We start from the raw sequence: 122,684 nt of genomic DNA on the forward strand, positions 1-122,684 counted from the left end.
AACTTAACATATTTTCAGGGGTTAGTAGGGCAAGAGAACATGCTTTTCGGACAATACAGTCGTCAATCGTCATAGCAATATCAAACTAGGGAACATGGGAATAAGAAGTTGCTAAGCAGGAGTCAAAAAGGGGGAGTAGCGGTAGTCTTGGAAGTGCAGTAGGAGTCAGAATGGGAGGGGGTTGAAAAGTAGGATAATCTGGCAAAATGGCTATTTTACTGATTTTCATTTTTTTTTTTAAATAATGATATATGCACAGAAAAAAAATGATGATACCTGTGTGAAATATCTGTCGAGATGTTTTTCTGGTTTAAAAAAAAAACACACATTGATTGTATAAATGGAGCCTTCAAGTTCATGAAAATAGTAGATGATACAGAAACAGCAGAAACACACTTCATGTTTTATGTTCTCTTGTTAACATCAATTTGTGTAAATGTCAATACAACATAATTGCTACATATGAATTCAACAAAAGCAAAGTACATGAATTAAAATGGACTAGGGTGCCACAGTTATATTCTATATAATGGTATATTTGGGAATTTCTGAGAAAAAAATGACACTCAAATTTCTTTTAATGTTGAATGGAAATGCTTATCATTCACAACTAACCATTAGTTCTTATTCATTGTCCATGTTGATCCTTTAATAATTGACTTTCATTTTTTTGTGGATACTATTCTTTCATTGCACAAACATTTACAGAATACCCAAGTCCACTTTAACTACATCTCTTGTTTTTAAATCTGCTCTATGCAGGTTCATTGTTACAACTTATAATTATTGTTCATTGTTAGTATTTGTTACAATGTATGTTCAAGAAAGGTAAAAGGGCCAACATTAAAAATATCTTTGTTTTCCCTCCCCGACTGAGGTTATCAGGGTATTGGTAGGTAAGTAGGCAAATTATTTTATTTTATTTCTTGATATAATTTTTCTATATTGAATTTTTACAGAAGTCAACAGGTAAGATAAGATAAGTAAAAAAAAGTGGGGTATAATAAAGTTAACGGTATCAATTTTCTTGCACCAGATGCGCATTTCGACAATACATGTCACTTCAGTGATGCTTGTGGCCAAAATATTTGAAATCCAATGCTTACATAAAAGATGAAAAGCTATAATCCAAAAGGTCCAAAAAGTATAGCCAAATCCGTGAAAGGAATCAGAGCGTTGCATGAGGGAAATACATTCTGTATAACCTGTATTCAGTGTACACCCCAGTTTTCTGATGTTTAAAACAGTATACAGGGACCTCCTTTTTCCTATTCATTTTATGGTATGAAATCTACAAAAGCACATATCCTTCATATGAACACTAAAGATTGGGCAACATGAACTCCAAACTTGGGGCGATATCGGGTGCTGCAGAAGGGTAAGCAGATCATGCTTCACATGTGGCATTCGTCGTGTTGCTCAATAAATGTTTTCAAAAAGAAAGCTTTATGATTGTTGTATTGTACCGTTATTTATATTTGTTAAAACAAGTATAATCCACGCCATGGATAGACAATTATTCATATTTTAATAATGCACGAATATTTTTAATTTTGAGGTAAACGACATGTTACAAAACTATATATACAATGATTGCTAATAATAATCAAACAGACAAAAAATTACACATATTTTCGTATGCAACCGGACGTACTTTAATTTAGTAGTAAATGTCTGACAGCTAAGAGAACAACCGATAAATAATAAAGGAATAAAAAAATGCAAATACAACGAATTGAGGGAAGGTTGTCAAAATATAAAGAACACAGAAATTATTAGAGTTTACGATAGAGATAAGATAACTTACCAATATTTAAAAATAAAATAAATAATGAAACATTTAGAATAGGAACATTTAGATTTAACTCACAAATAAACAATGCAAAATAAAAAATAAAGACCAGAGAAAGTATTTACATGTAATTTATAGATTTTTCACATGATCTGTAACATATTTGTGAATAATTATGATAATTATTGACTTTTTTTCTGCTACATTTGTTGAGAAAATACAATGTCTCATGTTTATATAAAATATGAATATGCTATAGTTAACAAATGAACATTTAACTTTGATGAATTTTGGTATTTGAATGGTTTTCTATGCATGTACTGAAGATGTCGACTTAATAACCTTTTCAACATAATTGTGTGTGTTGACTTCACTTTATCTCTAAGATATCGTACATTGACTGGTTATTTTGTCGGTGTCATTTATTTCCATACACGCAAAGATCAATATCTACACTTCCAAATGCAAACAATACATGTACATAGCAGATCAATGCTGTGTAATACATTTTTATTCTTTAAATATAGATAGAAAATAAAACTCATATGAACTGAAAAAATGATAAGACTTCTGATTCTGAGCACGATCATTGCATGACTACTAGATGGTCAAATCACGTTGAGACCTAAAATATATATAAACGGCACTCGCTGAGGCGAATATCGTTTGATAGCCATACCTGTTATATGTGTTAATTATTTACAATTTAGATTAATAGATACATTTTTCATTATACTTAATCAGTTATATACATTTATATGTCGTAATCATCAATAATCAAAGGAAAAAAAAGTGCGTCCATTATTTGTTTTTGAATTTGAAACATCTTTTTGTTCTTAAATTTAAATCTTGTATATATTTGCTTAACACCACAACTACGACTTACTGTCGTAAGTGATGTACAATGATTTTCAATGGTTTACAAGATATATGGACTAGGTATAATATAACTTTTCATTTCGTTTATATCTGTCATTTTTGTTTTTGCACCAAGAGATTCCTTTTCAAGAATTTCAAATAAAACCTGCCAAAAACAATACCTAAAAAAGTAGAAATATATGATATGATCAAATAAATCAATGGTCCAGGATTTGAATATAATTCTTAAACAATTTTAAAATCTGCAGAAACAATACTTTCATGTTATTGTAAAGGAGGAACATCATAGAAGTACACGGTACCTATAAAGTACTTTACACTGTTATTGCATTATTGGAATTTTGTCACGTTGTACGACTGGAAGTATTTACATTCAAATACCAAAATCCTCAAAGTTAAATGTTCATTTGTATAATATAGCATATTCATTTTTTATGCAGGTTTCATATAAACATGAGACATTGTACTTTCTCAACAAATTTTGCAGACAAATAAAGTCAATAATCATCATGATTATTCACAAATATTTTACAGAACATTTAAAACATCTACATTATAATAAAGTCAATAATCATCATGAATATTCACAAATATGTTACAGAACATTTTAAACATCTACATTAGTTAGATGTTTTAAATGTTCTGTAACATATTTTTGAATAATCATGATGATTATTGACTTTATTTGTCTACTAAATTTGTTGAGAAAGTACAATGTCTCATGTTTATATGAAACCTGCATAAAATATGAATATGCTATATTATACAAATGAACATTTAACTTTGAGGATTTTGGTATTTGAATGGTTTTGTAAGCATGTACTAAAGATGTCGAATTAATAATCTTGTCAACATAATTGTGTGTGTTTTGTTCACTTCATCTCTAAGATATCGTGCGTTGACTGGTTATCTTGTCGGTTAATACATTTTGATTCTTTCAATATAGGTAGAAAATAAAACTCACACGAACTAAAAGAATTATAAGACTTCTGATATTGAGCACGATCATTGCATGACTACTAGATGGTCAAATCACGTGGAGACCTACGATATAAATTAACGGCACTCGCTGCGGCGAATATCGTTTAATAGCCATACCTGTTATACGTGTTAGTTATTTACAATAGAGATTAATAAATACATTTTGCATTATACTTAATCAGTTATATACATTTATATGTCGTAATCATTAATATTTTGAGAGAATAAAGTTCGTTTATTATTTGTTTTGAATTTAAAACATCTTTTTGTTATTAAACTAACAATTTGTATAGATCTGCTTTACATCACAACCACGAGTTACACCCGTAAGTGTTGTACAAGGATTTTCAAAGGTTTAAAAGATTTATGGACTAGGTATTACAAAACTTTTCATTTCAGTTATAGCTGGGAGTGTTTTGCATCAAAAGAGTCCCTTTTCAAGAATTTCAAATCAGTCCTGCCAATAACAATACTTAAATAAATAGGGATATATGATATAATCATATTGACCAACAGTCCGGGATTTGAATAATTCTTGAACAATTCAAAAAATGTGCAGAAACAATAAAGGATGCGGGAATTTCTCGCTACATTGAAGACCTATTTGTGAATTTCTGCTGTTGTCTGTTCTATGGTCGCTCGGGTTGTTGTCTCTTCGACACATTCCATATTTCCATTCTCAATGTTATTAATAGCAAAGGAGTAACAACATACAATTACGGGGTACCTATAAAGTACTTTAAAATGTAATTGCATTATTAGAATTTTGTCTAGTTGTAAAACCGGAAATATTTACATATAATTAGTAGAATTTTTAAATGTCCTGTAAAATGTATCGGTGAATAATCATGATAATAATTTACTTTATTTGTCTGAAAATTTGTTGAAAAAGTACAATATTTCATAAAATTGAGAATGGAAATGGGGAATGTGTCAAAGAGACAACAACCCGCCCAAATAAAAAACAACAGCAGAGGGTCACCAACAGGTCTTCAATGTAGCGAGAAATTCCCGCACCCGGAGGCGTCCTTCAGCTGGCCCCTAAACAAATATATACTAGTCCAGTGATAATGAACGCCATACTAATTTCCAAATTGTACACAAGAAAATTAAAATAATACAAGACTAACAAAGGCCAGAGGCTCCTGACTTGGGACAGGCGCAAAAATGCGGCGGGGTTAAACATGTTTGTGAGATCTCAACCCTTCCCCTATACCTCTAACCAATGTAGTAAAGTAAACGCATAACTATACGCACATTAAAATTCAGTTCAAGAGAAATCCGAGTCTGATGTCAGAAGATGTAACCAAAGAAAATAAACAAAATGACAATAATACATAAATAACAACAGACTACTAGCAGTTAACTGACATGCCAGCTCCAGACTTCAACTAAACTGACTGAAAGATTATGATTTCATCATATGAACATCAGGCACAATCCTTCCCGTTAGGGGTTTAGTATCATACCATCATAACATATATGAGAAGAACATAACCCGTGTCATGCCAACAACTGTTTTTAGAATAAATGTGTTTAGCTCATGTTTATATGAATTATGAATATGCTATAGTATACAAATGAACATTTAACTTTTATAAATTTTGGTATTTGAACGGTGTTCTACGCGTGTACTAAAGATCATGATTTATTAACCTTGTTAAGTAAAATTGTGAGTGTTGACTTCACTTCATCTTTAAGATACCGTTCACTGACTGTTGATCATTTCCGTGTTCTTTTCCCCTTACATGCAGAGAACAATATCAACAATTCCAAATGCAAACAATATATGTATATAGCAGCTCCATGTTACTTTGTGCAATTCGAATCATTGTATATAGCTAGAAAATAAAACTCATATTAACTGAAAACATAAAAGGACTTCTGATTTTTAGCACGATCATTGCATGAATACTTGTTGTATACCAAGAGACCCATACGATGGCCGTAACAAGAAATGAGTTGTACTGATATTAATTATTATTTTTTATTCAATCTCATCTTCAACGCATGATAGAGGTTATGTACATGTACTTCATATTCTATAATCGGACAAATCGATTCAATACTAAACAGAAGATTTCATAATACATTAGCATGTTAATATCATGTATATCAATGTTTAATTCCACCTGGATTAAATGCATCCCACAATTAAAGTCATATTTAAAAACAAATCCACGTAATCTATAGGGTTTGGGTGTTGTTTAAACGTTTTGACTCATTCCAAATATCTTAATTAATATTAGTTTGTTGTACATGCAGTACAAAAACCATAAATTGAACGCGCTTGTAAACTTATTAATCATAAAACAATAACAAAATGGTAACCTTAGGATTTTCATGTTACATACTCGAGCCAATCGTACCAGTGAAGATACATAAATACCGGTAGGTTGTGACAAGGGAACGTCACCATCTATAGATGGATAACTAACGATAGGAAAAGAAAAATCATCTCTTTTATCATAAATATGTGTATTAAGCTTTCCGTTAATGATATAGATATCAATATCGAGATAGAGCATTGTATGTATTAGCTTCATTTAAAGTAAGTTCAACAGGATAATTTTTGTAGTATACATACTAAAATCGTAATTATTGACAACCAGTATATCATCAAAATATCCAAAGTATCATTAAATTTTTGTAGCAAATGTTTTGCGATGGGTCTTTGTTGATTTTCGTCAGGAATGAGACTCATAGCAATACAAAAAAACTCGTCCACAATTACACAGTAAGACCCTTATTTGAATTCCATTAACTTGATGATCCAAAGCGAACACAGATGACTTGTGCACGGTAGGACCCTTATTTGAATTTCAATAACTTGATGATATATGGAATCTCCAAAGCGAACACAAATGCTATCTAGTTAACACACGAAGGGGGGTTATAAAATCAAAACATGTCCCTTTGACATAGTTCTTTTGTTTACTGCTACTAAAAATGACATAAAAGAATTTTAACATATGTTATCACATTCTAGCTTTTTAAATACCCATTTAATTAGGTGTGTGATTTTTTTCTAAATGAGAATATGAGGCAAAGGGGTATATAGAGTTTTTGACACTCAATAAGTAATAAATTACATTACTTTCAAAGTCATTACTTATACAAATATTTGAACAAATTCTTATATGGTCATTTTTTTAAATTTCCTGTTACAACACTTTGAAATTTTCGACAACCAAGGATTTTCTTATCCCAAGAATAGATTACCTTAGCTTGTTTAAAACTTATAGTTTTATTGATTATCTGACCAATACAACAGTCCATTTATGAATTTTTCTTGTGGAACAAATCTAAGAAGTAAAGAATGATCAGATAATTAATTAATATATTATTTAATGCACTTATGTATAGCTGTATAAGAGGGTCGCAAAAAAATAGAGGGACAGTCAAACTCATAAATCGAAAATAAACTTACAACGCCATGGTCAAAAATGAAAAGGACAAACAGACAAACAATAGTACACATGACACAACATAGAAAACTAAAGAATAAACAACACGAACCCTACCACAAACCAGGGGTGATCGCATGTGATCCGGAAGGAAGGGTAAGCAGATCCTGTTCTTTATGTCGCACCCATCGTGTTGCTTATAAGATAACAAATCCGATCTAATAGTCTTATTCGGTAGGACACATTCATGAAAGGGAAGGTGATTGAAGTTACGATGTAAGGAACATATTTTGTAAAAGTGCACATCTATGTATCCTCCAGTGCATTGCAATTTTTGTATTTGATTAAATTTTATTTTTAAATTGTTACAATGAATTACATTGATTTCCCAGTAAAATAAAAACCGATAATTTCACATGTGAAGCAATCATGGTTATTTCACTCTCTGACGTCATACAACAAAAAGGCGTTCTCAAGACGTCGATAACGGCGGATCAAAACAAATTGCAAATGCGTCGAAAAAAGATTTATTGTCTTACATATTTTACATTAATTTAAAAAAAAATCCATTTGCCAATATAATAAAGAGAATAACTTATTAAAGAATGCAAATATCAACTAATATCAATATCAAAAATATTCAACTCCTGACCGCACAACACTGATAATTAACTCATGCGCTACGCGCATTCGTGAATTAATGTGGTGTTCGGTCACACGTTGAATATTTTTCTCTACTTGAATTCTTCGATTAGTAATTCTATAGCAATCTTTAAAAGTGTCTGAATACAATTCGTGGTTACTTTTTCTCTACATATGCAACAGATTGAAACAATGTATCTAAATATAGCTTTCAACGTGGTAAAACGTGTTCGTTTATAACAGGACAAACTCAATCAATACTACATATACATATATATATATATATATATATACATATATAAATGTCTAAGAATATAACTAAAACACACTAATTGATATATTAAAAAGTTCTATTAGATGTTAAATAGAAATACGCAATATTTCGCTAAACAAATTAGCTTCATCAGGCGTGTGCATCTCTCAAGGTGAAATCGGATGCATTACAGAAAAATATTTTTGTAGCTTAATCTATACAAGATTTGAGGGATGGGTGTAACATATTAATTCGGTCATAAAATATGTTTGTAGCTACAACTACATGAAGTTGGAATAAAAGTTTAACACATTTATAGATGTTCGATTAATTGTATGAATTTTTATAAATTAATTTGTATGATTTCAAGATAACTATGGTTTTGATTTGCTTTGAAATCTTTTTTCGTCTCTCTCATTGAGTCCATCAGGTTCAAGAGTTCGTAACTGGTGCATCCAAAATCTCTCTCTTTTTTGTCTTTCTTGTGTATCCCAATTTTGATTTTTCTCAATGATTTGAAATGTGATGTTTTCAAAATCATGTCCTGCTCTTAAAAGGTGTCTTGTAATTGGGCAGTTCCTTTCTTTTGTATAAAATGACCGATGGTTATTTAGTCGGATGTTAAATGGGGTTTCTGTTTCACCAACATATTGTAATTTGCAAGTTCCACACGTTAGAACATAAATGCAATTTTGCGTTTTGCAATTTGATGTTATAAATATGTTGTAATTTTTCTTTGTGACTGTGCTGATGAACTGGGTTTCTATATTGGCGACTTTGCAGCACTTACAATTGCCCCTTCCGCATTGTTTATAACCTCCGATTGTTGATATCTCCCGTTTAGATACTTTGGATGATACTAGAATATCTTTGAGGTTTTTTGGTCTGCGGTAAGCCATAACGGGAGGTGATGGAAAAATCTCGCTTAAGGAAGGATCATTTTCAATAAGACGCCAGTGTTTGTGGACAATTGATGAAATATTTGTCAGATGAGGATGAAAGCTAACAACAAACGGGATTTTATTTGTCTGGGCCGTCTTTTCTTTGTATTCAAGTAGGTTTGTTCGTTCTTTTTCGTTTGCTTTTCCGAAAGCTTCTGAAATACTTTTGTTCTTATAACCTCTTGATTTGAGTTGCTGTCTGAGTTGCCCTAAACGATGGTTTAACTTTGATTCCGATGAACAAATCCGTTTTAACCTGATGGCTTGGCTGTACGGAATGCTCCGGGAGCAGTGTTTCGGGTGACAACTCTTCGGAGAGAGAAATTGGTGTTTATCAGTTTTTTTGGTGTGAAGGTCTGTTGTCATGACTCCGTTTTCTAAAGTTATGGTGGTGTCGAGAAACGCAATTTTCTCATTTGAAACTTCAGATGTGAACTTGATCGATTGATGAAAGTTGTTACAGAAATCGAGAAATTCTTGCAGGCGTTCTGCAGTTTCGTTCCATTTGATGTCGATGTCATCAATATAACGGAGCCAAGACAAGGGTTTGTATGGTACATTCGAAAGGATGCGTTCTTCGAGACTCCCCATGAAAATGTTGGCAAAAGAAGGTGCCATTTTGGTTCCCATACTGGTACCGTCAACCTGCAAGTAGTGCTGGTCGTTGAATACAAAATTGTTGTTTTCAAGCACTAGTCTCAGCAACTGAACCAGACAGTCTGTTGGGGGATGTTTATCCTTACGATTGTTCCATACCTGTTCACAAGCGACTATTCCTTCATTTTTGGGAATATTTGTGTACAAAGAAGACACATCCATCGATACCAAAATTGTGTTGTTTGGTAAGGGGTTTAATGAATCTATTTTCTTCAAATAATCTGTAGTATCTTGAATGTAAGATGGCATTGTTCTAACATGTGGTCTGAGATGGTAATCCACGAATTCAGATATTTTTTCGGTTGGATGGCCATTTGAAGTAAAATCATCAGTCAGTGGCAAACGTTTAAGGAATCTCTCTGAACAAGAAAGCCAGGCCATAAATAATTTAAAAAGCCGTGATGATATTGTTATTAAACAAGCAGACAAAGGAAGTGCAGTTGTAGTGATCAACAAAACCGACTACATTGAAGAAGGGAATCGTCAGCTTTCAAATACAAAATTTTACAAACATTTAGAAAGTGATCCTACAAAAGAAATAAGTAAACAAATTAATGAGGTCCTTTCAGACATGAACAGCAAAAAACATATTGATGACGACACGTACGACTATCTACGACCTGATGAAACCTGCACAGCCGGTCGATTTTACTTGCTCCCAAAACTCCATAAAGAAGGGATTCCGGGAAGACCGATAGTATCTGCAAATGGCCATCCAACCGAAAAAATATCTGAATTCGTGGATTACCATCTCAGACCACATGTTAGAACAATGCCATCTTACATTCAAGATACTACAGATTATTTGAAGAAAATAGATTCATTAAACCCCTTACCAAACAACACAATTTTGGTATCGATGGATGTGTCTTCTTTGTACACAAATATTCCCAAAAATGAAGGAATAGTCGCTTGTGAACAGGTATGGAACAATCGTAAGGATAAACATCCCCCAACAGACTGTCTGGTTCAGTTGCTGAGACTAGTGCTTGAAAACAACAATTTTGTATTCAACGACCAGCACTACTTGCAGGTTGACGGTACCAGTATGGGAACCAAAATGGCACCTTCTTTTGCCAACATTTTCATGGGGAGTCTCGAAGAACGCATCCTTTCGAATGTACCATACAAACCCTTGTCTTGGCTCCGTTATATTGATGACATCGACATCAAATGGAACGAAACTGCAGAACGCCTGCAAGAATTTCTCGATTTCTGTAACAACTTTCATCAATCGATCAAGTTCACATCTGAAGTTTCAAATGAGAAAATTGCGTTTCTCGACACCACCATAACTTTAGAAAACGGAGTCATGACAACAGACCTTCACACCAAAAAAACTGATAAACACCAATTTCTCTCTCCGAAGAGTTGTCACCCGAAACACTGCTCCCGGAGCATTCCGTACAGCCAAGCCATCAGGTTAAAACGGATTTGTTCATCGGAATCAAAGTTAAACCATCGTTTAGGGCAACTCAGACAGCAACTCAAATCAAGAGGTTATAAGAACAAAAGTATTTCAGAAGCTTTCGGAAAAGCAAACGAAAAAGAACGAACAAACCTACTTGAATACAAAGAAAAGACGGCCCAGACAAATAAAATCCCGTTTGTTGTTAGCTTTCATCCTCATCTGACAAATATTTCATCAATTGTCCACAAACACTGGCGTCTTATTGAAAATGATCCTTCCTTAAGCGAGATTTTTCCATCACCTCCCGTTATGGCTTACCGCAGACCAAAAAACCTCAAAGATATTCTAGTATCATCCAAAGTATCTAAACGGGAGATATCAACAATCGGAGGTTATAAACAATGCGGAAGGGGCAATTGTAAGTGCTGCAAAGTCGCCAATATAGAAACCCAGTTCATCAGCACAGTCACAAAGAAAAATTACAACATATTTATAACATCAAATTGCAAAACGCAAAATTGCATTTATGTTCTAACGTGTGGAACTTGCAAATTACAATATGTTGGTGAAACAGAAACCCCATTTAACATCCGACTAAATAACCATCGGTCATTTTATACAAAAGAAAGGAACTGCCCAATTACAAGACACCTTTTAAGAGCAGGACATGATTTTGAAAACATCACATTTCAAATCATTGAGAAAAATCAAAATTGGGATACACAAGGAAGACAAAAAAGAGAGAGATTTTGGATGCACCAGTTACGAACTCTTGAACCTGATGGACTCAATGAGAGAGACGAAAAAAGATTTCAAAGCAAATCAAAACCATAGTTATCTTGAAATCATACAAATTAATTTATAAAAATTCATACAATTAATCGAACATCTATAAATGTGTTAAACTTTTATTCCAACTTCATGTAGTTGTAGCTACAAACATATTTTATGACCGAATTAATATGTTACACCCATCCCTCAAATCTTGTATAGATTAAGCTACAAAAATATTTTTCTGTCATGCATCCGATTTCACCTTGAGAAATGCACACGCCTGATGAAGCTAATTTGTTTAGCGAAATATTGCGTATTTCTATTTAACATCTAATAGAACTTTTTAATATATCAATTAGTGTGTTTTAGTTATATTCTTAGACATTTATATAATTTTAATTCAGTAACTGTATCAGTTTATTTTCACAAACTGATCCACGCTTAATTAGATTGAATGTTGATTGTTGCTATTTTTAGACATTATATATATACATATATATATATACATTCATAATTACATTACTTACAATTTACATGTTCTGAACAGAACACCAAGATGAAATTTGTATTTGTACTTGCCATTTTCATTGTTTGTGCTGCAGCAGTGACAGTTCTTAAAGTTAAAAGTAAGACATCTTTATCGTTATTTGAAAATATATTATTTTTTTTAATACAATGGACAAGAATTTTCTGTTGTCTTATTGTTTTCTTCAAATTTGTGATGTGGTTTTATACATTAATGCAGAATCAAAGTACAATTATGTATGTAAAATAAAGTTTAACTTTTTTTAGTTTTAGTTTTTTCGAGTTGATTACAGTCTGGTTTTTAATACAAATGACAGCATTTAGATACGTTTTTTTTCAATCTAATTTTATACGAATTCGTTTTGTTTGATCTGTTTTTAACAACCTATGATCATGATGATAACAAGTAGTCAGGCCTACTTGATTTTTTTAATTTTAAATAGTCAGTAAACGAGTATATTTTCTAATATATACTTTTCGTATTTTCTAAAATCAATTAATTTCTGTTTGTTCTTATTGCGCATATCAACAGCTATAAAACTAGCATATAAATAAATAATAAAACATATAGATTGACTGGATCAAATTTAAAAAAAAAAGTTGTTCAGGAAATGTTAAAAAGAAAAGATCAAAAACAACAAACGATTGATATCAACTGTCATATTCCTGATTTGAAACAGTAAAACATAATCGATTTAACTTGAATTTATTTCTTATTTGCTTCGATAACAGTCACACATGCATCCATTATATTGAACAAAACTAAAAGACATAATAAGTTAAAAGTGACATTGTGTTATAACTAACAGTTAACCAGTCCATAGGAATGTAGACACAGTGTACAATTAAGAATAACAGTATTTCTTTCTATATTTCCTATAATTAAAGAAAGGATTATAAAAAAATAGAAATTATATTTGTATCAATTGCATATCTAGATACACGTCAATGCAAAGCTGAAGGTGGAATATGTAAACAAACGTGTGCTGTAGATGAAGAAGACACAGGTTCATGTTGCCGCAATAGTAATAGATGTTGCCAGCCGCCTACATGTATTGGTACGTACAAATGTTACACAGGTTCATGCTGCAATATTGATTTACGTTGCTTGCCGCCTACATGTTATGGTATGTAACACAGGTTCATGCTGCAATAATGATATAAGTTGATTGCCGGGTACATATTATGGTGTGTAACACAGGTTCATGCTGCAATAGTGATATAAGTTGATTGCCGCCTACATATTATGGTGTGTTACACAGGTCCCTGCTGCAATAGTGATATAAGTTGATTGCCGCCTACATGTTATGGTATGAAAAACCGCGTACACATATTACTGTTGATTGATTGTGATTTGTTGATTGAAACGAAAAACAGTTTTGTAGACTAAGGGATACAGTGCGAAATGTCGAACGAATTACTCCTTTTCTATAGGTGGTATGTAGACTTTAGCAAAATCACGAATACAACTTATCAACAACACGTCAAATATAGAGATCGGATTATGGTCAACGTATATTTACCTTCATTTATTAACATTGTTACCATCAATAAAGAAAAAATCCACTGTTCATAATATTTTTTAGTCGTACTTTATCATGTTTATTGATCAACAGAAATTGAATTTTTTTTATTTAGATAATTTGATGTTTATTGACGACCTTAACATCGTTAATGGCTCTACTATTTCTTTGCAATTTCTACAACTTCAAAGATATCAAGTTTTAATTTATTTCATGAAAATCTGTCTTTTGTTTTGGAATATTAGTTATTTTTCATGACTTGGATTCTTTGTAATACACGTCCGTCCAAACATCGTTTAATTTATAAACATTTTATCATGAAGTAACAATAATGGTCAGGAACTTGTACAATTGGTAATTTTCTAAAATAAATAAACGCAGATGTGTTTTTAAGGTATAAATTAAACTAACATTATTTTTAGGTTTAAATGTAAAAAAAAAAGTTTATGAAGACTATATGTTAGATATTTGTAATGATACTTTTCTTTGCGTGAAATCCTAGAACTAGTGCAACTCATTTATAATATATTATGAACAGCATGTCTTGTCTTTCTTATCTATTCTAAGACACGCTTCAGTATGCCCAGTGTAAAGCTAAAAACGGAGATATTAAACCTGTGTGTGATGTTAATGAACAAGATACAGGCATAGGCCCTTTTTGCAATACAAACAGATGTTGTGAGCCGCCTACATGCATTGGTATGTAACAAATATCTTACCCGTTGTATAGTTTAGTAGGTCGCTTTAACTTTTTGAAACAAACAATGTGCCAGAAAATGTAATTAACATGTCACTTCCATACTATATACATCTAGGTAAGTAAAATGTGTGTCACAAATACTAGTTCTGTTTTGATGATTTGTTTACCTTTTTTTAATAAGAAATGATCAGAAAATTTCAGGTTTTTAACTGCTTATAGATCATGTAGATAGACGTAGGAAATTAAGGTATGAGTGCCAACGAGACAACTCTCCATCCAAGTAACAATTTATTAAAGAAAATAGTAACGGTCAAGGTACGGCCTTCAACACAGAGCATATATGATTGCTATTTAAAACAAAGCGCGAGGTTTGGCTATCCGCAAAACCAGGTTCAAATAACCATTTGTTTTATTTAAATGTACCAATATAGGAAAATGGATTTTCTTATATTATATAAAAAAAGAAGATGTGGTATGATTACCAATGAGACAACTATCCACAAAAGACCAAAATGACACAGACATTAACAACTATAGGTCAACAATGAGCAAAGCCCATACCGCATAGTCAGCTATAAAAGGCCCCGATAAGACAATGTAAAACAATTCAAATGAGAAAACTAACGGCCTTATTTATGTAAAAAATGAACGAAAACCAAATATGTAACACATAAACAAACGACAACCACTGAATTACCAGCTCCTGACTTGGGACAGGCACATACATAAATAATGTGGCGGGGTTAAACATGTTAGTATAGTTCATTTATGTGTGTGTTACATTTTCAGTGTTGTGTTTCTGTTGTGTCGTAGTTCTCCTTTTAAATTTGATGTCTTTCCCTCATTTTTACTTAGTAACCCGGATTTTTTCTTCTAAATCGATTTGTGAATTTTGAACAGAGGTATTCTGCTGTTGCCTTTATTTTGGTAGTGAAGAGATAGACAAACATAACAACATAAAGACCTGTTGATTAATACTAAAACACATTTCATATTCTTTAACAGCTAAAGATTGCAACTGTGAAAAATTAGATTATTATTGTCCTGATTTTAATGAGTATGAGGACAGCACTGGAAATTGTTCCGGAAGTGATATTTGTTGTAAGCCCTGTTGTCGTAAGTTCTCGTATTAATTATAACTTAAAAAACACCACACGTTTGATCATTTAATCTAAAAACTTTGATCATACTTAACCTATTGTATAAATATAGATTCTACCATTGCATCGAATGTGATATTTTAAAGTGAGACTCGCAAGTGATTTAATTGTAAAATTTAACTTTCGAGAGTGGATACATATCGTACTGTACAAGGTATAGCTTCAAAAATTAGTTTTCATAAAAATTGAAAGATGTTCCAATTGGTTCCAATGCTTTCATAAGATAAAAAGTAGTCCCTTATCTTTTAAAAACAACCATCTATTTCGATACAAGAATTCTACTAATAAACATCTGACTTATTTACTATGACAGTTACATGTGGTGGAATATTTAATGGACCAGTTGGAAGTTTCACGTCACCGAGCTATCCTTCTAAGTATTGTAATAATCTAAATTGTTATTACAATATCACAGTTAAGGCAGGTTCAAAAGTAATGCTGACCTTCACTTACTTTCATTTAGAGGGTGGATTCAAAACTACCGGTCTGCCTTTTGACTTTGTGCAGGTATATACATATTCAAATGATTATAAAAAATATTTAAAACATGCTTTTAAGTTATATAATTGTATTGATGTATATTTTGGGGATTCTAAACATTGATAGAAGACGTGTTTGCCAACACATGTTTTATTTCTTTTTGCCGTATTTGTCTTTCTTAAAAAATTGTTTTATACAAACAAAAACAGAATAATCAAACCTAAAATCAAAATCAAAATTAAAGCTCGAGAAAATAAGTTTATTGTAGTTAAGACCGTCATCTAAAAAAACCAACAACGACATACAAACAGTATGCAAAACCAGACACAGAAAGTAACAAATAAGAAGCATGCATCATTATAAATAATAGGTTGATCTCAGATACACTGGAAAGGAAATAAAGCAGATCTTGTTCATGTATTGGTACACGTCGTGATAGTCAATGCAAAATACAGTCGACTATATGTACTTCATTGTAAGCAACATATTTATTGTAATGAAAAATCAATATCAATGCTCTGTTTTACATTAAGATATCATCCAGTGGACAGTAGATGTAATGTGATACTAAAACATCATTATTTATTTATAATAAATGATTTTGATTAGATATATGATGGTGAGGTTAAAGCCGACGCATTAATAGATACTTTGTCTGACGGTCCTACTGAAGGAAAGGAATTTACTTCCACTTCCAATAAGATGATCATTCACTTCGTAACTGATGATTCTGCCTATCAACCTGGGTTCAGTGTCAGTTATAAATCCTTACAGTAAGTGACAGCTTATCCTATCAAATGCATGATATACACATTCAAATAAAATAGTTATATAAAAATCAGAAGAAGACTGAGCCCAACGAACCAGAAAAATCAATAAGCATGCTTGAGAATCCATGAGCATTAGAAGGTTGTGTCGTCCTGATTGTGCCAAAGTATCGAATATCGTATAAAGTACTAAAATGTATCTCACAAGAGTAACTCGTCCCTTCAATATCATAATATTTGTTTTGTTCTTCTACTGACAACATATATCAACGTAGAATTATAACTATCTTGTTATTAAAGTAAAAGTGAGGCGAAATATACCTACATGACCAAAGGGACATTCTTACTCATAGGTCGGATATAAACTGTCAACGTTATGAGCACACAAACAATAGTAGACTAAAAACAATATATGGAACAGAATGTTATCAATTATTATTATTTCTGAAGTAGATCCATTTTAATTGCAATGCATGTTTCTTTTGCAGATGATTGTTCTATACAAACTGCACCAAGTGGAAATAATACCAGAAAGGAGTTAAAAAAATACGTAGCCTGCAGCATACTTCGTTATTCATTATCAACAGTTGGAACTTTTTAGTTTTGGTTTTGAACATCATTAAAGATAAAAAAAAAAGATGATTGTTAATCATACTCCCAAACAGGTTTTAAGTTATACTTAGAAAAAGAACCAACAAAATCCCCATACACAATTTCGTCCCGAAATTGATAAAGGTCTGCTTATAAAAAATAACTAAAGATACCACATACACAGTGAAAGTAATAGCTCGAAAAATAAATGTCAACGACATGGATAACAAACACATTTGAAACGCCAGACTCGCGTTTCGTCTAAGGATTTTCGTACATGTACAGTGTTACGTCATGTGTATCAAAGAAACATATATATAAGAAAACATACGCAAAAGGGAGAGACAAGAAGGCAAAAAATATCATAAAACTATAACACAATGACGGAATATATAAGTACAGAGCCATTTCATATGTACTAGTATCAATACAACACATAAAGGCATGTAGTAAATTCATATTTCTAAATAATGAAAGACAAGAATTACAAACTTATCATAAAACAGTAACATAATGAGGGGATGTATAAAAACAGAGCCACGTCGTATGTATCAAGGAAACACATAAAGGTATATAGTCAAACATAAAAGAATACACAAAAAAAATATAGAACAATAACAAAATGGCGGGCTAATCAAGTACAGAGTTCTGTAAGTTAAGTAAAAATGTACCAAAGTTGTATGATGCTATGTTCCGTACTTTCTTGGTCAATATTATACATGAATTTCCCGCGCTTAAAAATATGTAGATTTGTTCTCCAAATAATATTCATATTTCACGACGGCTGTGTCCGAGGGAAACATAATATTTCGAGATGACATCTCCAGAATCCAAAGGAAACTAATGCTTCATTTTACTGCTATGTTTCGTTTACTCCCTTAAATCATAATATGTAAGTGTGCATATACTATTTTTTATCCATTTGTTTTTATCACTTAACACGACTCACACATTGATTAACAGTACTTATCATAAGTTAATTATAATTTCCCTTCTGTTTTAACGTCTGATATTATTTTTAACATAATGTTGTATGCTATCGCTATCAAAAACACTTTTAAACGGTATGTACATTCACCGAGCGAAACGTCGCATGGTGTAGTCCCGACATGTCAAAAGGGGATACAATGCTCAGAGGGAATTGTGTGTTAGATGATATTTTGGATAGTCTCAACCAATCAAATATAGTGATTAAACTATTAATATGAGAAAAACAGTGAAACAGAATAACGTACTCCATCATTGATATGACAGTTGGTTCACAAAAGTTGTAATCATTTGTTTAATACATTTAATCATTTCTAAAAAAAAATCTGATACATGTGTAGAGTATGGTTTTCATTTATTTATTTGTATGTTATGTTATTATCGTATTGATAAGATACTCTGATATGATATTCAGTTATATTAGCAAATTAAAGATACTTTGGTGATACTAGCTAATTATGCAAAAATGAATAGTGACAGACCTTGTTTTCCATTGTTAATATAATTGATTTTTCAAGTTATGAATTTCTTGATGATGTACGAGTAACATCTTTCTTACTTAGTCACCAATATGTTAAATATAGTCGCAGCAGCTGAATTTTACATGTAACTTTCAAAGTACACTAGAAATATAGATAATATGAATTTATTTTAGTTATTATTATATAAATTTTTCTTATCTGCGAAGTATCGTCTATTCTAGATCATCCGGTACATCTTACATTTGCTGGTTATCATAACAGTGTTTGATTGGTATTAAGACAGCTATGTGCATATCAGTTTCTGTGTTAAAATGCTAGATAAAAACCTTTGAGAGCCTTACTAGTTGTAGAGCCTAGATAGTCGAGTGCTCTAGCTCATTGTGCGTAGTGCAAGGATATTTGGTGCCATGATATCTCAGTTGCGTGACTTCGATGTCAGGCAAGATCAAAACAACAAATTAATTCCGGAAATTTGCATATCTAACATTGTTGGGTTGATATTAAGACGGATAAAATACACTTTAATATTTATAAACTTATAAAGATTAAACAAAATTTTTTTTTGTAAAAATGACAACATCATATATTCTGCATTAAAAAGTAAAATTTTACTAAACTATCTTATATTTTTTTACTGTGAACAAAGCAATTTATATAGGCTTAAACAAAACCACAACAATAGTCGTATATAACGACATCAACATTTTTATCCCTTTCTAAGGTGGAACAGAGAAAATATTTAACCTTATCGGTTAATGTTGTGAAATATGATTTCGTAATTCAGAATATCAGGTATCGACATCTTACAAATTTTAATTGTTTGTGTTGCCCTTTTGTGTTAGTTTACGAATATTGAATTGATAGCATATTAAAAAATCTGCAAAAAATATGACCTTCATCTGCAAAGCTTTAATTAACGACTTCAAAATTAGGAATTCTATACCTGATAAAGCAATCCTCAAGTTTGTCAGACGTTCGTCGTCTTTACATACGACTCACCAGAGGGGCTCGAATAACAAAGATTAAAAATCAAATTGAAAGACCAAGCGATACAACGTTTTTTGTATGGACAGTTAAGTAATTTAAGGTTCTATAACAACTGATCGAAATCAAAATCTTCCTCTTTTCTTTAGCTCATTGCATGGCATTATTTTTTACCTATTCTGTTCGTTTTTGTAATGTTTCAAATTGATGGATATAAGACTTCGGATAAAAAAAATTCGAGGCGAAGTTTTATTAACATATCCAGATCAACTTAAAAACGTGGCAAGCTGAATTATATGTTAGTAATTAGGAAAAAGCAGAGATCCAATCTGGATGTTTACTCACAAAGTCGTAACTATTTAAATCCGGAAAAAAACGTGTTTGAAATTGGTCTGTTAAAGGTATAACATACCATGCATATTTAATTTCTAAAGAAGGTAAATGTGTTTCAGTGGACGGATTCATGATTGGGGTATTGGCTAAGTTGATATATGGTACAGACGACACATCTCTCTTTCTGTGCTCCTTCCGTTTATATTTAATACAATAATACTGATAGGACATTTCAGCAGAATTTCACAATATCCTATCATAAATATAAATATGTTTCGTTTGAGGTTAATGTAGAGTAAGGTGTACATAATCTGTGGAATTTCATTTTGTTATTAGTATAGTATTTCATCATGATATTGATATAATGCGTTGATAGATTCATATATAAAAGCAAATTACAGTACATTGCTGATATAAGCTTGATCAAAAATATTGTTTTTGTTTGCTAATATAATTGATTATGCACATTATGAATATCTTGATAATGTTCGTGTAACATCTTTCTTACTTCGTCATTAATATCTTAATTATGATTTCATCAGCGAAAATTCACATGTATATTTCAAAGTACACTATAAATTTTAATAATATGTATACATCTATTATCAAGTTATTATCATATATCTTTTCCTTATTTTATAGACGTTATAGTACATCTTCAATTTTCTGGTTGGTTCTTTTTATAGACGTAAATATACATAAATATGGCATATTAAATTGTCTGCTTCTGATTTGTCTTTTATTTTCAAAGCCTAGCTTTCAAAGTAACGATTGCAGAATAAGGAATAGTATTCTTGATTCATCAATCATAAAGATAACATGTTGCTAGTCGTGCTTTGTGTTTACACACGACTCATTAGTGGGACTCGAGTCAGAAAAAAATAAATGATCAAATTGGAAAACCAAAGGAACATACAAAAACATATGTCTCGTTATCAAGCAGTATATGTAACGACATCAACATACACAAACCAGATGTTGTCGGGAGTTTTGTCTGTGATATCAACAAATAATTTGTCATAGAGTCACCGCAGCAATATAAAACACATTTCGAAATTTTATATTCAATGTTTAGGTTCCTATTAAGAACGTGGCTAGCTGAATAATATGCAAATAAGGAAAAAAAGCAAAGGTGCAATCTGGAGTTTTACACTCATCTTTGTTAATATTAAGATCCTGGAAAACGTAATTGTAGATGGTCATGATGATTTGGTATAGATATAATATACGATAAACATTTAATCTTCAAAGTAGGTAAGTGTGTTTCAGGGAATGGATTCATGATGAGGGTATTGGCTAAGTTTATATATGGTACAGACCACATACCTCTCATATGTCTCATGTTGTGATCCTTCCTTTATGGTGTAATACTATAACATGTGCTGGCATTGATAGGACATTTCTTTCACAAAATTTCAACATGATATCTTATCATAAATATAAATAGGTTTCGTTTGAGATATATGTAGAGTATGGTTAACAAAGACTGTGGAATTTCACTTCTTTATTAGTATAATATTTCAGTACGATATTGATATGATACTTTGATAGATTCAAATATAAAGCTAATTATGCAACATTTTCTTTGTTAGTATAATTGATTATGCAAGTTATGTATTTCTTGATGTTGTACGTGTAACATATTTCTTACTTTGTCATCAATATATTGATAATTATATCGTCAACGGGATTTTACATGAAGTTATCGGACTACACTTGCAATGGAAAATAAATATAATAAATAAAACGGATTTGCACCATCAACGAGACTACACAAAGTCTCCTACAAAAAATTCAGAAACAAAAATACATTCCCTTGCTGCATCTATCCCAATTCAGGAGCATCTAGCCTTTGTAAGTCTTCAAGCAATTATTTCTAATTTAAGTTCAATGTATATTACGGAGTTTTGTGCTACGTTCATCATCAGTGAACCAGTACATTTTTTGCTTAGAGACCAGATAAAGCTCGTCTCCGGATGCAGGATTTTCTCGCTGCTTTGAAGATAAATTAATTGCCATCAGCTGGTGTTTTGTTTTTCTTTGCTCTGGTTGTTAGCTCTTGCGAACAACATCAGCAGAGATGAACGTGTGCTATACAAAGACAAGACGGTCAACAAATGAGTCCCAATGGTGCTGACTTGATAGGTTATAACACCTTCTCCTCGAAAACTATCATTTAAACCAGCCTCCTTGTCTGCTGGCTCTTGCAAGGGATGCAAATAACAAACGAGTTCTGGCTTGCAAGCAAAACCTGAACACATTTAACGGTCACTTCACTGGCAGGAAAGAAACAGCAATGTTAAATGTAAATAAAGGCAACAGTAGTATACCGCTGTTCAAAACTCATGAATCCATGGACAAAAAACAAAATCGGGGTAACAAACTAAAACCGAGGGAAACGCATTAAATATAAGAGGAGAATAACGACATAACACCGAAACGTAACACACACAGAAACGGACCAAGCATCAGACAAAACACCACGAGAATAACAAATATAACATGAAAACCAAATACATGAATTTGGGATAGACAAGTACCGTGCCACGTCTATCACAATTTCTCAAAAATAAGAGAAAACACAAACGACTCAACGTTAAAATGCAACACACACAGAAACGAACAATAATATAACAATGGCCATCTTCCTGACTTGGTACAGGACACTTTTAAAGGGGAATAAAAGTGGTGGGTTGAACCTGGTTTTGTGGCATGCCAAACCTCGCACTTTAATGGCAAAGTTAAATATAACATTGAAATGACAATATAATATTACAGGACTACAATACAAATTAATAGAACATATTAGACAAAGAAAAACATGATTAATAGATAACAAAAAGCATCGGGTTTAAAATTCAATACGCCAAAAACGCGCCTTGTCCACACAAGACCCACAAGTGACACCCAGATATAAACGATCGAAAGTGAAAAAAGTACAAAGCTGTACAACACTGAAGATCAAAAGTTGAAAAGGTTTCGCCAAATACGGCATTGTTTTTATGCCCGGGACAAGAACATTCTTATTATATAGAACAATTCATGCTATTGCAAACAGTAAATTTTATCAAATGAATATGAAAGAGATATACATAAAGAAACTGAAGTAATAACTAATTACAGAAAAACTAAACCCGAATACATAACGCCCAGATATAAAAGATCGAAAGTGAAAAAGGTACAAAGTTGTACAGCACTGAAGATAAAAAGTTGAAAAGGTTTTGCCAAATACGGCATTGTTTTTATGCCCGGGATAAGAACATCCTTATTATATAGAACAATTCATGCTATTGCAAACAGTAAATTTTAACAAATGAATATGAAAGAGATATACATAATGAAACTGAAGTATTAACTAATTACAGAAAACTAAACCCGAATACATAATGCTATTAAAGTTTAACACAGAATAGACACACCCGAATCAGTCCAGGCGTCAACGTAATTAAAAAAAATGTGACGTCACATACGATGGCGAAAAGGCACAAACGTTTTGCCACATTTGAATTTATGAAATTTAGAAACAGCATGACGTCACATATGAAAAACTATCAAAGTGAGATAAGACTATAAATGATGGGCATCTTTTACAGTGGTAATGTGGTAAACAGAACAGCCATTCCTCAAACTATTAACGGTCATCGTGACAACCTTCCTCGTCGTTGACATTTGATATCACCTGACCACACTAAGACATATCTCAATCGACTGACCATTGCAGTCAAAGACCACAACACTGCTTGGTCTAGGGAGGGTAGACTCACTCTGGAAATATTTTTGGATAAGAAAATTAAAAACATTTCAACCAAATAGGAACAATGAAAAGGTGAAGTTCTAATTTTTGCTTGCTGTTCATAATTATATCCAACCTTCTGACCCCTCAAAAATGCGTTTTATTTTCAGAGAAAAAATGTTCTCAAGATTAACAGACGAATACAAGGAGATGTCAATACCAAAAATCCTTTCTTTTGTCTGATTAGCAAACATATGTAAAGTATTTAGTAAAATTTAGTTTCATAGATCTACTAGGCACTAGATTGATATTTCTTAAGAAAACAACCCCCCCCCCCAAAAAAAAAAAAAACAAAAAAAAACATGTGTTTCATCTCATAATATAGCTCCTAAAAGTTGTCTTATCTGCATTAAAATAAAATCGTAGTTCATCTTAAAAAGTAAATTTGATGCATATAGTCCTAAAAATTTCATTTTTCACTCACTAGAACATTACAAATAGGTTCAGGATGTACGTGTTCTGTTTTTTTTTCTGAATGTAACCTAACATAACTTACAGGTAACCTCCAGCCGCACTATCCCAACAAATTGAAAATTTCACAGTAAAATATCACGTAACTGCATGTTGTGGTTGAGCTCTAATTTTAAATTATCTACAGCTGTTGGACACACAATTGGTATTTTTTCATTCTTTGCATGAATTAACTGTTAAATTTGTAATAGTGCACCGAAATTTACCTTGACTATACTTGCAGCCAAGTGATATTCTATGTAATAGTTGTAACTTTACAAGCTATATCGCAAATGGTTGTTTTTGTGTCGAGATGAAATATATTAGTTGTGTATCTTTAACATTCACGGCCATTCTTTTTATCAGAAATTTTGTTTTACTGTTGAGAAGCAATCGTTGAAATTCCCATGTTGTTTTTATTTTGAAATACATGTACTGAAATATTTTCCTTTTAGTAATGATATCGATTCTTGATCGGTAGATTAGATTGCATTCATTAGTGGGAATCTAATGTATTTGATTAATGTTCTCAATACTGCTCGCTTATTCTTAATGTTGATTTCGAGATTTTTATGTTGACACAAGATTACGGCACATTTCAACAAACTCAAATAATACCACTATTTTACACGATACACATTAGTAATTAAGTATCTATGTAGTACGGTTTTCTGGTATTCGTCTGTATTTATCAGAACTGAGTTTGAGACATCTTATTTGTGCATTCAATAGTGAAAACTGAAAAGAAACCGGAAATGCAAATCCTATTCCTTTTTGGAATAAAAAAGAATCGACGTAATTGGGAATTAACAATATGAAACGAATTATAATTATGTAAATATATCAATTATGCTCTTCTGATTTTTAAATAAAAGTATTACAACATTTTGTTTAACATCTGCAAGTATTTGTGGAATTCGTGTCCTTTCAATTCAAACGATAATTCAAAAATGAACAGAACTTTGAAAGAGTTTTATTGTTTATAATAAAAGGACGGCACCTACGGATGAAACCTAAGAGGTTTTGTGAATTCCAAACGTGAAATCTATGGTAAATTAAGTTTCGAATAAAATATATAATATTTTTGGAAAATTGTATTCAACAGGTGGTGTTATATCACAAAAATACTCAACTCAGAAGAAACATTCAAAAAGAAAAATACTTAATCAAATATCAAAATAAAATGCTGAAACACATCAAACTAATGGATTACAAGTGCCATATTTCTGATTTGGTACAGGCATTTGTTAATGTAGTAAATGGCGGATTTAACCAAGCTTTATAGCGAACTAAACCTCTTAATTATGTGACAGTCGCATCAACCTCCATTATATTGACAAGGATGTGTGAACAAAACAAATAAATACAATGGGTAAACATGTCAAAATTAGTAGTACATCAGTCAACATGGTGTTATCATCTAAATCATTATAAAATCATGCAAACGTAACAAAAAAGCACACAAAGGCATACAATTTCAATAAACTCATTTTGCTTGTTTATAATAGGATTTTATTGTTTACTAGTATAACCTCACAGGATGGGCTAAAACAATAGAGCATTTTTATGCCATTTATTCATATGACACACCGTTTGCTAGAAATGTGTCGTTTTACCGTTTCAGAATATATATTTGAATATTATAAACTGACGAAAATTTGGAAAATCGTCGTCGTCGTTTTAATAGCATAGACATCATATTATAATTTAATAGTTAACTAGTTGAACGATTCACACATTTTATAAGGTAACTGTTTTCAGCATCCAACCCGGTCGAACTATACATTTTTGATAACCAGATTTTTCATTTATAAGATTCGGTTGAATATAATCTATTTCAATTATAAACGAAAAATTTGGAATAACTTTAAATTGAAGCAGATATTTAATTATATAGATCTTTATGTATACAACTTCTTATACATGCTTGGCTTGAAGCATTGCTGATGAAGACGAATTTCTTGAATACGAAATGTATAAAGGGGTATTTTCAGCTCAAGCATATTTGACCTTATACTGACTAATACAACGGATGCCTGTACGGATTTTGATAATGTTTGTATTCCTCGTTGTACTGAAAAATATAGCTTGTTTGCTCTCTTCTTTTAGATTTTGTCAGGGTGTAGTACATTTGTTCTGTTCGACTTTTTTTAATGATCATTTGATATCTTTTGATTGTGATTTAGCAATGTCAACATCTCTCTATTCAATTAACTCTGGTTTATTGGTGGAAACATCGCTGTACTCCTTTTCAATTGTCTCAACAAATTATAAAAAAATATGTTTAATAAAATCATGCGTCCGAAGCGCTTTTCTGGATTTACCTTCATCAGAAACGCTCAAAACCAAATATCTGAAAGCCAGAGATATATAAGTACCAAAAAGTTGAAGAGCTATATGATAAAAAAAAACTTAAAAAGGCCAAATCGATTTAAGGTTAACTTTGCCTGAGGGGGTTGAAACCTTACTTACTTTATAATTTCAAAATTTATCAACGGGTAATTTAGAAAGGTTTGTTATAAATCATGTCAGTACAGAAGTACCGAGTAATGAGCTTGTTGTTAACATCACCATATTCCTTTGACATTGGATAATTGACGTAAACATAGTCCTATTCCTTTACAATGTCTAATTGATGTCAATATCGCCCTATTCTTTTACAATGTATAATTGACGTTAATATCGCCCTATTCTTTTACAATGTCTTATTGACGTCAACATCGCCCTATTTCTTTACAATACCTAATTGATGTCAACATCGACCTATTATTTTACAATGTCTAATTAATGTCAACATCACCCTATTTCTTTACAATGCCTAATTGATGTCAATATCGCCCTATTCTTTTACAATGTCTAATTGACGTCAACAGCGATATCGCCCTATTCTTTTACAATGTCTTATTGATGTCAACATCGCCCTATTCCTTTACAATTTCTAATTGATGGTAGATCCGCGGTATTCCTTCAACATTAACTAATTATTGTCAACATCGCCGTATTCTTTTACAATGTATAATTGATGTCAACATCGCCCTATTCCATTACCATGTATAATTGATGTAAACATCGTCCTATATTTTTACAATTTCCAACTGATGGTAGCGTCGCTGTATTCCTTAAACATATACTAATTATTGTCAACATCGCCGTATATATTTCAAAATGTCTAATTGTTGTCAACAACATCATATTCATTTCACCCTGTATCAAATGCTGCCAATGTCCTCCTATTTGTTTTACTGATATACATTGGAAATTTGATACTCATCTGTCATGCATTGTACATGTTGTATAAAACGTTGCTATAAAATTGAATTGTCAAAGGCATGCACAATTTACATTGTCTATTTGCCATCTCATATTCCATTAAACGAATTATATTAGGGAGTATGGTAGTTTGTAGTTTTGATATTGGATTGCCAAGGGTCAAGCATGTAGTCGAAGTCCATTTATTAAGTTCTTTGAGCCCGAAAACAAGTTCCTTTTAATGTCAAATTTAAACAAAGGCGATAATTACCTCATCTTATCTTTATTTTGAAAGTATTGAAAATTTTAAATTAAAATCTGATTTAGCGAAAAGGTCCCACTTGACAGTAGATTGATATGACATGAATATTACTTAAAACATCAGTGACTTTTTCACATTTAAGTCTATATATTTATCAAAGATGTTCGCTTCTTTGTTTTTTCTTCTTCGATACATTGCTTGATCATCAAGATGTTCAACTGAACATCTTTCTAAAGTGCTGACTTTTCTGTCTACTGTAAAAGATGGCCTCAAAAAAGATTGGGATAAGAGATAATAAACCAGTGGTCTCATTCAGTTGGGAGTTCTCAAGAATTCTATTGATCTACTGCTAACTCTAAGATCACAACCTTAAATTATTAGATATTATAATCATAATTTAATTTAATTCAACAAAAATAAACAAACCTGTTGGAAAAACAAATGATCCATGTTTAAAGTAGTTTACAATTTATTTTGTAGCAATATTAATAACGCGTATTTTCCCACGCTTGACACTATTAATCCCCAGGCTCAATTGGAAAATCGACCACATTAGAAATACCGTTTTCTATAAAAATGGAAATCATAGATAAACATTTCTTCTTTTGGGTTATTATAGTTTTTGTTGATTTGAAGAACTGATTCTATCAGAAAAAACACCGAAGATGACATTATCAAAATAGTTTACTTTGTATTCGACAAAATGTTTGAAGAGCTTTGAGGATAGTTATGTCAACAGACAACTGGCTGGTATTCCAATGGGTTCTTATTGTAAACTCCTTCTGTTCGATTTGATTTTGTATTCTATTGAATCAGAATTCAGTAAGAACCTATTTAAAAAAATAGCAACTTGCGAAATTCCTTTATTTTACTTTCAGATATATTGATGGTGTTCCTTTACTGGATTACCCATATTTCAGTCAGTACTTGCATCTCATATATCCCAGTGAACTTAAAATTAATGATATTACTGATACTAGAAGGACTAATTCATATTTTTATTTTTAACTCAACAATGACACAGATGGACGACTTCACACAAAAATCATTGACAAAAGGGACGATTTCCTAATTAGAAATTTCCCATTTCTCAGCAGTAACATACATGTACTTTCTACCCCGTCGAAATGGTGCTAGATATCTCAATTGATACGTAATGTTCGTGCATGTTCAATTCAGAACAGCGCTTCTGACGCATGCATTGATTAAACGTGGTGTTTATTCTTTTACATCACTGGGTCGATACCTCTGCTGATGGACTACCATTCCCATAGGGCATCATCAGCTCAGCGGTCAGTATGAGTTTGCTTTGTTATTCTACGTGTCACGGTATTTATACATCCAACATTCATGTAGTTAGTTATCATAATATTGAGGATGGAAATGGGTAATGTGGCAAAGAGACAACAAACCGACCATAGAACAAAAACAGCAGAAGATCACCAATTGGTCTTCAATGCAGCGATACATTCCCGCACCCAGAGGCGTACTTCCGCTGGCCCCTTAACAGATGCATATACTAGTTCAGTGAAACGAACGCCATATAGTGCGGTGACGGAACAGGAAAAAGTCAATTATAAAAAGAGTTTAATTTAACATCAGGGTATGAGGCAAACATTGGCATAGTCCTAGAAAAATGATTTAACTTTAATTTAAGATTGGACGTCAAAAAGGCGTATGGTGCAGTTTTTTTTATTTTAGATTTTTGTCGGCTATGTTGACATAAAATGTAAATCATTAGTTGTAAGCAGTTTGTCTTTTTATTCAAACGCTGACCTAAAAAATCTTTCTTTTGTGTTTTATTCAAACATCACACATAATGTTCTATGCATTAGGCGAAAAAAAATAATATCAAAAGCCTTTTGATGACAAATTATGTAGGTAAACATTTCTGTAAACAGGAACAATTTTTGTTTCACCTGATTCCAAAATCATATTTTAAAGCGCTGATGAATGGATTATATCGTAAAGACTATAAAGTGACACAACTGTATTTTTCTATTCATGTACATACTTTTTTATGAAGTAAGATTGTAAAACACGATATTTTTTTTACAAATTACATCGTTCAAAACTGAAAACTACCCTCTTTTTTTGTAAAGTCGCTTACGTGAACTCGAAAATCTCATTTAATGATAAGATTCCACTTTTTTGATAAAAAAAAATTAATAAGGAAGAAAATGAATTCAAGTTTTCAATCATTCTAGTGTAAAAAGTGTATTTGAATTAGAATTGATAATTATTTTTTTCCCCAAGAAAACGACATGTGTCCTTTGATCTTGATTTCTAAAAGAAAAAACTGCACTATATTTTCTTTAGACAACCAAAATGAGTACACATATTTTCGAATCGATTAGTATATGATTCAACCGTATACCATTTTTGACGATTAAAATTTCATAAAGCCGATTTCGATCAACGGCCTAATACTTAACTCCAAATTATACACTAAAATTAAACATAATACAAGACAAACAAAGGCTGAGGCACCTGACTTGAAAAATGCGTTAAACATGTTTATGAGATATCAACCCTCCCCCTATACCTCTAGCTAATGTAGAAAAGTAAACGCATAACAATACGCACATTAAAATTCCGTTCAAGAGAAGTCCGAGTCCAATGTCAAAAGATGTAACAGAAGAAAATAAATTAAATGACAATAATACATTAATTACAACTTACTTTTAGCAGTTAACTGACATGCCAGCTCAAGACCTCAATTAAACTGATTGAAAGATTATGTCTTCATCATATGAATATCAGACACACTCCCTCCCGTTAGGGTTTTCGTATTATACTATCATAAAATATATGAAAAGAACATAACCCGTGTCATGCCAACAACTGTTTTTAAAATAAATGTGTTTATTTCCGATGCAAAGACCCTATAAGTGAATCAATATTAAAGCCAAAATATGCAATCTTTAATGACCTGACCACAATATCGTAACTATATCCCTTCTTTATAAGTCTGTTTAAAGGTTTTGTAAGCTTTTAAGGTGAATACTGACATTGTTGTGCTTAGTAAAGAATATTACCATAAAAAATTGGATGTTAAATACCTGAACGTATAAGATGTCTGGATGTTGAGTTATTTCCTTATACCGGTGATAAAATTTAGAAAATGTTTTGACCAGTTCGTGATATCGAAAACCCTGGTGTAATAATTTTTCAGTAATACATAAATTTCTCTCGCTAAAATATAATACGTTGTTACATACACGAGCAAATCGTACAAGTTGAGATACATAAACACCATAAGATGGTGACAAGGGAACGTCACCATCTAAAAATGGATAATTAACGATAGGAATGAAAAATCATCTCTTTTATCATAAATTTTTGTATTCAGCTTCCCGTTAATGATATAGATATCAAGATCCAGGAAAGGGCAGTGGTCATTGTTAGTATTAGCTTTATTTAAAGTAAGTTAAACAGGATAAATTTCTTTAGTATACATACTGAAGTCATCATTATTGAGAGCGTATATATAGACACGGACTATTTCATAATAACTGCCATATAGCCCTGACTTGGTACAGGACATTTTAAGATAAAATAGTCGGTTGAACCTGGTTTTATGGCTAGTCGAACCTCCCGTTTATATGTCATTGTTAAAAATCACCACTAAAATGAAACACTATGTGACTGAAGTACACAAGAACACTAAACGAAAAAAACCATACATAAATAAATAATATAATAGTACATTTGAATATGCAAATTGCGAAAAAAAACCAATGGACATCTCCAATGAATTAAAGACAGCCTATAATACCACAAACTGCGCTTCACATGCATGGACCAACGCCACAAAAGTGGCGTATTTTTGTGGGGTATATAGTATCACAAGTTAGCTTGATACTCATACAATAATATTGAACGAGATCCAAAATCTTACTATTATTTTATTGATACTACTAGTCTAAATAATTAGCATGGTTATGACGGTCTGAGAATGCTATTTTAATATGTTTTAATTAATGTTGTGACGAGGTCAAAATAATTTTGAGTAACACAATACTTTATACATAGAAAACGGTAATTAACTTGGCTACACTAACGGGTATGACAAATGTGAAATGTACCGACGATACACAACTCAAACCACAAACGATACGACATAACACAATAGCATACCGTACTTTCATAAGAAACATCATAACTAGGGTTATGTTCTTCTCATATATGTAATGATGGTATGATTCTAAACCCCTAACGGGAGGGAATGTGCTTGATATTCATATGATGAAGACATAATTCAATCAGTTTAATTGTAGTCTGGAGCTGGCATGTCAGTAAACTTCTAGTAGTCTGTTGTTTATTATGTATTATTGTCATTTTCAAATTGTTAATTTTCTTTTGTTACATCTTCTGACATCAGACTCGAACTTTTCTGTTCTCTTGAACTGAATTTTAATGTGCGTATTGTTATGCGTTTACTTTTCTTCATTAGCTAGAGGTACAGGGGGAGGTTGAGATCTCAGAAACATGTCCCAAGTCAGGAGCCTCTAGCTTTTGTTAGTCTTGTATGATTTTTAATTTTAGTTTTTCTTGTGTATAATTCGGAGTTTAGTTTGACGTTCATTATCACTGTACTAGTACATAATTTTTAGGGGCCAGTTTAAGAACACCTACGGGTGCGGGAATTCTCGCTACATTGAAGACCCATTAGTGGCTTTCGACTGTTGTCGCTTTGACACATTCCCCATTTCCTTTCTCAATTTTATTTGAAAATTGAACGTGCGTGTATGATTTAGTATTTCAGTCTTGATTGCCTTTGTCTTGTGACAGTATTCGGTGTACGCTTGTGTTGTCACAGTATGCGGTGTACCTTTGTGTTGTGACAGTACTCTGTGTACCTTTGTATTGTAACAGTATTCGGAATACATGTGTATTAAGACAATATTCGATGTACCTTTGTGTTGTGACATTATTCGGTGTACCTTTGTGTTGTGACAGTATTCGGTATACATTTGTGTTGAGACAGTATGCGATGTACCTTTGTATTGTAACAGTATTCGGAATACATTTGTGTTGAGACGGTATTCGGTGTACCTTTGTGTTGTGACAGTATTCGGTATGCATTTGTGTTGAGACAGCATTCGATGTACCTTTGTGTTGTGACAATATTAGATGTACCTTTGTATTGTCACAATATTCGGTGTACCTTTGTGTTGTGACAGTAATCAGAATACATTTGTGTTGAGACAGTATTCGGTGTACCTTTGTGTTGTGGCAGTATTCGGTGTACATGAGTGTTGTGACAGTATTCGGCGTACCTTTGTGTTGTGAAAGTACTCGCTGTACTTTTGTGTTGTGACAATACTCGGTGTACCTTTGTCCGGCTTCATTAGACGTGACAAATTTAAACAAGTACGACAAAAGTATAGTGTTGCTTTCTTACCTCAATCTGAACTGAAAATGGAAGATGTCACAGAAACGATCATATTCTACATCGGTGTTTAACAAAATAATTTTTCTTCAAAAATCAGAGAAAACAGTATCATGTTCTAATTCATAACTACAAGCGAACATAAATTATCTACAAAATATAACCTATTAGATACTTTCAAACACGTGTAAATTTATAAAACAAATACACGTGTTACTGTTTACATACCGGTGTACAAAACTTCAATAAATATATTTACGTTCTAATTCATAACTTCAAGCGAACATAAATAATTCACAAAATAAACTCAAAACCTTTGTATGGGATCATCTCGCCTGACAGTGTACAGCAAAGCGTCGAAAAATAAAAAAAGGGTAAAGAAAAAATAAAAGAAATAATACATAATCAAATTCCAATATTATTTGTTACAAAAAATCTATCCTTCAAAAACTCTTAAGCATAATCGTCTTTTGCTGTGTCACTTTTCCACCGACCATGCTTTTTGAACATTCTGTCCTCTACACCAGCCGCTTCAGCAGCCGATGCCCCTCCTGAACGGAGACTATGCAGTCCAATTTTTTTACTATCTAATTATAAACTATGTCCACTTGAAGGTAGTATTTCCCGAGCTCTCGCGTATGACAACGGACATGTACTTTTAAAATTGAACGTGCGTGTATGATTTAGTATTTCAGTCATGATTGCCTTTGTCTTGTGACAGTATTCGGTGTACGCTTGTGTTGTCACAGTATGCGGTGTACCTTTGTGTTGTGACAGTACTCTGTGTACCTTTGTATTGTAACAGTATTCGGAATACATGTGTATTAAGACAATATTCGATGTACCTTTGTGTTGTGACATTATTCGGTGTACCTTTGTGTTGTGACAGTATTCGGTATACATTTGTGTTGAGACAGTATGCGATGTACCTTTGTATTGTAACAGTATTCGGAATACATTTGTGTTGAGACGGTATTCGGTGTACCTTTGTGTTGTGACAGTATTCGGTATGCATTTGTGTTGAGACAGCATTCGATGTACCTTTGTGTTGTGACAATATTAGATGTACCTTTGTATTGTCACAATATTCGGTGTACCTTTGTGTTGTGACAGTAATCGGAATACATTTGTGTTGAGACAGTATTCGGTGTACCTTTGTGTTGTGGCAGTATTCGGTGTACCTGTGTGTTGTGGCAGTATTCGGTGTACCTGAGTGTTGTGACAGTATTCGGCGTACCTTTGTGTTGTGAAAGTACTCGCTGTACTTTTGTGTTGTGACAATACTCGGTGTACCTTTGTCCGGCTTCATTAGACGTGACAAATTTAAACAAGTACGACAAAAGTATAGTGTTGCTTTCTTACCTCAATCTGAACTGAAAATGGAAGATGTCACAGAAACGATCATATTCTACATCGGTGTTTAACAAAATAATTTTTCTTCAAAAATCAGAGAAAACAGTATCATGTTCTAATTCATAACTACAAGCGAACATAAATTATCTACAAAATATAACCTATTAGATACTTTCAAACACGTGTAAATTTATAAAACAAATACACGTGTTACTGTTTACATACCGGTGTACAAAACTTCAATAAATATATTTACGTTCTAATTCATAACTTCAAGCGAACATAAATAATTCACAAAATAAACTCAAAACCTTTGTATGGGATCATCTCGCCTGACAGTGTACAGCAAAGCGTCGAAAAATAAAAAAAGGGTAAAGAAAAAATAAAAGAAATAATACATAATCAAATTCCAATATTATTTGTTACAAAAAATCTATCCTTCAAAAACTCTTTAGCATAATCGTCTTTTGCTGTGTCACTTTTTCACCGACCATGCTTTTTGAACATTCTGTCCTCTACACCAGCCGCTTCAGCAGCCGATGCCCCTCCTGAACGGAGACTATGCAGTCCAATGTTTTTACTATCTAATTATAAACTATGTCCACTTGAAGGTAGTATTTCCCGAGCTCTCGTGTATGACAACGGACATGTACTTTTAAATTTATAAAAATTACCAGACTTACAAAAATTAACAGATCTAAAAATAAATTCACCAGAATTTGATGTAATACTAGCTATTAAATTTGAGATATCGTTCTAGCATAGAGACGGGACAAGTTACAAGATTGGTTCTAGAAATAACCACATCCCTCTCTTCTCTGTAAATATCAGCTTAAATCTTCGCCAAATATAAGTTTGCGTGTGAAGAATAAATCGTTATATCGATACCTCTCAAATTAACTTGTTCTGAAAACCTTAAAAACCCTGAATAGATTAATAAACACATACAAACAGTTATTAAGTCTTTAAGATTACTATTAAGATGACCTTAAGTATGAACAATCTTTCGCAAAATGTCTGGTGTAATAACATTTTTATTAGTGATAAAATGTCCCAATTTTCTCTGTTCTTCTTCGTTAACAAACGTTACTAATTCAGATGTACAAGGATTATTAAATCAAGCTAGTTTATGTGCCCAGCTAATGGCGTATATTACTTCATTTATCTTGCTGGTCGATTTTGCATTCTGTGAAATTTGAATCAAATATAGAGAAACTGTATAATCAGATGATAGTAATGGTGTAATATTAAGAATGTGAGTTCACCTACAGAAAGTATTAAAGGCATACTGGTACTTTTTACGAGTGTTAAGAGAACATGAGCTCAAGCAGTTCTCTGGTAATCCAGCTTTCGATGTAGAAAGTTCATCCAAAATATCTGATTTCTGTTTCCATCTACCAACTCGAAAAATATTTAAAAAATGTGCAACCATAAAAATAAACATGATAAAATGTCAATGTATTAAAACTTATATACAAGTGAACCATGTCACTGTACAAATGACAGGATCGTGTCCAATACTTATTTTGACCATGCCAGCTACAATGCTATATACATTAGTGCCGTGTTGAATACAGCCATGCTTTCTATAATGTATAAACACACTAAGACCTTATCAACAACAACCGTGCCTGCTACAGTACCCATTCGTGTACTAGAGCCTCGTAACTTCAACCTCGCCAGCTACAATACACATTCGTGTACTAGGGCCTCGTAACTTCAACCTCGCCAGCTACAATACACATCCGTGTACTAGGGCCTCGTAACTTCAACCTCGCCTGCTACAATACACATTCGTGTACTAGGGCCTCGTAACTTCAACCTCGCCAGCTACAATACACATCCGTGTACTAGGGCCTCGTAATTTCAACCTCGCCTGCTACAATACACATTCGTGTACTAGGGCCTCGTAACTTCAACCTCGCCAGCTACAATACACATCCGTGTACTAGGGCCTCGTAACTTCAACCTCGCCAGCTACAATACACATTCGTGTACTAGAGCCTCGTTACTTTAACCTCGCCAGCTACAATACATAAATTTCTTTTCGTTATAAGGCTTAACGAATACCGTTATGCGTAGTAATTTGCACGGGTGAATCCACCCGTGCATACCTAAGCGGGAATTAAATCATTCGACGGTTTGCATTCAATCAGTCTACAAGTTTAATTCAATTGCTGTTAAGGTCTGTTTGACTTTTTCTCCTTCATGAACGTGCACCTGCAAGAAGTCAGCATAGGAGTGAAGATGACAACCCTACTAGCAACCCTACATTACAGCTGATGCTTTCTCGTTGGTTTCAACTGGACATTGGTCGTCTAACTGTCCCGAAATAAGCGGTCTTACAACACCAGCAGTTGCAAATGAGGTATTATCTTTGATTGACTTTAATTTATGTTTAGACACATATGATTATGACAATGAGTTAGTACAAGTTTATAATGTAAAAGGTCAATTATAGTATAGCCTACAAAACAAAAAACAAAAAAAACTTTTATTGGCAGAGTTCAGTTTTAATGAATTTAGTTTTGCCTATACTTGAATCAGGCTAAATTTTTGAACATTTCCGATGCACCTACTTCTGTTTTTTTTTTTGGTATTTTACGGGAGTCGCTAAGGAAGTTAGCACTCCCCCTTTTGTTGTTAATTCTTTATCGGTGTTGATTCTTGACATCAGAAACGTACTTCAATACGAAATTAAATACGAGGTTGTAAAAGAGTCCAAAACGTATGCAGAAAATTAAAAAAAAATTGCATGTAAGTTTGATTCAAGACATCATCGGGGTACCTTCATATAGATATGTATGTTGAATCACAAAAGTTTCTTGTGTTTTCATAGAAAAGAGACACTAAAGTTAAATATAACACTTCAGCTTTGTTTTTTGTGCTGAGCTCAGCTTGTTCCATATTTTCACTAAAATTGTAATATGGGAAGCTGTACATGCACCTTTGACCTTGTGAGTAATCTCATGTGGTATAATTTTGATATGTCAGTGAACTATTACAAAGAATATTTTGAGTTGATTGTGTCTCCAAAACATATTTTAGAGAACAATTTTCTTCAATAAAGACCCTGCCATGATTATTCAGTTTACAGAATAACCATACTAAGTGTTGTTTTTAGGGGGTCTCCTGATTTCTTATATTCTGCAAAGATAATAGAACATTTTAATAAGAAATAATTCAATAAATATATAGTTATAAGTTGATGCTGTAACAACAAATTACAAGGAGAAGCATTTTATGTCCCTCTCTGGAACGCGCGGTAAAAAAAATTTTCACGCAAGGATTGATTGAAACATCATTGGAGACAGTAAACTTTTATGCGGATTGCTCATTCTGCTAAAATACTCCAATTACTCATTTCTTATAACATTTCTATCATAAAGGATGAAACTAACCCCATTGTTTGTATTTATAGGCCTGAAAAGTTGAAATTTTGAGGAACTGAAAGGCATACATTAACCAAAAGAGACTCTATTAGGGAGACAAAGTGGTCAATTAGTGGTATTTATCTTCCTATAATCATCATGTGTGTCTAATTCCATTGTTTCTAGGCAGATGAGATAAATATTTGAGTATCTATTATTCCACACTATATTCTAGCCTTTTAGGGCTTGGTTTGGATTTGTCGAGGAAATTTAGCTCGAATGGCTGTTGATGTCATCTTTTTTTGTACTAGATTTTTTCTCAAACTATTGAACTATTTAGTATTAAACTTGACGGAAATGCATGCAATTACAAGTAATACTAAGGAATAAAGTCACATTCAGTTAATTTAACAGTAATGTCTTATTTAGGTGTAATACCACTAAATTATGTTACGTCACAGACGGTTTTATACGAAAATAGGTAGAAAACAATTGGCGGGAGATTTTTGTCATTTGATCTTTTACTTTATCATAAGCAAGTTAAAGTTATCAAAACGTATAACAAAATAGATGGCTTATAATAATACATATACAAGATTTTTTAAATGGGGGTCGATGGACACAGTTTCGAAGGCTTTCAGATGGATAAAACAAAAATTCCAAAACATGACAAGCAACCATTCTCAAAATATTCAGTATATTCCGCTAAATTAAAACAATTCATTATCTACTGATCACAAGCGTCGGATCATCATTCGGCTTTCTCTCATAAACCACGTATGTCTATTGTAAAAATTCATATAGGACCATAGCATACCGTTTCGGTATGGACCATTCAAATATGAAGTTTCACATTTGGGAAAAAACCACCATCCTCCCCGTTTCCCTTCGTCGAGGGATTCAAATTCAGCACAATTTTCAGAATTGTTATCAATGTTGTTCATGTCTGGAGTTGTAAACTTTGTTTGTCTTTCAAAAAGGTCTTGAAGACCATTCAGTGTTATTATTGCCGGCACTAGAAAATATAAAATAAAAATACGAAAAATGAGTAAATAGATTGTCAAAGATAATAATCGCAAAAATTATACTATAAGTTAACTGTGGTGATGGGTACCACATGAAGCACTGTCCGGTTATGTCATGAACATTGGAAATCACCGTTAGTTTATGGTTGGGTTCTGTTTCCTCCGTCTTTAGTTTTTGAGGTGTGTTTTGTGTACCGTAATTTATCAATGAGGTTGATGAATATTCACGTTATTGTTTACTTTTTGTCTAATTTATCCTATTTATTTTTCGTGATATACTCAATATAATCATAGCTATATTAATTTCTGCGAGATCCTAATTGATCAAGTGGACTCGTGCGTCGGTCACAGTGCAATGCGATAGATGCCACAATATTTCAGAAGCATAAGTTTGAATCAAGGCGATAGAAGAACAAAAACATCATACATTGTTAATATGATAATTAACTATAAACATCATTACATAGGTCTGAATATTGAAAACAACATTTAAACTTATGTAAGGGTTGGATAAAAAACGCAATTTTTATACATGTGCATGTAAAACAAATATCTAGAGGGGTCTAAATACAGCACGAACAACATTTTCAAAAAGACCACAAAATTGAAAAGGTACAATTTGACAAAACGAATTTGACTAACAGGTCTGACAATTGATGGGTTTACCCTCCTTACTGCCATTGACAACTGTCAAATACATTGATCAAAAGATGTTAAACAAATGGATCTTTTTTATCTGATACCAAACAGAAAACAAAAAAATTGCGGCAAAAATGGTAAACCACAATTATAGATAATTTGCTTACTATATACATGCCACCCGGATTACGACAATGAATGTCTCTTACGTGATGTCAGGGATTGAAACAGCATTTGGATGGCCATTTGATTTACCTCAATTTAGAAAACACTCTTGCATTTAAAAGAGTAGAAGAAGTAGAATTAACGGATTATAAACCGAATGGTAAAATATAATACAAGTCCAATCAAAATAAATACAAACAAGTTTGAATTGAAAACAATTTTCAAACCTATGATTGCCTTGGATAAAAACTGTTTTACACGCATGCATGTTAAAAATGATTTCGTCGTAAAGGTGTCTCAGTAATAAACATAAGCCCATCAATGTTAGTTCTTCTAATTTACGTTCGCTAAATATTTATGTTGTTCTCTCGTCTGGATTTGAACGCATACTACTGAGATATTGTAGCACTAAATCGCCTTACACTGTAAACGACGCATTAAACCACTCTTCAAGACGTGCAATGCTTCACGCTGAAGTGCGTTGGTTAACACACTGAAGTGCAATTGTAATATTGTGACGGTACGTGTTGCTAGATACGCTGAAATGCGTTGGTTAACACACTGAAGTGCGATTGTAACATTGTGATGGTACGTGTTGCTAGATACGCTGAAGTGCGTTGGTTAACACACTGAAGTGCGATTGTAACATTGTGACGGTACGTGTTGCTAGATACGCTGAAGTGCGTTGGTTAACACACTGAAGTGCGATTGTAACATTGTGATGGTACTTGTTGCTAGATACGCTGAAATGCGTTGGTTAACACACTGAAAAGCGATTGTAACATTGTAATGGTACTTGTTGCTAGATACGCTGAAATGCGTTGGTTAACACACTGAAAAGCGATTGTAACATTGTGATGGTACTTGTTGCTAGATACGCTGAAATGCGTTGGTTAACACACTGAAAAGCGATTGTAACATTGTGATGGTACTTGTTGTTAGATACGGTAAAGTGGGTTGGTGGGTACTCTGAAGTGCAACGGTCTCATATGGAAGTATCAATTACTAACTAATCAGGACATATTGGTTTTTTCAAATGTATTAGTAACTTGTTTTGTCATGTCAGCAGAGAAAAGCTCTTTTAAAATAAATATTTATCTATTTATCTGTTGTCATATAAGTTTGCTTTTTAGAAATAAAAAGTACACGTGCATTTATGCTTCACTCATATGATAAAGTAAAACAATACGCTTTTTCTGTTAAAAAAAAACAAGAGGGGGGGGGGGGGGGGCGATAATGAGCTGCAACTCTACTTAGTATCATGCATTAAAAAACAAACCAAACTCGAACAATTCAAGGTAAGTTTGGCCTAACCAATTGCAGAAGATAAATATTGTTTAAACGCACAATACAGTTGTCCAGATTGCGTCTTTTGTTACAAAGCAGGTTTCATCTCAAAAATAAAACAAAATTACAGCTACTTAATTTCAAGAAAATATTGCTAATGATTAATTTCGTTTTATTAATAAGTTGTTCATACAATATTATGTGATGTATACTTGAAGAGAAGTGAATAGTAGTAAGATTAAAATCAAAACATTGTATTTGTCTTACAAAACGTTTTCTGTATGAAAAATACATGTGCATGCTTCCCAAAAAATTAAATACCTAATCTGCAGACTTATGTTGATTTTTAGTCGCCTTTTCCCCTATGGCCATGGTTTGTTTGACTTAGTTTGACATAAGTTTGTTTCCCAAAATTCTTATGCTCAAAACTGTTCAAGATTTGAATTAGTTGTTTCATTCTGTGTTTTATCCGTTGTACGTATTAAACCTGCATTTACAATCTCTTAATATCCTGCCTTTTTAGAAAAAGTGTGGTATGAGTGCTAATGAGACGACTCACCATCAAAGTCAAAGTTTTTAAAAGTAAACCATCATAGGTCAAAGTATGTCTTTATTAAAATCATAGGCCATTTTATATAATAACGTTGTATTTGAAAAATTTACATTGAACAAACGGGATGAAAAAGAATCGAAATGCAGTAACAAGAACATCGCACTTCAGCGTGACCATTGTACTTCAGCTTCCCATCACACCCTGAGTCAACGTATCCTTACATGTCTGAAGTAAGATTATTTTTAACAATATATTTTTGTCATACATTTCAATTCTTTAGAAATCAATTATTTTTGAAATTCAAGCTTTTATATCATTGGATTTCTTATTGCTACATGTGTGACCACAATGGAACGATTCGGTGTTATCTAAGTAATTAATTATAATATATATATTTACAAAATTCAACTATGCGTTGTTATCTACTTTATAAATTATAAAATAAATATATACATACCTTTATTTCCAGTAAAGTTTCCAATAGTTAAAGTATACTTTGAATCTTCATTTCCAATTAAAAACTGTTTATATTTTGCAAAAACTGTAAATCTATGTTTCATTTCATCATGAACTAAGTCGATCCGCAGTTCATATTGATCATTAGAGGTCAACTGATGTAAACGTTCGTTACCTAAAATTGTTAGAAGGGTTGTATATACCTATCGTCATTTAGGAAAGAATGGAGAATAAAAAACAACATGAAGAACCAGAAAGAGGAAGAAAAAAGTAAAACCTTGTATTGATATATTCATCTTGTCATAACAAAGACACATTCAACACAACGCAAACTATGCAAAATCGAATCAGCACCCCAAATACGTTCCGTTGTTGTTTAATAATAAAAAATAGAAGGACAAATCTGTAGTAAGAATTGAAAATAGGATACGCGTTTTGGGGTCTCACTCACAATGCATTGTGTAAATTTCAATTCGAACTTGTTTAACAGAGTGAGGAAGTCAAATTATGTTTGTTAATCATGGGGATAGACAGTTACTGTAATTTCAGAAATAATTGGTTGGTTTATAATAAATTCGATTAATGCGACTAAGTATCGCAATAATCTTCAATTTGTTGAAGGCGGTCACTATATGGTAGAATAGAATAGAATAAGATCTCGCATTCTTATATATAATACATATATATGTGTGCAAATTTTTCTGACAACGCAAATTAGCCAATAATTAGTTTCATTTTTTTTACTTTTCAAAAGTTGAAACAAAAAAGCTTAATTTCTAATTTTGTTACAGATATCGGTTCTTGCGAAGTAAACAGTAGATCTATTGATAAATGAAGAAAATCAATTTTCTAAGAAAATCGCAAAGAACAATATTGATAGTTATACTAACCTAGCCAATGCTCTTGTGCAACATCACCGAATCCATTTTTGTAATCGTCCCAAAGTTTGTCTCCAAAATTAACGTCTCCGTTAAAGCGTTTTTGAACAACCTTGAAGAAGAAAGTCAAAATATTATTGTTCTTGGCCAAATAATTTTAAACTGTTTCATTTACTTCAAGCAAAATCAAAATAAATCCCAATAAAACTGTGTTTCTATCTGAAATATGCTTGGAAAAACAGATCATGTATTGTGAATTAATTGTACCTTTATTATATCATATGTATCGTTCTCTGCTATCTGTTGTTTTGTCACAATGTATATACTTGTTATGTATTCCCATAGCATATCATTTATGCTTTCGCAAATAAAATATTCATTCATTCATTCAAATGAGTAATTAACACTTATTTGAATTTAGATATGACGCGACTTCTGATTGGCTGATGTTGTTTTGTTTAATAACCATTAGACATAATCAAGTCATGTGATCGTGACATCCAATATGTTTCTTCATGGTTTACTTGGGTTTAAAATAGAATTGGGAATTAAATGATATGAAATCTCTTTTTTCCGTCCATTAAGAAATAACATCAAAATGTGGAGCACAATGAATAACCCGCATAGCAGAAAGGATGTCTGTAAGACATTTGTCAACAATATTCCAAATCTTACTGTATATGGGGGACATTTTTAATAAGTTTCGGAAGAACAAATTATCTTCATTGTTTTTGTTATAATAAACTCTGAACTGGCATTCAGTGACTATGTGTATTATTCTTTATGGATTACAGCTTCTTTATTTCAAAATAACCAACCGTGCGAGGTCTGAAAAGCCCGTCGAAGTGGATAAACACTTTCATCATCTTTCAAAATAACAAGCTTTTTACAAGACTGTTATATATTTGATAGTAAATAAATGAAGAACCTAAAAAAGCAGAAAAAATGGAGGGTCCTTGCGCTTGTTTTTCGAGATATCAACCATTTTAAATTTAGTGTCAACAAATTTTCCTTAGATTGCTGCCTTTTTGTTTCTAAGAAGATGATTAATTCATAATGATCTTATAATACTCTCAAAGACAACGTCTTTAACTATATTTACATCCCAGCTGCTTTGTTCTACCAGGGGAATCTGAGCCGGATCACCCAATCCAGATCACCCCAGCTTGAGTTTCTTTGTTTATCGTGCTTTCCTTTGTTCTGTAACATTTTGGTGGGGTTTTAACCTTTTTGTAAATAAGTAAGTTGTCAGACTGATTGTTCAATTTAGATTTTTGGCGAGTCGGTAAACAAGAGTAGGGCGATTTTTTCATAAAGTGGCAATCTGGTATGGGCCGATTGGCCAGTGGAGCGAGTTGACATTGTTTCATATTTAATCATCGTGTTCGTGGGTCATAAAGAGTATACATTATATAGTAATATATAAAGTATAGGAATGGTTGTATGGCGATCTAAACTAAATTTTATGAATTGTAAATTGTTTTTGCTCTAATTCAAAACAGCTCGGATGTAAAATAGTTATCCCTGTCGGCCATTTGGAGGATCTTACCATGACACACCAAGTCCTCATGGGATAGCTATTACGTGTGTGGACGAGGCGCGCGACTGGTGTGATGCGTTGTGGTCCTGGTGCCTGTGATAACTATTTACACCACTGGGTCTATGCCACTGCTGGTGGACGTTTCGTCCCCGAGTGTATCACCAGCCCAGTAGTCAACTCTTTGGTGCTAACATGAATATCAATAATGTGGTCATTTTAATAAATTTCAAAACTTTCAATTTTTCGAAAAGCTAAGCTCTTGTCCGAGGCATAGATTACCTTAGCCGTATTTGGCACAACCTTTTGATATGAGCGTCGTTGGTGGGTCGTGTGTGGACGAGGCGCACGTCTGGCGTGCTGAGTTGTGGTCCTGGTGCCTTTAATAACTAATTATGGAATCAAATTCAGGAAAGAAAAGTAGGGATTCATGGACATTACTTTTAAATTCACTTTGTACAGGGATAAAACCAAATAATTTCAAATGTCTGGTACAAAATCTAAAACATCAACATCAAAATGCTTTATGTACATTGAAATACACTGCTTGGTTAATCACGTGTTTGAAAAAATATAACAACTCACCGACAAAAAACTTAATGTTGAGTCCTCAATGCTCCTTAACATTGTCCCCCTTTGGCTTTACTACAATTTTGATCTTAGAGTAACTAATGCGTATTATGCAGGCAAAACGCGCATTTGTCGTCTTACATTATAAGCGTGGTACCTTTTCAAACTATAGGTTAGACAAAACAATATAGGGGATAATTGATTTTATGTTCGATGTTTATATTTTATATTTGAATGTGGACGATAAAAAAATATGATAAAATTACAAATTCTGCGTCGAAACAATTCATTTAATAAATTCGGTAAGGATCATACGTCAATGCTGTGTTTACAAATATTTGACAACTCTCCGTACTACTCGCTGATCAAGTGTTTATTATGTCGGTCAATGAGTTGTTCAATGTTATGGTGTCTTTCTAAAACCAGAGAATCCATAAAAGGTGCACAGAAAAGGGAAGTACAATTAAGGGTTATAAGATCCCTGTAAGTGAGACATGGACATGTAATCTGTATCATCTCCAAATTTGGGGATTTCAAAATTGAGTAAGTTTAATACAAACTGACCAGCCATCCTCCACCATCCGTTTCCATATCACAGTAAACATTATAGCCTGTCCCTCCCTGTGGATATATCCTGTATACACCACTAGATCCTCTTGTTACGTCCAAGCAATCTTTAGCAATGTTTGCTGAAACAAAGTCATGCTATAAATTAAAGCAACAGTAGTATACCGCTGTATAAATGTCGTGCATCAATTTAGCTAAAACTAATCCATGTAACAAACTAAAACAAACAAAGAAGCACACAAGAGGAAAACAACAGAAAAAGTCTCCTGCTTTCATATTGTCCTTTTGATTTTAAATCTTAACTTAAGTTAGACAGTTTGAAACAGTCATTTTGATCTGACCGGCCCTTACAAAAATGAATATAAAATACTTTTCAGAAAATTTACTGAAAGATTGAACACGAAGTAATATCTTTGTGTTAAGAAATTTTCAGACGATGTTACAATCTAAGTGAGCGCTTTTGACTGAGTTTTTACGTTTTTTATGTTATATAATTATAAGTTAGTCATCAGTTAAGAAATCAGTAACACAAAATAGTGTGTATAATTCTCGGTATAATTATAAACATGTTGATTTCCTTGTGATGCGAAGTTTAATAAATGCATATGCATGTCTTACAGGTATACTTAAGTAGAATGAATGATCCAAAAACTACATAAAATGTGGACTTTTGTAAAAAAAACTTGTATGCTTATTAAACAATTAGTTAGTAATGGATGTGATGTAAATCTACGTAAAATATGCATGCTCATTCCAGTCAAGGTTTTGTGTGTACATTTCGTAATAGATTAGGAGCGGGGATGATTAAAGTCTTCACAACATGTCTATTTTTAATTCAATGTTATGTGTGTATATTTAATAATAGATTAAGATTAGGTATAACTCCAATGCTTCATCAATTCTATACTTATATGTCAAACCTATTTATGTCCATCTAATAATATCTAGGGGAAGAAATTATTCACAAATCTGCACCTTAAATTCAAATTAATCTATATAAACGAGGTAATAGATAAAGAGAAGGGATGATTTGAATGAACAGTCATAGATAAAGTATACACGAGTTACCGTAAGTTCAAAGTTATTTATGTTAAATAAATAATTTGGTTTTCGAAAAGTTACAAAAAAATTGCACCGCTCAAATGCTTTTTTTTGTTTATCGTTCTTGACATATTTGTTTGTGTTTATAGTGATTGAGATTAAAACATAATGGTTACTGCTGTACATTTTGTTCACCTATTATGTTTGTTTAATTTGTACATACATTGCTGTTAATGTAATAAAAATGCTACTTGCATACAAATGAGAGATATAGCTCGATGTAGCTTTGTAACCAGGTTTATTCAAAACTTTCTACTGTAGAAAAATAAATGCCTATTCTAACTCTGAGTCAGGAATAGGACAGTTGTGATCCATTCGTTTGATATGTTATTGCTTTTGGTTTTGCCATTTGAAAACGAATTTTCCATTTTGAACTTCATAGATCGATATTTTTTTATCTGTTTTTACCTTTTTTTGGAAGTGTTGTGTGTATTTAAATGGTACGTCATACGAATATGGATGATAAGAAAGTACATATATTATTCGCCGTTTACATTGTTAATGCTATAATATTCATATTCATTTGCTTATCTGCTTATGTTATGGAACTACCATGCTTTGATAAAGTAAACGGTATTTGTTATTTTTTTACATTTTTTGAGGGTCTTACATCTTATTGTTGAGATACGTATTTAGTGTAGTCACGGTAGTATCTTTAATGTTAATGTACAATATATCACCTTAGTCGGTTTCTTAATAGCATTGTTTAAATGCAGCTGAAAACAGAATTTATAAAACTTACAAGATAAATTCGTGAACAAAATTGTTTAATATACAACTAATGTGAGTGGTTATGGTAATATACATTTATGTGACTTGTTTACGGCTGACACTTTGTGTCAGTCCTTTTTTTCTTATAATACATGCATATCTTTTAAGAATTTCACTTTGAAAATAATAAAAAAAAATATATGAAATATGTTTTTTGCATCTTGAACATTGTTGAATAGCATAAAGAACATGCACCACTTCTTCTTTTTTTTTTCCACGTTTTCTTGAAGTTTGAATTTTGTTTTCCAGCTCGTTAATTTTCTTGCTGTAGTCTTTTGATATCAATGTATCAACCTTCCTCCAATTTTTCATTTAATTTTTATTCTAGTTTATTTATTTCAGTATCGATGTAAGATTCAATGTTCGACATGTCTAGATCGACTACAAGCGGAGCTTTCATTTCATCAAGTACCGACACGGAAACCAGTGGATTACAAAATGCCGTACACAGAACTAACATAAAAACAAAAAATAGTGGACTGATTCTCCAAAAAGTCATGGTTGTCTAGGAATCTGAAGTATGGTTGTCGACAACTTAATGAAAACAACTGACAATCGAAATTCGTGTTAATGTTGTATTTAAAATAGATCCCGTGTGATAATTCCCCTTGTTATTTGGGTTTGAAATCTCAGTAAATTACCATTCAACTACTTAAATAGATAATAATATATAATGTTCATTTTTTATATATAATTGGTCAAGTAATAAAACAGATTTATAATATATAATTTGAAATAATTTGATTTCCACTGAATGTGTGACTGAACTTGATGAATCACCTTTATATTGCTCAGTTTTTATATTTTTATGCTGCGCTTTGTATCACGTGTTATATAAACGATGTAGTTGGATCCTGCACGATTGAATTATTAAACATTAAGATGTTTATGGTTTCTGACGCAATCTTATTGTACATTTACTAGGAAATTTAGAGGTTTTAATAAAAACAAGATGTTTATACCGTACCGATAAGTGTTCCCTCGATGTGTTAAGGATGAATATTATTGTGTGTCTGAAAGTACTTATTGGTACAATAGCAAAATAATATAATAGGCAAAGTCAAACAACTTATAGAATCAAAACGACAATAAAATATATTGAAAAAAGTAACACCACAAATATACTCCAAGGATAATTCAAAAAGGAAAGTCCCTAATCAAATGGCAACATCAAAATTTCAAACACATCAAACGAATGGATATAAACTGTCATATTCCTGCGATTGATACACGAATTTTCTTATGTAGAAAATGGTGGATTGAACCTGGTTTTATAGCTAGCCAAACCTCTTACTTGTATGACAGTCGCATCGAATGTCATTATATTGACAGCTTTCTATCAAATTTTGTAAGAGGAGTTGAGTCAAATATGCAAAGTCTTCTTACAAAAGTCAAAAAATCAAATTCCGCTACAATATGATATAATACACAGAGTACTAACATTCCAACAAATTCAATTTCAATAATCAAAAGTTTCTGTTTTAATTGCTACTGCTTTATGAATAGTATGGTGTACATGTGATCGCTCATACAGTGTTATATCGGTTTTGGGAAATTTTTAGAAATTTAGGTCCTCCGTGCTCTTCAACTTCGAACATTTTCTTTTTTTGTTTTTTTGTTTTTATTTTTGTTTTTGTTTTTTGTTTTTTTTTTTTTCGAGCGTCACTGATGAGTCTGCTGTAGACGAAACGCGCGTTTGTCGTAAATACAAAATTTAATCCTGGTATCTATGATATGTTTATTTGTTGTAACACATATGGAGTGGTTATTATTATTAGTACTGGTTTACGTATACGAATTAGTGTATTTTCTATGTGATGGTCTTTCAGTTATATGAGGTATTTCGGAAAACGGGAGATAGATTTTATAAAAATACAGTCAAAACATATCTAAACGAACCAAATTGAATTGTAAGGACACAACTTTGATAATTGGATTTTGTGTTTTTGGACTTGCAATGATTTGTTTTAGTTGTTGTACCTGACTTAATTGAATACATTCAAAATGTAAACACAATTTCTAATATCAAAATAGTTCGGGTATACTAGGTTTCACTGTATAATATACGTATTTATTGCATTGTCAAGTTTAAACTAGGACATTTTACCCTTGTTTACATTTCAACATCAGATAAAACTGGTAACCAATACGGACAGTTTCACACCAATAAGCTGATAAAGAAAACAAAACTAATCCCGGCGCGAAACTAAATTTCCAAAGATGAAACAAGGTGTCTTTGATAAAGTGATTTTATTTGTATTATTTAACAACATTAAAGGTAGGTATTTGTTAAAGTTAGGTACTTGTTATTAAGCTATTTCTGTTTAAGATAAAAATAAATTGATAAATTGAAAATATAAACAAGTGATTAAGTGAACGAAAAAATACACATGTGTCCACTGTAATAATGCGCTACAAGGCTTTCCCAATCAGACTCTTGCTGGTTCATTTTTTGAAAGTGATGCATTACCTACTTGTCAGTTTATTCTAAATAGCATAGAAAATGTAGTTTATGCGGTATTGGCTTTGCTCATTGTTGAAGGCCGTACGGTGACCTATAGTTGTTAATGTCTGTGTCATTTTGATCTTTTGTGGATAGTTGTCTCATTGGCAATCATACCACATCTTCTTTTTTATACACTGAATAACTGCATCAAATTTTTTATGTTAATTCGAATAGACTGACAAAATAAAACAGTGATTTCTTATTATTTAATTCTAAATTCCATTTTAAATCGGCTTAGTTCATGAAAAACGTTGATGACGTCATGGTCACAGGACACAATTGTGTCTATGATATGATAAACAAAACGACGTCTGCCAATCATAAGACGCGTAAATCCAACATCAAATTATAAAAAAACGAACGCCTCAACTCCAACAGGCAAAGTTAACTTTGAATGTAATTGGCCTGTTTAGGTAAATGTTGCTTACATGGCTTGTCAACAGATTTTAAACATTATTGACTTTCAAATATTTGATTACGAGCATAGTTTAAACATATTTATTTATCGTGGATTGGGAAACCAGTTTTGCAACTTATATTAATCCCTTTCCACTTTGCGGGTGCGAGTGCATACATGTACAGCATACATGATGAAATAAAATTGAGACGAATAAAATGTATAACGTTTTGTTATCCTTTTTTTTTTTTTTTACTTATGCGGTTTTATTCTAGACCAAGCAAAAAAAAACCATCAACAAACAAACCCAGTCAAATCAATGTTTTGAAAAAATCAAAACATCTAACGTTTCTTGGTGGCGTATGATTACCTATTACAAACATTCAGTACGAGTTTGGATACTGAAGCTTCTATAATTTCGACATCTCTCTTTTCGATATTACCACTACAAAAGTCAAAAAGTCTGAAAAGACCAGTTTTTGTCTTGATTTGCATAAACTTTTACTCGACATTCTCCAAAAGTTTGACTTATGTCTTAATTTTTCTTGACAAATTCTCATTCAAATCAAATTTGTATGAAATTTACTCGAAATATTCTTGACATTCTGAATATGATCTTAAAATTTCTTGACAAATTCTTGACATTTAATTACTGTCTTGAAATTTCTCGATATATTCTCGACATTCTTATTTTTTCTCAGTATGGCTTGACATATTCTGAACATTTTGAATTGTGTCTTAAATTTACTTGACAGTTCTGAGTTTTACAAATCATGACCAATATTCATGATCTAACTTTAATCTTTATTTCTCTTTACATAATATACTGTTGTTTTAAGTTAACCTACTTACATGTAAAATAATTGAAAAATTGGGTATCTAAATATTTTTACAAAATTTAATGCAAATATGGCTATGAAATCTGATGTATAAAATAATTTAAATGTGAGTGTGTTGATATAAAACAATTTAAATGTGGGTTTTAAAAAAAAATCAAATTTTGATTCCTAAATCTATTAATTAAACGATTAAAAACAATCATACTGTATACATATTTCATTCTACTTTCATATTATTCAATGTTAATATGGTTAATAATTATTGTACAAAAATGTGGTTTATATAAATGGCAAATTATTATGATATACAAAGCATTCATTTAACAGAAGAAAAAAGTGTGTAATGTCATCTGTTGGAACATATATTAAGTATTACACATTTACAGGATGTTCCCATAAAATTAAGGTATTCCACACCCAAAATACACGCAACTGTCAAATAGAAATTACTGATTTAGCTGTAGGCAGCCATACAACTTATCAGTTGACCATTCAAAAGATTAGAAGAAAATTAGTATCTACTCCAGGAATAATATTAAAAAAAATGTATTCATAATGGGCCGGGTCCCATCAATGATTTCTATAGAAATCATTGGTCTTATGAAATGAATCTCAAACAGACATGCTCAATATAGATCCAAACATTCTTTTTTCTTTTCAGGAAGTTATCACATTTTTTTTTTGATAAAAAAAACTATAAAATTCAACACTCAAATTTGAATAAAAATGTTTTTTGGTTGTTCCAAAAATAAATAAGGTTTTTGAATCAAGATGAGAACAAATTCTTTGACCTACACGAAAGCCCCCCTCTTTTTTGGCCACTCAAACCCAAAAGATGATTTGTTGTGTCCAAAAGAGACACATGGTCACATTTAAAAACTTCTTTCGAGACACCTATTTTAGTAAAGCAAATTTTACTGGCAGTTTTGCGATTGGCAAAAATCTAAATGCTGTTTGTCAGTTACTTCGACTCATATTCCAAGTGAAAACAATTAATTAGATGTTTAATAAAAATAAATCAAAATTAAACTACATGGGGGATTATTCAGGGTATTCCAACTTTGGTGCACACCAAAGGTATCTTACTATACCAAATTTATCCTTGATTCTTCAAAGTGTAGTTTAGCCATAAGAAAAAGGAGTATATAACAGCAATAGAATGTCATAAACAGTGCAAAATGAGTCTGTACACATTTCAGGCGAAATTTATACTGTTGAGATAGTGTCAAGACATACTTAAGACTGTCAAGAATGTGTCGAGACATATTCAGTCATTATTTAGAACATCAAGAATATGTCAAGACATATTCAGACATTATTAAGAATGTCAAGAATATGTCAAGACAGATCGAGACAAATTTAAGACAGTCAAGAATTGGTCGAGACTAATCCAGACTCTTATCAAATGAAACAGGAAGTGTCGAGAAATTTTAAGACAATGTTCATACTGTCAAGACCCTTGTCCAGAAAAATCAAGAAGCTTATAAGACAAATTAATACTATGTCAAGATTGTTTTTAAATTATTCAGACAAATTAAGAATGTCGAGTAAAAGTTCAAGCAAATTCAGACAAAAACGGGTCTTTTCAGACTTTTTGACTTTTGTAGTGTACTGTTCTAAATGCGTGACGTTTCGGCCCTTTAAGGAAAATTTCGAAGTTGAAAATGATTTCAACGTAATCAATGACCAAGGTATTATTAGATAAACTCATTATATTAACATCACTGCAGGCAGGACTTGACAAATTACCTTGATATTATAATCTCAACCATATGGCATTGCAGTCCCTAATTCCCTCATTCAGAAATTTTCCTTATCTTTGCAAAAAGGAGTACTTAGTACAGGGCTATTTGTGTGGTGATACATTTTCTCGATGATGCGTACTTTCATATATAAAGAAGGATCATGGTCCAGTTGATTAAAATGGTTATATTATAAAGAACCCTAAATTGCGGATCTTTATAATCAGACCGGTGTTGATTCATTCTTTTACGCAAAGTTTGACAAGTTTCACCAACACAAAGTACATTCGTTTCCGTACACGACATTGTCCGTGGAACAGTCCAGAGTCTCGAAAGATTAAGTATAATGTGTTTTAGAAGTTAAATTACTAGTAAAATCAGGAGTCGTGATTAACATGTCACAGGTCTTTCACGTGCTCTTTTTTTCCTTTTTTATGTTTACAAGAAGAAATGATAGGTGTTGATTCACTTTGCAGCAGGTGTCTTTAAAAAGTCGAAAATATTGACGCAACATGGCTTTAATTTATGAAAAGTATCTGCATTTTTAAAATAGTAATTACCTTCTGGCTGAACATAAGTCAAATCAGGGGTATCCCGAGGGATATGCCATGGAATACACAATTGATATGCTATAGTGTTTCGTACAGCAAAAGAGGACCTTGGTAACCCGGGCGACGTCCCAGCCGGTTTGTTCTTTGTATTATTTGTATTCATCATGCATAAAGCTACCAGGTTAATGATGCCTTCGGGGAATAATCCACCAGTAGTAATGTTTCCTCTAGGAAGAAACTTGACATCGACTTGGTTGTAGTTAAAAATAAAATCACAAAAATACTGAACTCAGAGAAAAATTTAGTCGGACAGTCCATTGTCACATGGCAAAATCAAATGTCAAAACACATATTTTTGTCCATCTTGTTATGATATTGTAATTATTGTATTTATTTATGTTGACCTGATTTGTGTTTTGTGGCCTGATAGTTGTTTACAGAATAATCTTAGAACTGTGCAGTTTAGAAATCACTGGAACAATTACAGAATGATTGGAACTTTCCAGAATGATCCTAATAAAAGATGTGTTATATAAACTTCTACATTTTACTAGAAACTTCCGTTGTAACTTGACGTTCCATTCTAGAGTGTTCTAGTATTTTCCGTTACAACTATATATTATATAGACACTAAAAAAACACACTCTTAGACTTAGACATACATTTTGTAGATAGACATTAATATTCATAACATTTGGATTGACACTTTTATTCTACAATAGTTATCAAAGGTACCAGGATTATAATTTAGTACGCCAAACGCGCGTTTCGTCTACATAAGACTCATCAGTGACGCTCATATCAAAATATTTATTAAGCCAAACAAGTAAAAAGTTGAAGAGCATTGAGGATCCAAAATTCCAAAAAGTTGTGCCAAATACGGCTAAGGTAATCTATGCCTGGGATAAGAAAATCCTTAGTTTTTCGAAAAATTCATAGTTTTGTTAACAGGAAATTTGTAAAAATGACCACATTATTGATATTCATGTCAACACCGAAGTGTTGACTACTGGGCTGGTGATACCCTCGGGGACGAAACGTCCACCAGCAGTGGCATCGAACCAGTGGTGTAAATAGTTATCAAAGGTACCAGGATTATAATTTAGTACGCCAGACGCGCGTTTCGTCTACATAAGACTCATCAGTGACGCTCATATCAAAATATTTATTAAGCCAAACAAGTAAAAAGTTGAAGAGCATTGAGGATCCAAAATTCCAAAAAGTTGTGCCAAATACGGCTAAGGTAATTTATGCCTTGGATAAGAAAATCCTTAGTTTTTCGAAAAATTCAAAGTTTTGTTAACAGGAAATTTGTACAAATGACCACATTATTGATATTCATGTCAACACCGAAGTGTTGACTACTGGGCTGGTGATACCCGCGGGGACGAAACGTCCACCAGCAGTGGCATCGACCCAGTGGTGTAAATAGTTATCAAAGGTACCAGGATTATAATTTAGTACGCCAGACGCGCGTTACAAACAACATCATACTGGATTGTGACCGTAGTAGTGAATGTAATATTCAGATTGATTCCGAAAGATATCCGGATACAGACAAAGATAAAAGATTGGACTCATATGTTGACAGTTAAGTTGACAGTAATATTTGTGTTATACTTCTTGTAAACTTTTGTATGATAAATATTGTTAAATTTTATTATTGATTTGTGTCTTTTGTTGACTACAATTTAAAGGTAATTTCTGGCAGTAACAATCTGATGAGTTAAGCCTTTTTGAACTGATTTTTATAGTTCGTTCTTATGTTGTACTGTTATACCACTGTCCCAGGTTATATTAGGGGGAGGGTTGGGATCCCGCTAACATGTTTAACCCCGCCACATTATTTATGTATGTGCCTGTCCCAAGTCAGAAGCCTGTAATTCAGTGGCTGTCGTTTGTTTATGTGTTACATATTTGTTTTTCGTTCATTTTTTTTACATAAATAAGGCCGTTAGTTTTTCTCGTTTGAATTGTTTTACATTGTCTTATCGGGCCTCTTATAGCTCACTATGCGGTATGAATTTTGCTCATTGTTGAAGGCCGTACGGTGACCTATAGTTGTTAATGTTTGTGTCATTTTGGTCTTTTGTGGATAGTTGTTTCATTGACATTCAAACCACATCTTCTTTTTTATAACATCTAAAACGAATGGACAAGAGCTGTCATATTCCTGACTTGGTACAGGCATTTTCAAATGTAGAAGTTGGAATGCCCAAACTTTGGAGGTAAGTCCGTCTCAGGGAGTCCCTTTACTGATAGAAGGCCTCCATGGGAGGGAGTGTGTTACCACTGTCTTAAGCATAGAAATGTTAAAAAGGACTGTCTAGATTTACAGGAGAGGGATAAAACTATGACCTCCACAATTCAGTCGAAAATAGCTGCAACAGGACTATTAAACTCAAACGGGACTACTGAGGAGGCCGGAAGGAGTCCACACAAATGAAGTTAGGCCTCTCGGTAGTTAAGTCTGTATCCCAAGGCAAAGTAGCCGAGGTAGCTGTAGTGGGATCAGGGGTAGATGCCAGGGACAGAAAGGGAACAGAGAACCCAGTGTGTCGTTGAAGGTCAGAGAAGAGATTGAGTCCAAGCAGTGCTCCGATTCTGACAAAGAGGCAACTCCTTCATGTAAGTTGGACTGCTTCGTATTAAAATGTCCTGCGAACATATTGAGGCATGGTGCACTAGAGTTGAACCACATCCTTCTCCCAGGTGGGTATTTGTTGGTGAAGAAAATCGTCAAAAGGGACACAGGCCTTGCCGGGTACTCTTTACTGAATATTCATAAACTAATCAAGGTTGATTAGGACAGAAGGTTAATAAAGGACACAGACAGTGGTTGTTGGAAAATAAGGGTCAAACAGGGGTATTCCTTGATGCTGGATACCCCAGCCATACCATTAGTAGAGAAATGTGAGGTGCCCTAAGGCAATATAGTTCCTTCAGCATTGCTTAAGGGGAACCAGGAGGGTCCAGTAGCCAATATTATGAGGGGATCCAAATGAGCTATCTTAGCAATTGAGACTACTTTGGATAGTGACGAGAAGGCCCAACGAGAAGGGTTTGAACGCCACATCAGAAGGTAAGGCATACCACATTGCCATTAGTAGAACAGGCTAGGGATGAGGAGGTAGTCACTGTTTGTCAGCAATATCAGGGGCCTACTCCTGTTGTAGATAGAGGAATAACTGACAATACTGAAAAGATCATACATCCATGCATCACTTTTGTTGACCCTTCCGCAACTGTAGAAAATTGACAGAAATGCAACAGGGTCCTCAACGGAAGCAATTAACAGAAAAACCACACCAGGAAACAACCGGCCAATCAACAAAGGAGCAGTCTTCAGTGTAGAATATTTATGTGACAAGGAATCTGCATCTGTTATCCAGAAAATTCTAGTTTAATTTTAGGGTCACTTTTTAGAGCAGATTATGTGGGCACTAATCATTTTAATCTGCAAAGGGTTACAACAGAAGACAGTGGGATCCTGGAATTCCCGGCCGTAACAAAGATATAAATACAGTGCAAGTGAGGAAAAAATTAAAACAAACTCTTCACGACGGAGAATGAATTAGCACAACCTCCTGGGTCCAACTATGTAGAGGACATTCAGCCACTAAGTGGACTGGTCTTAGTTTGTATAAAGACAGGGAAGAGTTGGTATACGATCCAGAGAAGAACCATTCACAGTTATCTGGGTTCCCAATTTGTTGAGAACCCATTGCACTAAATGTTAATGTATCAGAAGACACATGGATACAAAGGGTCTGTTTGGAGGGGATAGCCTCAATACTTTTTTTTTAAATTGTTAGGGGGATGGGGTATACTTTTTAAATTGATGCATATTTCTCTAAATTTGGTATGATTTCCGTATTTTGTTAATTTTGGGCGAAAACCACAGGGTCCACCTAAGTGGAGGTGGCCTTATCAATAAAATTGGGGGGAGTGTAGTATTCGGAGGGTTAGTTTTAGGTCATCAGACAGACCATCTAGGGATGTCCGAATAACTAACCAGAAATCATCCTCTTCAAGTTCAAACTAATGGCTATACAAACACCTATTCACACTAGAAGAGCAATCGGCCGTTCCTGACTGCAGTAACTACCATTCAAGGTAGCTATCTGTATAGAGATATACTCGGGATCACAACATTGGCGCTGCGAGCAGGGTATTAAGTTTTAAATCTTGTGCCTTTTGTGAGCTATTATTCGATTGTTCCTTTGTCTAATGTGTTCTCCTATTTATTTGTATTGTAGTCCGATGATGGTGTGTTTAAATGTTTAAAGCCGGAGGTTTGTTATGCCGCAAAACCAGGTTTAACCCACCAATTTTGTCCTGTACCAATTCAGGAATATGGCCATTGTTAAATTATAGTTCGTTTCTCTGTGTGTTTCATTTTAACGTTGTGTTTCTTTTGTGTCGTTTGTTTCCTTTTATATTTGAGTGTGAATTCACATTATTATAAGACGTGTAACGGTACTTTTCTATCCCAAATTCATGTATTCAGTTTTGATGTTATATTTGTTATTCTCATCGGATTTTGTCTAAAGTTAGATTGTTTCTGTGTGAGTTACATTTCAATGTGGTGTCGTTGTTTTTTTATATTTACTGTGTTTCCCGCAGTTTTAGTTTGTAACCCGGATTTGTTTTTTTCTATCGATTTATTAGTTTTGCACAGCGATATACTACTGTTGCCTTTATTTTGCAAGATGACAAAAGTTGATTTATTCTAAATGTACTAATACCCAGACATAACATTATCAGATCAAATTTAAAACACTGGTGTAATTCCAAAAAAACAAATTACTCTCAGAAACCTTGCAATTGTATACGATGTATTAATAGTAAACTCACTCCTTCTATACAACCATAATTTATCATATTTATACACAAAAAGTAATTTTTTTTATATAATTTAACTTAAAGATGTTCGCTTCTCTGTTTAAAAATAACAAGCTTTTTAAAATACTGTTATAAATTGATTGTATATAAATAAAGAAAATAAAAAACAGAAAAGGATGGAGGGTTTGTGTGCTTGATTTCGAGATATAAGCCATTACAAATTTTTGGGAAAATAATTCTGTCTAGATTTTCTTTCACTTGAAAATGGCACCTTTTTTGTTTTATAACTATGAAAAATAACAAGGATTTCATAAGATTCTGATAAAAGGCTTTTTAAACAATATGTAATAAAAATATGACAAGAAAAGTAGGGGTTTGTGTTAATATATGGATAAACCATAGGATTCCGAAAATCTGGCAAAAATTCAAAAATAGAGGAGTAAACACACTTAACCATTTGACTGTTTAAGTACATATATATGTATATATATTCTTTTATATGTTATCTCAAACGAAATTTTATGCATTTTGACTTTTATGTACATTATTTTGTATCTTCTCTGTAGCTGCACTTTCATAGTTTTGTGAGAATAAACTATATATCTATCTAATTATTGACTGCATTTTTTTCATTTTAGCCGAATTGTGTGAGGATTACTCGATAGGAGGAATAGATGCACCAGTTGTTTGCGATAACTCATTTGCTAATGAATGTTGTAAAATGAATTACCAATGGTATTGTGTCTATGACGTTACAGACTACGACTGTGAAGCTGTTGGACAGTAAGTATTTTTCTAGATATATAAGCAATGCGAAGAATGAAAATAGGAAAATGTTAAATCACAAAACAATACTGAACTCCGAGGAAAATTCAAAACGAAAAGTCCCTAATCCAAACGGGAATGTGTTCATCCATCTAAATCATCTGAGATGTAATCAATGGTTCGTACATGTAGATGATGTGTTGATCTGTCATTTCTCTGTTCCTTTTTTGTCTTGTGTTTACATGAACATGGCAGAGTCAATATATAACTAGAGGTTCGCAAGAGCCTGTGCCACTGACCTATCTACTGTGGTTTTTGAAATTATATAAAATTAGGTTAAATCATAGAGATATCCTTAAAATGATGGAGACCAGGTTTGGTTTAATTTAGTCCAGTAGTTAAATAAAAAGATTTAAAAAAAATACCATTAAATTGTAGAAAATAACTTTAAAAGACAATATATCCTATAAGATGTGAATTTCCAATTGGTCATGTTAGCTTATTTTTAAATCTTTATTTGCTTGTTATTTTTCTTGCTTACAGTGTATCTCAATCTATATAATTTATTGAAGATATCTAACAAAATTAAAAAAAAAAGATTAAAAAAAACTTTCTTTCGTTCCAAAGCTTATTTCACCCAGGTCCTGTATAGTGCCGAAAATGCCTTTCAATTATTTTATTAAAAACCCTTCTTAAATCTTGGACAGGTCTCCGCCTTACCCTAATTTACCTGCAGGATGTGGGTGGCATTTACTACTTCCTTTGACGTATCAAAAGCGAAAAACGCATTCCGTGATTATTAAATAATGCTACACAAATTATTTGGTCAGCGGTTTTATTATATTTGATGTGTTTTTCTTCAGTTTTAGTTTGCAACCCGGAATTGTGTTTTTCTCAATCGATTAATAAATTTCGGACAACGGTATACTACTGTAACAGTTGTCTTTATATATGACTGTTTGTTGCCATTACGTCACATTGCACACGTTGAATTGCAGCTATTATTTTGTTAATGTACGACTGCATACATAAAGTTTGATCTCCTACAGATTAGCTGAATTTGACATGAGTAAGGGTTAATATATATTATTTTCGTAAGAGGAAGCCGGACTGTACTATCCACAAATCGTCCTACAGGAAGCAAGACTACAACAACTTCAAATCGCCCTACAGGAAGCTCGACAATAACAATTACATATCGTGCTACAAGAGGTGTGTCGTCAACTTCTCAAAGATATTTTACCTATAGACCATTCACAGCTTATCCAAAGCAGACAACATATGATTACATTGCTCAATATTTTCCAAACACCAGTAAACCCTCACAGTAAGTACATATACATATGTATAGGTTGCATTTCTGTAAATATTGATAATGCAATATCCCATAGGAACTCCTTTTACGACTTAAACTGTACCACTTTTACTATGAAGTTTTCAACCGACCCTCATATATCTATATCAACATTGTAACATATGCAAAGAATATATCAGTCAACCCAGTCCTTTATCATATATTTTGTTTTTGTTAAAAAATGGTGGGACTTAAATGAAGTGATATCTTTTAATCCCTTGCAAATGCATTTAATGAAAATTATAAAATATTTTCGATAATATGATAAATATTTTCGATGAAAATATTAAACTCTCACTTTATTAAAATTTAAAACTGTGTTTTTTGGACTGTTGTTCGTCTCTTGGACTTTAATTTTATTTTGTTCATGGTTTTAATTAACTTTATTTGATTCATGGTTTGAGATGTTGATTGTCCCTTTGGTATTATTTTACTTTAAAGACATAAACTTGCAGCAATGAAAATCGGCCAAAAAATCACCTCAAAGTAAAGTGAAGAAGATTAACGCAAGAAGACAAATATCCGCAGAAAATAACTTAATTGGCTCACGGTGATATATATATATATATAGAACCAAATCGTTATCATGATACATTTAGCTACACTGATCTATAATTTTAAAACCTTTTACTACTTGAATAGTGACGAAATATATCAAAGGGACTTCAAACTCATAATTGGCTCCCAAAGGGTAGGCAGATCATATTCCACATGTGACACCTGTCTTAGTTTAAACATATGTATTTATAGTGGATTGGGAAACAAGTTTTGCAACTTAAATTAATCGCTTTCCACTTTGCGGGTGCGAGTGCTGCCTTGTAGCAGCATTAGCCTGCTCTTTTTCGAAATCTACAAAGGTGTGTTTAACGTGCAAGAGATATGGCTCTCTCTTAACACGGGTCAGCCATTTATCGTTCCCTTCTGACGGACTTTCATCGTTTCCTTAAGACCATACTAAAAATGGTGTCAAGGAAGATCCGAAAATTTAGTCCCTGAAATTTTCATCACGGAACGGGAATCGAACCAGGAACCTTTGTGTTAGTAGTCCAATGCACTAACCACTACACCACGGCTCTCTTTTATCCGTCTTGTGGCTCATGTATTTCCTAACTCGGTGCCAAGCCTTATTCGGTTATTTGGTTACATTAACGGGAGAAATGACGGCAATTTGGTTACGTCGATGGAACTTATCAGTCGTCATCTGGCGAAACAGATATCTCATAATTGTTAACCAACTCGTAGTGGAGTCCATTAAATTTTCAAGTTTACTAATTTTATGATGTCAAAAACGTCTTTGATAGTCATTACAGGGTTTTACTTAGTTTTAAGTGATTAGCATTTGCACCAGAAAGAAAAATTTTGGTTTTCACACATTTTGTTAACGTTTACTCGAATTGCAGGAAACATTTGCTCTCTGTCAAAAAAACTCTTTAAATATTAAAAAATGCATTTGAATAATGACTGTTAAACTCTCTGCTAAAAGTTTAAATTGTTTGCATATGTGAATTTAGTATATAAAAGTCATATTATGCAACTAGCCTGAAATCTTAGAAAATATGCACTTATTCGTCCCTGGCCTTTGATCTTGATTTGACGGAAATTGCACCGTACGATATTTTTACGACCGGGCAAAATAGATAGTACAGATGTGTAGCTCTCAAATGATATATAATTTAGCCGTGTGTTAGGTAGGTGCATTAAAAATTTAATTTTCTGGTTAAAGTCACTCGCCTATAAGCTAGGATAGGGATTTAATTTGAGCTTTTAATGAATGATTTGTTCTTCCTCTTTATGTTATATAATTCAAATTTAGTGTGAAGTTTACAAAATAAAGTCGAATCAATCTTGTTTTTGTTAGTCAAATAAAAGTAGCTAATGCAATTCGAACAGATATAACAATCAAATCATGAAATTACATTCCTTGAATAATCAATAATCGAGATGAGCGACCAACTGCAGCGTAATCAAACCTTGCGTTATATACAGAATTATCTGTATCTGATGTATGAAGTCAAAAGGAAAGTGCCTAGTATAATATGTTAATAGCGATTTGCGTAATAACGACTAAATGTTTGCAAACATTTTGAATAGATACAAAATTAATACAAACATTGATAAATCTTTACGAGAAAAAAAATGTTCTAGTAATGGGCATTTCAATAAAAAATCAAATACAAATCTTAACAAAGTATGTATTTGATGCTTTTAGAAAAGTAAACATGTTTCCGGTTAATAGATATCAGTAATGTTTGAACGTCAACACATGTCTTCGGATTATTCACAGATGACCTTGAAAAAAAATAAGAATTTACGAGGTGTCTTGGTTCGGTTATACAGTTCCAAGGCATACTGAAAATGCAAATAACAATATATTTTTTTTTATTTGATTTACAGACCCATTGTTGTCAGTATTTTTGCAGCCTGCGGGGCTGTGATTGTGCTAGTTGTAATCATAACTTCTATTGTTATAAAACATTCAAAAAGACGTGATCAACAAAGACGAAATGCCCTGTTCAATGCAGTCAATGAGCAAATAAGTAGGAATTCCGGACAGCACAGAGGAAATCCGGTATATACTGTAGGAGGTATGTTTCATGACAAAAGAAGATGTGTATTTATATGATTATGTACATATTTTCCTTGTTGAATAGTTTAACACTAGTCGTTTTGAGGGCCCTTTATATCTTGCTGTTCGTTGTCAGCGAAGGCTCCGTGTTAAACACGTGAAGTCCGTACTTTAACTTATAATGGTTTACTTTTAAATGTTGTGACTTAGATGAAGAGTTGTCTCATTAGCAGTTATACCACATCGTTTTATATATATAATTACATTTTATATAATAAAAGTTTGACGCAATTCTAATTTCAAAAAAAAAAATATTTGTTCATTTAGGAAGATAAAAATATTCTAAAATATAATTTAAACACTGTACATGTTTTGTAAGCCTATCAGTCTTACACAATTCAAATACAAAACAAAAGCTTTAATTGTCAATCTGCCTAAAATGTATGCAGTGGTGAAAACATAACAAACCCTCTTAAGTTTGCCTTAATTAATGTTCGAGTCGATAAATACCATGCAAATATATAAACTAGAAAAAAACAATCAAAAGTATCTAACTATCTTTTTTTTGTTTTTTTTTCTAACCGACCATTATCAACATATTTCTCGAATATCTAGACTCGCAGAAACAATAGACCTTCTACATGTATTTCTCTCGAACAACCAGACTCGCAGAAACAATAGACCTTCTAAATGTATTATTCTCGAATAACCAGACTGCAGAAACAATAGACCCTCTACATGTATTTCTCTCGAATAACCAGACTCGCAGAAACTATAGATCCCCTACATGTATTTCTCTCTAATAACCAGACTCGCAGAAACAATAGACCTTTTTCATGTATTTCTCTCGAATAACCAGACTCGCAGAAAAATAGACCTTCTACATGTATTACTCTCGAAAAACAAGTTTTGCAGAAACAATAGACCTTCTACATGAATTTCTCTCCAATTACCAGATTCGCAGAAACAATAGACCTTATACATGTATTTTTCTCGAATAATCAGACTCGCAGAAACAATAGTCCTTCTAAATGTATTTCTCTCTAATAACCAAACTTGCAGAAACAACAGACCTTCTACATGTGTTTCTCTCGAATAACCAGACTCTCAGAAACAATAGACCCTCTACATGTATATCTCTCAAATAACAATACTCGCAGAAACAAAATACCTTCTATATGTATTTCTTTCGAAAAACCAGACTCGCGGAAACAATAGACCTTCTACGTGTACATGTATTTCTCTCGAAATAACATAACTCGCAGAAACAATAGACCTTCTACGTGTACATATATTTTTCTCGAATAACCAGACTCGCAAAAACAATAGACCTTCTACATGTATTCTCTCGAATTACTAGACTCGCAGAAACAAAAAACCTTCTACGTGTACATATATTTCTCTCGAATAATCAGAGTCGCAGAAACTATAGATCTTTTACATATATTTCTCACGAATTATCAGACTCGCAGAAACAATAGACCTTCTACATGTATTTTTCTGAAATAAACAGACTTGCAGAAACAAGAGACCTTCTAAATGTATTTATATCGAATAACCAGACTCGCAGAAACAATAGACCTTCTACGTGTACATAAATTTTATCGAATAACCAGACTCGCAGAAACAATAGACCTTCTACATGTATTTCTCTCGAATTACTAGACTCGCAGAAACAAAAAACCTTCTACGTGTACATATATTTCTCTCGAATAATCAGAGTCGAAGAAACAATAGACCTTCTACATGTTTTTTTCTCAAATAAACAGACTTGCAGAAACAAGAGACCTTCTACATGTATTTATATCGAATAACCAGACTCGTAGAAACATTAGACCTTCTACATGTATTTCTCTTGAATAGCCAGACTGGCAAAAATAATAAACCTTCTACATGTATTTTTCTCGAATATCCAGATTCGTAGGAACATTAGACCTTCTACATGTATTTCTATCGAATTATCAGACTCGCAGAAACAATAGACCTTCTACATGTATTTTTCTCTAATAACTAAACTCGCAGAAACAATAGACCTTCTACATGTGTTTCTCTCGAATAACCAGACTCGCAGAAACAATTTACCTACTACATATATTTCTCTCTAATAATCAGACTCGCAGAAACAATAAACCTTCTACGTGAACATATATTTCTCTCGAATAATCAGACTCGCAGAAACAATAGACCTTCTACATGTATTTCTCTCGAATAACCAGACTCGCAGAAACAATATACCTACTACATATATTTCTCTCTAATAATCAGACTCGCAGAAACAATAGACCCTCTACATGTATTTCTCTCAAATAACAATACTCGCAGAAACATAATACCTTCTATATGTATTTCTTTCGAAAAACCAGACTCGCAGAAACAATAGACCTTCTACGTGTACATGTATTTCTCTCGAAATACCAGACTCGCAGAAAAATAGACCTTATTTTAAATTTTAGTTTCTTGTGTATAATTCGGAGTTTAGTATGACGTCCATTATCACTGTACTATTATGCATATTTTAGGGGCCAGCTGAAGGACACCTACGGGTGCGGGAATTCTCGCTACATTGAAGACCCATTGGTTGCCTTCGGCTGTTGTTTGCTCTATGGTCGGGTGGTTGTCGCTTTGACATATTCACCATTTCCTTTCTCAATTTTATCTTCTACTTGTACATATATTTTTCTCGAATAACCAGACTCGCAGAAACAATAGACCTTCTACATGTATTTCTCTCGAATTACTAGACTTGCAGAAACAATAGACCTTCTACGTGTACATATATTTCTCTCGAATAATCAGAGTCGCAGAAACAATAGGTCTTTTACATGTATTTCTCTCGAATTATCAGACTCGCAGAAACAATAGACCTTCTACATGTATTTTTCTCAAATAAACAGACTTGCAGAAACAAGAGACCTTCTACATGTATTTATATCGAATAACCAGACTCGTAGAAACAATAGACCTTCTACATGTATTTCTCTTGAATAACCAGACTGGCAAAAATAATAAACCTTCTACATGTATTTTTCTCGAATATCCAGATTTGTAGGAACATTAGACCTTCTACATGTATTTCTCTCGAATTATCAGACTCGCAGAAACAATAGACCTTTTACATGTATTTTTCTCTAATAACCAAACTCACAGAAACAATGATCTTCTACATGTGTTTCTCTCGAATAACCAGACTCACATAAACAATAGACCTTCTACATGTATTTTTCTCGAAAAACCAGACTCGCAGAAACAATAGACCTTCTACATGTATTTTTCTCGAAAAACCAGACTAGCGGAAACAATAGACCTTCTACGTGTACATGTATTTCTCTCGAAATAACATAACTCGCAGAAACAATAGACCTTCTACGTGTACATATATTTTTCTCGAATAACCAGACTCGCAGAAACAATAGTTCTTCTACATGTATTTCTCTCGAATTACTAGACTCGCAGAAACAAAAAACCTTCTACGTGTACATATATTTCTCTCGAATAATCAGAGTCGCAGAAACAATAGATCTTTTACATGTATTTCTCTCGAATTTTCAGACTCGCAGAAACAATAGACCTTCTACATGTATTTTTCTCAAATAAACAGACTTGCAGAAACAAGAGACCTTCTACATGTATTTATATCGAATAACCAGACTCGTAGAAACAATAGACCTTCTACATGTATTTCTCTTGAATAACCAGACTGGCAAAAATAATAAACCTTCTACATGTATTTTTCTCGAATATCCAGATTTGTAGGAACATTAGACCTTCTACATGTATTTCTCTCGAATTATCAGACTCGCAGAAACAATAGACCTTTTACATGTATTTTTCTCTAATAACCAAACTCACAGAAACAATGATCTTCTACATGTGTTTCTCTCGAATAACCAGACTCACATAAACAATAGACCTTCTACGTGAACATGTAATCCTCCTGAATAACCAGACTCGCAGAAACAATAGACCTTCTACATGTATTTTTCTCTAATAACCAGACTCGCAGAAACAATAGACCTTCTACATGTATTTTTCTCTAATAACTAAACTCGCAGAAACAATAGACCTTCTACATATATTTTTCTCTAATAACCAGACTCGCAGAAACAATAGACCTTCTACGTGTATTTTTCTGAAATAAACAGACTTGCACAAACAAGAGACCTTCTAAATGTATGTATATCGAATAACCAGACTCGCAGAAACAATAGACCTTCTACGTGTACATATATTTTTCTCGAATAACCAGACTCGCACAAAACAATAGACCTTCTACATGTATTTCTCTTGAATTACTAGACTCGCAGAAACAAAAAACCTTCTACGTGTACATATATTTCTCTCGAATAATCAGAGTCGAAGAAACAATAGACCTTCTACGTGTATTTTTCTCAAAAAAACAGACTTGCAGAAACAAGAGACCTTCTACATGTATTTATATCGAATAACCAGACTCGTAGAAACATTAGACCTTCTACATGTATTTCTCTTGAATAGCCAGACTGGCAAAAATAATAAACCTTCTACATGTATTTTTCTTGAATATCCAGATTCGTAGGAACATTAGAACTTCTACATGTATTTCTATCGAATTATCAGACTCCCTGAAACAATAGACCTTCTACATGTATTTTTCTCTAATAACTAAACTCGCAGAAACAATAGACCTTCTACATGTATTTCTCTCGAATAACCAGACTCGCAGAAACAATATACCTACTACATGTATTTCTCTCTAATAATCAGACTCGCAGAAACAATAGACCTTCTACGTGTATTTCTCTCAAATAACCAGACACGCAGAAACAATAAACCCTCTACATGTATTTCTCTCAAATAACAATACTCGCAGAAACAAAATACCTTCTATATGTATTTCTTTCGAAAAACCAGACTCGCAGAAACAATAGACCTTCTACGTGTACATGTATTTCTCTCGAAAAACCAGACTCGCAGAAAAATAGACCTTCTACTTGTACATATATTTTTCTCGAATAACCAGACTCGCAGAAACAATAGACCTTCTACGTGTATTTCTCTCGAATTACTAGGCTCGCAGAAACAATAGACCTTCTACGTGTACATATATTACTGTCGAATAATCAGAGTCGCAGAAACAATAGATCTTTTACATGTATTTCTCTCGAATTATCAGACTCGCAGAAACAATAGACCTTCTACATGTATTTTTCTCAAATAAACAGACTTGCAGAAACAAGAGACCTTCTACATGTATTTATATCGAATAACCAGACTCGTAGAAACAATAGACCTTCTACATGTATTTCTCTTGAATAACCAGACTGGCAAAAATAATAAACCTTCTACATGTATTTTTCTCGAATATCCAGATTTGTAGGAACATTAGACCTTCTACATGTATTTCTCTCGAATTATCAGACTCGCAGAAACAATAGACCTTTTACATGTCTTTTTCTCGAATAACCAAACTCACAGAAACAATGATCTTCTACATGTGTTTCTCTCGAATAACCAGACTCACATAAACAATAGACCTTCTACGTGAACATGTAATACTCCTGAATAACCAGACTCGCAGAAACTGTAGACCTTCTACATGTATTTTTCTCTAATAACCAGACTCGCAGAAACAATAGACCTTCTACATGTATTTTTCTCTAATAACTAAACTCGCAGAAACAATAGACCTTCTACATGTATTTTTCTCTAATAACCAGACTCGCAGAAACAATAGACCTTCTACATGTATTTTTCTCTTATAACTAAACTCGCAGAAACAATAGACCTTCTACATGTATTTTTCTCTAATAACCAGACTCGCAGAAACAATAGACCTTCTACATGTATTTTTCTCTAATAACTAAACTCGCAGAAACAATAGACCTTCTACATGTATTTCTCTCGAAAAACCAGACTCGCAGAAAAACAGACCTTCTCTTTGTACATATATTTTTCTCGTATAACCAGACTCGCAAAAACAATAGACCTTCTACAGGTATTTCTCTCTAATAACCAAACTCTCAGAAACAATAGACCTTCTACATGTATTTCTCTCGAATAACCAGACTCGCAGAAACAATAGACCTTATACATGTAATATTCTCGAATTACCAGACTGCAGAAACAATAAATCTTCTACATGTATTTCTCCCGAATAACCAGACTCGCAGAAACTATAGATCCCCTACATGTATTGCTATCAAATAACTAGACTCCCAGAAATATTAGACCTTCTACATTTATTTCTCTCGAATAACCAGACTCGTAGAAACATTAAACCATCTACATGTATTCTCTGGAATAACCAGACTCGTAGAAACAATAGACCTCCTATATGTATTTCTCTCGAATAAGCAGACTCACATAAACAATAGACCTTCTACGTGTACATGTAATCCTCCTGAATAACCAGACTCGCAGAAACAATAGACCTTCTACATGTATTTTTCTCTAATAACTAAACATACAGAAACAATAGACCTTCTACATGTGTTTCTCTCGCATAACCAGACTCGCAGAAACAATAGTCCTTCTACGTGTATTTCTCTCGAATATCCAGACTAGCAGAAAAATAGACCTTCTACTTGTACATATATTTTTCTCGAATAACCAGACTCGCAGAAACAATAGAGCTTCTACATGTAGTTTTCTCGAATAACCAGACTCGCAGAAACAATAGACCTTATACATGTATTTCTCTCGAATAACCAGACTCGCAGAAACTATAGACCTCCTACATGTATTGCTATCAAATAACTAGACTCGAAGAAATAATATCCCTTCTACATTTATTTCTCTCGAATAACCAGACTCGTAGAAACAATAGACCATCTACATGTATTTCTCTCGAATAACCAGACTCGCAGAAACAATAGACCTCCTATATGTATTTCTCTGGAATAACCAGACTCGCAGAAACAATAGACCTCCTATATGTATTTCTCTGGAATAACCAGACTCGCAGAAACAATAGACCTCCTATATGTATTTCTCTGGAATAACCAGACTCGCAGAAACAATAGACCTCCTATATGTATTTCTCTGGAATAACCAGACTCGCAGAAACAATAGACCTCCTATATGTATTTCTCTGGAATAACCAGACTCGCAGAAACAATAGACTTCCTATATGTATTTCTCTCGAATAACCAGACTCGTAGAAACAATAGACCATCTACATGTATTTCTCTCGAATAACCAGACTCGCAGAAACTATAGATCCCCTACGTGTATTTCTCTCTAATAACCAGACTCGCAGAAACAATAGACCTTTTTCATGTATTTCTCTCGAATAACCAGACTCGCAGAAAAATAGACCTTGTACATGTATTACTCTCGAAAAACAAGATTTGCAGAAACAATAGACCTTCTACATGAATTTCTCTCCAATTACCAGACTCGCAGAAACAATAGACCTTCTACATGTATTTTTCTCGAATAATCAGACTCGCAGAAACAATAGGCCTTCTAAATGTATTTCTCTCTAATAACCAAACTTGCAGAAACAACAGACCTTCTACATGTGTTTCTCTCGAATAACCAGACTCTCAGAAACAATAAACCCTCTACATATATATCACTTAAATAACAAGACTCGCAGACACAATATACCTTCTACATGTATTTTTCTCGAAAAACCAGACTAGCGGAAACAATAGACCTTCTACGTGTACATGTATTTCTCTCGAAATAACATAACTCGCAGAAACAATAGACCTTCTACGTGTACATATATTTTTCTCGAATAACCAGACTCGCAGAAACAATAGTTCTTCTACATGTATTTCTCTCGAATTACTAGACTCGCAGAAACAAAAAACCTTCTACGTGTACATATATTTCTCTCGAATAATCAGAGTCGCAGAAACAATAGATCTTTTACATGTATTTCTCTCGAATTTTCAGACTCGCAGAAACAATAGACCTTCTACATGTATTTTTCTCAAATAAACAGACTTGCAGAAACAAGAGACCTTCTACATGTATTTATATCGAATAACCAGACTCGTAAAAACATTAGACCTTCTACATGTATTTCTCTTGAATAACCAGACTGGCAAAAATAATAAACCTTCTACATGTATTTTTCTCGAATATCCAGATTCGTAGGAACATTAGACCTTCTACATGTATTTCTCCCGAATTATCAGACTCGCAGAAACAATAGACCTTCTACATGTATTTTTCTTTAATAACTAAACTCGCAGAAACAATAGACCTTCTACATGTGTTTCTCTCGAATAACCAGACTCGCAGAAACAATAGACCTTCTACGTGTACATATATTTCTCTCGAATAATCAGACTCGCAGAAACAATAGACCTTCTATATGTAGTTTTCGCGAATAACCAGACTCGCAGAAACAATATACCTACTACATATATTTCTCTCGAATAACCAGACTCGCAGAAACAATAGACCTTCTACGTGTATTTCTCTCAAATAACCAGACACGCAGAAACAATAGACCCTCTACATGTATTTCTCTCAAATAACAATACTCGCAGAAACAAAATACCTTCTATATGTATTTCTTTCGAGAAACCAGACTCGCAGAAACAATAGACCTTCAACGTGTACATGTATTTCTCTCGAATAACCAGACTCGCAGAAACTATAGACCTCCTACATGTATTGCTATCAAATAACTAGACTCGAAGAAATAATATCCCTTCTACATTTATTTCTCTCGAATAACCAGACTCGTAGAAACAATAGACCATCTACATGTATTTCTCTCGAATAACCAGACTCGCAGAAACAATAGACCTCCTATATGTATTTCTCTGGAATAACCAGACTCGCAGAAACAATAGACCTCCTATATGTATTTCTCTGGAATAACCAGACTCGCAGAAACAATAGACCTCCTATATGTATTTCTCTGGAATAACCAGACTCGCAGAAACAATAGACCTTCTATATGTATTTCTCTGGAATAACCAGACTCGCAGAAACAATAGACTTCCTATATGTATTTCTCTCGAATAACCAGACTCGTAGAAACAATAGACCATCTACATGTATTTCTCTCGAATAACCAGACTCGCAGAAACTATAGATCCCCTACATGTATTTCTCTCTAATAACCAGACTCGCAGAAACAATAGACCTTTTTCATGTATTTCTCTCGAATAACCAGACTCGCAGAAAAATAGACCTTGTACATGTATTACTCTCGAAAAACAAGATTTGCAGAAACAATAGACCTTCTACATGAATTTCTCTCCAATTACCAGACTCGCAGAAACAATAGACCTTCTACATGTATTTTTCTCGAATAATCAGACTCGCAGAAACAATAGCCCTTCTAAATGTATTTCTCTCTAATAACCAAACTTGCAGAAACAACAGACCTTCTACATGTGTTTCTCTCGAATAACCAGACTCTCAGAAACAATAAACCCTCTACATGTATATCACTTAAATAACAAGACTCGACGAAACAATATACCTTCTACATGTATTTTTCTCGAAAAACCAGACTAGCGGAAACAATAGACCTTCTACGTGTACATGTATTTCTCTCGAAATAACATGACTCGCAGAAACAATAGACCTTCTACGTGTACATATATTTTTCTCGAATAACCAGACTCGCAGAAACAATAGACCTTCTACATGTATTTCTCTCGAATTACTAGACTCGCAGAAACAATAGACCTTCTACATGTATTTTTCTCAAATAAACAGACTTGCAGAAACAAGAGACCTTCTACATGTATTTATATCGAATAACCAGACTCGTAGAAACATTAGACCTTCTACATGTATTTCTCTTGAATAACCAGACTGGCAAAAATAATAAACCTTCTACATGTATTTTTCTCGAATATCCAGATTCGTAGGAACATTAGACCTTCTACATGTATTTCTCCCGAATTATCAGACTCGCAGAAACAATAGACCTTCTACATGTATTTTTCTTTAATAACTAAACTTGCAGAAACAATAGACCTTCTACATGTGTTTCTATCGAATAACCAGACTCGCAGAAACAATAGACTTTCTACGTGTACATATATTTCTCTCGAAATATCAGACTCGCAGAAACAATAGACCTTCTATATGTAGTTTTCGCGAATAACCAGACTCGCAGAAACAATATACCTACTACATATATTTCTCTCGAATAACCAGACTCGCAGAAACAATAGACCTTCTACGTGTATTTCTCTCAAATAACCAGACACGCAGAAACAATAGACCCTCTACATGTATTTCTCTCAAATAACAATACTCGCAGAAACAAAATACCTTCTATATGCATTTCTTTCGAAAAACCAGACTCGCAGAAACAATAGACCTTCAACGTGTACATGTATTTCTCTCGAAAAACCAGACTCGCAGAAAAATAGATCTTCTACTTATACATATATTTTTCTCGAATAACCAGACTCGCAGAAACAATAGACCTTCTACATGTATTTCTCTCGAATTACTAGACTCGCAGAAACAATAGACCTTCTACGTGTACATGTATTTCTCTCGAATTATCAGAGTCGCAGAAACAATAGACCTTCTACAGTTGGGTGCAGACCAAGCATTACATGTAGACGGGCCGAAAAAGTTAACGCGGCGTTTACTCGCGTGCACTTCATGTAAACGCCGCGTTAACTGTGCGTTAACTCCGAAATTGCAGTAGACATTAAAAGTAAGCGGGCGTTTACTTTCGCGTTTACCTCCGCGTTAACGCAAAAACGGCGAGTCTTCTAATTTTGTAAAGAGTAAACGGGCGTTTACTTTTCCGTTTACCTCCGCGTTAACGTGGAAAAAGGCGCGTCTTCTATTTTTGTAATAAGTAAACGCGCGTTTACTGTTTGTAGTAAACGCCCGTTAACGCAGATTGTCATCGTAACTTGGATACACTGACCTAAAATATGAAATGATAAGGAACATCAAAATTAATTGACCAACTGGTCATTTCTGCTTGACATTTTGACGATTACAGTTATTTAAAAATGTCACACATTTGTATTTAATTGAACAATAATTATAGTAAATTTCTTGTTCTTCGCAAATAATAGTTTAAGTATGTTTATTCAAATACATGTAATTTAATCCTCACCAAAATCAAACAGTTTTCTCATCTTATACAGACTGACTCGTAAAACAAAACTTTTTGATATCATTCACCACAACTGACAATATTTATCTCTTAACAAGTTATCTTATTCTATATAGAAGTAATTCAGTTATATTTTTATGCCATAATTGACCATATAAAACAATTGACAGCAATTTTTGTACCAGCCTGACGGCGATGACCTCTTTTTATTTAAAATATTGAATAGTAAACAAAATTTAGTAGTTATCATACATCAGACTAACTCGTAATATATAATTATTATTAGGAAGCAATATTTGAATATTATGACTAAAAAATTTTGTTCGCATCAATTTAGATTGCCAGCATGTACTTTTTTATTCAAAATATTGAATTGTAAAAAAAAAATCAGTAGTTTTCATACCTCAGACTTACTCATGTAATAAAATAATTTGTCCGCAACAACAAAAACTGACCATATAAGCATTTTAATATGTAAATCTATATAGCTGCATAGTAAATTAGTTATATTTTCATGTAAGGATTGATTGAATAAGAAAATAGGTAGCAATATTTGAATATTATGACTAAAAAAGTTTATTCGCATCAATTTAGAGTGCCAGCATGTCCTTTTTTATTCAAAATATTGAATCGTAAACCAAATTCAGTAGTTTTCATACCTCAGACTGACTCCTATAATAAAATTGTTTGTCTGCAACAACCAAAACTGACCATATAAGCATTCTAGTATGTAAATCTATATAGCCGCATAGTAAATGAGTTATATTTTCATGTAAGGATTGATTGTATAAAAAAATAGGTAGCAATATTTGAAAATTATGACTAAAAAATTTTGTTAGCATCAATTTAGAGTGCCAGCATGTCCTTTTTTTATTTAAAATATTGAATCGTAAACAAAATTCAGTAGTTTTCATACGTCAGACTGACTCATATAATAAAATTATATGTCCGCAACAACCAAAACTGACCATATAAGCATTTTATTATGTAAATCTATATAGCCACATAGTAAATGAGTTATATTTTCATGTAAGGATTGATTGTATAAGAAAATAGGTAGCAATATTTGAATATTATGACTAAAAAATTTTGTTCGCATCAATTTAGAGTGCCAGCATGTCCTTTTTTTATTTAAAATATTGAATCGTAAACAAAATTCAGTAGTTTTCATACCTCAGACTGACTCATATAATAAAATTATTTGTCCGCAACAACCAAAACTGACCATATAAGCATTTAATTATGTAAATCTATATAGCCGCATAGTAAATGAGTTATATTTTCATGTAAGGATTTATTGTATAAGAAAATAGGTAGCAATATTTGAATATTATGACTTAAAAATTTTGTTTGCATCAATTTAGAGTGCCAGCATGTACTTTTTTATTCAAAATATTGAATCGTAAACAAAATTCAGTAGTTTTCATACCTCAGACTGACTCATATAATAAAATTATTTGTCCGCAACAACCAAAACTTACCATATAAGCATTTTATTATGTAAATCTATATAGCCACAGAGTAAATGAGTTATATTTTCATGTAAGGATTTATTGTATAAGAAAATAGGTAGCAATATTTGAATATTATGACTAAAAAATTTTGTTCTCATCAATTTAGAGTGCCAGCATGTCCTTTTTTATTCAAAATATTGAAGCGTAAACAAAATTCAGTAGTTTTCATACCTCAGACTGACTCATATAATAGAATTATTTGTCCGCAACAACCAAAACTGACCATATAAGCATTTGCTTATGTAAATCTATATAGCCACAGAGTAAATGAGCTATATTTTCATGTAAGGATTGATTGTATAAAAAAATAGGTAGCAATATTTGAACATTATGATTACAAAATTTTATTGGCATCAATTTAGAGTGCCATCATGTCCTTTTTTATTCAAAATATTGAATCGTAAACCAAATTCAGTAGTTTTCATACCTCAGACTGACTCATATAATAAAATTATTTGTCCACAACAACCAAAACTGACCATATAAGCATTTGCTTATGTAAATCTATATAGCCGCATAGTAAATGAGCTATATTTTCATGTAAGGATTGATTGTATAAGAAAATAGGTAGCAATATTTGAATATTATGACTAAAAAAATTTGTTCGCATCAATTTAGAGTGCCAGCATGTACTTTTTTTATTCAAAATATTGACTCGTAAACAAAATTCAGTAGTTTTCATACCTCAGACTGACTCATATAATAAAATTATTTGTCCACAACAACCAAAACTGACCATATAAGCATTCTAGTATGTAAATCTATATAGCTGCATAGTAAATGAGTTATATTTTCAAGTAAGGATTGATTGTATAATAAAAAAGGAAGTAATATTTGAATATTATGATTAAAAAAATTTTGTTCCCATCAATTTAGAGTGCCAGCATGTCCTTTTTTTATTTAAAATATTGAATCGTAAACAAAATTCAGTAGTTTTCATACCTCAGACTGACTCATATAATAAAATTATTTGTCCGCAACAACCAAAACTGACCATATAAGCATTTTATTATGTAAATCTATATAGCCGCATAGTAAATGAGTTATATTTTCATGTAAGGATTGATTGTATAAGAAAATAGGTAGCAATATTTGAATATTATGACTAAAAAATTTTGTTCGCATCAATTTAGAGTGCCAGCATGTACTTTTTTTATACAAAATATTGAATCGTAAACAAAATTCAGTAGTTTTCATACCTCAGACTGACTCATATAATAAAATTATTTGTCCACAACAACCAAAACTGACCATATAAGCATTTTAGTATGTTAATCTATATAGCTGCATAGTAAATGAGTTATATTTTCAAGTAAGGATTGATTGTATAATAAAAAAGGAAGTAATATTTGAATATTATGATTAAAAAATTTTGTTCCCATCAATTTAGAGTGCCAGCATGTCCTTTTTTTATTTAAAATATTGAATCGTAAACAAAATTCAGTAGTTTTCATACCTCAGACTGACTCATATAATAAAATTATTTGTCCACAACAACCAAAACTGACCATATAAGCATTCTAGTATGTAAATCTATATAGCTGCATAGTAAATGAGTTATATTTTCAAGTAAGGATTGATTGTATAATAAAAAAGGAAGTAATATTTGAATATTATGATTAAAAAAATTTTGTTCCCATCAATTTAGAGTGCCAGCATGTCCTTTTTTTATTTAAAATATTGAATCGTAAACAAAATTCAGTAGTTTTCATACCTCAGACTGACTCATATAATAAAATTATTTGTCCGCAACAACCAAAACTGACCATATAAGCATTTTATTATGTAAATCTATATAGCCGCATAGTAAATGAGTTATATTTTCATGTAAGGATTGATTGTATAAGAAAATAGGTAGCAATATTTGAATATTATGACTAAAAAATTTTGTTCGCATCAATTTAGAGTGCCATCATGTCCTTTTTTTATACAAAATATTGAATCGTAAACAAAATTCAGTAGTTTTCATACCTCAGACTGACTCATATAATAAAATTATTTGTCCTCAACAACCAAAACTGACCATATAAGCATTTGCTTATGTAAATCTATATAGCCGCATAGTAAATGAGCTATATTTTCATGTAAGGATTGATTGTATAAGAAAATAGGTAGCAATATTTGAATATTATGACTAAAAAATTTTGTTCGCATCAATTTAGAGTGCCATCATGTCCTTTTTTTATACAAAATATTGAATCGTAAACAAAATTCAGTAGTTTTCATACCTCAGACTGACTCATATAATAAAATTATTTGTCCTCAACAACCAAAACTGACCATATAAGCATTTACTTATGTAAATCTATATAGCCGCATAGTAAATGAGCTATATTTTCATGTAAGGATTGATTGTATAAGAAAATAGGTAGCAATATTTGAATATTATGACTAAAAAAATTTGTTCGCATCAATTTAGAGTGCCAGCATGTCCTTTTTTTTAATAAAAAATTTTGAATCGTAAACAAAATTCAGTAGTTTTCATACCTCAGACTGACTCATATAATAAAATTATTTGTCCTCAACAACCAAAACTGACCATATAAGCATTTGCTTATGTAAATCTATATAGCCGCATAGTAAATGAGCTATATTTTCATGTAAGGATTGATTGTATAAGAAAATAGGTAGCAATATTTGAATATTTTGACTAAAAAAATTTGTTCGCATCAATTTAGAGTGCCAGCATGTACTTTTTTTATTCAAAATATTGACTCATAAACAAAATTCAGTAGTTTTCATACCTCAGACTGACTCGTATAATAAAATTATTTGTCCACAACAACCAAAACTGACCATATAAGCATTCTAGTATGTAAATCTATATAGCCGCATAGTAAATGAGTTATATTTTCATGTAAGGATTGATTGTATAAAAAAATAGGTAGCAATATTTGAAAATTATGACTAAAAAATTTTGTTAGCATCAATTTAGAGTGCCACCATGTCCTTTTTTAGCTCACCTGACCTGAAAGGTCAAGTGAGCTTTTCTCATCACTTGGCGTCCGTCGTCCTGCGTCCGTCGTCTGTCGTCCGTCGTCCGTAAACTTTTACAAAAATCTTCTCCTCTGAAACTACTGGGCCAAATTCTACCAAACTTGGCCACAATCATCCTTGGGGTATCTAGTTTAAAAAATGTGTGGCGTGACCTGTCAAACCAACCAAGATGGCCGCCATGGCTAAAAATAGAACATAGGGGTAAAATGCAGTTTTTGGCTAATAACTCAAAAACCAAAGCATTTAGAGCAAATCTGACAGGGTAAAATGGTTGATCAGGTCAAGATCTATCTGCCTTGAAATTTTCAGACGAATAGGACAACCTGTTGTTGGGTTGCTGCCTGTGAAATGGTTATTTTAAGGAAATTTTGCAGTTTTTGGTTATTATCTTGAATACTATTATAGATAGAGATAAACTGTAAACAGCAATAATGTTCAGCAAAGTAAGACCTACAAATAAGTCAACTTGACCAAAATTGTCAGTTGACCCCTTAAGGAGTTATTGCCCTTTATAGTCAATTTTTAACAACTTTTCGTCATTTTTTGTAACTTTGCTAAAAATCTTCTTCTCCAAAACTACTTTGCCAAATTTAACCAAACTTGGTCACAATTATCATTGTGGTTTATAGTTTAAAAAATGTGTCCGATGACCCAGCCTGCCAAACAAAATGGCCGACATGGCTAAAATTAGAACATAGTGGTAAAATGCAGTTTTTGCTTTATATCTTTGAAACTAAGACATTTAGGGCAAATCTTTCAAGATTTAAATGTCCATCAGAATAAGATATATCCCCTCACAAATTTTGAGTTGAATCGGACCACCTGTTGTTGGGTTGCTGCCCTAAAATTGGTGATTTTAAGGAAATTTTGCAGTTTTTGGTTATTATCTTGAATACTATTATAGATAGAGATAAACTGTAAACAGCAATAATGTTCAGCAAAGTAAGATCTACAAGTAAGTCAGCATGATCAAAATTGTTAGAGGACCCCTTAAGGAGTTATTGCCCTTTATAGTCAATATTGAACAACTTTTCGTCATTTTTGTAACTTGTATAAAAATCTTTTCTAAAACAACTTGGCCAAATTTAACCAAACTTGGCCACAATCATAATACTAGGGTATCTGTTTTAAAAAAAAGTGTCTAATGACCCTGCCTACCAACGAAGATGGCCGACATCAGTAAACACATTAACAGGTGAGCGACACAGGCTCTTCAGAGCCTCTAGTTTATTTAAAATATTGAATCGTAAACAAAATTCAGTAGTTTTCATACGTCAGACTGACTCATATAATAAAATTATATGTCCGCAACAACCAAAACTGACCATATAAGCATTTTATTATGTAAATCTATATAGCCACATAGTAAATGAGTTATATTTTCATGTAAGGATTGATTGTATAAGAAAATAGGTAGCAATATTTGAATATTATGACTAAAAAATTTTGTTCGCATCAATTTAGAGTGCCAGCATGTCCTTTTTTTATTTAAAATATTGCATCGTAAACAAAATTCAGTAGTTTTCATACCTCAGACTGACTCATATAATAAAATTATTTGTCCGCAACAACCAAAACTGACCATATAAGCATTTAATTATGTAAATCTATATAGCCGCATAGTAAATGAGTTATATTTTCATGTAAGGATTTATTGTATAAGAAAATAGGTAGCAATATTTGAATATTATGACTTAAAAATTTTGTTTGCATCAATTTAGAGTGCCAGCATGTACTTTTTTATTCAAAATATTGAATCGTAAACAAAATTCAGTAGTTTTCATACCTCAGACTGACTCATATAATAAAATTATTTGTCCGCAACAACCAAAACTTACCATATAAGCATTTTATTATGTAAATCTATATAGCCACAGAGTAAATGAGTTATATTTTCATGTAAGGATTTATTGTATGAGAAAATAGGTAGCAATATTTGAATATTATGACTAAAAAATTTTGTTCTCATCAATTTAGAGTGCCAGCATGTCCTTTTTTATTCAAAATATTGAATCGTAAACCAAATTCAGTAGTTTTCATACCTCAGACTGACTCATATAATAAAATTATTTGTCCACAACAACCAAAACTGACCATATAAGCATTTGCTTATGTAAATCTATATAGCCGCATAGTAAATGAGCTATATTTTCATGTAAGGATTGATTGTATAAGAAAATAGGTAGCAATATTTGAATATTATGACTAAAAAAATTTGTTCGCATCAATTTAGAGTGCCAGCATGTACTTTTTTTATTCAAAATATTGACTCGTAAACAAAATTCAGTAGTTTTCATACCTCAGACTGACTCATATAATAAAATTATTTGTCCACAACAACCAAAACTGACCATATAAGCATTCTAGTATGTAAATCTATATAGCTGCATAGTAAATGAGTTATATTTTCAAGTAAGGATTGATTGTATAATAAAAAAGGAAGTAATATTTGAATATTATGATTAAAAAAATTTTGTTCCCATCAATTTAGAGTGCCAGCATGTCCTTTTTTTATTTAAAATATTGAATCGTAAACAAAATTCAGTAGTTTTCATACCTCAGACTGACTCATATAATAAAATTATTTGTCCGCAACAACCAAAACTGACCATATAAGCATTTTATTATGTAAATCTATATAGCCGCATAGTAAATGAGTTATATTTTCATGTAAGGATTGATTGTATAAGAAAATAGGTAGCAATATTTGAATATTATGACTAAAAAATTCTGTTCGCATCAATTTAGAGTGCCAGCATGTACTTTTTTATACAAAATATTGAATCGTAAACAAAATTCAGTAGTTTTCATACCTCAGACTGACTCATATAATAAAATTATTTGTCCACAACAACCAAAACTGACCATATAAGCATTTTAGTATGTTAATCTATATAGCTGCATAGTAAATGAGTTATATTTTCAAGTAAGGATTGATTGTATAATAAAAAAGGAAGTAATATTTGAATATTATGATTAAAAAAATTTGTTCCCATCAATTTAGAGTGCCAGCATGTCCTTTTTTTATTTAAAATATTGAATCGTAAACAAAATTCAGTAGTTTTCATACCTCAGACTGACTCATATAATAAAATTATTTGTCCGCAACAACCAAAACTGACCATATAAGCATTTTATTATGTAAATCTATATAGCCGCATAGTAAATGAGTTATATTTTCATGTAAGGATTGATTGCATAAGAAAATAGGTAGCAATATTTGAATATTATGACCAAAAAATTTTGTTCGCATCAATTTAGAGTGCCATCATGTCCTTTTTTTATACAAAATATTGAATCGTAAACAAAATTCAGTAGTTTTCATACCTCAGACTGACTCATATAATAAAATTATTTGTCCTCAACAACCAAAACTGACCATATAAGCATTTGCTTATGTAAATCTATATAGCCGCATAGTAAATGAGCTATATTTTCATGTAAGGATTGATTGTATAAGAAAATAGGTAGCAATATTTGAATATTATGACTAAAAAATTTTGTTCGCATCAATTTAGAGTGCCATCATGTCCTTTTTTTATACAAAATATTGAATCGTAAACAAAATTCAGTAGTTTTCATACCTCAGACTGACTCATATAATAAAATTATTTGTCCTCAACAACCAAAATTGACCATATAAGCATTTACTTATGTAAATCTATATAGCCGCATAGTAAGTGAGCTATATTTTCATGTAAGGATTGATTGTATAAGAAAATAGGTAGCAATATTTGAATATTATGACTAAAAAATTTTGTTCGCATCAATTTAGAGTGCCATCATGTCCTTTTTTTATACAAAATATTGAATCGTAAACAAAATTCAGTAGTTTTCATACCTCAGACTGACTCATATAATAAAATTATTTGTCCTCAACAACCAAAACTGACCATATAAGCATTTACTTATGTAAATCTATATAGCCGCATAGTAAATGAGCTATATTTTCATGTAAGGATTGATTGTATAAGAAAATAGGTAGCAATATTTGAATATTATGACTAAAAAAATTTGTTCGCATCAATTTAGAGTGCCAGCATGTCCTTTTTTTATACAAAATATTGAATCGTAAACAAAATTCAGTAGTTTTCATACCTCAGACTGACTCATATAATAAAATTATTTGTCCTCAACAACCAAAACTGACCATATAAGCATTTGCTTATGTAAATCTATATAGCCGCATAGTAAATGAGCTATATTTTCATGTAAGGATTGATTGTATAAGAAAATAGGTAGCAATATTTGAATATTTTGACTAAAAAAATTTGTTCGCATCAATTTAGAGTGCCAGCATGTACTTTTTTTATTCAAAATATTGACTCGTAAACAAAATTCAGTAGTTTTCATACCTCAGACTGACTCATATAATAAAATTATTTGTCCACAACCACCAAAACTGACCATATAAGCATTCTATTATGTAAATTTATATAGCCGCATAGTAAATGAGTTATATATCCATGTAAAGATAGCAATATTTGAACATTTTAATTGACGAGATGGTACAAATGAACATACTTATATTACACTTTATTGATATCCCTTTCAATATACTGTTCAATTTACGTTTTTTTTTATCATTTGTCAAAACAGAATCTTATCATGTTAATCCAAGGCAAACAAGGTGAATTTCGATTAAAAATTAATGTATTAAATACACCGAGTTATAGTTGGAATTCGAAGAGACAATTATAAACGGGGAACGAAACAACGTAAACCATGATGTTTATATCCCATCATATAAAAAAATTCTCCCGATGTCTCGGATCACCTTTCTTTCCGTATCGATATTTGCACATGTAACTTTTGAAAGGAAAATATAGAAAATCTGCCAATCAGTAAAGTTAATGGACTTTATGAAAGTGATTTTGTGTAATTTAATATTTCGAATTTAAAGAGTTTTTGAATTGTTCTGGTTTGAAACACATATACGTGAAATATAAAGACTAAAGGTCGCTTTTATAAAATAAATGTGCAAATGAACTTGAAGTTTATTTCTAAATTTACCCAATCAGTTAACGCGAAAAGTAAACGTGCGTTTACTTTCAAGTGCACGTAAAAATACACTTGTGAAATCTGTACTAAACGCCCGTTTACTTTTAAGTGCACGTAAAAATAAATTTGAAGAATTCTGAAGTAAACGCCCGTTTACTACTGACTAAACGGACACATAGTAAACGCCCGTTTACTAGGGTAGACATTAGAAATTTCCATTTCGACCACGTTAACGTAATTATAGTAAACGTGCGTTTACTAGTAAACGGGAGATTTGAAGTTAACTAACGAAATATGTGCACGCGGCGTTAACTTGCGTTTACTTTATGTAATGCTTGGTCTGCACCCAACTGTACATGTATTTTTCTCAAATAAACAGACTTGCAGAAACAAGAGACCTTCTACATGTATTTATATCGAATAACCAGACTGGCAAAAATAATAAACCTTCTACATGTATTTTTCTCGAATATCCAGATTCGTAGGAACATTAGACCTTCTACATGTATTTCTCTCGAAAAATCAGAGTCGCAAAAAAAAATAGACCTTCTACATGTATGTCTCTCGAATATTAGACTCGCAGAAACAATAGACCTTTTACATGTATTTTTCTCTAATAACCAAACTCACAGAAACAATGATCTTATTCATGTGTTTCTCTCGAATAACCAGACTCACATAAACAATAGACCTTCTACGTGAACATGTAATCCTCCTGAATAACCAGACTCGCAGAAACAATAGACCTTCTACATGTATTTTTCTCTAATAACCAGACTCGCAGAAACAATAGACCTTCTACATGTATTTTTCTCTAATAACTAAACTCGCAGAAACAATAGACCTTCTACATGTGTTTCTCTCGAATAACCAGACTCGCAGAAACAATAGACCTTTTACATGTAATATTCTCGAATTACCAGACTGCAGAAACAATAAACCTTCTACATGTATTTCTCCCGAATAACCAGACTCGCAGAAACTATAGATCCCCTACATGTATTGCTATCAAATAACTAGACTCGCAGAAATATTAGACCTTCTACATTTATTTCTCTCGAATAACCAGACTCGTAGAAACAATAAACCATCTACATGTATTCTCTTGAATAACCAGACTCGCAGAAACAATAGACCTCCTATATGTATTTCTCTCGATTAAGCAGACTCACATAAACAATAGACCTTCTACGTGTACATGTAATCCTCCTGAATAACCAGACTCGCAGAAACAATAGACCTTCTACATGTATTTTTCTCTAATAACTAAACATACAGAAACAATAGACCTTCTACATGTGTTTCTCTCGCATAACCAGACTCACAGAAACAATAGACCTTCTACTTGTACATATATTTTTCTCGAATAACCAGACTCGCAGAAACAATAGACCTTCTACATGTAGTTTTCTCGAATAACCAGACTCGCAGAAACAATAGACCTTATACATGTAATATTCTCGAATTACCAGACTGCAGAAACAATAAACCTTCTACATGTATTTTTCTCTAATAACTAAACTCGCAGACACAATAGACCTTCTACATGTATTTCTCTCGAATAACCAGACTCGCAGGAACAATAGTCCTTCTACGTGTATTTCATTCAAATAACCAGACACGCAGAAACAATAGACCCTCTACATGTATTTCTCTCAAATAACAAGACTCGCAGAAACAATAGACCTTCTACGTGAACATATATTTTTCTCGAATAACCAGACTCGTAGAAACAATAGACCTTCTACATGTATTTCTCTCGAATTACTAGACTCGCAGAAACAATAGACCTTCTATATGTATTTCTGTCGAATAATCAGAGTCGCAGAAACAATAGACCTTTTACATGTATTTCTCTCTAATAACCAAACTCTCAGAAACAATAGACTTTTTACATGTATTACATGTATAAAACTAAGACAATGTGTATAGGTTCAAAACAAAAACTGTCTGTGATTAATGGCCAAAAGATTAATGAAAGTCACTGTGAAAAAGTCCTAGGTATTTTTGTTGACAAAACTCTTTCTTGGTATGATCAAATTAATCATATAATCAAAATAGTTAATTCTTCATTAGCTTTATTAAAAAGAATCAAGAAATACTTGAATCACAATGCACGAATTCTATTTTACAATGCGTATATTCTTCCGCATTTGGATTACTGTTGTTCAGTATGGGGAAACTGTAACTGTAAGTTTTTAGTTGACAGTTTACTAAAATTGCAAAAAAGGGCAGCTAGAATTATTTTAAACGAACACGATATTCGTAAACCATCTATTGAACTATTTAAGGAATCTGGAATTATTCCTGTTACTAAGAGAATATTTTACAAAAAATCATTATTAATGTATAAATCAAAACACCAACTGGCACCAAAATATTTATCCAATCTTATTGTGCCTACAAGTAGTAAACAATCGTACAATACTCGGCTTTCATCATCGGATAATTTTATTGTCCCTAAATCACATACAGAATTATACAAATCAAGTTTTTCTTTTAGTGGTCTAAAAGTGTGGAATTCACTGTCCAGTGAAATTAAAAAATCAAAAAGTAAATATGCATAGAAAAACTCTTACAAGTCATTTTATTTTTAAAAGTGTTGAATTTATAAGTTAAGCCACAATTTATACCATAGTTGTTTTTGTTGTTGTTGTTATATTACTTTATATACGTCTATTGTTTACATGTGTGTAATAGTAGATTAATTATTTTTTTATTCATATTGTTAACATTGTATATGTAGAGAGCCTTATTGCAAATTGGTTTAATCCAAATGAGCTACTCTCTTTAAATAAATATATTATTATTATTATTATTATACCTTCTACATGTATTTTTCTCGAAAAACCAAACTCTCAGAAACAATAGACCTTCTACGTGTACATATATTTTTCTCGAATAACCAGACTCGCAGAAACAATATACCTTCTATATGTGTTTCTCTCGAATAACTAGACTCTCAGAAACAATAGACCTTCTACATGTATTTCTCTCAAATAACAAGACACGCCGATACTATAAACCTTCTACATGTATTTCTCTCAAATAACCAGACTCGTAGAAATAATAGACCTTCTACGTGTAGTTTACTTGAATAACTAGACTCGCAGAAATAATAGACCTTCTACATGTATTTTTCTTCAAAAACCAAACTCGCAGAAACAATGACCTTCTACATGTATTTCTCTCGAATAACCAGACTCACATAAACAATAGACCTTCTACGTTTAAGTGTAATCCTCCTGAATAACCAGACTCGCAGAAACAATAAACCTTCTACATGTATTTTTCTCTTATAACTAAACTCGCAGAAACAATACACCTTCTACATGTGTTTCTTTCGAATAACCAAACTCGCAGAAACAATAGACCTTCTACGTGTACATGTATTTCTCCCGAATAACCCGACTCGCAGAAACAATAGACCCTCTACATGTATTTCTCTCGAATCACCAGACTCGCAGAAACAATAGACCTTCTACATGTATTTCTCTCAAATAACAAGACACGCAGATACTATAAACCTTCTACATGTATTTCTCTCAAATAACCAGACTCGTAGAAACAATAGACATTCTACGTGTATATGTATTTCTCTCGAATAATCAGATTCGCAGAAACAATAGACCTTCTACATCTGTTTCTTTCGAATAACCAGACTCGCAGAAACAATAGACCTTCTACGTGTACATGTATTTCTCCCGAATAACCAGACTCGCAGAAACAATAGACCCTCTACATGTATTTCTCTCGAATCACCAGACTCGCAGAAACAATAGACCTTCTACATGTATTTCTCTCAAATAACAAGACACGCAGATACTATAAACCTTCTACATGTATTTCTCCCGAATAACCAGACTCGCAGAAACAATAGACCTTCTACGTGCACATGTATTTCTCTCGAATAATCAGACTCGCAGAAACAATAGACCTTCTATGTGTAGTTTTTTCGAATAACCAGACTCGCAGAAACAATAGACCTTCTACGTGTACATGTATTTCTCTCGAATAATCAGACTCGCAGAAACAATAGACCTTCTATGTGTATTTCTCTCGAATCACCAGACTCGCAGAAACAATAGACCTTCTACATATATTTCTCTCGAATAACCAGACTCGCAGAAACAATAGACTTTCTACATGTATTTCTCTCAAATAACCAGACTCGCAGAAACTATAAACCTTCTACATGTACTTCTCTCAAATAACCTGACTCGCAGAAACTATAAACCTTCTACAGGTGTAATACCACCATTGATTTTTCCCTATTAGTCTTTGTTAAATTGGTACTTTTAAAAAAAATGTACAGAATTTACCTTTATTTCAACCAAAGAAATACTTTGCATGAATAAAGTTTAATCCTTTCCAGTGCTACAGTGAAAATTTCACACTACATTTCATTGCATATAAGAAAGTAACCTGCACCGGAAGTAAACAATCACATTTTTACCAGGTTATTTACTGGTTACCTGCTTTGGCAACTATGTAACCTTAACTTTCCAAAATATTTTATAAGACCATCAAATAAAAAAAGAATGATGCTTTCAGACACCCAACATACATGTTTATGACTCAGAAAAATTTAAGTGCATTGAAATGCAGGGTTAATTTTCTACAACTGTCAAATTCAAGGGAATATTTTTTTAGACCTACTTTCGTATGCAACCGGATGTGGCGTATCATGATTTGGTGGTATTACACCTAAAGAACACCTAAATGTCAAATAAACTTAATGTAATTTTTTTCCCTCCAATTGCAAGTTATTTCAAGCATAACTGTTAAGTTTTGTCTCAGTCAGATCTATAGTTTCAGAGAAAATCACTATAATGTAAGGCCATATCCTACGGCAATTTCAGTCTTATTTCTTCGACAAATCCAAATTTCAGTGTATCATTATAAAATGCAGTGTTGACTAATATCTGATCAAAAACTCATGATCTATGCATTCAAACAATTAAATAGAATACAAAAGACAACTTTTAGATGATAAACAATTTTATTGCACCTTTTAGAGTTCATTTGAAGGTCTGTTTTGGTCTGTTTTGGTCCATTTTTCCTCCTTCCTTCCTTTTTCATCAAAACTTGATATCTTTTGTCTAAAAAATAAAACAAATGTGATTATTTCCCCACAAAAATGATATAAATGTAATGTTAAATCAATAATTAAAGTGTTTTAGCTGAAAGAACTGTCTCTATAAATGTTAACAGTCTACACGGAAGTTTCTAGAAGCCCTTATGTGTAACTCGAGTTTTTAGTCTGTTCGCCTAGTGTGACAAATAACGGTTCCCTTTCAGTCAACCATTTATTGTTACTGGTATCAAAGTCTTTTTATTTACTCATAACAGTATATTTCTAATAGATTTACACAAAGTGTCCACTTTCTTGTATTTTACATTAGAAAATGGGGAGAAAGAGTAATAAAAAATACCTCAAAATGTTTTAAAAAAGGGTTATGTCCCTTGGAATGCTGGTACAAAAAATAATTGGTAAGAATTATAAAGTTTAAGTATGTGAGACTGGATTCTGATGTGTATAAATCCAGGGCAAATAAGTGTTTAGATGATTTATTGTCTGTGCAAAATGTAGATGGCACAATGGCAAATTGTAAACTTTTGCGGCCAAAAAAAACACAAAAAACATGATGATAGTTGATACTTACTTTAATGCTGAAGTGTCATCTGCAGACCAATTCACATATAAGATTTTTCAACAGAATGCTCTTCAGAACATGTGAACACTGAAATAAAAAATTCACATGTTGTATAAACAAAACTGTTAGGGTATTATTTAAAATTTAACACAGTAAACTAAATATAGCTTTGTCTGTCCACCCATTTGACTTAGAAAACACCCGTAAACCCCCATTTCAAGGCAATTTTACCTCAAACGTGCTTTCTGTGTCTCAATCCATTCCGAATAGTCCATGTTTACAATGTATGAACTGGTTTATTAATAACTTTTAAAAATGAAAGTACAATAAGGTCACGAGTGCACATGTAGTTTCCCTAAAGAACACCTAAATGTCAAATAAACTTAATGTAATTTTTTTCCCTCCAATTGCAAGTTATTTCAAGCATAACTGTTAAGTTTTGTCTCAGTCAGATCTATAGTTTCAGAGAAAATCACTATAATGTAAGGCCATATCCTACGGCAATTTCAGTCTTATTTCTTCGACAAATCCAAATTTCAGTGTATCATTATAAAATGCAGTGTTGACTAATATCTGATCAAAAACTCATGATCTATGCATTCAAACAATTAAATAGAATACAAAAGACAACTTTTAGATGATAAACAATTTTATTGCACCTTTTAGAGTTCATTTGAAGGTCTGTTTTGGTCTGTTTTGGTCCATTTTTCCTCCTTCCTTCCTTTTTCATCAAAACTTGATATCTTTTGTCTAAAAAATAAAACAAATGTGATTATTTCCCCACAAAAATGATATAAATGTAATGTTAAATCAATAATTAAAGTGTTTTAGCTGAAAGAACTGTCTCTATAAATGTTAACAGTCTACACGGAAGTTTCTAGAAGCCCTTATGTGTAACTCGAGTTTTTAGTCTGTTCGCCTAGTGTGACAAATAACGGTTCCCTTTCAGTCAACCATTTATTGTTACTGGTATCAAAGTCTTTTTATTTACTCATAACAGTATATTTCTAATAGATTTACACAAAGTGTCCACTTTCTTGTATTTTACATTAGAAAATGGGGAGAAAGAGTAATAAAAAATACCTCAAAATGTTTTAAAAAAGGGTTATGTCCCTTGGAATGCTGGTACAAAAAATAATTGGTAAGAATTATAAAGTTTAAGTATGTGAGACTGGATTCTGATGTGTATAAATCCAGGGCAAATAAGTGTTTAGATGATTTATTGTCTGTGCAAAATGTAGATGGCACAATGGCAAATTGTAAACTTTTGCGGCCAAAAAAAACACAAAAAACATGATGATAGTTGATACTTACTTTAATGCTGAAGTGTCATCTGCAGACCAATTCACATATAAGATTTTTCAACAGAATGCTCTTCAGAACATGTGAACACTGAAATAAAAAATTCACATGTTGTATAAACAAAACTGTTAGGGTATTATTTAAAATTTAACACAGTAAACTAAATATAGCTTTGTCTGTCCACCCATTTGACTTAGAAAACACCCGTAAACCCCCATTTCAAGGCAATTTTACCTCAAACGTGCTTTCTGTGTCTCAATCCATTCCGAATAGTCCATGTTTACAATGTATGAACTGGTTTATTAATAACTTTTAAAAATGAAAGTACAATAAGGTCACGAGTGCACATGTAGTTTCCCTAAAGAACACCTAAATGTCAAATAAACTTAATGTAATTTTTTTCCCTCCAATTGCAAGTTATTTCAAGCATAACTGTTAAGTTTTGTCTCAGTCAGATCTATAGTTTCAGAGAAAATCACTATAATGTAAGGCCATATCCTACGGCAATTTCAGTCTTATTTCTTCGACAAATCCAAATTTCAGTGTATCATTATAAAATGCAGTGTTGACTAATATCTGATCAAAAACTCATGATCTATGCATTCAAACAATTAAATAGAATACAAAAGACAACTTTTAGATGATAAACAATTTTATTGCACCTTTTAGAGTTCATTTGAAGGTCTGTTTTGGTCTGTTTTGGTCCATTTTTCCTCCTTCCTTCCTTTTTCATCAAAACTTGATATCTTTTGTCTAAAAAATAAAACAAATGTGATTATTTCCCCACAAAAATGATATAAATGTAATGTTAAATCAATAATTAAAGTGTTTTAGCTGAAAGAACTGTCTCTATAAATGTTAACAGTCTACACGGAAGTTTCTAGAAGCCCTTATGTGTAACTCGAGTTTTTAGTCTGTTCGCCTAGTGTGACAAATAACGGTTCCCTTTCAGTCAACCATTTATTGTTACTGGTATCAAAGTCTTTTTATTTACTCATAACAGTATATTTCTAATAGATTTACACAAAGTGTCCACTTTCTTGTATTTTACATTAGAAAATGGGGAGAAAGAGTAATAAAAAATACCTCAAAATGTTTTAAAAAAGGGTTATGTCCCTTGGAATGCTGGTACAAAAAATAATTGGTAAGAATTATAAAGTTTAAGTATGTGAGACTGGATTCTGATGTGTATAAATCCAGGGCAAATAAGTGTTTAGATGATTTATTGTCTGTGCAAAATGTAGATGGCACAATGGCAAATTGTAAACTTTTGCGGCCAAAAAAAACACAAAAAACATGATGATAGTTGATACTTACTTTAATGCTGAAGTGTCATCTGCAGACCAATTCACATATAAGATTTTTCAACAGAATGCTCTTCAGAACATGTGAACACTGAAATAAAAAATTCACATGTTGTATAAACAAAACTGTTAGGGTATTATTTAAAATTTAACACAGTAAACTAAATACAGCTTTGTCTGTCCACCCATTTGACTTAGAAAACACCCGTAAACCCCCATTTCAAGGCAATTTTACCTCAAACGTGCTTTCTGTGTCTCAATCCATTCCGAATAGTCCATGTTTACAATGTATGAACTGGTTTATTAATAACTTTTAAAAATGAAAGTACAATAAGGTCACGAGTGCACATGTAGTTTCCCTAAATAGGTGTAATACCACCATTGATTTTTCCCTATTAGTCTTTGTTAAATTGGTACTTTTAAAAAAAATGTACAGAATTTACCTTTATTTCAACCAAAGAAATACTTTGCATGAATAAAGTTTAATCCTTTCCAGTGCTACAGTGAAAATTTCACACTACATTTCATTGCATATAAGAAAGTAACCTGCACCGGAAGTAAACAATCACATTTTTACCAGGTTATTTACTGGTTACCTGCTTTGGCAACTATGTAACCTTAACTTTCCAAAATATTTTATAAGACCATCAAATAAAAAAAGAATGATGCTTTCAGACACCCAACATACATGTTTATGACTCAGAAAAATTTAAGTGCATTGAAATGCAGGGTTAATTTTCTACAACTGTCAAATTCAAGGGAATATTTTTTTAGACCTACTTTCGTATGCAACCGGATGTGGCGTATCATGATTTGGTGGTATTACACCTAAAGAACACCTAAATGTCAAATAAACTTAATGTAATTTTTTTCCCTCCAATTGCAAGTTATTTCAAGCATAACTGCCAAGTTTTGTCTCAGTCAGATCTATAGTTTCAGAGAAAATCACTATAATGTAAGGCCATATCCTACGGCAATTTCAGTCTTATTTCTTCGACAAATCCAAATTTCAGTGTATCATTATAAAATGCAGTGTTGACTAATATCTGATCAAAAACTCATGATCTATGCATTCAAACAATTAAATAGAATACAAAAGACAACTTTTAGATGATAAACAATTTTATTGCACCTTTTAGAGTTCATTTGAAGGTCTGTTTTGGTCTGTTTTGGTCCATTTTTCCTCCTTCCTTCCTTTTTCATCAAAACTTGATATCTTTTGTCTAAAAAATAAAACAAATGTGATTATTTCCCCACAAAAATGATATAAATGTAATGTTAAATCAATAATTAAAGTGTTTTAGCTGAAAGAACTGTCTCTATAAATGTTAACAGTCTACACGGAAGTTTCTAGAAGCCCTTATGTGTAACTCGAGTTTTTAGTCTGTTCGCCTAGTGTGACAAATAACGGTTCCCTTTCAGTCAACCATTTATTGTTACTGGTATCAAAGTCTTTTTATTTACTCATAACAGTATATTTCTAATAGATTTACACAAAGTGTCCACTTTCTTGTATTTTACATTAGAAAATGGGGAGAAAGAGTAATAAAAAATACCTCAAAATGTTTTAAAAAAGGGTTATGTCCCTTGGAATGCTGGTACAAAAAATAATTGGTAAGAATTATAAAGTTTAAGTATGTGAGACTGGATTCTGATGTGTATAAATCCAGGGCAAATAAGTGTTTAGATGATTTATTGTCTGTGCAAAATGTAGATGGCACAATGGCAAATTGTAAACTTTTGCGGCCAAAAAAAACACAAAAAACATGATGATAGTTGATACTTACTTTAATGCTGAAGTGTCATCTGCAGACCAATTCACATATAAGATTTTTCAACAGAATGCTCTTCAGAACATGTGAACACTGAAATAAAAAATTCACATGTTGTATAAACAAAACTGTTAGGGTATTATTTAAAATTTAACACAGTAAACTAAATACAGCTTTGTCTGTCCACCCATTTGACTTAGAAAACACCCGTAAACCCCCATTTCAAGGCAATTTTACCTCAAACGTGCTTTCTGTGTCTCAATCCATTCCGAATAGTCCATGTTTACAATGTATGAACTGGTTTATTAATAACTTTTAAAAATGAAAGTACAATAAGGTCACGAGTGCACATGTAGTTTCCCTAAATAGGTGTAATACCACCATTGATTTTTCCCTATTAGTCTTTGTTAAATTGGTACTTTTAAAAAAAATGTACAGAATTTACCTTTATTTCAACCAAAGAAATACTTTGCATGAATAAAGTTTAATCCTTTCCAGTGCTACAGTGAAAATTTCACACTACATTTCATTGCATATAAGAAAGTAACCTGCACCGGAAGTAAACAATCACATTTTTACCAGGTTATTTACTGGTTACCTGCTTTGGCAACTATGTAACCTTAACTTTCCAAAATATTTTATAAGACCATCAAATAAAAAAAGAATGATGCTTTCAGACACCCAACATACATGTTTATGACTCAGAAAAATTTAAGTGCATTGAAATGCAGGGTTAATTTTCTACAACTGTCAAATTCAAGGGAATATTTTTTTAGACCTACTTTCGTATGCAACCGGATGTGGCGTATCATGATTTGGTGGTATTACACCTAAAGAACACCTAAATGTCAAATAAACTTAATGTAATTTTTTTCCCTCCAATTGCAAGTTATTTCAAGCATAACTGCCAAGTTTTGTCTCAGTCAGATCTATAGTTTCAGAGAAAATCACTATAATGTAAGGCCATATCCTACGGCAATTTCAGTCTTATTTCTTCGACAAATCCAAATTTCAGTGTATCATTATAAAATGCAGTGTTGACTAATATCTGATCAAAAACTCATGATCTATGCATTCAAACAATTAAATAGAATACAAAAGACAACTTTTAGATGATAAACAATTTTATTGCACCTTTTAGAGTTCATTTGAAGGTCTGTTTTGGTCTGTTTTGGTCCATTTTTCCTCCTTCCTTCCTTTTTCATCAAAACTTGATATCTTTTGTCTAAAAAATAAAACAAATGTGATTATTTCCCCACAAAAATGATATAAATGTAATGTTAAATCAATAATTAAAGTGTTTTAGCTGAAAGAACTGTCTCTATAAATGTTAACAGTCTACACGGAAGTTTCTAGAAGCCCTTATGTGTAACTCGAGTTTTTAGTCTGTTCGCCTAGTGTGACAAATAACGGTTCCCTTTCAGTCAACCATTTATTGTTACTGGTATCAAAGTCTTTTTATTTACTCATAACAGTATATTTCTAATAGATTTACACAAAGTGTCCACTTTCTTGTATTTTACATTAGAAAATGGGGAGAAAGAGTAATAAAAAATACCTCAAAATGTTTTAAAAAAGGGTTATGTCCCTTGGAATGCTGGTACAAAAAATAATTGGTAAGAATTATAAAGTTTAAGTATGTGAGACTGGATTCTGATGTGTATAAATCCAGGGCAAATAAGTGTTTAGATGATTTATTGTCTGTGCAAAATGTAGATGGCACAATGGCAAATTGTAAACTTTTGCGGCCAAAAAAAACACAAAAAACATGATGATAGTTGATACTTACTTTAATGCTGAAGTGTCATCTGCAGACCAATTCACATATAAGATTTTTCAACAGAATGCTCTTCAGAACATGTGAACACTGAAATAAAAAATTCACATGTTGTATAAACAAAACTGTTAGGGTATTATTTAAAATTTAACACAGTAAACTAAATACAGCTTTGTCTGTCCACCCATTTGACTTAGAAAACACCCGTAAACCCCCATTTCAAGGCAATTTTACCTCAAACGTGCTTTCTGTGTCTCAATCCATTCCGAATAGTCCATGTTTACAATGTATGAACTGGTTTATTAATAACTTTTAAAAATGAAAGTACAATAAGGTCACGAGTGCACATGTAGTTTCCCTAAAGAACACCTAAATGTCAAATAAACTTAATGTAATTTTTTTCCCTCCAATTGCAAGTTATTTCAAGCATAACTGCCAAGTTTTGTCTCAGTCAGATCTATAGTTTCAGAGAAAATCACTATAATGTAAGGCCATATCCTACGGCAATTTCAGTCTTATTTCTTCGACAAATCCAAATTTCAGTGTATCATTATAAAATGCAGTGTTGACTAATATCTGATCAAAAACTCATGATCTATGCATTCAAACAATTAAATAGAATACAAAAGACAACTTTTAGATGATAAACAATTTTATTGCACCTTTTAGAGTTCATTTGAAGGTCTGTTTTGGTCTGTTTTGGTCCATTTTTCCTCCTTCCTTCCTTTTTCATCAAAACTTGATATCTTTTGTCTAAAAAATAAAACAAATGTGATTATTTCCCCACAAAAATGATATAAATGTAATGTTAAATCAATAATTAAAGTGTTTTAGCTGAAAGAACTGTCTCTATAAATGTTAACAGTCTACACGGAAGTTTCTAGAAGCCCTTATGTGTAACTCGAGTTTTTAGTCTGTTCGCCTAGTGTGACAAATAACGGTTCCCTTTCAGTCAACCATTTATTGTTACTGGTATCAAAGTCTTTTTATTTACTCATAACAGTATATTTCTAATAGATTTACACAAAGTGTCCACTTTCTTGTATTTTACATTAGAAAATGGGGAGAAAGAGTAATAAAAAATACCTCAAAATGTTTTAAAAAAGGGTTATGTCCCTTGGAATGCTGGTACAAAAAATAATTGGTAAGAATTATAAAGTTTAAGTATGTGAGACTGGATTCTGATGTGTATAAATCCAGGGCAAATAAGTGTTTAGATGATTTATTGTCTGTGCAAAATGTAGATGGCACAATGGCAAATTGTAAACTTTTGCGGCCAAAAAAAACACAAAAAACATGATGATAGTTGATACTTACTTTAATGCTGAAGTGTCATCTGCAGACCAATTCACATATAAGATTTTTCAACAGAATGCTCTTCAGAACATGTGAACACTGAAATAAAAAATTCACATGTTGTATAAACAAAACTGTTAGGGTATTATTTAAAATTTAACACAGTAAACTAAATACAGCTTTGTCTGTCCACCCATTTGACTTAGAAAACACCCGTAAACCCCCATTTCAAGGCAATTTTACCTCAAACGTGCTTTCTGTGTCTCAATCCATTCCGAATAGTCCATGTTTACAATGTATGAACTGGTTTATTAATAACTTTTAAAAATGAAAGTACAATAAGGTCACGAGTGCACATGTAGTTTCCCTAAATAGGTGTAATACCACCATTGATTTTTCCCTATTAGTCTTTGTTAAATTGGTACTTTTAAAAAAAATGTACAGAATTTACCTTTATTTCAACCAAAGAAATACTTTGCATGAATAAAGTTTAATCCTTTCCAGTGCTACAGTGAAAATTTCACACTACATTTCATTGCATATAAGAAAGTAACCTGCACCGGAAGTAAACAATCACATTTTTACCAGGTTATTTACTGGTTACCTGCTTTGGCAACTATGTAACCTTAACTTTCCAAAATATTTTATAAGACCATCAAATAAAAAAAGAATGATGCTTTCAGACACCCAACATACATGTTTATGACTCAGAAAAATTTAAGTGCATTGAAATGCAGGGTTAATTTTCTACAACTGTCAAATTCAAGGGAATATTTTTTTAGACCTACTTTCGTATGCAACCGGATGTGGCGTATCATGATTTGGTGGTATTACACCTAAAGAACACCTAAATGTCAAATAAACTTAATGTAATTTTTTTCCCTCCAATTGCAAGTTATTTCAAGCATAACTGTTAAGTTTTGTCTCAGTCAGATCTATAGTTTCAGAGAAAATCACTATAATGTAAGGCCATATCCTACGGCAATTTCAGTCTTATTTCTTCGACAAATCCAAATTTCAGTGTATCATTATAAAATGCAGTGTTGACTAATATCTGATCAAAAACTCATGATCTATGCATTCAAACAATTAAATAGAATACAAAAGACAACTTTTAGATGATAAACAATTTTATTGCACCTTTTAGAGTTCATTTGAAGGTCTGTTTTGGTCTGTTTTGGTCCATTTTTCCTCCTTCCTTCCTTTTTCATCAAAACTTGATATCTTTTGTCTAAAAAATAAAACAAATGTGATTATTTCCCCACAAAAATGATATAAATGTAATGTTAAATCAATAATTAAAGTGTTTTAGCTGAAAGAACTGTCTCTATAAATGTTAACAGTCTACACGGAAGTTTCTAGAAGCCCTTATGTGTAACTCGAGTTTTTAGTCTGTTCGCCTAGTGTGACAAATAACGGTTCCCTTTCAGTCAACCATTTATTGTTACTGGTATCAAAGTCTTTTTATTTACTCATAACAGTATATTTCTAATAGATTTACACAAAGTGTCCACTTTCTTGTATTTTACATTAGAAAATGGGGAGAAAGAGTAATAAAAAATACCTCAAAATGTTTTAAAAAAGGGTTATGTCCCTTGGAATGCTGGTACAAAAAATAATTGGTAAGAATTATAAAGTTTAAGTATGTGAGACTGGATTCTGATGTGTATAAATCCAGGGCAAATAAGTGTTTAGATGATTTATTGTCTGTGCAAAATGTAGATGGCACAATGGCAAATTGTAAACTTTTGCGGCCAAAAAAAACACAAAAAACATGATGATAGTTGATACTTACTTTAATGCTGAAGTGTCATCTGCAGACCAATTCACATATAAGATTTTTCAACAGAATGCTCTTCAGAACATGTGAACACTGAAATAAAAAATTCACATGTTGTATAAACAAAACTGTTAGGGTATTATTTAAAATTTAACACAGTAAACTAAATACAGCTTTGTCTGTCCACCCATTTGACTTAGAAAACACCCGTAAACCCCCATTTCAAGGCAATTTTACCTCAAACGTGCTTTCTGTGTCTCAATCCATTCCGAATAGTCCATGTTTACAATGTATGAACTGGTTTATTAATAACTTTTAAAAATGAAAGTACAATAAGGTCACGAGTGCACATGTAGTTTCCCTAAAGAACACCTAAATGTCAAATAAACTTAATGTAATTTTTTTCCCTCCAATTGCAAGTTATTTCAAGCATAACTGCCAAGTTTTGTCTCAGTCAGATCTATAGTTTCAGAGAAAATCACTATAATGTAAGGCCATATCCTACGGCAATTTCAGTCTTATTTCTTCGACAAATCCAAATTTCAGTGTATCATTATAAAATGCAGTGTTGACTAATATCTGATCAAAAACTCATGATCTATGCATTCAAACAATTAAATAGAATACAAAAGACAACTTTTAGATGATAAACAATTTTATTGCACCTTTTAGAGTTCATTTGAAGGTCTGTTTTGGTCTGTTTTGGTCCATTTTTCCTCCTTCCTTCCTTTTTCATCAAAACTTGATATCTTTTGTCTAAAAAATAAAACAAATGTGATTATTTCCCCACAAAAATGATATAAATGTAATGTTAAATCAATAATTAAAGTGTTTTAGCTGAAAGAACTGTCTCTATAAATGTTAACAGTCTACACGGAAGTTTCTAGAAGCCCTTATGTGTAACTCGAGTTTTTAGTCTGTTCGCCTAGTGTGACAAATAACGGTTCCCTTTCAGTCAACCATTTATTGTTACTGGTATCAAAGTCTTTTTATTTACTCATAACAGTATATTTCTAATAGATTTACACAAAGTGTCCACTTTCTTGTATTTTACATTAGAAAATGGGGAGAAAGAGTAATAAAAAATACCTCAAAATGTTTTAAAAAAGGGTTATGTCCCTTGGAATGCTGGTACAAAAAATAATTGGTAAGAATTATAAAGTTTAAGTATGTGAGACTGGATTCTGATGTGTATAAATCCAGGGCAAATAAGTGTTTAGATGATTTATTGTCTGTGCAAAATGTAGATGGCACAATGGCAAATTGTAAACTTTTGCGGCCAAAAAAAACACAAAAAACATGATGATAGTTGATACTTACTTTAATGCTGAAGTGTCATCTGCAGACCAATTCACATATAAGATTTTTCAACAGAATGCTCTTCAGAACATGTGAACACTGAAATAAAAAATTCACATGTTGTATAAACAAAACTGTTAGGGTATTATTTAAAATTTAACACAGTAAACTAAATACAGCTTTGTCTGTCCACCCATTTGACTTAGAAAACACCCGTAAACCCCCATTTCAAGGCAATTTTACCTCAAACGTGCTTTCTGTGTCTCAATCCATTCCGAATAGTCCATGTTTACAATGTATGAACTGGTTTATTAATAACTTTTAAAAATGAAAGTACAATAAGGTCACGAGTGCACATGTAGTTTCCCTAAATAGGTGTAATACCACCATTGATTTTTCCCTATTAGTCTTTGTTAAATTGGTACTTTTAAAAAAAATGTACAGAATTTACCTTTATTTCAACCAAAGAAATACTTTGCATGAATAAAGTTTAATCCTTTCCAGTGCTACAGTGAAAATTTCACACTACATTTCATTGCATATAAGAAAGTAACCTGCACCGGAAGTAAACAATCACATTTTTACCAGGTTATTTACTGGTTACCTGCTTTGGCAACTATGTAACCTTAACTTTCCAAAATATTTTATAAGACCATCAAATAAAAAAAGAATGATGCTTTCAGACACCCAACATACATGTTTATGACTCAGAAAAATTTAAGTGCATTGAAATGCAGGGTTAATTTTCTACAACTGTCAAATTCAAGGGAATATTTTTTTAGACCTACTTTCGTATGCAACCGGATGTGGCGTATCATGATTTGGTGGTATTACACCTAAAGAACACCTAAATGTCAAATAAACTTAATGTAATTTTTTTCCCTCCAATTGCAAGTTATTTCAAGCATAACTGTTAAGTTTTGTCTCAGTCAGATCTATAGTTTCAGAGAAAATCACTATAATGTAAGGCCATATCCTACGGCAATTTCAGTCTTATTTCTTCGACAAATCCAAATTTCAGTGTATCATTATAAAATGCAGTGTTGACTAATATCTGATCAAAAACTCATGATCTATGCATTCAAACAATTAAATAGAATACAAAAGACAACTTTTAGATGATAAACAATTTTATTGCACCTTTTAGAGTTCATTTGAAGGTCTGTTTTGGTCTGTTTTGGTCCATTTTTCCTCCTTCCTTCCTTTTTCATCAAAACTTGATATCTTTTGTCTAAAAAATAAAACAAATGTGATTATTTCCCCACAAAAATGATATAAATGTAATGTTAAATCAATAATTAAAGTGTTTTAGCTGAAAGAACTGTCTCTATAAATGTTAACAGTCTACACGGAAGTTTCTAGAAGCCCTTATGTGTAACTCGAGTTTTTAGTCTGTTCGCCTAGTGTGACAAATAACGGTTCCCTTTCAGTCAACCATTTATTGTTACTGGTATCAAAGTCTTTTTATTTACTCATAACAGTATATTTCTAATAGATTTACACAAAGTGTCCACTTTCTTGTATTTTACATTAGAAAATGGGGAGAAAGAGTAATAAAAAATACCTCAAAATGTTTTAAAAAAGGGTTATGTCCCTTGGAATGCTGGTACAAAAAATAATTGGTAAGAATTATAAAGTTTAAGTATGTGAGACTGGATTCTGATGTGTATAAATCCAGGGCAAATAAGTGTTTAGATGATTTATTGTCTGTGCAAAATGTAGATGGCACAATGGCAAATTGTAAACTTTTGCGGCCAAAAAAAACACAAAAAACATGATGATAGTTGATACTTACTTTAATGCTGAAGTGTCATCTGCAGACCAATTCACATATAAGATTTTTCAACAGAATGCTCTTCAGAACATGTGAACACTGAAATAAAAAATTCACATGTTGTATAAACAAAACTGTTAGGGTATTATTTAAAATTTAACACAGTAAACTAAATACAGCTTTGTCTGTCCACCCATTTGACTTAGAAAACACCCGTAAACCCCCATTTCAAGGCAATTTTACCTCAAACGTGCTTTCTGTGTCTCAATCCATTCCGAATAGTCCATGTTTACAATGTATGAACTGGTTTATTAATAACTTTTAAAAATGAAAGTACAATAAGGTCACGAGTGCACATGTAGTTTCCCTAAAGAACACCTAAATGTCAAATAAACTTAATGTAATTTTTTTCCCTCCAATTGCAAGTTATTTCAAGCATAACTGCCAAGTTTTGTCTCAGTCAGATCTATAGTTTCAGAGAAAATCACTATAATGTAAGGCCATATCCTACGGCAATTTCAGTCTTATTTCTTCGACAAATCCAAATTTCAGTGTATCATTATAAAATGCAGTGTTGACTAATATCTGATCAAAAACTCATGATCTATGCATTCAAACAATTAAATAGAATACAAAAGACAACTTTTAGATGATAAACAATTTTATTGCACCTTTTAGAGTTCATTTGAAGGTCTGTTTTGGTCTGTTTTGGTCCATTTTTCCTCCTTCCTTCCTTTTTCATCAAAACTTGATATCTTTTGTCTAAAAAATAAAACAAATGTGATTATTTCCCCACAAAAATGATATAAATGTAATGTTAAATCAATAATTAAAGTGTTTTAGCTGAAAGAACTGTCTCTATAAATGTTAACAGTCTACACGGAAGTTTCTAGAAGCCCTTATGTGTAACTCGAGTTTTTAGTCTGTTCGCCTAGTGTGACAAATAACGGTTCCCTTTCAGTCAACCATTTATTGTTACTGGTATCAAAGTCTTTTTATTTACTCATAACAGTATATTTCTAATAGATTTACACAAAGTGTCCACTTTCTTGTATTTTACATTAGAAAATGGGGAGAAAGAGTAATAAAAAATACCTCAAAATGTTTTAAAAAAGGGTTATGTCCCTTGGAATGCTGGTACAAAAAATAATTGGTAAGAATTATAAAGTTTAAGTATGTGAGACTGGATTCTGATGTGTATAAATCCAGGGCAAATAAGTGTTTAGATGATTTATTGTCTGTGCAAAATGTAGATGGCACAATGGCAAATTGTAAACTTTTGCGGCCAAAAAAAACACAAAAAACATGATGATAGTTGATACTTACTTTAATGCTGAAGTGTCATCTGCAGACCAATTCACATATAAGATTTTTCAACAGAATGCTCTTCAGAACATGTGAACACTGAAATAAAAAATTCACATGTTGTATAAACAAAACTGTTAGGGTATTATTTAAAATTTAACACAGTAAACTAAATACAGCTTTGTCTGTCCACCCATTTGACTTAGAAAACACCCGTAAACCCCCATTTCAAGGCAATTTTACCTCAAACGTGCTTTCTGTGTCTCAATCCATTCCGAATAGTCCATGTTTACAATGTATGAACTGGTTTATTAATAACTTTTAAAAATGAAAGTACAATAAGGTCACGAGTGCACATGTAGTTTCCCTAAATAGGTGTAATACCACCATTGATTTTTCCCTATTAGTCTTTGTTAAATTGGTACTTTTAAAAAAATGTACAGAATTTACCTTTATTTCAACCAAAGAAATACTTTGCATGAATAAAGTTTAATCCTTTCCAGTGCTACAGTGAAAATTTCACACTACATTTCATTGCATATAAGAAAGTAACCTGCACCGGAAGTAAACAATCACATTTTTACCAGGTTATTTACTGGTTACCTGCTTTGGCAACTATGTAACCTTAACTTTCCAAAATATTTTATAAGACCATCAAATAAAAAAAGAATGATGCTTTCAGACACCCAACATACATGTTTATGACTCAGAAAAATTTAAGTGCATTGAAATGCAGGGTTAATTTTCTACAACTGTCAAATTCAAGGGAATATTTTTTTAGACCTACTTTCGTATGCAACCGGATGTGGCGTATCATGATTTGGTGGTATTACACCTAAAGAACACCTAAATGTCAAATAAACTTAATGTAATTTTTTTCCCTCCAATTGCAAGTTATTTCAAGCATAACTGTTAAGTTTTGTCTCAGTCAGATCTATAGTTTCAGAGAAAATCACTATAATGTAAGGCCATATCCTACGGCAATTTCAGTCTTATTTCTTCGACAAATCCAAATTTCAGTGTATCATTATAAAATGCAGTGTTGACTAATATCTGATCAAAAACTCATGATCTATGCATTCAAACAATTAAATAGAATACAAAAGACAACTTTTAGATGATAAACAATTTTATTGCACCTTTTAGAGTTCATTTGAAGGTCTGTTTTGGTCTGTTTTGGTCCATTTTTCCTCCTTCCTTCCTTTTTCATCAAAACTTGATATCTTTTGTCTAAAAAATAAAACAAATGTGATTATTTCCCCACAAAAATGATATAAATGTAATGTTAAATCAATAATTAAAGTGTTTTAGCTGAAAGAACTGTCTCTATAAATGTTAACAGTCTACACGGAAGTTTCTAGAAGCCCTTATGTGTAACTCGAGTTTTTAGTCTGTTCGCCTAGTGTGACAAATAACGGTTCCCTTTCAGTCAACCATTTATTGTTACTGGTATCAAAGTCTTTTTATTTACTCATAACAGTATATTTCTAATAGATTTACACAAAGTGTCCACTTTCTTGTATTTTACATTAGAAAATGGGGAGAAAGAGTAATAAAAAATACCTCAAAATGTTTTAAAAAAGGGTTATGTCCCTTGGAATGCTGGTACAAAAAATAATTGGTAAGAATTATAAAGTTTAAGTATGTGAGACTGGATTCTGATGTGTATAAATCCAGGGCAAATAAGTGTTTAGATGATTTATTGTCTGTGCAAAATGTAGATGGCACAATGGCAAATTGTAAACTTTTGCGGCCAAAAAAAACACAAAAAACATGATGATAGTTGATACTTACTTTAATGCTGAAGTGTCATCTGCAGACCAATTCACATATAAGATTTTTCAACAGAATGCTCTTCAGAACATGTGAACACTGAAATAAAAAATTCACATGTTGTATAAACAAAACTGTTAGGGTATTATTTAAAATTTAACACAGTAAACTAAATACAGCTTTGTCTGTCCACCCATTTGACTTAGAAAACACCCGTAAACCCCCATTTCAAGGCAATTTTACCTCAAACGTGCTTTCTGTGTCTCAATCCATTCCGAATAGTCCATGTTTACAATGTATGAACTGGTTTATTAATAACTTTTAAAAATGAAAGTACAATAAGGTCACGAGTGCACATGTAGTTTCCCTAAATAGGTGTAATACCACCATTGATTTTTCCCTATTAGTCTTTGTTAAATTGGTACTTTTAAAAAAAAATGTACAGAATTTACCTTTATTTCAACCAAAGAAATACTTTGCATGAATAAAGTTTAATCCTTTCCAGTGCTACAGTGAAAATTTCACACTACATTTCATTGCATATAAGAAAGTAACCTGCACCGGAAGTAAACAATCACATTTTTACCAGGTTATTTACTGGTTACCTGCTTTGGCAACTATGTAACCTTAACTTTCCAAAATATTTTATAAGACCATCAAATAAAAAAAGAATGATGCTTTCAGACACCCAACATACATGTTTATGACTCAGAAAAATTTAAGTGCATTGAAATGCAGGGTTAATTTTCTACAACTGTCAAATTCAAGGGAATATTTTTTTAGACCTACTTTCGTATGCAACCGGATGTGGCGTGTCATGATTTGGTGGTATTACACCTACATGTATTTCTCTCAAATAACCAGACTCGCAGAAACAACAGACCTTCTAAATGTATTTCCTCTCAGATCCAAACTGGCAGAAATAATAGACTTTCTACATGTATTTCTCTCAAATAACCAGACTCGCAGAAACAATAGATCTTCTACATGTATTTCTCTCAAATAACCAGACTCGCAGAAACAACAGACCTTCTAAATGTATTTCCTCTCATATCCAAACTGGTAGAAATAATAGACTTTCTACATGTATTTCTCTCAAATAACCAGACTCGCAGAAACAATAGACTTTCTACATGTATTTCTCTCAAATAACCAGACTCGCAGAAACAATAGACTTTCTACATGTATTTCTCTCAAATGACCAGACTCGCAGAAACAATAGATCTTCTACATGTGTTTCTCTCGAAAAACCAGACTCGCAGAAACAATAGAACTTCTACATATATTTCTCTCGAATAACCAGACTCGCAGAAACAATAGACCTTCTACATGTGTTTCTCTCGAATAACCAGACTCGCAGAAACAATATACCTACTACATATATTTCTCTCAAATAACCAGACTCGCAGAAACAATAGACTTTCTACATATATTTCTCTCAAATAACCAGACTCGCAGAAACAATAGATCTTCTACATGTGTTTCTCTCGAAAAACCAGACTCGCAGAAACAATAGACCTTCTTCATGTATTTCTCTCAAATAATATTTAGAAGGAAAAAAAGGTGATTGAATTAAGTATTCTATATTATACAATTACTGCATTTTAAACCGCTTTTTTACCTAAACAAAAGACAGTAATTGTTTTTCATTCCATATTCCGAGAGAAGTTTTGCCAAAGTTATAGATCTACACGTAAAAACACGCCAGGTTTTGCGCGGTGAATATACTTTGACCGCAGTTGAATGTGCTTATTTATTTAAAATCCAATTCATATAGAAATACATACTAAAGTTTAAGCAATATATAAAAAAGAAGATATGGTATGATTGCCAATGAGACAACTATCCTCAAAAGACCAAAATGACACAGACATTAACAACTATAGGTCACCGTACGGCCGTCAACAATGAGCAAAGCCCATAACGCATAGTGAGCTATAAAAGGCCCCGATAAGATAATGTAAAACAATTCAAAGGAGAAAACTAACGAAAAACAAATATATAACACAATAACAAACGACAACCACTGAATTACAGGCTCCTGAATATGGTAAGATAAAAGTTTTCTGCCATTGAAAGTGGAATCGTTGGTAAACGTACTTATATGTTTTCTTTTATTGATAGTGAGAGAAACAGAGACCCAGGTTAACTGGACACACAATAATGTGAATGATAGTTTAGCTAACAACGAACATATTGCGCAAGGTTTTATGCTAAATGTTCAACCACCACCTTACTCACAATGTATTGCGTCTGACCAATCTAGTAAACAACTGTCTTCACCGACTGACTATACAGATCAGCCACCGAATAACTAAATAACTCCACCACGATTGTGATGATTTGGGTAAGGTTTATATAAAACAGTGGCAGAGGAAACATTGTGTCGAAAAGAGAAATAAGAAAATTGCATTTCGAAAAAAAAAGATTATATTAAGCATGTTAAGGGCATCATCAACAAATACGACAGGAAATATTATTGATTAACCAACATGAATCCAAATAAAATCCTTAAATATACTCTAACACTAAGGAATGGTGTCGGATACCGCAGTTAGGTAGATAAAAATGCAATTTACTGACAAAACTTGACTTAGCGAGATCATTGCATCAGTATAAATAATCTTGGGATACAGTTACATATGATTGATTTTTTTAAATGTTACTTTTGCGTGTATGTTATTTAATAATCAAATAGAGAATGAAGTGATAAGCAACTTTTTAGGTTTTAAAATATCACCTTAGAGAGAATCACAAATCTAGCGGATAATGCCATCATTCATCACGAAAATGTAACCCCTTTTAAATCGTTTAATTGACGTTAACATGACAGTTCTTGAAGTCAATATTTAGGAGTGCTTTAGGCCTTTGTTATCATTTGTTTATCCAAACCTAAATGTTTTTCAAACTAACTTCAATGACATTCCACTAAGTTAATTATCCCGAATTTCTTTTCCAACAGGACATTGAAAAAAGACACATGAAGCCAATTGTAGAAAATATAGTAAATTATTAGTGATGATATTAACCTGAAATTGTTAGCCATCTCTTCTGAAATGTAACTCGACGTTTTTAAGATTATATTAAAAAAAATCTGTTTCAGAATTCGCAAGCTTGAACTACAGAAAGAAAGTTGCAGATTTTGTCAGATGAGACGCACATAGCACAACTGGAATTAACAATTACATCATATATCATAGTATAATAACAATTTAAATTATTGATTTGATTATGTAAATTCATCATACACATGTTTTAAGTCATTAAATGTTAATAGTTTTTACTAATATGCATGCACCATAAATACTCATTTTGTTTGCATGTCGATTGTCTTCTGATCAAGGCTAAACTGGTCTTGATTTCAACCCAGTCATTTACATTGGTGTCTTTCCGAAGTCCCGAACCCTATTCATGTTTATTTATGTGGTTCATATGTGTTTCTCGTTTCTTGTTTTGTTATATAGATTAGATCGTCGGTTTTCCCGTTTGAATGGTTAAACACCAGTAATTTTTGGGGCTCTTTATAGCTTGATGTTCGGTCTGAGCCCAACTCCGTGTCGAAGGCCGTAAGCTGACCTATAATTGTTTCACTTTTATAAATTGTGACTTGATAGGAGAGTTGTATCTTTGGCACTCAAACAAAATCTTATATCTATTAAATATTTGTATTTCTTATTTTTCATTCGAATTGCATCAATAAGTGACGATTTGGAGCTTGATGTTTTCACGCAATAGTTGAACATTATCACATGGTGATACATTGAAGTTTATCCTTTTGAAATCATGTACATGTCATTGTGGTTTATCTTACTATTAATATATATGAATATCAAGTCGCCTTTTATATATGGGAGAAAAATACTGTAATCATGGTAATGGAGAGAACACATAATCCGAAAGGTCAAAATTGTTTATGAGTATTTTGCGACAAATATTGCCGATCCTTCCCATAAAACCCACTAAATAAATGTTATCAATAGATTAAAAGCTTTTATTGAAACGCCCTCATTTTCTGACAAATCTTTATCTGATAACGCTTCGAGATCCATACACTTATCGATTATACACACCTACTTTTTTCATCTTCAAATATTAATGTTTCAATTGTATTTTTTCAATAGGTTCAATATATCTTTACGTTCTATTTATCAGTTTTTGGAATGTTTGGTAACTTCAACAGACATGATATGATTTTCTATGTGACAAATACCCACCAGTGACTAAAGTTTATACATCTTATCAAATATAAGTTACATAACTGCCATCAATATCAAGACACAACATTAATCTATAGTAATCTAGAAAAATTGAATGTATCATCAAATTTAAAACAATTAAAATGAGAACCATAACGACCTGTTCGATGTCAAAACAATTAATATTTAGGGGTAATCTTCTCTGTTTATAAATAACAATGTTTTCAAAAGACTGTGATAGATTGATAGAATATAAAAAAGGGAACCTCAAAATGAGAAGTATAATCAATTGAAAATTTGACAGAAAAGGGTAAACACTAGATTTTTCATACATTTAACCTTAAAATATTTTTCCTTTAAAAAAAATAATTGATAAAACTTAAGGATTCGGAATGACTGACATAATGCAAAACGAAAGTGTAGTGAACATCCTTGACAAATTGGTATAAAAGTGTGCTTGGTGCCGGTATCTTTTATCCATTTCAAGCTTTATTGTTTGTATTCGAAAGTGTTCTCAAATTTAGGAATATAATAAATCATAATACACAATGTAATACCTTTCGCTAATTGATAAAGGTTCAAGGTGGAATATATCAGATGTATGAATTATACAGTTTCCTACGTCCCCGGGATGAGCAACCAACGATAGTCGTCAATAGGGCACTTCACTTTAGTTCGGCCATATTGAATAGGGAGCAGATTTTTTTAAAGGCGACTGAAACAGTATGATAGTACGGGATATCCTATGCCTGTTTCTAAGCATCTGTTCTGTTTAAACATTGTTTAATGATGTTTTCCGTATTTTCAGACCATTTTTACTTTCATTATGAAAATCTGCCTCTATTCAATATGACCAAATTAACCGAGAAGTGCCCTATTTGTCATTCAGACAGGGCTGAGGTTGATGACAATGAAACAGATGTTTGATTTATGTAAACTTAACACAATGTTAAACATGTTCAAAGTTCGTAAGAATGGTCCATTAATTAGCAGACTTGTAATATATTTCCATTCATTCATTGAGTAAAAGTATTAAATTTCTGTTAACTATAACTTTTAAATGCGTATTGTTAACATACATTCAAGTGAACATGGTTAACGAATATTTCTGAACCATTTATTCAAGAGACACATGATGTTGATTACTAATATAACATAAAATGAAAACAAAATAAAAAAGGAACATTCGAAGTACAATATTAAATAACTCTTTTCTACCGAATTTCACTTGTTCTTAAATGATACCCAACTTGGGAGTAGCTCTGCATTACATTTGGTTCATTGAATCGATTGGTCAATTTCTCAAGGTCATCTTTAATTTTCTTTTAAAAACATTTCAAAAAGAGTTCTGACGTCATATTTATAATGACTTTTACCTGTTCAAAATGTGTCTACTAGGTTTTTTTATTTATGTTTATTCATCGATTTTTTTTTAATTCGTCAATATGATTTAAGGAATGACTATAAAAACAAATCTGACTCTAAAGAAAATAAATTACAAATTTCACTTTGTAGAGTAAATCATGACAAACGTTTATGACGTCACGGTCACATGACAAATCTATAAGATGATGGCCAATACGAACAAGTTTTACATCCACAATGAAAGTTATATAAAGTATAAAGTCAAAATTGAAAGGTAGCATCTGTACAAGGTAGAATATCATAAATAGCGAACTCCAAAGAAAATGCAAGACAGAGAATCCGTAATCAAATGATCAAATGGCAAAATCAAATGTTTAATCACATCAAACGGATGAATAATAACTGTCACTTTTCTAGACTTGGTACAGCCATGCATCATCTTATATAGAAAATGGTGAATACACTATTTTCACTAGACATTCAAATTAATTCCCGTTTAAAAACTATTATTATATAATTTAATTCTGGATGTAACACGTCTTCTGATTGGCTAACGTCGTTTTGTTTATCAGCTCATAGACAACATTTTGTCACGTGAACATGACGTGATCAACGTTTTTTCATAGTTTACTCCGGTTAAAATGAAATTTAGAATAAAATTATATCATTATATTGATTGCAATGAATTACATTAATTTTCCAGTTTAATAAAGACCGATAATTTCACATGTGAAATAAACGTGATTATTTCACTCTCTGACGTCATATAACAATATGTGTTGTTAACGGCGGATCAAAACAAACTGTGAATGCGTAAAAAGAAGATATAGTTCCTTACATGTTTTACATTACTTTCTTTAAAAGAAACCATTTGCCAATGTAATAAAAAGAATAACTAATTAAAGAATTCAACTATCGAAAAACATTCAACTCGTGACCGAACAACACTGATAATTAACTCATGCGCTACGAGCATTCGTGAATTAATATGTTGTTCGGTCACTCGATGAATATTTTTCTCTTTTTGAATTCTTCGATTAGTTATTCTATAAAGAATTGACTGTAATATTTTTTCTGTCAATTCGAAATAATATTAAAAAAATGGGGTTCACACTTTAAAGTTTCCCGCTACGCGGGTTATTCAGTGTGCACCTCATTTTTTTATGTTATTTCTTCATAGACAGAAACAATATTACATTCATTCCATAAATATATCATTTTTGTACAAACTTTTATCAAATAGACTTTGCCTTGAATACATTAGTTTTTTCACAAACTTCTTTTATGTAGATTTCAACATTATGCTATCGTTAACACCAAATCATTTATAATGCCCGTTTCAATTGTTTTATCAATAATGTCTTGTCAATTATAAGTCCTATACAAATATATATGAAACAACATTTGATAAATATTTACTGAACCTGTTGGTCCTGGTATCTTTGAAGATGTTTGATACTGGTATCTTTTAACATATTTTATGCTGATATCGTTATACGTGTTTATAGTCTGATATGTTCGACCATGTTTAAGTCTGGTTTCGTTGGTTATGTTTTTTAAAAGAAGTCGCTAGATCAAACGAATGTTTACAGAATGTGGCATTAACATTCTTACCAGAGCAAAGCAAACCCCTAAAACACCTGCTCCAGCGAGAAAACTTTTAAATGTGTCTGCTTGTCTACTAGGACAATTTTCATTGACGGCTACAATCATGGTATCGACAATTTTTCTTCTGTGAATATGTACGTATATAGGACCGTGTAACTTATAGACAGTATTAAATGTATCAATCGGTACATCTTTTAAAATGTGTCGATGTTCTTTTGTCTTGTTTTTTTCTTCCCGAAAGGTTTTAAGGTTTGGAAAAATATGTACGTATATAGGACCATGTAACTTATAGACAGTATTAAATGTATCTATCTGTGCATCTTTTGAAATGCGTTCATGTTCTTCTGCTTTGGTCTTTTCTTCCCAAAAGGTTTTAAGCCTTGGAAAAATATTGTTATCTACAACATCTATTTGTCTGGTGGCGTGTGGTTGTCGGACCTGAATCGATGTTCTTGAGTCATTGGAACTCTAAACGAAAGAAGATTTATGAGTAAAATAGCATTATCAAAATCAAAATATAACAGGTTTATAATTTTTTCTTTTAATAAACCAGACAAACATTTTGTCTTCATGGGATTGATTATTAAAAGTAAAATCACAAAAATGAAAAATTCAGACACACACCAAGTTTTATGTAAATACTATTAAAAACAAATATGACAACGTGTTTCAAAATTTGATTGAAGAGTCAGCAAAACAATTATTTTGATATATGTTTATTCGTGTATGCAATTTATACCATAATCAACAGAAAAATTTCGTCATAGAATTTTTGATATACAAATGTATTTCATATCACTTTTTCATACAAATATGCATCATCTGAACTCTCTTTCTTCGAAAGGTTTTGAAATAGGTTACTGCAAAGGAATAACTTAAACATTATGTTAAATTCATTCCTTTAAAAAAGATAACAAATGGGTTGACCAGTATGGATATCTGTTCCCGTAAGGGAAGAAGGATATTCTAAAATTTTCATTACCTCTGTCTTTTCTCAAAACTGACATTTTCAAATGAGTTTTACTAGCACGTTTGTGCTTATACACAAACACGATGGTTGTCACATGGATAGCAGAATCGGCTTACCCTTTTGGAGCAACTGATATCAACCATACATTTTATATTAGATTTGTATTACTCTGTCCTTTGGATTGTTTCTTGTTTTGTATTTTGTTAACTTCGTTTTGCATGATATTCTATGCCTTTGTAAGCTTGTATTTGACTAACGTGCCTGAATGTCGCTTTGCTATCTTCATTCTGTTATATATTTCAAGTGTAACTAAGAATACTCTTTGATCATAGACAAAAAATACTAAAGTGACAATGAAACTCACCAGTCAAAAATTTACTGAGTATAAACCCGTTGCAAATTCTTTTACTATAAGACACATATAAGTCTCTCTTTAGATGCTTACACATTTATCATTATGGGTTATCGATAAATACCTTTCTGTTGATGTGTACGTATATCGGTCCATGTACATAATATACAGTGTTAAATGTATCTATTTGGACGTCTTTTAAAATGTGTTGGTCTTCTTTCTTTGACTGCTCGTCCGAAACATGTTTCTCTCGACAGCCCATTTTCTGTGTATGTTCATCGCTAAAGGGCATTGTTTTGGTCTCAACAGTTACATTTCTTTTGATATGTACGTATATAGGTCCATGCAACTTATAGACACTGTTGAATGTGTCTATTTGTACGTCGTTTGAAGTGATTCGGTATTCTCCTTTTGACTTTTCTTCCCAAAAATTCTGAAGTCTTCGAAAATTTTCGATGACCCCTTTGACAGCAGCGTTTGAATCATAAAACTGTAACAAAAAAATATAATAAGAATATTTAGAAATTTAATTTAAATCTAGTGGTATAACTCAGTGCATCAAAAGCAAAAATAGTTGTTAGTCTTCATGAATATACATGGTATAGAAGACTCTTCAATGACCGTTATATCAAAAAATGAAAAAAAAACAAATTATGTCCGAAATTTAAGATCAATGAGACCTAAACTTTCGAAAGATTTTGGCAAATTCTGCAAACTATTGCCATTTCTGTGAAATATCAAAAGACATAAAACTTTCGAGACGTAACAGTTATATAGCATGATTCATATTCGTATATCGCTTCATCCTATATGTAGATTTAAGTAAACCTGATAAAATGATCAGTGTTTAAATGTTTGTTAAAGTAACGTATCAAGATAAATCCTTACATTCTTATCGTCATCAATGTTATCCATTCGTATTCTGTAAGAAAAATTAAAATTACAATTACAGAAGGAAAATTATAATTATAATTACAGAAGGAGAATTAAAATTACAATTACAGAAGGAGAAGCAAAATTACAATTACAGAAGGAGAAGCAAAACTACAATTACAGAAGGAGAATTAAAATTACAATTACAGATCAAACATTGTTTTTAGTGTGAACCCTTGTTTGTCTCTTTGTCTTTTTTTCCTTTGAATATTGTGTTATCTCTATAGCTTCAAATTTTAGTACAGTTGGGGACAGACCAAGCATTACATAAAGTAAACGCAAGTTAACGCGGCGTGCACATATTTCGTTAGTTAACTTTAAATTTCGCGTTTACTAGTAAACGCCCGTTTACTTCATTTACGTTAACGCGGTCAAAATGGAAATTTCTAATGTCTACTCGAGTAAACGCGCGTTTACTCTGTGTCCGTTTAGTCAGTAGTAAACGGCCGTTTACTTCAGATTTCACAAGTTTAATTTTACGTAAAAGTAAACGGGCGTTTACTACAGATTTCTAAATTGTATTTTTACGTGCACTTTAAAGTAAACGCGCGTTTAATTTTCGCGTTAACTAATTGTGTATATTATAAAATAATCGTCGCGTGCATTTGTACATTTATTTATGTTGTTAAAATGACTTAATATTTTACGTATTTGTGTTTTAAACCTTAACATTCAAAAACACTTTTTATTACAAATATAAACATTTATTAATTGCAAAAAAAAAATCAGTTCAAAAAACTTTCAACAGCGGCTTTTCTTCTTTGAACATTATCCGATCGTATCAACTCATCTCTAACTTCAGTAATGTTTTTGCCAGATCTTCTTAAACTTAATATCCTCTCACGAATGTAAACTGAAAGTCTTGTAGGTTTTACAGTTCCAGGACGAATTTCCATTTTGTTCTTATATGCAATTATTAATTTTCAATAAATTAATTAAAGAGGTGTCATTTCTTTAAATGCAATCGTCAATATGTTGATCGAAAATGGACAGATGGATATTTTGATGTACCTTATCATATGATATATTAGGTCAGTGTATCCAGGATACGAGGACAATCTGCGTTAACGCGCGTTAACTACAAACAGTAAACGGGCGTTTACTTTATTATACAAAATTGGAAGACACGCCTTTTTCGCGTTAACGCGAAGTAAACGCCCGTTTACTCTTTACAAAATTAGAAGACGCGCGGTTTTTGCGTTAACGCGGAGGTAAACGCGAAAGTAAACGCCCGTTTACTATTTATGTCTACTAAAATTTCGGAGTTAACGCAGAGTTAACGCGGCGTTTACATGAAGTGCACGCGAGTAAACGCCGCGTTAACTTTTAAGGCCCGTTTACATGTAATGCTTTGTCTGCACCCAACTGTACTTCAATGTCAAATTGACAGATTTAAATCGATATACATGCTGTGAAATAGTTTAGTAACGGATATAAGAAGTATTATCATATATTTGTTATGAATATCTTGGGTTTTGCATATGCAATAACCTCAAAATGCCGGGGCAAAAAAGCGTGTATTGGTATTTTGTCCTGATTCCAAATGACGTGACGTCATTGCGTCCTCAGTTAACGACACTTTTGTGATAAAATGTGTCAGATTTTACCTGTTACGTTTCATTAAATTGTTTTAATTAAATTTTAATTTCTCTTTTCTGCAGAATTTAAATATGTGATAAATAGATTATAACATGTCTTTTCCATATTGGCGCTGGTATCATCCCTCGGCTAAAGCCTCGAAGCCGATATGGGAGTCTTTGGATGATACCAGGGCGAATATGGAAAAAGGCATGTTATAATCTATACATACAGGTTAATAATTGGATTACAGATGCGACAAAATGACAATATCATATAAAGAAAAAAGTAAATTCATTTCGTCAAACCTAAATGGTAAATCCTCTAAAGACGTCCTAATATGGAATCATATATCAAGCATAAGGGTCGAACGTAAAATGCATTAGTATAAGTAAATAATACAAGATTGAAATTGGATTATCTACCATTAACCACAAATAATGTTTATCAAAATATATTCAAGTGATTAAATGTCTGATAGGTCCTATATCTAAATATATCTTATTTCACACACCTAGACGTCTCACATATATATGTGTCGGATAACTTTACATATATAGGTGACTATCATTGCAAGAGACCTGTAATGTAGTGATTGTCTCTTTTCGCTATCTATCATTTTTGTTAATTACGTTTCTTTTTTAACTTTTTCAGGTCACTGAGTTTCATCAGAAATGATTTTTTTTTATAACTGTAGTGTATACGACGTTGATAACTGGCTCTTATGGATGGACAGGATTTACGCATTGTTTAGGGGCATACTGTAACCTGTAGAGGCTTAAATCTACGCCATTGAGAATCAAGTGGATAGTTCTTTAAATACCACATGTAACTGTGTGTACACGCATAATATTATGTGTACGCTAATTAAACCAAATAGTTTATAACTGCATACCTTTTATGGCATTGCTGATTTTGTAAGTGTTTTAATAGCTATGTTGACGTAACAATACAACAACGTTTATACAACAAAATCATCAACATAATTTCGGAAATTAATCCTATTTTGAATAAATAAATTCATGTTATAACATTGTGCTTTAGACTGAAATATATAGATGCGAGGATGTTTTATACGTGCCAATGCGATTTGTAGATATAAGAAGATGTGGTATGATTGTCAATTATACAACTAACTATCCAAGTCACAATTTTTAAAAGAAAAAAAGAAAATCATAAAAATACTGAACTCCGAAGAAAATTCAAACCATTATAGGTCATAATACGGTCTTCAACAGCGAGCTTTGGCTCACACAGAACAGCAAAATATTAAGAGCCATCACAATTACAAGTGTCAAACCAGGAAAACCAAAAGCATAATCTTGCATAAAAAACAGCTTTGAAATCAAGTAACAACTAGCGCTGAAACTTATACCGTTCTAGAAATATTACAATTAACACAAATGTTTTTGGTTTTATAACTGTTTGAATCTAAGCGTCAATGATGAGTCTTAGATTATAATTTTGGTACCTTTGATAACTATTTACACCACTGTGTCGATGCCACTGTCGGTGGAAGTTTTATCCCCGAGGGTATCTCCAGCCCATTAGTCAGCACTTTAGTGTTGACATAAATAACAATTATAGTGTCATTTTTATAAATAAAGGCAACAGTAGTATACCGCTGTTCAAACTCATAAATTTCCTGTAACAAAACTTTTAATTTTACGAAAAACTAAGGATTTTCTTATCCCAGGAAAAGATTACCTAAGCCGTATTTGGCACAACTTTTTGGAATCTTTTGGCGTCATTACAAATTGACAATAATTCGTTAATCCTTTAAAAAGTGTGTTATATGTTAAATCCAATGTTAGATTTGATAAAAAGTAAATGACAGTTCCTAAATTACGACTAGACAATACATTAATGAAACTATAGGTGACTTCCGGTTTCAAAATGCCAGAAAAAGGTCAAAAATTTCAATTTGTATACTTTAAAGCAACTTCACGAGGGATGTATAATCCAATGTAAGTTATGATAAAACGTTAAAAAAAAGTTCCTAAGAACGACGAAACAACACATAAATGAAGAACAATAGTGACTTCCGGTTCCAAAATGGAGGCAAATACGTAGAAAATATTTTTATTATTTCCATCAACTTAACAAGTGTTAACACTCTTTGTTAAGTTTAAATGCCTAGTTTGTTTAGAAAGACAGGTTGCTTATTTTATAATTATCTGATAGTTGCCTATACAACAACCCGTTCAAGGAAGACCAGAACGGTAGTATCTACAGTTACCAACACAGCTCGGTTTTCGGCTCCGCATTACAAATTTGTCTGACACGAGGATGCAACGGCAGTCAAAGAAATCCATTTTGATTTCCAACTGTCATTGATTCTTTCTTTCATACAACCACAGTGTTCATGACTTGGAACACGTACCTGTCGAATACCTGAATCAGGCTGAGCCCAAGCAACTCCTTCTTGATATACTTCTCTTTTGATATGCTCTGGAAAAGAACCTCTTGTAGGCGGAATTGCATCACAATGCCGCTGCTTCCTGGCAAACAATTCACATCGTGCCTCGCTCCGTACTTAAGCCTTAAAAAGCATCATTTACATCTGGAAAACCTTCCATTGTTAGCCAAGCTGACCTTTTGCCTTTCTCATGAAAATTCGACAAAGTGCCACATCCACTAAATGCATGGACGAAAGGAAAAGCAGCTACACAAGGACCAAACGCCTTTGATATGTCACGTGCAAGAAGCCATCAAAAGTCGTTATTCCTTCCATAAACCTATCCGCAATTTGTTCTACCTAATTTTGTGATTGCTGCAATTCTTGATACTATTACATCTGTGTCAGTACTACCTAAAATTACATTTTACAACACTTTTCATAATCATGCCGAACATGGACAAACATTCGTGTATCTGCTTCTTCATGATTACAAGGGGATAGATAGCAAGTATCTTTATTGAATTGCAAAGAATATTTTCACCATGAGTTACATACACATTTGTATTAGTCTCTTAAGAAGCAATTTTGTCATCAAGAAACTTGAACAATTCGTTTTGTTGTCATCTTCACAGAGAAAACTACTACATACCCTTGGTGTTCTACCAGAACCAACACCTTTCTATCTGGCACAAGAACCTTGTCTTTGTCTTGTCACAGCCTTTAAATTATTTATTTAGTAAACATCAAATACAATGTCTACTTTTGAATACTTATCGATGCAAGATTTTACATAAGGCAGTATGACATCATTAGCATAATCATCAAATATTTTGCCCAACTTTGTAAACTGGAATTAACCATTGCTGCCCCACCAACGATAAATGCGTCCGAATTCGGATCAGCAAATCGCAGAATGTTTCAAGTAAACCCATTTGCAGCGAATTAATACCACTATTTTAAGTGACATCCTGAGATATAGACGGAGGAGCAGTTTGGTTTATATGCATAAAGAAATATTCCAAGTAAACTGTCTACTGTGACAAGAGATGAAAAGTCTAGAAAAGATATCGCAATCACTTTTAAGGTTCTCTAGCTTTGTTTTTGACAAAGACATTTCCAGTTTCATTTTGCGGCCAACATAGGAAGTTGTTCTTTTTTATTTGGTTATAAAAAGCAGGTTTTCCTTCGTTTTGCATTTGTTTCAAAAGATCTTCGTATTGTTTAGACCAATATCTTGGAGTTTATTCACATATCTTACCTGTTTCCCAATCAACAATTTCCTAAATGAAGTATTTTTTTTTTACAAATCTGACGACTCTTCCAGAAATGAATTTCCAAACTCGCTCATACTTGCAAAGCCTTTAAAGCTGTTTAAAGAAATCTTTTTGTGTTTTCGTAGAGTCTTCATTATGTCGTTCGTCTGTTTTAGAATGACCCAAACCACTAGATCTTTCAAATTAATCTTCTAGTATACTGACTCCTGGTCCAGCTACCCTCCATTTGTCTAAACGAGATCTTCGGTTAATCCTATGGCACCAATATCGCCCTTTACAATTGCATTCTGTTTTTGTGCCTGATTAATTGTGTTACAAGAAAGAATTTACTGGTTTTACGTACAGTGAAATTATCATTTTCAAATTCTATTGCCACCTATGGGTGATGTTCAGGAAGGGAAGTCATATCTAGGAGATGAGTCGGTAACGATCGAGCATAATTTACATGATCAAGACCTAAAATAATACGCTATCATGCTCTATATGGACTGTCTAACTCATGAAATGAGCATAATACCAAAATCAGAAGAAGTTCTAAATTTATAATTGAACGCCAGGAATTAAACTATGGTCGAGATTACTCTATTTCCTTACACCAGTCTTTTAAATCATTGAACATCACAGAGTCATGACATAATTATATATTCTGAGTTTAGCAATTAACAAATTAACAATTTTTAAGCAAAATACATGCAGTTGTCTGATGCGCCTGTCTAGTCCTAGGTACATTTGAACATACATAAAAAGAATCTGCCGTTCTTGGTGTTGCAATATTGGCTTCAGTAAGACAACATGTCTATCCCCTATCACGCAATATATCACCCAGAGTTTTATAAAAGCCATTTCAATGTGAAATCCACCAAACATGACGATACACATATATTTTCCTTACAAATCAAGCCATTCCCACTGAATTTGCTTAGGCATTTCCAAAAGTGGCTGATCTGCAGTTACATTTGATGTTTCTCCAGATTAACTAAATTTTCGCCTTAACCATCGAATACCTGAGAATTGCCTGGTAGTGCATACAAATCGCATACAAATCGCTCTTGATGTCTATAAATAGTTTGCACATGCGCAAAAGTGTGAAACACATGTGTTTCATAACCTTGAAAAATGTTATTAAACCAATTCATAATATCATCAAAAACACTAAATATATAGTAAATAGCTCAAATGTTTTTGAAAGAATTTTGTTACATTTTCACGCATGCGCAAATACTGGATCTGTCAAATATTCATTTTTAATAAATATGTGATGTAAGGAAGATAGCCACCAAACCTGGTAATAAGTTTTTTCTAAAAGAAATTCAAAGAAAAGATTTTCAGAAAAATCAGTATTTTCAAACTAAAGAAAACAGCCATTTTAGGAAATGGCCGTGGCCATCTTGAAAAAATAATTGTTTTAATGGCCAGCAGTTATTTCTTACAAAGTATATAATAATGACGCTTTGTGGTAATTTTAATGCTTGTATCATCATTTGCACAATTCCCTCGATTTTGCTTGCTAATATCTTCCACTATTTTGATGAAGTTAGTTTCAGTGAATAAAATTGAGAAAGGAAATTGGGAATATGTCAAAGACTATTCTTAAATCAAAGTGGTTTTGGCTCAAATAATAATTTTTCCAATCTAAAAAAAAAGGATTTGAATATGCTGATTATAGCAATGGTCTTCAAGCGAAATAAATGAACAAATTAGAAAAATCTCTACTTGGTATAAAATTTAAAGACAACTGAAAAGAAAACTTGAACAAAGAAACAATATCAATCAAAATTGTATGAATGGTTTGAATGATACTATTTGGGACCTCTTAAGACTGAGAGAACACATGTTTTTGGAGTCTAAATATCAAAGAAATATTTATACCTAAAAAGTCAAATAACAAATAAATATCGAATTCCGAGGAAAATACAAAACGGAAGTTCCTAATCAAATACCAAAATCAAGAGCTCAAACACATCAAACGAATAATGTTCCTGACTTAGCTTAGTACAGGCAACCTCTATCGTAGCAAATAGTGGTTTAAATCTGGTTTAAATGGGAGGAAGTTATAGATATTTCGGTAACAAGATTTTACTTAAAAATTGTTACCACGAAATGTACGTATTTATTGCCTTTTAAAGATTTCTGTTTACCTTTTAGGTGAAGGTTAATCCGCACGCACAAGATATTTAATGAATTTTATGTTATTGACTAGAACTAGTCACTTGCATCAATGCACATATACATTTATGTTTTATAATCGCCTATTTAAATCCAATCTTTTTTGTGTAACCGATTAACAATTTTTAAAGTACATTTAATGTGTTGATGTATATAGGCTATTTATATCAAAACACACAAATAAATATAGATATAGGAAGATATAATATGAGTGTCAATGAGACAACTCTCCATCCATATAACAATTTATAAAAGTTAACCATTAAAGGTCAATGTACAGGCTGTTAAATAGTATATAAACATGTTGTACACGGCTAAGAATTTAAAATTATGTTTTGTATTCGAAGGCTAGCGACGTTAGGTTAAATCTGTTAAAAAAAAATTTAAAATAAAAGTTAAAAGTTTTATATTTTATTCTATTTCTTTCATAAATTTGGATTTATCTTATTTCGTTTTCAAGAATGATATGGCTACCAATTATCGATGCGGTTGATTCATTTAATTTCAAATTGTTTCGAAAGTATCCGTTATTTTAGCCTTGAAACAGAATTATTCAGAAAGGGATATACAATGTAGTTATGCTACTATTGTCAGGTCATTTAGGATGACATATGTTGGTATCAATTTCGAATCACTCACTGGGTCTTTGCATCGAAAATAAACACATTTATTCTTAAACCAGTAGTTTAAACATATTTATTTATAGTGGATTGGGAAACAAGTTTTGCAACTTATATTAATCCCTTTCCACTTTGCGGGTGCTGCCTTGTAGCGGCATTAGCCTGCTCTTTTTCGAAATCTACAAGGGTGTCTTTACGTGCAAGAGATATGTCTCTCTCTTAACACGGGTCAGCCATTTATCGTCCCCTTCCGACGGGCTATCATCGTTTCCTCAAGACCATTCTCGCAAATGGTGTCAAAGGAGATCCGAAAATTCATTCCCTGAAATTCCATCCCGGATTGGGAATCGAACCAGGAACCTTTGTG

General features: G+C 32.3%; 1 protein-coding gene and 6 long non-coding RNA genes across 8 annotated transcripts; 2 read left to right on the top strand and 5 right to left on the bottom strand.

Moving 5' to 3' along the window:
- The first annotated feature begins 12,258 nt into the window (after window positions 1–12,258).
- LOC143043573 (uncharacterized) lies at window positions 12,259–14,484 on the top strand. The gene is made up of 3 exons (XR_012968476.1): window positions 12,259–12,363; window positions 13,201–13,320; window positions 14,353–14,484. It is a non-coding gene; the product is annotated as an uncharacterized LOC143043573 (long non-coding RNA).
- Window positions 14,485–49,816: 35,332 nt separating this feature from the next.
- LOC143043574 (uncharacterized) lies at window positions 49,817–108,133 on the top strand. The gene is made up of 6 exons (XM_076215821.1): window positions 49,817–49,969; window positions 59,210–59,354; window positions 60,436–60,663; window positions 63,085–63,275; window positions 106,979–107,201; window positions 107,958–108,133. Exons 1-5 carry the CDS (start codon window positions 49,912–49,914, stop codon window positions 107,170–107,172), a joined length of 816 nt encoding a protein of 271 aa, XP_076071936.1. The 5' UTR covers window positions 49,817–49,911; the 3' UTR covers window positions 107,173–107,201; window positions 107,958–108,133.
- On the bottom strand, window positions 88,796–92,175 carry LOC143042667 (uncharacterized). The gene is made up of 6 exons (XR_012968078.1): window positions 92,092–92,175; window positions 91,437–91,527; window positions 90,787–90,864; window positions 90,132–90,222; window positions 89,482–89,559; window positions 88,796–88,917 (listed from the first exon to the last, which is right to left on the bottom strand). It is a non-coding gene; the product is annotated as an uncharacterized LOC143042667 (long non-coding RNA).
- Window positions 94,029–97,028, bottom strand: LOC143042668 (uncharacterized). Of its 2 annotated transcripts, XR_012968080.1 has the most exons (5): window positions 96,945–97,028; window positions 96,290–96,380; window positions 95,640–95,717; window positions 94,681–95,075; window positions 94,029–94,211 (listed from the first exon to the last, which is right to left on the bottom strand). It is a non-coding gene; the product is annotated as an uncharacterized LOC143042668 (long non-coding RNA). The 2 variants fall into 2 exon arrangements; XR_012968079.1 differs by lacking the exon at window positions 94,029–94,211 and having other exon boundaries at window positions 94,225–95,075.
- Window positions 98,033–100,107, bottom strand: LOC143042670 (uncharacterized). The gene is made up of 4 exons (XR_012968082.1): window positions 100,024–100,107; window positions 99,369–99,459; window positions 98,719–98,796; window positions 98,033–98,154 (listed from the first exon to the last, which is right to left on the bottom strand). It is a non-coding gene; the product is annotated as an uncharacterized LOC143042670 (long non-coding RNA).
- On the bottom strand, window positions 101,112–103,186 carry LOC143042669 (uncharacterized). The gene is made up of 4 exons (XR_012968081.1): window positions 103,103–103,186; window positions 102,448–102,538; window positions 101,798–101,875; window positions 101,112–101,233 (listed from the first exon to the last, which is right to left on the bottom strand). It is a non-coding gene; the product is annotated as an uncharacterized LOC143042669 (long non-coding RNA).
- A 3,521-nt stretch (window positions 108,134–111,654) lies between the features above and the next one.
- LOC143043576 (uncharacterized) lies at window positions 111,655–114,269 on the bottom strand. The gene is made up of 3 exons (XR_012968477.1): window positions 114,234–114,269; window positions 113,470–113,835; window positions 111,655–112,491 (listed from the first exon to the last, which is right to left on the bottom strand). It is a non-coding gene; the product is annotated as an uncharacterized LOC143043576 (long non-coding RNA).
- Between the last annotated feature and the right edge of the window lie 8,415 nt (window positions 114,270–122,684).

Source organism: Mytilus galloprovincialis, chromosome 8 (genome assembly GCF_965363235.1).
Source record: "Mytilus galloprovincialis chromosome 8, xbMytGall1.hap1.1, whole genome shotgun sequence".
NCBI lineage: Eukaryota > Metazoa > Mollusca > Bivalvia > Mytilida > Mytilidae > Mytilus > Mytilus galloprovincialis.

Excerpts from the sequence above, each read along its gene's own strand:
- LOC143043574 (XM_076215821.1), top strand. The coding sequence starts at position 49,912 with ATGAAACAAGGTGTCTTTGATAAAGTGATTTTATTTGTATTATTTAAC. Across the intron at positions 49,970-59,209 it reads ATTATTTAACAACATTAAAG|CCGAATTGTGTGAGGATTAC; the intron begins GTAGGTATTTGT and ends TTTTCATTTTAG. Across the intron at positions 59,355-60,435 it reads GACTGTGAAGCTGTTGGACA|AGGAAGCCGGACTGTACTAT; the intron begins GTAAGTATTTTT and ends TATTTTCGTAAG.